Below are 128987 nucleotides of genomic sequence, written 5' to 3' on the forward strand. Positions count from 1 at the left end.
CAGTTCACAGGTTTCTCAACTCTTTCAGGTGACTCATTTCTGTATCCCTATCTAAGGAATGTGGAAAACATGAACGAAATTCCGACGTTTGTAACCATACCATGACTAAAGTTTTTAGCATAATGCAGACATGCTGTATCATCCAATTAATAGGCTACATTTTTAAAATGTATTTTACCTTCCATAGCGACATTTCCAAACTGATTTTCTCCGTTTTCTCACTAACCACGGTCACCAACTTGTCCTTGCTATCCCTACCCCATTGAAGTTGATATGTAAAATAGTTAAGGTAAGTATTAAGGTTAGGTAAATAGGGATTAGGGTTTATGGTAGGGACGTCCCAATGATTCCGGATAGCAGTGACCGTCACTAACCCGTCAAGGATTTAATTATTAAGAGGAACTTGATAAGCAATTGAGAGGATGTAACATTCCCTTAGATAGTTGCTCTTCAGGCTACTGCTGCACTCTATATTTTTTATTTAGGATAATTTAATATAGAACATAGCATAAGGTCTTACAAATACATACAATTGTTAAATAAAGGTTTTTACCAAAGCACAGAACCAACAAATCCCTTAAATTTAGGGATGATGCCTATGGTGGATATTTCCGTGCTCGTGTGATAATAAGCGTCCATCTCAGAATAAGGCCTTGGCCTAGCTAACTATTTCATCAATGTTGAAACTCTTAGGATTCCCTGCTGGTATCTTCTGGATGTCTGACAAATTTCACTAACTGGAGATGCCATGACATAGAGGCTTTGTCAGGTATTGGTCATTACGTTGGAGAGGACTTTTGTCTTTGCAACTTCAACTCAATTTTACTTCAGTGCACAAATCTGTTGCTGTCAAAGTTGGCATGAGATGCCCTTATTGCCCTGCAACAACGCATTGTGATTGGCCTATCTGCCAAAATGTTTCTCCTTTAAAATGTTTGAATTGAACAGCATCCTTTATTCCTAACTACAAAGACAAAGCCACTGAAGCTATGTGCTAAAGTTGAAATGATAGCTCTTCCTGTAAAATGTACAATCTGTCAAATTAAATCTGGCTCCTATGTTCAGTCCAAGCAGCCAATGAATAAATGATCCATAGCACTCCCAGTCCCAGAGCAATGATCTGTTCTATCTGCACCTTTCTGCAACAATGCCCTGAGATCCTCTAGCTGCAACAAGTTGATCAATCTGAATCAATTATGTAATTAATGTGTCTTTCAATTATAGTATGTTTTTGGGGGGGCTTCTCATGGTGTAAGCACTGTACCAATACATTTCCTATATGCAATAATACAAATTTGACAAGAGCACAGAAGAGAGGCTGCTTATAATGGTGGTGTAGAAAGGGAGATGGGCTTTTTCCATATGACCAGAGCTGAGAGCAGAATATTGACCGAGTGTCTGGGAGAAACAATATGTGGGGAGGGTGGTTACCTGTAACTTGTGGCTGAATATTTGTGTAGAATTATTTTCCATTTGAACCATTCAGTTTCTTATTTTCCCAACTGGACTGAACAGTTGACTGTAAGAACAGGAAGTACATGTTAGTGCTAAGAGACCTACTATTAAGGGTTACCATGGAGCTAACCGCAATTTTGAACTTGATGTCCTGAGAAATCATAGCCAGAGTAGACACAGGAAGCACAAGGGGCTTTGCTGCAGGCCAATTATGTTAATTAACTACACTGAATGGGACAGGGGGAAAAAAAACAAATGAGAATAAAATAATTTGGTCCATAGGGAAATCTGAAATACGTTAGCATGGACAATGAAGATAAACGTGTCAGAGTTTGTTTATATTTTATTCACATATGTTACATTTTTCAATAAATGTCTAAGTCACACTTTCTGATCCAACTCAGAAAGTCTGAATCAGCACCTACAGTAATGTACTGTGTTTTCTTATTTTCATTCATACAGGTGAACACACAAAAAGCTTTCAATTAGCATGTACACTCAGATTTTCTGTTGCAGTCATGTACAAAGTGGGGACTGCAAAAAAAAAAAAAAAACATTTTAAAAAAGAGGGAAGGGAAACTGACAGTACACATAAGCAGCATGCGTGTTTTTTTCCCTTAAAATATTCCTCCTTTGAGCATGGTGGACCAGCAATTCACCAAATCTTTTCACCAGAATAAATTACCCAGGGATTTGAATGTGTTTCTCACTAAACAAGGTAATATTACTCTTTCAGGCACAACTTGAGAATGATCTACTCTTCCGGTTGGAGACGTAGTAATTGAAACTAAGCATTTAAGACACCAAACTCAAAAACAATCTCATGACCATTGTATATTATGGGTATTGAAGTCTGATGTCGAATGTTGGAATGCATCTAAGACTCAAGGACATATCTTAATTTAATCTTGGAGAAATTTAGGCATAGGGGAATGTCTTCCTTATACAGTGCCTTCGGAAAGTATTCAGACCCCTTGACTTGTTCCACAATTTGTTAGGTTACAGGCTTATTCTAAAATGGATTTAAAAAGAAATACATCCTCAGCAATCTAACCACAATAACCCATAATGACAAAGCAAAAACCGGTTTCAAAATGTTCGCAAATTTATAAAAAAAAAAAAGAAAAACAGAAATGTTTCTACTACTTGATTGGAGTCCACCTGTGGTAAATTCAATTGATTAGACATGATTTGGAAAGGCACACACGTCTATACAAGGTCCCACAGTTGACAGTACATGTCAGAGCAAAAACCAAGCCATGAGGTCAAAGGAATTGTCTGTAGAGCTCCGAGACAGGATTGTGTCGGGGCACAGGTTTGGGGAAGGGTACAAAAATGTTTCTGCAGGTCCCCAAGAACACAGTGGCATCCATCATTCTTAAATGGAAGTTTGGAACCACCAAGACTTCCTAGAGCTGGCCCCCTGGCCAAACTGAAGGCTCGACAGCCTGCTTGGAGTTTGTTAAAAGGCACCTAAAGACTCTCTGGTCTGATGAAACCAAGATTGAACGCTTTGGCCTGAATGCCAAGCATCACGTCTGGAGAAAACCTGGCACCATCACGGTGAAGCATAGTGGTGGCAGCATCATCCTGTGGGGAGGTTTATCAGGGACTGGGAGACTAGTCAGGATTGAGGCAAAGATGAACAGAGCAAAGAACAGAGATCCTTGAAAACAAGCTCCAGAGAGCTCAGGACCTGGGGCGAAGGTTCACGTTCCAACAGGACAACGGCTAAGCACACGTCCTTGAGTGGCCCAGCCAGAGCCCGGACTTGAAACCGATCGAACATCTCTGGAGACCTGAAAATAGCTGTGCAGCAACACTCCCCATCCAACCTGACAGAGCTTGAGAGGATCTGCAGAGAAGAATGGGAGAAACTCCACAAATACAGGTGTGCCAAGCTTGTAACGTCATACCCAAGAAGACTCAATGCTGTAATTGCTGCCAAAGGTGCTTCAACAAAGTGTTGAGTAACGGGTCTGAATACTTATGTAAATGTGATATTTCATTTTTTGTTTATTTAAAAAAAAAAAAAAAACTATTTTTGCTTTATCATTATGGGGTATTGTGTGTAAATTGATGACAAAAAAACATTTCAGAATAAGCCTGTAATGTAACAAAATGTGGAAAAGTCAAGGGGTCTGAATACTTTCCGAAGGCACTGTAAATATAGCTACTTTAATTCTAACTTTTGGCAACCAAAAGCAAATAAACAGATTGGTTATTTGACAGTATAAAAAATAATATATTGTACCACAAGTGTGGATTAGGTGAATGACATCCATTTGTTATGTTAAGGTTAACACTATTACACTTCTCAAAACCAACTAAATGGCATCTTATGGAGTTTCAAAGATAACAATTTGAAGAGACCAAAAGCTATCTTGAACTATTTCCTTTACTTATTCAAAGATAGGGTTTTGCATTATGCGCCCATATACATTTACTATAACTTCACAGAGCAACTCAAAGGAAATGTGAAAGGCCAAAACAGTATTGCCCAAGTACTAACAAAAAATTATTCAACTGTACTATCTAAAACTGCAAAAGTCTTCATAAGCATAAAAGGATGAAACTATAACCATTCCCTTACAGAATGCCATATCAGTAGAATAACTTATGCATTGAGTCCCCAAATTCAAATATTTCAACTCTAGCAAAATCCCAATGCACTTGAAATGATTCTGCGCAATGGAAGTTTTGGAAAAAGAGCATGCCAATTACAGTAGACAGATACTCCACACCAGTCTTATGTGTACTCTACTGTGGCCAGACTGGTGAGTGGTCATTGAGTTTCCTCAGGGACCTGGCCGGAACCTAAGTAAAGGCAGGACTGCAAAGACCAATAGCGATGACGACCATGGTTGCCAGTCATCTACCATAAACGTAAAGCATTTATTTCTTTAGAAAATAAAAATCTTTACAAAAAGTAAAATTACTTATTTGAACAATGAGCACCAGCATTTATTTAAATATTAAAAATGTTGTATTCTAAACTACAGCAAAAAAAAAAAATACCTGAGGATGAATTGCAACTACACTGTAAAAAAGAAGAGCCTGTGCTCGACCGCAATAAACTCTGTTGAGTGGACTTGTCGCCTACCATAATGTCCCAACAAACACAACGAGAACACAATTTGCAATAACATCGCTATACTTATCAAGAGCTTTAAACCCATGCCAGCAGTACAAAGTCTGAAAAATGAGGGATATGCACCAACCCATACATTGTGACAATATGCTTATCATTAACATTACCAGGGGCAAATTTGTCTATTTGTATATCTAAGAAATAGCCAGTAGCTCGAGCTCACACTGTTAGCCAATCAGTGTACAAATACTCACCAGACTGAGCCCCCCCAAAAAAATATTTCTGGCTTCTAAACCACTTCAGAACCAAAGTTGTGCTTTCTCCCAGTTAAAATCCACACAGTAAATCACTTAAAACACACAGTTAGTCTTTAGGCATGATTGTTCACAAAACTACACATAAACCAAGGCTGTGGCAGTAACACTCGCACTGCATGTTTGTTTATATCACATGATAAGATTCCCCATATGTTTTACAGAGGCAGACACATAAACCAAAGAGATTCTTTCCCATCAGGGAGTGGGGTTCAGGTGACCTTACAGTCCGTTGTAGTGAGGCCCCCAGCGCTTGTTGATGTGATCGAAGGTGTGCGAGACCCACTGTTGCGCCAGCACTCTATACCTCTCCACACATAGAAACAGGGGCTTTCCACGGCTGTAAGAACCGGAATAGAAAATGTGATTTCAAACAATGTTTTCTTACAGGTTTCAACATAGTTCCCCCCCCCACATCAACAATTCTCGTGAGAACCTGACAAGATGATCGTGTGAGATGAAACTGAAGTGTAATGCAAAGGGTCTATGGTGTGTATTTGTACCGTAGATCGCGGTCCTCCTCTCCATGGGCATCCAGGTAAACGGAGCCCCACAGGCAGAAGCGGTGTCCTCGGATGATGATGATGACCGAGGCGTTGATCAATAGGAAGATGCCTGTGGCGGCGCCACAGTGTTGAGAGTGCTAAAGACAGACACGTACAGCCTATTCACCAAATCACATTGTCATGTGCACCCAGCAGCACCACCCAAGCATGCAAGTTCTTATTTTGTACAATAGAGTAATAATATCCATCAATGACCTAAAAATTAAACCACTTGCTGAATAAGAAATATTTTTGAAGACAATATAAAAATCATGCTGTTTTTTCAGATATAGTCTAATATGGCCTTTGAAAAGCAGGGCCACTCACCCAAACGCATTCACAGATCCCTTGCTGCTTGCAGCACAGCCCTTTGAGGCAGACGAAGGTGCCACAGATGAGGCAAAGCGCCGGGTCCTTTGGCACTTTTTTGCAGGCAGTGCAGGCCTTCTTGTGGTAGTACTGGAAGATGGTGTTGTAGTTGTCAGGTAAGTGGAGTAGGTGGGGGGATGCCCACTGCAGATCCTGGACAAGCAAAGTCTGGATGGAGGGAAATTAACCACGTCAGTCACAACATTATTCCAATTATGAACCCCAACTGTGTGCCCTAGGCAATCCTTTGTAACAGCTTGGGCCGCATTGTGCGGGCTTTTTAGACAATGGGAGCTGGGGGCTTTATCTGGCTCACTATTGTGCTGTGTCCATGGCAGGCCTAAACTTCAACCGCCCATAACTTAAGAAAGCCAATCCAATCACTCGAGAGCTGAATCCAAAGTCCCTTTCATTTAACCATGTGCTCGTCCACTCGCTCTCTAACCTCCTGTCAATAGACTCTTAATAAGCGGACTCATCGGCCCGGCAGCCATTAGACATCGAAGAAAATACCACAGCACTTTGTTTCCTGCTCCTCTAAGCATCAGCCCAAGAAACACTGAGGTTACTGTACATTCATTTCAGTTTGGGCATCGAGTCTCTCCACTTGCTACTAAAAAGGATTTAGAAATATAGGAAATAAAAGTTGGCCTGTTTTAAGCCTTCTACTGAATAAATCCTTCAAAGTTCCTATATGCCACATTTTCTGTATGCCCTTCAGCTCCAGGGTGCGATAATAAACAATGTCCACAGTTGAAAGGTCTGCGGGAATCATCGAGAATGCCGTGTGAAGCGATGGGAGGTTTCTTTGTGTGATGTATGGCAGAAAAGGCCAGTGCCGAATGACAAAGGCAGTGTGTGAAAAACCATCACTCCCAGGAGGTGAAGAGGGGTTATATTCAGCGCCACAGCTAACACATGGTGTCACTAGTACCAAAAGAACAAGGAGAAAGAATGACGCCACCATTGGTGTTTTGGAGACGATATACTGGAGAACGATTGGTGGAGGGAAGTGCTCAGCCTCAAACCTACCATTGATTTCTCAGCCTGAGTGTTGGTGAGCCCTGTGACCTCAGAGCACCATTGAGACATCAGGTCGAAAGCACTGACCGTCCAGTCCAGACATGAGGCACTGTACATGGGGTTAGATGGTTGAGGGACTGGGTCAAGGAGCCCTAAACAGCCAGCCAGGCCTGAGAACTCTTCTTCCTCCTGAAACAGAACAAATGGTCAGTATGAGTTAAAGCCGTGAGGTTGGAGCAGCTATGGAACAGAGACACAGGCAGGCAGAGAGGTGGTGAGGTGTGGAACAGTAGCAGTAACCGTACCGGGCAGCCTGACAGGTTGTCCCCATAAAGATGGTGCTGCAGGAGACAGGAGAGGCGGAGGTAGGGCAGGCAGAACTGCTGGAGGCTGTACTCTATGGACTGTGGGGACCACACACTGGTGCTCAGCTGGGGAAGGAAGCACAGGAGTAATGCCTCATCAATAACCTCTCAACAGATAATGGGGTGATATAGATCTCCTTCAGAGAGAGCACAGATGGTGTTAAATGGGCAATTTATCATGTAAAAAAATTAAGAAAATTGAGTGTGGGGGGGGGGGGGGGGGGGCTAGCCAAGTACTGGGAGCTTGGCAGCTTTGAAATGGTTTAATATATTTTTACGAAACCTGATAGGACTTACCATGGATGGCTCTTCGGTGTTCACGTCATACACAGTCTTCACCTTGGACAGCTCAGTGATGACATGGCTGAGAAGAGCTTCATAGGACTTCTCGGCATTGAAAGCATTCTGTGGGAGATAGTCCAAAAGCAGTGGAGAGGTGACACATTGAGAGTACATAATACTATAGTACAACAGTAGTATTAGGCTCTCAGGAGTCTCATGCCACTGTACCAGCTTCATATGATATTCAAGCAAGTCCCTTGTCAAGTGTGCTGCAGTGTCTCCAACCCCCGTACCTCCCTTTAAAATTTGCACTGTATAAAATAATAACTTATGCAGAATAATAAATAATTATTTTTATGCAATAAAAAAAATAGGCAACGTTGATAAGCACCAATAAATTACTGAATGCGTGTTCTGATCAAATTCAACTGATTGAAATAATAATCTGATAGCGTTTATCAAGCTCACAGTGGGGGGAATAGAAAACAGCAGCCAGTCTTATCTAGCCTGGCGTTCTCTGTCATAGATTTATAGCGGGAGGAATTTAATGTCTTTGGATTTCCTTCCTCTGGGCTCGGGATCTCGGTTGAGACAGTCTTTTTATCTACAGCAATTGAAATACAATGACATCCCTCCAAATGTGGCCTGTGTTAACAATGAGGATTTCCAAGCCGTCTTAATGACAGCTTGTGAGCGAGTGCTGCACTGTTCGTGACAAAGTGGGGTAAGATATTCAGCTGCGCCACAATAGATAGAAAACACCCTAAAGGGGAGGCATTTTGCTGTTGGCCCATTTACATTCCAACCAGCCACTCGCTAATACAGATTTAATAGACTGAAGATGAATAGCCAATTAATGCCACCCAGCTCCGGTAATCACTCTCTCCTTGATAACGATGATCGATATATCTACAGCCCAAACTGCTTAACGGAACTCGGGCCAGGTCTAAATCTTAATTTGCATTTTGCGTCACACCTTCATTTGCCACGGATGTAAACAGGTCCCGGGGATAACAAGTAGAAAGTATAGATAGGATGCACTGGCTTCACAACATAAGGCCCTTGGTAGAGTACAAAGCAGCAGTACGGCGAGGAGAGTGATATCTCCATTACCTTCTTGAGAGCTCCAGACGTGCTCCAGGCCTGCCTCTCCTCGGGGCTGAACTTGGCTGAGAGAGCAGCCAGGGCCTGGGTGTACTGCAGGTTGTACAGCATCCTCACCAAACAGATGAAGTGTTCTACAGGGACAGGGACAGAGAGAGGCGATGCACAGACCCAGGTTAGGCGCACTAACATTGGAGGAACAAATATATCGTGTCGCACATACATATTCTTGGTCAGACACTCGGCCGACTGTCTCATTGTTTTGAGAATCATAACAGATTTATAACTAAGTTGTTGCCATTTTCTCTCTTCCCAATTACTATTTAGAACAGCTTGTTAAATAGAAAGCAGTTTCATTTATGAGCAACCGGAATAAAAGGAATGACTTAAGAGGCCTAGAATGCTCTGTAAGATGGGCAATCAGGGTGCCTACAAAAGAGATTGACACCATTTTTATTGGGCTAGAAGACAAGTCAATAGGTTGGGTTTGGTCTCAAGAGGAGTGGCTCTCTCGTCTCCCGTGTTGATAAAGGCTCATCAAATAGACTGGTAATTAGCAAGAGGCAGCCAGCACCCAGGCCGCCAGGTGGAAATAGGCGTTGGATTTGAAGTGACAGAAATACAATGAGCGCCATTATTTGCCCTCCTCAGGAGAGTGGTGCTGGTGACAGGTCCATTGTGTTGCGTCAGCACATTAAAAAGACAACACCTTTACTGCCATGAAGGACACACAGGCTGTTAGGAACTCCCAACCCCTCCCACCTATCCACTCTAAACATGACAAAAACCCAGGCACGTCCTGATCTCCATGCCCCGACTTTAATGAAATACTTAATTCACACCCATCTCTCATCGTGATGTGTTACAATCAATTCTCCATCTCACAATGAGGACCGTCATGCTTATTTTGGCTTAATCAATGTGGAATTGAAAAAAATATACAAGAGACCATCTAAAAGCTAATAAGACATTGAATGCCCTTTTCCCCGGCAGACTCTTTAGGGCAATGTAAGGAAGTGTTATTCAGTCGATATGGAGGAGAGCTCTTATAGCTGTGAAATGGCTTTCATTTGAGGGAAAAAACCTGTCACAGACATATCCCCTCACAGAACCAATGCTCTTTATAACTTGTATATTGGTTTAACAGAGTTGATTATCTCTCCCCTGTTCTGATGCTAGGAGAGATCTTCAGGCCTCAAACCACCTCAGTGTCCATGGGTTCAGTCAGTTCAGTAATCACTGAAATGATCAGCTTTGTGTGGCATGGCACCCATTAAGTAGGCCTATGATTGCTGCAACTTGGCCTCCAATGTGGTGGCCCTCCCCTCGCGCACGGTGCTGAGCCTGGAGGAGCTCAAACAGGAAGCGCTCAGCTGGAGATGAAGGGCATGCGAAGCGGGCAGCCTCCATAAAGCGATCCATGTCATTCTGCTCCTCACAGCCAAATACAAAAAAAGGGAACAGATAAGAACCCTCCCTACATTCAGTCATGATTAGGACTGATAACGGTTTGCTGTTCTGACCCAGCCACTGAAAAACCTCCCTCTGTAGCCTCATTAACCCACCTTCCCCTCCCCGTCCCCTTGGACTGATGGGGAAAACACAGTCAGGATAGTAAGAACAGTGACAGCACCTTTGCGTAGCGGCTGTGGCATGGTCAACACAAAGATGATCAGCAGGGATGGGCAGTCTCTAAACAGCATGGGGACTTCTGGCCTCTCGTCATCCAGGCAGCTGTAGGGAACAACACATGGAATCTTTTACCAATACAAGCTCAGGGTAAGGATTTTTAAAGACATGTTGAAAAACATACAGCACGCTCATTAAGAGTAAAGTATGCAGTTAAACAAGAAACTGTGGGTACCCGTAAAGGTTTTATTATTCACAGGGGTGGAAATGGGCCGGAACACACCGGAAGCCCGTTCCAGGAACGCACGTTCAATTTGAATACGATCGTGGCCTGGGTGAATCCTGTGTCCGGTCTGGAGTGTGAAGTCACAAGCTCTGCTGGTCGGCTACTGTGTAGCAACCTACCGGTGCCAAAAGCCCTGGTCTGCCCTAGAAAGACTACGTGAACAAACCCCCCATAAATGGACTGCCGTTGTGGGCTCTAAAATGTGTTTGTTATGATCAAGTTCGATCCCCAAGGTGAATTATTTTTATTTGTGGAACAAAAAATATATATATTGCTTTTCCTTAGAGAGATAATTCCTCAATACTTGTATTGCACTGCAGACCTTATGTGGAAAAGTCCTCATTTATAACATTGAATGGTAGAATGCAAATCAAATGATTCTGTATAAAGGTTGAACCAGATTTCCCAAAATCAACCCTGGCCATTTCAACCCCTGACTATTCTCAATAACTTAGCATTGGTAGGGGAATGTTAGAGAAACCATAATTGGAGTGAGGTTATGTACACACTATACATATCCTAATGCTTTTTATCTTGTCAGGGCCAAGAGCAAAGTCCTCCCTTGAATATATACGCTGCACTTAAACGTTGCTTAAAAAAAAACAATGACGACACACTTTCTAATTGCCCTCCACTTTAATGCAGTGGGGGAAAGCAAAGCATATTTCCTTTATATCCCGTGACTCACTGCTATAATGCAGCTGGAGCCTCATACTGAAGATTGTTGTTGCCGTCTCCATTTAAAAAATGGCTCGTTTTCTCCTGGCTGCCCATAGAGAGAGCCTCTAATCTCCACTCTACCTTAAGGAGACGTCCGGGGATTTCGACTGAAAGGGGCCACACTTACACAATAATGCATTCCATTTTAGAAAGGCACTCGAGACTATTCATTCTAGCGTACAACAGAAAAACTGACGCAGCAATCTGCTTTTAATTCCCTCTCATGCAAAAGACTAAACTACAGCATATAGCACTCGCAGCTAAATTGCAGACAAATCCAGATGACCAATACATACAATGAGCAACCCAGTCTTTTGAAAACATCCACAAAACGCATCCACAAAAATTGACATATGAGAAAGGATATGAAAAAAGTGAATGTCTAGGTCACTGTCTGGAAGGCATGAGCGTCGTCATTCCCTTGTCCCATTTAAATAGAGCTACACGGTTGCCTGAGGGTGTCAGTGACATAGCTGCCTTCCGAATCCCTAACAAGGTATTTTTAACACAAAATTGCTCCACTGAGACGCCTGCATGGCTCGAAGCATTTAAATAGTAACAGGTGTAAAAGCCGTCTTGGGAGGGAGAGAGGTCGTTAGCTTATCTAATAGTGCGAAGTGTTATACGAGTGGGATGCTGATCGCTCTCAAGGCTGTAAACCTCGGAAGGCAAACTGACGCCCGAGAACACACCTGACGCATCACAAACAAGCAGTGTGGAGAGAGAGAGCGTATGAAGAAGACTGCCTTGTTAAATGTCTCGGTTTCTACGATGCTGTGAAAGATGATGCTGGGCGGGGGAGGGCTGAGATGTGTGGGGCAGTTGTTTCTCGGCGCAGCGACTGAAGGGGTCGTTTCGCTCTCTGTGGAGCACCCGGTAATTTGCCAGATGCAGCAATTATTGGCATCTATGGCAACCACACATGGTTCCTTCTCTGTTTTTAACTCCTTTTTGTCTGGAGGAAAAGCTGTCAGGGCACGCAGGATGTGGTGGTGTTGAGGGTGAGGGGAAAGTGGCACTGATTACAGGCTGTGCTAGGATGCTGTTAGGATAAACTGGGATCAGGAGAGGGCTAGAGAGACGTCAGGTGAGGTGGAGCTGCATGATTCGGGGGGAGAGAGGTTCAGTGTGTTTGGCTGATGCAGTGAGTGTGGCGGAGTTTGTGATAAGACAGCCGTATGTGTAGTGGGATTGCAGGACGAGGAGAGGCCAAAGTAGATGAAAAGGTCTGTGTGGTGTAGCGTCAGGGTAGCCGTTACTCACTCGTCTCTGCTCGGAGCCACCTGGGTCAACCTGGTCCAGGGGTTGTAAGCAGAATCAATGCTGTACAGACGCATGTGCATGGCAAGCACGTGGAACAGCTGATCTGAAAGACAGACATTTTTAAAATGGTCAGCGAGATAGAGCAGAACACTGGCACAGAAATGAGACAGCTACTGTAAAACTGTCCACCTGCATGTCAGTAGGCCAGTGCCCACTATCACACCATCAGTGAATCAAATGACAAATACAGTTGACTTGAATGCACTGAGCGTAATGGTTTGGCTGGGAGAAAGCAGGCCAGATGGATAGATGGCACTACTCTGCTCCCAGCTATCCTCTGGTCAGGAGTCACACCTGTTCACTGTGGAACATGAAGAGTGTCACACCTTTCTCACACTTGTTTTATTTAACTCGGCAAGTCAGTTAAGAACAAATTCTTATTTACAATGACGGCCTAGGAACAGTGGGTTAACTGCCTTGTTTAGGGGCAGAACGACAGATTTTTACATCGTCAGCTCGGGGATTCGATCTTGCAACCTTTCGGTTACTAGTCCAACGCTCTAACCACTAGGCTACCTGCCACCCCAAGGTGCACGCACACACCAATTTTTTTTATCACCTCCTGGAACAGTGTGCTCTTATTTTATTAGCCCAAAAACAAATTAACCTACTTCTTATAGTGGCCTCACACAATGGCCCTGAAAGTTAGTGTTCATTAGGGCCATAGTTAAAAGTGTATTGGAAATCAGAAAATTGTACCTGAAAGGAATATAGCAATTGTAATGGCGTCTTTTTGTATGCACCAACTGCGCCATGGTTCGTTGGACAAAGTCTATGGGAAAATTTTGATTTTGTCTTAATGCCGAAAATAAGGTATGCGGTAAACACAGGCTTAGGAGATCTTAAATGTTTTGTTCTAGAAGATATTAGTGAATTTTGAAGCATGTAAAGGTTGTGTTAACTGACTGATACTGTATCTCATAGAACAAAATCTATAAGATCTCCTAAGTCCATTTTAAGCACATTTTTTACATTTTTACATTTATACCAAAACCCTATTCTTTCCACATAGGAATGGCGGAATGGCTAAATGAACCAGAGGTAACTAATTTCTGTTTTTTCAGTTTACAAGCAGGCGAACGCTATATACCACCTGCGCTCGTGTAGACTACTTTCTCTCTCACCCAGTGGTAACAAAATTATATATATATATTTTTACATGCAACCTTGTCAACAGACCTGTAGCTCAATATTTGACTTAATTTCCCCCCCCCCCCCCCCCCCAGAGAGTTATGACAGCTGTAATGCAGCAAAACATTGAATTCCTCTGCTGCAATATGGACTTTCAGGAGTTTGTCAACATGGCTGTCAAACTAGAGCAACACCGCCCTCTACAGTTGAAACACGACAGCAGCAGGATACAAACCAGAGGCTGAGGGAGGTGAGTGACTCCGATTCAGTCCCTCCGTCTGTCAGATGGGGTTCGAGTCCCTCCACTAGAGTACAACATGCGAGGAGTGACACTGTGGAGGAAGGAACGCCAGCCAATGCCCTTCAAGCTGGCAGGGAACCGGGCTTCAAATTGCGGCTCACATGGCTACCACCTCTTCCATCTGCATGCTTCCCCCTCAGCCTGCTGCTCTTCTCTGCTCCCCCCACAGCCACACGGTCTGACAACATCAATAGAGATGCCTTCAGATATTGATCTGGCCTTGCCTTCTATCAAAGCTCATGCTATTTGCCATGATCTTTACCCCCGCCATGCCTCTAATCTAGATTAGTCATGCCTGTGTGACCTATGGTTGGCCTAGATTACTTTTACCCCCCCAGTGTACAAACACTTTGAAATGTGCCCATGGGAATTGATCATCTCATTGTGATAGGCCGACACCCACCATAACAGTATTGTATTGGACGTTCAAGGCAGTCTTCTCTGTGCAGGCTACATCAGTAGACTGGCCTAATTCAAAACCTTCTCTCTGGCTGATAAACCAGATGCGAGCTATTTGAAAGGTGGTCTCTCCAGTTGATTTAATGCAAGGGATTTCCTGCTCCCCTCTCTAGCCCATGACATCCTCATGAGCTAAACAATATACAGTGGCAAGTGTGTGAACCCTTTGGAAATACCTGGATTTCTGCATAAATTGGTCATAACATTTGATCTAATCTTCATCAAAGTCACAACAATAGACAGTCTGCTTAAACTTACAAACAATTATACGTGTTCCTGTCTTTATTGAACACACCGTGTAAACATTCACAGTGCAGGGTGGGAAAAGTATGTGAACCCTTGGATTTAATAACTGGTTGACCGCCAGCAATAACCTTAACCAAACGTTTTCTATAGTTGCGGATCAGACCTGCACAACGGTCAGGAGGAATTTTGGACCATTCCTCTTTACCAAACTGTTTCAGTTCAGCAATATTCTTGGGATGTCTGCTGTGAACTGCTCGAGGTCATGCCACAGCATCTAAATTGGGTTGAGGTCAGGACTCTGACTGGGCCACTCCAGAAGGCGTATTTTCTTCTGTTGAAGCCATTCGGTTGTTGATTTACTTCTGTGTTTTGGGTCGTTGTCATGTTGCATCACCAAACTTCTTTTGAGCTTCAATTGGGGGACAGATAGCCTAACACTCCCCTGCAAAATGTCTTGATAAACTTGGGAATTCATTTTTCCGTCGATGATAGCAAGCTGTCCAGGCCCCGAGGCAGCAAAGCAGCCCCAAACCATGATGCTCCCTCCACCATACTTTACAGTTGGGATGAAGTTTTGATGTTGGTGTGCTGTGCCTTTTTTTCTCCACGCAGTGTGTGTTCCTTCCAAACAACTAAACTTTAGTTTAATCTGTCCACAAAATATTTTGCCAGAAGCGCTGTGGAACATCCAGGTGCTCTTTTGCAAACTTCAGACGTGCAGCAATGTTTTTTTGGGACAGCAGTGGCTTCTTCCGTGGTGTCCTCCCATGAACAACATTCTTGTTTTGTGTTTTACGTATCGTAGACTCGTCAACAGAGACGTTAGCATGTTCCAGAGATTTCTTTAAGTCTTCAGCTGACACTGTATGATTCTGCTTAACCTCATTGAGCATTCTGCGCTGTGCTCTTGCAGTCATCTTTGCAGGATGGCCACTCCTAGGGAGAGTAGCAACAGTGCTGAACTTTCTCCATTTATAGACAATTTGTCTTACCATGGACTAATGAACATCAAGGCTTTTAGAGACTTTTGTAACTCTTTCCAGCTTTATGCAAGTCAACAATTCTTAATCTTAGGTCTTCTGAGATTTCTTTTGTTCGAGGCATAGTTCACATTGGGTAATGCTTCTTGTGAATAGCAAACTCACATTTTTTTACTGTTTTTTATAGGGCAGCTCTAACCAACATCTTCAATCTCGTCTCATTGATTGGACTCCAGGTTAGCTGACTCCTGACTCACATAATTTAAACATTCACAGTGTAGGTTGGAAAAAGTATGTATTTAATATATACAAGAAAAATACAATAATTTGTGTGTTATTAATTTAAGCACACTGTGTTTATTGTTGTGACCTAGATTAAGATCAGATTAAATTTGATGACCAATTTATGCAGAAATCCAAGTAATTCCAAAGGCTTCACATACTTTTTTCTTGGCACTGTAAGTGCCTTGTGGGAAATGGCTTAGGAACTCACTTGGGTTATAGTTGTTATCGCATGTCCCACGTTCCCCTCCATATCCCATTCCCTACGAAGACAAATCACTAATGTATTGCTACTTGCCCGCCAGCGCAGCTACACAAGTTAATGTAGCTCAGAAAATCGCAGTCCTCTAGCGTGAAATGTATTTTGCCCCAATCAAGGATGACAGGCCTCTCACTAGTGCAGCAAGCGGCTAAAATGCATCACCACTAAACAGACTAATTAAAACAGAGCAGGGAAATGGGATGCCCTCATCCACAGGCTCAGTTCTGACTAGGAGAAAGTCATGTTTAACATATTAAAAGGTCAAATTCAAATAACAAAGTACAATAAAGGAGAAACACCTTGGGGATCTAAAAACGAGTCGCCCATCCAAAATCAAACTTTACACGGTCTGCATCTCTTTGAGCACAACTGTGCTTTGTCTTCCCATTGGATACCATTCTCTGAGGCTTTGTCTTTGACATTGTCACAGTGGGCCCAGTCACAGCTCAGGACAACATCACTCAGTCTTCATTCCCAGTCCCCCCAGAGCAGGACGCCCTTGCCACACAATCAACTACAACAGCACTTGATCCATGTCCAGAAAACACAACGGCAACAGCTCACCTGGGATACCAGCTCTCCTTCCCTGCTAATCGACAATCTTTACAAATGGTCCAACGGTTACATCAATCCAATCTCAAGTCTGACACTTCATTACACAAAGGTCGATGAGACAAGGCGTCCCGCCACCCACAAATCACCATATTCGTCAGCCTAAATACCAATGAACCTCATCATAAAATAACAAAGTAAACATACAAATACTTAATGCTCTTTTACAAAATTATTATTATTTTATAAATGCGATGATATGAAACATGGGTCGACGGTATTCTTCAGATGTACACAATAGCTACGTGGTCAAGCAGGGGGCAACACACTTCGTATAGCACAGAGTAGATGGATGGACGAGGGTTCACTCATGTTAATCTAGTGGGAAGCAAGGCCAGAAGAATGGTGTGGTGTACTCACTGAGACAGGAGCGCTTGGCTGCACCACTGGCTCCTCCAGAACACAGGTTACCTCCACGGTGCACCAGCTCCAGCTCCAGGTTTGTCCTGAGGAAACACAACCATTACTAAGCATACTGTCAACTGGCAGGGCTTAGAGGGACAAGAGGAAAATTAAGGCATTTTCACAGCCATTGTTAGCTCAGGCAGTCTGACTGAGTTTCCCCCCCATTCAGAAACAGGACAACCAAAAAAAGTGGATTATTAACATTTCTTCTTGTTGTCTACCGGCTATGGCAGTAGCCACTCGAGACGACCGATTAATCAGTTGACCGATTAATCAGTTGAACGATTTTAGCCTTTCACATAAATATTTGTATTGGGTTTTTATCCCACACATAAAGCGCCGACATTATACACATATAATAAACAAGTCTGCTAATTTTATGTCATAATTTTTTTTTTAAAAGGTAATGATGCCTGAAGAGGGAACATCATTCAGCCCTAGGCTAGGTCACAACGTGATAGATAGTAGGCATGGTGGTTTGACGGAGAGTAACCAGCCACATCCACCGTATTTATTATTTCTACTTTACATATTCTTCCACTGCAAATTTACCATTCCAGTGTTTTACTTGCTATATTGCATTTACCTCGCCACCATGGCCTTTTTTTGCCTTTACCTCCCTTATCTTACCTCATTTGCTCACATTGTATATAGACTTATTTTTCTACTGTATGATTGCCTGTATGTTTGTTTTACTCCATGTGTAACTCTGTGCTGTTGTATGTGTCGAACTGCTTTGCTTTATCTTGGCCAGGTCGCAATTGTAAATGAGAACTTGTTCTCAACTTGCCTACCTGGTTAAATAAAAAATAAAAATATATTTTTTTAAATAAGTAAATAAACAAGAATACACTTCACCAAGCAAGCAGCCTTGCCCTCACCACATTCTCACTTAGTTAACATTAGCTGGCTAGGTAGCCAGCAAGGTAGGCTTAGCCAGCTAGCAATCTGTGCTACTTTAGTGCGAACACTGGACTGGCGCCCAAGTGAATACTCGTCCATGACACAAAAATAACACCGTTATAGTGGACCTATTATGTTATCTAATAAGCTTAGTTCGTTTTGCGAAATATGCAATCTGCAAAAAGCAAGACCGTTGTCACAGATTTATCATTCAGTTCATGTGGTTGCATTCATAATGAGATAAGTAGCTAAGTAGCTAAGGCTAGTTAGCGAACTAAATTAAAACGTGTGACCAAAACCAGTGCGGCAAGAATTTGCCTGCATAAAACAGTCATCAGCGCAAGCCATTTGCAGTTGAAATGTATAGCCAGTACATGTTCTATTTAATAACAGTGTAAGGTACATATGGTTTCTATAACAAAACATTGTTGTAATGTAAACTTGTGTTTGTCAAAAGTTGCCATTTACGTGTTTGTTTACATGACCTGTGACTGTTGTAAACACTGTAGTAAATCAACTCAAGACAAATGCTGAAGCTGACACCTAGTGGTAACATTACAAACGGCATGTTACTGCATTTCAACGCTTATTTGTGAACAGTGCAGTTTCAGATTTACTTGACAGTTTAATTCAACCAGCCACCCTTTGTGGTGGTTTAGCACAAACACTTTTGCATACTTCTTATCCACTGCCATAGACATCTTTAAGTTCTACCTAAGAAAGTAAACTAAAGGTATAATTTACTGCCATATTTATACAGGATATAGTTGCTTTTTGGTGGATATCCTGTAATCCACAAATAAAATGTTCTTAAATAACATTAATTTTAATATTGTGTTAAGAAATCATAATTTACAGAATACGTTGATCCTTTGGAGCACAATGTGTTAAAAAAAAAGATATTGGCAGATATATCTGACTTTTGCCTCCATAAAAATCAGTATCAAACCGAAAAATCCCATATCGGTTGGGCTCTATTAGCAACCTAAGACAGTAGGGCTAGTGGGCAAACCTAAACGCATCACCTAGCAGAATTATCCTCAATATATGCGTGACTGGCTTTTCCCCCTTTTTATAAAAACCCATCAGATTTATAAGATGTAGCAGACATTTGTTGTGTTTGTTTTGGACCAGCTATTCCGTATCAACAAATTACAGAACTTCAATGGTTCCGGGTTTGCACAAGCTAGGCTGTTAGCATAAAAGCTGTTTCATCCACAGTTTCCGTGTATAATCCCAGTTTGTGAATTCCCAATGCATATCCAAACATTTAATATAAACATTTTGCCACCAAATAATGAAATAAAAGCCGTAACAGAATAAATTGATATTAAAAGCAGATACAGTAGGTGTTGCTAAAATTAGACTGAACTGGAGTTGTTTTGATCCTGCCACTGGCCGTTTCCTCCCAAAGGCTGGGAAGGTGGGGGCAAATCCTTGGGCTCCCAGTATGAAAAAGCAATTTCACATAGATAATGCAGCTGCATCAAGCTCCATCTGTCTGCTACTGATAAGAGCGGCCCTGTGACAGAGGAATTGTCCATTCCTCAGGCAATTTGCGCTGTTCACTGAACTTGTAAAAGCCAACAGGAACCCAGACACAGGAAGCAGGGATTTCTTTCTGCCGGGCACAGGGTGAGGAACCGGTTGAGTGGACCGTGTCATGGGGAGGGGGAGAGGTCGGGGAGGGACCAAGGCCTTCCCACAACACTCTGGTGAAAGAATAGAATGACGGTTGCATTCTCTACTCCCTGTAACGCATGATCAATTTCAGGTTATGATAAAAGCACTGCAGAGCGCCTGCTACCTCCAGATTTTACAGAGGAGTGTGTTGTTCAAGGAAGGACAATTTGGGCTCTAACACACGGCGCAACAAAACTGTGAATAAGCACTCAGGAGAAAGAGCTCTTCAAATCAGTCAAAGGGAGGCAGAGTGATAAATCCATACAGTCAGAGGTAATAAAAGACTAGGCAAAGGATGGTGGAACCAACCAGAGTCAATACCATTTTACTGCAGCCGTAACTGACAAAGCTGCTTAGAAGCAGCACTTCCAGCCCCACACTGCAGTACAATCAGAGGTATGAATAAAGGCAATCAAGAAAACCTTCACAGGTTCCGAGCAACTTCATTTTTGTCTTCTTCAAAATACTCTATATATCCGGTGCAGGTACAAAGACAAAAATTCGATACGCTTCGACTGTACACCAAAGTTATTGTACAAAAGCCTTTTCAAGCAGCCCTTCTCAAATCGAAGAAACGCACTCAATGGAAAAAAACAACAAAACAAAAATACAACTAGGCTAAAGTCAGGAAAGGTTGCAGTTCTCTTTCTGTGCCCAGTTATTGTAGGCTAATGTCAGGTAGGGAGCTGGCTTTAAGAGCACAAAGGAGCAGACAGGACAGGCAGCCGGCGGCCACCAGACAATAGTCAGTGGTGTGCATAATAAGAGCAGTGGAGGAGGACCTCCCTGTCTGACTGGAGCAAGGGTAGGGGGTCACTAGCCACAGGAACACAGTCTCACTGAAAGATAGCCTGCAGTGACCAGTCTATCCCACATCTCCAAGGCCTGTCAGCGGGGTGCACTTTCACTTAGTCTAGCTTGAAATTGAGAATTCTCTGTATGACTGTGACAAATGGAGTCTCTAAAATTGTATTATTTTGAAGAGTCTCAGAGCAGACTGCGGTGTCCCTCACCTGGCCACAGAGTACATGAAGAGGAAGTCGTTGTCAGGGGAACCAGGGTTCTTGCCATAGTCCATGTACTTCCTCTGGGTGGTGTTCTTGATGTCCTTGATCACCAACTCCATCTCCTTACTGAGGTTGGACTCCATCTGAAGGGGAAAACTTACACAGTAACTTCATAGCATCTCCATTTTGACAACAATGGTAATTTCGACATAAGGGTCACCCACTGGTATGCATTTGCAAATCATTGGTATGGTACGGGAAACAAACCACTGCAAAGGTTTGCCAGGAGATGACCGGTTCAATATGAACGGAGACCAAACTGGGGTAACACTAAAAAAGCTGCAATATCGTTAGTCTCATTTGTCAGCTAGTGATGCATTAAGATGGAGTGATCAGGGGAACAGACTGGGGTGAAGCTGTATAGACCTCACTGCCTTACAGTGGTGCTTACTGGGAAAAGTCCCAGCTGCTCTTGCAGGTCCTCCACCTCCTTCACCAGCACGGAGGTCTTGTTGTTGCTGGGCATGTGCCAGCTGACCACCTCGGTGCTCCGGCCCGGGCGGCAGGGCAGCACGCTGTTAGCAAACTGTCTGCACAGCGGGCAGGTGAACTCTCCCTTATCCACAGAGAAGCCCTGCATCACCTGGTCATTCTGTGTAAAAATGCACTTGGGATTATTACAGAGGCAGAGGCAGGGTAGGACTGCCTCATGTTACGTCCCTTATGTCAATCCATACTTTCATATAGATACTCTCTTACCCGCAGAGACTCCATGTAGGACTTGTGGCAGTCTATGTGCAGGGTGTGTCCACAGGTCTGCACATACACACCTCCATCCCAGCCTATTGAGACTGACTGCAGACAGGAACTCTGCGAAACAGACAAGAGAACAGCACAAGACAGGTAAGAGTCTATTCCCTTTGAGGTTCCATAACGGTAGAAATGAAATATATAGACTCAAAGAAAATAACGTCGCTTTTTCCAGGACCCTGTCTTTCAAAGATAATTCGTAAAAATCAAAATAACTTCAGATCTTCATTGTAAAGGGTTTAAACACGGTTTCCCATGCTTGTTCAATGAACCATAAACAATTAATGAACATGCACCTGTGGAACGGTCATTAAGACACTAACAGCTTACAGACGGTAGGCAATTAAGGTCACAGTTATTAAAACTTAGGACACTAAAGAATCCTTTCTACTGACTCTGAAAAACACCAAAAGAAAGATGCCCAGGGTCTCTGCTCATCTGCGTGAACGTGCATTAGGCATGCTGCAAGGAGGCATGAGGACTGCAGATGTGACCAGGGCAATAAATTGCAATGTCCAATGTACTGTGAGACGCCTAAGACAGCGCTACAGGGAGACAGGACGGACAACTGATCGTCCTCGCAGTGGCAGACCACGTGTAACAACACCTGCACAGGATTGGTACATCCGAACATCACACCTGCGGGACAGGACGGCAACAACAACTGCCTGAGTTACACCAGGAACGCACAATCCCTCCATCAGTGCTCAGGCTGTCCGCAATAGGCTGAGAGAGGCCGGACTGAGGGCTTGTAGGCCTGTTGTAAGGCAATTCCTCAACAGACATCACCGGCAACAACGTCGCCTATGGGCACAAACTCAATGTCGCTGGACCAGACAGGACTGGCAAAAAGTGCTCTTCACTGACGAGTCGCGGTTTTGTCTCACCAGGGGTGATGGTCGGATTCGCGTTTATCGTCGAAGGAATGAGCGTTACACTGAGGCCTGTACTCTGGAGCGGGATCGATTTGGAGGTGGAGGGTCCGTCATGGTCTGGGGCGGTGTGTCACAGCATCATCGGACTGAGCTTGTTGTCATTGCAGGCAATCTCAACGCTGTGCGTTACAGGGAAGACATCCTCCTCCCTCATGTGGTACCCTTCCTGCAGGCTCATCCTGACATGACCCTCCAGCATGACAATGCCACCAGCTATACTGCTCGTTCTGTGGGTGATTTCCTGCAAGACAGGAATGTCAGTGTTCTGCCATGGCCAGCGAAGAGCCCGGATCTCAATCCCATTGAGCATGTCTGGGACCTGTTGGATCGGAGGGTGAGGGCTAGGGCCATTCCCCCCCAGAAATGTCCGGGAACTTGCAGGTGCCTTGGTGGAAGAGGGGGGGTAACATCTCACAGCAAGAACTGGCAAATCTGGTGCAGTCCATGAGGAGGAGATGCACTGCAGTACTTAATGCAGCTGGGGGCCACACCAGATACTGACTGTTACTTTTGACAGGGACATATTATTCCATGTGTTAGTCACATGTCTGTGGAACTTGTTCAGTTTATGTCTCAGTTGTATAAATATTTGTATGAACATAAGATTCAACAAGTTAAATTTGCTGAAAATAAACGCAGTTGAGAGTGAGAGGACGTTTCTTTTTTTGCTGAGTTTACAATAGATTCTTTTAACTACATTTCTAATGAATTACAAGGCTCTAGAGTCTAGACTAACTTTTTCCCACTTTTTCAGTTGATGGCACCTGCACATGATTTGGTCACACCAATTGTTTCTGACCTGTGTCCCATATTGTAACTGCATTTTATACAGAACCAGGTTAAAAACAACTAGCCATATTTTAAATTAGCATGCATTTGCAGGGCTTGACATTCAGGTAATTTTGCCAGTGGCACACCGGGCCAGTAGCTTTAGCAAAGAACACTGGGCCCGGGAAAGCGGATGATGCGTGCATCATTTAACTGTTTAATTTGCGGGCTGAGCAAGTAGCCTATAATGACCCACCCTCCATACACAAATAATTACATTGATTGTTTGCAGGGGGAAAACAAGTCCATAATGCTGAAACCACATCCGTAGACTACTTTTGAGGTTAAAAAAAACGAAACAAAAAAAAAAGTCAATTGAGCGACTAGCAAGAGACCGTTTGACGGGCTGTGTTTTTGTACTGTCAATATAGGCTACATGTGATGGTAGAGTTAGCAAAACAAATGCCCCGCGATTGATACAAATTGCGACAGTCTGCCAGGTAGGCTTACATTGCAACCAACTTTTTATTGGGAAGATTTGTTAGGAAAGCCTTTCGAAATGTTAATTAAAAAACAGAGCATGATGACAATTACGCATCGCAAAGACTTCAGACCAAACTTTTTGAATGGTCTGCATAGCCATTGTTGTTTGAATAAATCTTGATCGTTTTTTGTAAAGCCAATTGTGAACCAAAAACTAATGTGACCAGCAAAAATTTAAAATAATAAAAAATTAAAAAAAATTACTGGCACCCAACCAACCAATTCAAATTAGGTGTCGCACTGCCAAGTCAAAAGGGTTGCAAATGCAAGTGGCAGTTTTAAAACCTGAATTTACATTTCTATGTGCCAGTAAGGCAGTAACATTCTCTGGAGAAAGAACAAAAGAATAGCAGCGCAGCTAAAACTGAAAGACAGTGGCAGTGTTTCTTAGTCCCAGACTAACTGCCTCAGTGCTCCCAGTCAGAGAGAGGGGGAAAATAAAAAGGTGGAGGAGAAGGTCTGTCGGGAGGTCTAAATCCTCCATGCCTCATTATCTCCGCTCTCAGGCTGCTGGAGTTACTGACAGACTAGCCGATTAAGCGCAACTCCGTGATTTACGAATGATTTGAGTGGCGACTGGAGCTCGGTCATGACATAAAATGAAGTTTCAGTAAAAAAAAAAACGAATGATTCCAGCACACAAATATCCCGCAGTAGTAGCCGCTCGACTCAGTCTAGTTGAGTTGGCTACTGACTGACAGACAGGCACACTTCGCCGGGGGCTGGGACTAGGCTGTTGAATCACCGGAAACCCACTCAGGCAGAAATGGTTCAACATCTATGATGGGAATCCTCATGTGCATGAGAGACTTAAAAAAAAAAAAAAAGGAATGCTGGCCTCCCGAGTGGCGCAGCAGTCTAAGGCACTGCATTGCAGTGCTAGAGGCGTCACTAGAGATCCAGGTTCGATCCCGGGCTGTGTCGCAGCCGGCCGCGCTCTAGCGACTCCTTGTTGCAACCGGGTGCAATGCATGCCGACTTCAGTCACCAGCTGTACGGTGTTTCCTCCGACACATTGGTGCGGCTGGCTTCCGGGTTAAGCGAGCAGTGTCAAGAAGCAGTGCGGCTTGGATGGGTCGTGTTTCGCAGGACGCATGGCTCTCGACCTTTGCCTCCCCCGAGTCCCTACAGGAGTTGCAGCGATGGGACAAGACTAACTACCAATTGGATACCACAACAATTGGGAAGGAAAAGGGGGAAAAGTACACAAAATGTAAAAAAACAAACAGGAATGTTTACCTGTGTGTTACAGTGAGCCTTTTACTTGATAGACCAAAACCAAAGACACATGAGATATAGAGTATATAAAATGTGTGCAAAGTAACCAAGTGAGTGAGTCAGACACCTACATCTTTGAAGAAGCTCTGCATGAGAGCGAGCCTGACGTCGTGAGCAGCCCCGCACGTGTCCGCTGGGTAGATGCGCTCGTCGTCAGTGGTTGGCAGTTTCTTCGCCTCGTCGCTCTTGCATCGGTGTCCCAGCACTGAAATAGTCAGAGCACGGGGACTCGTAGTGAGTGATAATGTATTACTATGCATAAGGAGCTCTCAGATTCCCATTTATAAGTCTGCATAACATTTACATAGAACAATCAAGGGCAGCGGTTGCGTGGAAAACATGTCACGTTTAAGGAATGCCTGCAGTCAAAAGCAGACGTTTTTTCCCTTTCCACATCAGGAACAGAGAATAGTGAGTGATAAATCAGTCGATAATGACAGCTAGTCTCCCACACATCCTCTCAGTAATCAGCGGCAGTCTGGAAAAATATCCCGCTTCCAATGATTATGGCTTCCGATCTAAGGACAATACGACCGTGTGCAATAATGATCAGAGAGATAATTAACTTAGCGTTTACATTGTCTTTTGATAGGCATAATATGAAATAGCAGTTGGCAGATCATATAAGGTGTTCTTTTGACCTTGAGGCTGCAAGTGTTCCCAAACCGCAACTAATTACTAATAAAACATGCCGTTTATTTTCATGACAGTGAATGATCCTCCTCTGTCTGGGCAGGATGGCTTCGAAATGAACCCTTAGCGGAGAGAGGCTGTATGAAAACGCAGCCAGGGATCACCGTGAATGATAAATGAGCCAATTAAAACAGCTAAACTACCTATTAAAGTTAGATTTCCAATATGGTGGAGCCAAGCTGCCATGAATAACTGTTTTGGTTTAAAATCGGCAAGGGCCGTGCTAAGGGAAGTAGATGTTCTTATCTATGAAATACACTACCTGTTCAAATGACTCCGTATTGCCATTTCATTAGTAGGTGGTTGAAATTGAACTACAAAATCAGGACGGTGGTGAGACAAAAGCAGATTGTGTAGGCCATTAATTTAGTGATGTGAAACAGTGAGGGGGCTACTGGGGGATGTAGTGCAGTAGTACCTGAGGATGCCTGGAGGAGAACGACCAGGCCAGTGGGCCGGTCCTCAGTGGAAGGTCCACTCTGGCCACAGATCACACAGTCATAGAGGACCTCAGACTCCTTTACTTCAGAGGCACCCAGGTCCATGGCTGCTTCAGTGTCCGGGGATTCTAACAGACACACGACAACACAAAAGGGTTACTTTTAGTTCCTAACTTCAACACTTTATTAATACCACATTAAAAAGGCTTCATCAGAAATGCTGGAGAAATCATCAAGAATAGGTCCCATTTGGAGCTGGATAGCAATTTTGCATTCTAAAAACAGATTTTCTGAGCAAATGACATTAAACGAGGAGACAAACATATTGGAATAAGTGCTTGGAGCTCGGGGAAGATCTTGGCAAGCCATGTGTAAAAAAACTAAAACATTTGGCGGTAACGTGGTGTGTAACTGCTGTCTTTGGGGCGGGGTAAAACAGGCAGTTAATAAAACGCCATTTGAGGAGGTGCCAGATAAGCTTGCGTTCCTTCCTAGAAATAATACCATGCTCAATTACTTTGTTCTTTCATAATTCAGAGCAAATCAATGACTAGTTCTATTAGGTTGGACACGGGTCTCAACAGTTCCACTTCAGTGAAATAGCATGTATTTTCTTATACAATTGCATTTTCTCAATTACAAGATGAGAAGGGGTGGTTAAAAGAGGATAAGCATGGACAAAAGCACAGGTAGCGTTCAGACATACTGGTCCACCACTCACTGTACTGTAGTGGAAAGGACCGTGCCTCACGTCAACACTTCAGCTCTCTGCTTGCTCTGTCCAAGTGATTGGCGTGGCGCTAGAGATTAATTACGGAAGTGAATTTCATTTAAAAAAAGTTACGATTTCAATTTGAACAGCAAATATGGCATAGAAATGTCAACCCGTGTTGGAATTGATTTATTGCGTCAGGTGGACTGATCTCGGGAGAGGTCAGTGTGTTCCAAGGGAAATGAAAACAGTTTGCATTAGACGTAACAGCTCAGGCCTCAGGCCATCAGTGCACGCTGAGCTGGAGACAAGGACACTGGTGTTGCAATGGAGGACGACTGCCTGGCTATGCTATTTTTCGCTCCTGAACAACATACGTGTAAAATCTTTGCAGTCAACACTGTAGCATGATTGAGTGAGGATAGTTGTGACAAATTGAATGCTTTCAGATGGCATCCTATGAAGGATGCGGTGGTATTTTTAGCCCTCCAACGGCATAGCCTACAACTGCTCAATCGTAAACAAATCACTGTCCAGGCATTTACATACGAAAATCTAGATCATAAACCTTCCAATTTAGAGCCCATAATAAGTCATGCTACAAAATCCATTTAAAAAGCAGATGCTCGCAACATCTGTTGCCCGAGTCAAACGCATGAAAGCTCAGGAACAATAGGATCATATCTTGAAACGCATGAGCCTCGCCGTATTCAAAATGGTCATCTTTCATGTGGCACACAGCTAGGAGCGAGAACAAAAATGCAACACCGTAAACGGGAATTCAAAAAGGGGATTTTGTCTTTGTGCATAAAAACACAAGACATCATAGTACCCGGATGTCGGTCTTATCTTGGCTTTAGTTTTCCACAAAGCCCATAAACCACTGCGGCCAAGCGCACTGGGAGATTTGTGTTTGAACAGATGCTTTCACCATTGGACCTATTTGCCTTGTCAAAATCCCAGCACAAATATTCATATCCTTTGTGACCTTTGATTCAATCTGTGAAACAAACATAGCTCATGAGAAGCCAATGACCAATCTTTATACTGATGAGATGGACACGCAAGCTAATCCATTCAATAAATGTGGGGTTATTGTCAGCAGGGACACCTGCAAAAAGATGGCGAAATTACTACTCAAACAATTGTACGTTTCTTCAAAATCTGTGCAAATAGGCAAACTCCATTTACATTGTTAAACCCTGCCTAAGCGTTCCCTCTGATCACAGAGACCATTATTCATCCACTAACCACGCTGTGGCAGGGTCGACCCTGGGAGTCCATACCACTATTAGTGCTTTGATCCGCTGTGTACTCGACCAGCACGGCTCCAACCCCAGGGGAGTGCTTTCCTCTCATTGCGCCTAACAAGTGTAGGTAGTCCATGGGAGGGCCGAGTGCTGTGGCCAGTGTCACCTTGCCACAGTGGGGGGGGGGGGGGGGGGGGCTAAGCTTTCTTTCCTTCAAAGACTATAATGGAACGAGTCCATAAAATGTCCTCAGCATGAGTGGCGTGGAGTCCACTTCAATGTTATAGCGAACCGGGCCCCATATCCAAGAAGTCCTAGCATATATATTGCACCATCGAATAAATCTGTCAATACATAAGTACAGCTAGAAGCTCGGAAAGGTTTCTGAGAAGACTGACCCAACATTCACAATAACTCATAGATGGGGAAACAATAGGAATGCGCTTTGAGAATGAGAAATGCTGCGGGACCAAATGAGTCACTGCCTTACCAACATCCATGGCTGTTTCCATGAAACTCTTCTGTCTGGAGGCAAACTCAGCCAGGAGTTTCTGCTGTCTCTCTCGAGCCCTCTGACGCCTGAACGGAAAACAAAGCTTCAAAATCACAGAAGACTACTTCCATATAAAAACTGCCATCAATACAAAAAGTCACAGTCATACCATTTCACATAAGTGTCAAAGTGTTGCATAGCTTGGAAATAGTCGGAGACTTGTGGTGACACCACCACACATAAAACAAACAAAAAATCCTACAGAGTTATTCTAATCAAAATGTATACTTAAAATAGAGTGCTGAGGCATGTGGCCCAGGCTTCCATTTTTTTGATGCAGGAGTAATGCCCATTCTCTTCACTGATTGGGTTAACCCATCGCCATAGCAACAGCTTCCATGTGTAAGTGGAAATGCTTAGTTTTAATAATGCACTGAAAGCCCTTCTTTCAATGGCTAGCCATTAAAATCACCACCACTCACCAACCAGTGCATTACCATTTCCAGACAGTGACTGGTCTGCCCGTTACACAAATGCTTGTTTTTCCTCAGACGCCGTCACAAAGGCATACTAGATCATGTGAGATTGGCTTTGTAGCATTGGACACTGATACATACAAACTAGAATGTAAGAACCTATTTTGAGCAAGGCTACAGTATGTGACTGGGTGCTGGGCTGTGAAGGTGATTATTTCCCTAATGTGGCTGGCTGTAGATCCTGTGCAGACTTCCAGGGAACAGGGTTGACTGTAAATAGAGACCCCTAATAAGAGGACATAAACAAATGGTGACAGGAGCGTCACAGCTCAGTAATTCCCACTGACAGCTTCAGGGGCACAGACAGCCCGTCTGAGAAATGTGAAGCACCCCCATTCAGCTTCCTCTGCCATTGGCTGGCCCACAGTCGCCCTGGCAACAGCCCGAGAACAAGGCTCTACGCTGATTGATTTTTTTTTTTTTACAAATTCATACTCTGCAGATGCCCTTTGACCAACTTCAAAAAAAGTTTCTCATTTCAAAAGCTAATAAAGTCCTCACATTGAAACAGTTTAACGTTGATTATTGTATTCATTTTAAGAGACGGAAAATAAAAAGTGACACCACATAAGTTGATGATGGTTTTGCAAACGGAGTGGGAGTCTGTAACAAACCTCTCCTCCTTATCCATGGTCTTCTTGGCAGCGGGGCTGTTCTTCTTGGGAGCGACAGGAGGAAAGACCTTCCCACAGATCTCCTGGATGCTGCGCTTGCTCTGGTGGCTACGCGTGGCCGCCTTGGTGAGGATGCGCTCGATGGCGGTGATGCCGTCCCCGTGGATGTGGCGGTTTGGGTTGGCGTCCATGTCCTCCAGCCAGGTGGCCGACAGAGAGTTCTGCTTGGCCGACAGCTTCTGGTGCAGCTTGATGAGCAGGGAGAGCATGCTCTCGTGGATCTCCAGGATCTCGGTGACCAGCTGGGGAGGCGTGCCGGGCGGTACCCAGCGAGTGGAGCTGCTCTTGGGCCGCACCGCCTGGCTAGCCTCTGTGCTGCTGCGGTTGATGATCTCCTGGAACTTCCTCCGGCGCTCCGCCACCAAGCTGAACACCTGCGCCTCCCGCACATTCTACCAATAGCAGAGGCACACGTCAGATCTCTCCTACACACATACATCTGCTTTCCAAACATGCAGCACAAACCATGGCCCTCTCAATAAACACATGCAGATGAGGGAGAGCAAGAGAGACACCCATGTGACCACCTTTCCTTCCAATTCAGCCGGTCCTTGTCGAAACGCTGTCTTTCAATGGAGTGTTTATGTGCACGACACAAATGCCTGCTCAAATTACAACATCACAGAAATCCATTTTGGCATGATGGATCCCTACATTAGAAGGAGGCCACCTTGCAATCAGCAGATGGGCACAGCACACATATCAAAGTCACATTAAATACCCCTAATTCTGTTGACTTTAAGAGAAACCTCAGAGTTCTAGTTCATATTATGAGAGAAATTCAACCCCCCCCCCCCCTTGAATGTGAAAAACATTGGAACAATTGCAATGACTTGCCCTGACAATGGATGGGAGCACTGTTAAATATACATACATCACACAGCCCTGTCGGAGCGCCATCAATCAAGGTGACATGCAGTTAAAAAGCGTTTACCCAGACTCACATTATACACTTAGTTTCAACCCCATCAGAGCACAATACCACACACTCAAAACGACCTAAATATGGCTACAAATCGTAAGACATGAACAAGAGAATAACGTTGTCATGGAGGTTTTACACAACAGTCAGAAGAGAACACACTGCAAGGCCCTGAGAACATCATCCAGGTCTTCCTAGTAAGACCAAACAAACACTCAAAATGCAAACAGCTACCTCTCTCCAATTCCCTGTCAGACGCCTGGAATTCTGTGGAACAGAAGTACGGCAAAAACAACATTACGTAAGTGCTTTTAACACATATGACCCTGGCAAAGAGCAACCTCTCCACATCAAAAGATATAACAGGCTAAATAATACAAAAATACCCAGTATACCGAGCATACTGAAGGAACATTATATCTCATCTGCCCAGAGGTAAACAATTCTGAGCACAGTAGCATGAATACATGAGTCAAGGCAGTACCACCCAGTGTGCAGGCAGGGTGTTAACTGACCTGGCCAAAGTTGGATGCCTCGGTGCTGGTGCTGGCAGGGGGCTCCCTCTTCACCTCGGGGGCAGTCTCAGGCACCCTCACCCTCACGTAGTTGATGACATGGTGCAGGTTGGACAAGAGGTTGGTGCCTGGGAACCAGCTGTCATGGCAGTGCTCCTCAATGCAAGGCTCCTAGTCACAGAACATGAGAAAGGGGGTTAATGTGAAGAGCACATAGGAACAAACTAACGAACGTTGTCTTTGAGTGGCTGAAGGTCTAACCTCATCCCCCTTGTCCTCTTCAACCTGGTTGTCCAAGCCCAGCTCAATCAGGTAGAGCACCATGCAGAGAACGTGCTCAGACATGTTGGAGTGATCCAGCCAGATCTAAAACAAAACATTTCATTATAGTTCTGCCAAATTCAACCATAGTGCAATCCCTCCATCAGCTTTTATCAAAGACAATGAAATTCCTATGCACAGGTGTTTCTTTCAGGGACAAATGAAGCGATGAATAATATGAGTGAAGACGGGTTTGGAAGGGTCACCTTGTAAAGCAGTGTGAAGATGACAATGTGCAGTGTCTTGCAGTGTAACAGCCTGTCCAGGCCTTTGTAACATGGGTGCAGAGGAGTCCGCTCTTTGTACGGAGGCCATGGATTCCCTGTCGTGTGCATCCCGGACTGTTTCAAGCTGGATACAACAACAAATCAGGTCAATTCCAAGCAATAATCAATAGAGCACAATCCAACATCACAAACACATCGGTAATAATGTAACATTAAATAATCTCCTGAGGAATTTACCACACGGAACCTTCCAGTCTACGCAAAAGAACAGCCGATCGGCTGAAAAGACTCAAGCTATAAGCGATGACAGGATCGTGGTTATATAACAACGTGGCCTGGTTGACAGGCAATCCATCATATTCCAACAATGTGAACAAGTAACATAAGCCTTCTGTCACAGACTTGAGGTGGGGAAATAGCAGCTTCAACATGCTTCAAGGGGGAAATATGATCATCTGGTGTCATGACAGGGTTACTACAGGCCGTACTAGAACGTCTTTTTCAACATGTGATGACGTGATGATCTACAAATAGCAAAAATAAATGGAAATCATTCTTATTTCTTGTTCAACGTGGATTGAATAGCTTGGATTTCTAAAATTGCCTTTGTTCAATATAGCCTACATTTGGTATTGAAGAAATCATAGAGCAAGAAAAACGTTTTATCCATTACCCATGTAATCTTTCCTTGCCCTTAAACTGCTAATTCAAATTAAGAAGGGCTGCCAGGAGAGGACACTTCAGTATATTTAGTCACTTCACATCTTAAAGAGATCTTCAGGAAATGAACCTAACACCATCTCTCTTCCACCCCAACCATCACATGTCTTCAGAGACATCCAACCTAAATCTCACAAGGAAGGATTCTCAAGACTATTACAGTTAGCAATTAAAATATTGGAACCAACCCCGCCCTCTTCACCACTTTGGCTTAACCCCTCTTCAAGGACAGGTGGGAACAGCGAGCCAGTAAGTCAAATTTTTCCATCTACAGAATATTGCCAGATTACAACCTACGCCATCACATCCTGCAGCTGAGCGACTCATCCGTGACTTTATTTCAACCCGTCTGGACTACTGTAACACCCTTTTTGTTGGCGCATCCGTCAAGTGCCTAAACAGGCTACAATGTCCAGAAATGTGCTGCACATGTCCTCAACCACATTACTCCAGTGCTGTTCAACCTCCACTAGCTCCCCACATGCTCACGCGTCAACTACAAAATCCTGGTTCACATCTACCAAGCTATCCCCAACTCTGGACCCAAGTACCTGTCCGACCTCATTCTACTCTCCTGCCCTACACGCACCCTTCACTCCTCCTGGTCCGTCTCCCTTCAGCAGCCCTCTAACAGACTAAAAACTATGGGTGACAGGGCTTTCAGTTACGCGACTCCGCGGCTCTGGAACATTCTTCCAGACACTATTAGGGCTGCAGTGTCGGTCCTGCTTTTAAAAAAGGCATAGCTCAAGACCGTGCTGTTCAGAAAAGCTTTCAAGAACCTCTGCTAATTCTGTTCTCATGTCCTCCGGACCTGATGACAGCTTTGATTGTTATTAGTATTTTTATTTTAATATTGCATCTTGGGTCTGAGAAAAGCACTTTACAAATTAAATTATTATTATTATTATCATCATTATGCAGGGCATGGCACCCACCCTCTCGGTTTCAAACATGACCATCCCAACTGTAGAACTGAACGAACCAGAACTACATAACAAGACATACTGAATGTACTGTTAAAATAACTATGTACTCATTCATAGTCATTCAAAACCTGAAAATTATTTCACACATTTTTTTGTAAAATAAACCATTCATTTCTTGCTGGAGAAGATGAGCTTAGTGACTTAACTTACAATGCTGAGTATCGGTCCATTGCTGACTGGACATCACGACGATAGACTGTTCTGAGAATAACCATGATGGGGTCAAACTCCTTCTCCCACACCTCCGCTGGAAAACAGAAAGATCAATCCTTGAGGAACGGCTGCTAAAAAGTCACGTTGCCATACAATTATTTTTTTCTCTTATCATGGGGCCTCAGGAAGTGGAGTTAGCCTGCCCCCAAGTGGAATGTGCAACGACAGGGAATGTGGAATTGCAATGACAATCTGACACCTCCAATGACACAAACCTAATGCGGTTCTGCCTGTTACCATCTCTACCCACAAACCTTTCCAATGTCTCTATGCACCCCCCATCCCACACAACATCAGTCTTTTGTATGGGACGTTAAACGAGTGTCCTGACACGGTGGTCACTAAAGATCCCATGGCACTTATCGTAATAGTAGGGGTGTTAACCCCGGTGTCCTGGCTAAATTCCCAATCTGGCCCTCATAACATCATGTCCACCTAATCATCCCCAGCTCCAATTGGCTCATTCATCCCCCTGTAACTATTCCCCAGGTCGTTGCTGTAAATGAGAATAAGTTGACTGAGAACACACCTGGTAAAATAAGGGTTAATAAAACCACCAACAGAACAATCATATCAGCACAGAATGGCCTCAAAACATTATACAGACTATATCAGGTCTCAATCACAAAAAAACATTTAGACTGGAAATTGGGCCAATTTCAAGTTAAAACAAAATCACAAGGCTGACATTAGGATAGGACACCTAATGAGCCAAATCCTGATCTGATATAAAAAAAAAAGGCACAATACTTTATAACAGCCATGGACTAAAAATGCACTTCTCTCAGCAGCTGAGGCATTGCCCTATATTAGGTAATAGGGGAGACAAACAGGTAGTGATGTAACTGCCTGAAGGGCATTACAATTTCAAACGTATACAGGACAATAACTAAGTCTTCAAGAGGGACCTCGTCTTGATTGAGACTTGTGAATTGTGCAAGTCCCTAGGCTTCTGCATGGGTAGAACTAGAGTCAATTGTGGTGCATGAGTGCCCTCTCAAGGTAGACTGGGGAAAAAGCACCTGTGATTATGTTGAATGAAAACAATATGCTTGGTGTTGATCCAACAAAGCTTTCGGACAGCATCTATTCATTAGTCACACACCGTAGCAAAAACTTTTGCACCGTTGTAAAATGTTTTGAAGTGAAAACTAGTTTCTATTGCACAAATCCAGGTCCCTCCCAGTTTAGTTCCGTTCTTTACCTAGTGAACACATCCCAAGCCAGGAACTACAATAGACAACTTACCTTTAGGTGTGTACATGCCCTGCTGCATGGAACCCCCTAGTTCAAACACGGGGGCTTTGAAGTCAGCCACGGCAGACAGCATCTCCTCAAAGCTGCAACTTCCCGGCACAATCCCACTCTTGGGGTTGGGATTCTCAGGAATCTGAATATTCACTTCAGGAAAGTATGTACCCGGGCAAATGTGCAGCATAATAAAAGATAATCCCAAGTGAAAATGGCAAGACTGATGCGTGTTACATGATGCAATTTTATATTGATTAAACTAGTCACAATCAAAGTCACATGTACCAACAGGGGGAGGTCTGATGAAAACAATGTGTTTTGGTGGGTTTTCCATTTTGTAGAACAGGGACAACTCAATTACACATGTTAACAAGAAAATAAAAAACTAGCTCTTCAGAAAAAGTTACTGACAACAGAAAATCTGGAGACCAAATATCCAGCTACCAACAACTCATTATGAGAATCAAAGTGAGAACATACTGACCACGGGTAAGGACGTTCAATTAATTATACTGTGAATTGTGAGGCTGATAAAACAGTGAGGATACGAGGTCCAACAGTGAACTGTGGGTACGGTCATTCATGCACAGTTGGGAGACCATCTCGGCTCTGAGAATCTCATCATCTGCCATGCCTATCAATGAAAGGGAGAAATATTCAGTACAAATGTATAAAAAAATTTTTTTTTTTAAATTTAAAAAAAAAAAAAATCGATGGATAACGCTAATATAGTCAAGATGATATGCAAACATTCCAATTGTTGTTCAGGTAGAATTTCCTTCTCCCTTGTTGCATCTGCACTTACCCAAGTGGATGCGAAGACTGGACAAGATGACGAGAAATGTCAAGGCTCCCTCCAGCATTGGCCTCTCCTGCTCACCGTCAAGTACAGTATTCTGGTGTACAGAGGCCATGGTCAACAGGTCCACCACTTTGAATCTGGATATGAAATACATGTTACTGCCAGTAAAACCTCCGGGCTACTCGTCATCTAGTTACTCAAAATGGGATTATTCAACAGGTGATGATAAACAAGGTCAATGAAGTTCGGCGAAAAATGACAAGTCGAAAGGACTTTTCCCAAAAGGGTCGACCGTACCTCTCGAACACTGAAGAGATGAAGTAGTCTGGATCTAGCCTTGAGGCACACACCTGTCGAAAGATTGGGAAGAACAATTATTGAATGTTGTTTAGGACCTAACAATCCTAATGTTGTAATCACCTTGAAGTAGTATATACCTGGAGCAGAAAGATGTCTGGATCGATCATAGAGTTGCAGAAGTGAGACTGCACGTAGGTCATAGCCTGTCCTTTGATCTGCAGACCATTTCTGACCCACATGTTACTGTGGATCTCCGACAGGCTGGCCTACAAGAAAACACAAGGGACATTAACATAAACTGCTTTGCACCTACTGTATACATTCCACTGAACAAATATTAAGGAACCTCCAGAGTACACAGTCACACAGGAACCCCTTAAACAGTCAGTCGACGACTCCTACTCATGTACAGCGCATTCGGAAAGTATTCAGACCCCTAGACTTTTTCCACATTGTTACGTTACAGCCTTATTCTAAAATTGATTAAATAGTTTGTCCTCATCTACACACAATACCCCATAATGACAGTAAAAACATGTAAAGAATTAAAAATAAAAATCACATTTCCTTAAGTATTCAGACCCTTTACTCTTCGTTGAAGCACCTTCGGCAGCGATTACAGCCTCGGGTCTTGGGTATGACGCTAAAAGCTTGGCACACCTGTATTTGAGGAGTTTCTCCCATTCTTCTCTGCAGATCCTCTCAAGCTCTGTCAGGTTGGATGCGGAGCGTCGCTGCACAGCATTTTCAGGTCTCTCCAGATATGTTTGATCAGGTTCTAGGCTTGGTTTTTGCTCTGACATGCACTGTCAACTGTGGGACCTTGTATAGACAGGTGTGTGCCTTTCTAAATCATGTCCAATCAATTGAATTTACCATAGGTGGACTCCAATCAAGTAGTAGCAACATCAAGGGTGATCAATGGAAACAGGATTCACCTGAGCTTAATTTCAAGCGGCATAGCAAAGGGTCTGAATACTTATGCAAATAAGGTATGTTCATTTTTAACACATTTGCAAAAAAAATAATCTAAAAACCTGTTCTCAGGTCTGAATACTTTCCGAATGCACTCTGTGTGTAAGAGACTAACAACTGTTTGGGTATACGGGGGAAGTCAGCCTTTCCTTTTTAGACATTGCGGGACCTTATTCACCCACAACTTCTTCTGATATGTGAGGCATTATCAAGGCATTGAAATGGCATGTGTAATGGTCCTTTATTGGTGCAATACCTGAATCTGGAGTGGATGGACCATGATCCTCATGAGCATCTCTTGGTCTGGGAGGAGACTCTCCAGGTCAAGCCCCTGGCACTTCACTGCCTGTGAGACAATAGACACAGTCAACTCACTACAAAGAGGGCTTAAGCACCAGGAACAGAACTTAAAGTGTTGTAGATCTGCCACACCTTGCTTAGGAACATGGCGTAGTAACGGTGCAGTGGCAGGTGAAACGTCACCTGATTTGGAGCAAGCTACAGAGAAACAGAGACCAGATAAACACTAAAGGAAACGTCGGTCTACAAAATGCTTCCTGACTGTTGAGCATATTTGCAGAGTTACCTCGTCCACAAAGCCAATGGCATCAAACCAGATCTGAAGAGTCTCCAAGCAGTAGCGCACCACCGTCTTGGTGTATTCCTGTGTCTCCTGCGAATAAACAATGATTTGTGGTATAATCATTTTCGGTTTCTGTGCTTAACACCTGAATGTCAAATAGCCGTAACGTGATCTGCATTACATTTAAGAGGGATATTGGACTCACTTTGACTTTGCAGTGTGTAAGGAGACCCCACATTGGTTGTGCGCAGGCCTCCAACTCGGCCGCAAATGCTGCATAGTACGTCTGGGACTCGAACTCCACGTGCTCACTCAACTCCCGCTTATTCAAGTTCATACCTACAGGACCAGGCAAGAGCTTTCAGGGTGAGTCATCACGTAACAGATAGCATTACAGTGGTCTCATTCACAAAGACAACGCAGTGTTAACCCGGGAAAACATATTTGTTGACATCTAGATAAGTCTAAGAATGGGGGGAATCCCATGTATGAAAGGGCAGCCTACACTCATACCATAACATAGTGGCACTATGCTCTCTGCATCTTGCCTAAGTAAGTGGATACTCCAGCCAACAGTATCTGCGGCTAGGGGTTATTTTTAGGGTTATGGTGGCCACATAGCAGGAGTGCTGCACAGACAATTCTAATACAAGGGCCATGTTTGATAGCATCAAATCCATGAGGTATTGTGGGTAAATGGTGACTGACTGATCTACAAATAATAATGAGTAGTTATTTATGACGCAGTCAGTCGGCAGTTGCCTGCACCGCCTGCTACAATGTTGAACGAGCACAAGGAATAACATGCGCCGTAATTGTCTTTGTCAGGTTAAATTCCTATTAGAGTAAAATAAAAGTTGCCTTCAATGTACCATAACATCTGTTTTGCTGGACATCTTGCTCAGCTACAGAAAATAGTGACCAGCTAAATAAGCAGTGACTACCACCAATGGAAGGGAATTACAGAGGACTAATATTGCGTCATATGATTAAGCAGATACTAACGGGCAAATGCAGACGTTTTTCTCTCAATATCAAAAAAATGTCTGGTTACCTTACAAAAAAAGAGCATCTTAGCAAAGAGCAATTTCCCCAAGCAAGAATTTTCCTAGGAGTGGTCTGAGTGGGGAGGGGAAAAATGGAAAACTAGCCATTATGGGCAGAGGTTTGTAACTCTTATTGGTCTATTAACCAATTTACCGCCTGGTGATGTAACTAGGCAGGCCAAAACTCCATCCCACCAAAACAGGCTGACATTTCTGGCGGTCTTTTCAAACAGCTCTTACACTAAAAGGGCATTATCGTTTTCATAATGTCATGGTATTATTCCAACCTCAGTGAATAAATATATAAAAACACAGAAAAATCACATTTTTGACTGCACTGGGCCTTTAACAGACAGATGATAGGACATGACTCCAATAGATAAAGATCAGACTAAGATCACACCAGCTACGCTACCAGGGAATAACGATTAGTCATCCTTGAGGCAAATACTGACACATATCACAGTCCCAGCTACCACTACCATTCAGATTCTTAAATCCACAGGCAATTACCTTGAAAGAAGGACACAAAGCTCATCCACAGCATGAGCAGTGAGTGGTCCTCCAGGAATTTCTTAGCTACACTTTGGTGTGAGAGAATATTAATAAAGTCGCTAACTAAAGGCCAGTAAGTGTTGTTCTTCAGCAGAGCCTCGCTGCAGTTGACCACAACGTGGCGGCTGTTCTCTTCATCTGAAAATAACGAAAAGAAGAGTGACCGAACACAATGAGGGTTGGTAGTGTGGGAAGCAGTTTAGATTCACAAAGTCAGTCAAACAATCATCAGTATGGTCATTCAAACACAGCTCACCTTGAAGTTCACTTTTGATAAGGCAACTCTCCATCATGTAGAGGAGGACAGTGACCATGATGTCTAGTAGTTGACACTCCTCTGTCACGTGACGTGCTAAGTCCTCATTGCTGAACAGCTGTACACTGATATGTACGATGCGGTTGGACATAGTATCCGACTCCTGGCTTTTCATCAGAGTTTTCATGATGAATGCATAATGTTGAACAAAAGTTTTCGTGAAGGTGATCTACAAAACAACAACAAAAAAGCACAACAATCAAACAGGTAATATTTGACTACATTCTGCAGTCATAACAGCTTCTCTAAAAATAAAAAATAAATGCAGCAGAGCCACTACACTTAGCTACAACATGAAATACATACCTTGTAGTCTTGATCTGGCAGCATGTTCAGTAGAAAAGTAACCATCTTCTGAGGAAACTCGTACTTTATGGTCCAAAACAGCAACTCCTCCAGAAAACATTTGTGTTTCAGGGAGTCCATAATGGATGGATCTAAGGACAGAATATACATTATTATTATTTTTTAAATCAGTGTATCATTCATCATTACATAGAATGTAATGCATGTTATGTAAATTACCTTTGGTTGTGCTACTAAGTTTCACCCTCTTTCTCTGTCCAATAGATTGCCCCCCATCTTGATCCTCCTTTAAGAAAAACATGGGAAGTATTATAACTACTGTATCTATATTTCAATACTGAGAAGAAAGACTAACTATTCTGATACAGTATTCACATACCTCTTTATTGGACCCAGAGCTGGATGGTGCTGCGGCTCCTAAAGAAAACAGAGCAGAGACAGACGGCAGCCATTACTTCATTTTTTCCTTGATTAATGAGTCATTGAGAAACACTACTTCCATTATGTTTCCATACTACAACAAATGGCATGCTATCAGGGACTCTTATTTTGAGTTCCAACTCCTAAAGAGTGGATGATGTCTTACCCAGTAAGCCCAGAGCCCCTGTCTCAGATCCTCGTGTGGGCTCTGCAGCCCCAGTCTGGGCCTTCTCCTCCACAGACACCAGGCCTGAGTTCTTCAGTGCTGACAGGTAGTTCTCGTAGTTCTTTTTTGCAAATACATTCTCTTCTTGACCTATAGGGCATATTTACATATGAGATATGTATTAAACTATCAGACATTCATTAGCCTGTGTGGAGCATTGAATTATTATAGTTTGGCAATATTGATTCGTATCATGTCACCTTTTGATAGTTTCTCTCCCCCCCGGTCAGAATAACAAATCACTCAATGGCACTATGAGTAAGTGGAAACAGACATATTTACCCATGCTCAGGTCCTTGAATGTTTGCTGATTCGTTAGGATCTTTGTCAGCACAGTTCTCATTGCTCCGCCCATCTTCGTCAGTTCTTCTAGGAAGGAGATCTGGGGCTCCAGCTCCTGTAAGACCTTCTGTAGGTCCCTCTCAGTTGACGTGTCTGTGAGAGCAAGGTATGATAAAAGTTGTGAAATTAAAATGTGTCAGAAGGGCTCATGAAAACAAGCAGAATGACCTACATAAGATAGTTGTAAAATAACTTTCTCCGCAATGTTTTGTTCTCAGAGGGCTGTTTAATTGCAATCAGGTGCTTTTAGGGTATTCTGTAGACATAGTGCGATGCTGTTTCTCCTACCTGGTTCAGTGTATCCATCCCTTAGGTACTGTATGATACAGATGATGAAGCGAGAGAGGACCATCTCTGACATCAGTAGTAAGTCTCGGGGCACTGAAGGAACATTCTCCCCGGTTCTTAACCGATGCCGTCTGCAAAACCTGACAGAACAACATCCATATAAGTTTATTTCATAACCAAGAGAAGTACCTAAAATAAATTGTGGAAGTATTTGGGAACAATTACAGGACAACCTATCTAATGGACACAAGCAGTGTATTTTCTCTTCCTTTGATAGTGCAAGATGTGCATTTTAAGTTAGGCTAGTAGTATATCTGACTGCCTTTAATAAAATGTCATGCAATGTCATCCATCAGAAAAAAATAACTGCAGAAGAGTAAACTAATAACTTAAAGGAATGGTGGGGAGTAAGCTGCAAAGAAGATATGTTAAAGAGCAACTGCCCCTGAAAAACGAATTCTCATTTAGAAAAGAACCTATGTGGCATCGATACGAGTCAGAAGCATTTATTCTGTCAAAATTTACTAAAGTGTAAATAGTGTCATAAAGTCATTGTCATCCAAAACTGAGTTGTGTGGGACTTGTGGTCGTGACTTGCGTCAGAACACAATTGAAGGTTTGGTTCGTTTCAATTCTGCCCACAAGTAATCATCAATTTCGGAGTGCAGCTGCAAGACCCAATCGTAATGCCCGTGGTAAATGTGGGTTGACTTTGGTAATCCCTATGGGGCTAGTTACAGACCATCTAAATTACACCATGTACATAGGACAATTATAAAATTCCAATAATCCAAATTTCAATGACTTAATGTATAGTTGGTTTGAGTTAAATTATTTCATATACAAATATTGAAATATTTAATAAGAAAACTAAAAGGTGCACAAAATGAAAATATTGTCTTGTTTATTGGTGGTCCCTAACTAGCCCCAGAGATAGGCTATCCAAAGTCAAACCAACTTTGCAAAGGGCGCACACCAGACTGAAGCTAATTGGCAGAATAATTTGGTTAACTTCCCACCTGCAAACACACACCCACATCAAACCACACCCCAAAACCAACTCACGTTTTAATTGAATCATGGCCTCTAACATTTCTTAATTAACCAAATATTTTTTTAAAAGAGGCCAAATCAGGAAGTGCAGTCGCCCTTTAAATCTAAACATGAGCTGATATGTTACAAGAAGTGATCGAGTTATTCTGCAGGGATTTTTTTTGATGTTGTATTATCCTAGAAACCTTGTAGGATTAGTTCATTTCAATAGCACAGTATTTGCATTAAGAATATAAAATGCAAACATATAAAATGCAAGTATTAAGTTGTTCAATTTGATTCTTAAAGGTAAACTGTTTCTGTTGCGAGACGTAATAAATACACCTCTGCTGTGTTTATAGCCATTGTTCAAAGCTGTGTGTACTTGACTAGATTGCTGGGGTTGGGTCCTATGACAGGGACGTGAACTAGCCTCTGGTGTTTTGTTAGCTAGCTAACGCCCAATTCATTTATTTTTTCCAAATAATTTGTATTTTCAATAATCAGAGCTTTTTCAGAACTCCAATTCGTGAAAAAAAATATCCGAATTGGGATGTCTGTCTAAACGCAGGCTAACTAGTGCCCCCATAAAAATAAAATGTTTGGGTTTTGTATAGCTAAATCAAAAGATTAATGTTTTTTCAATCAATAGCATGTTCAGTGACAGATGTGAGTAAAATTAAGAGGACCTGTCAAAACGGCACAGTTGCTATATAAACTAGACTCAGTAAGGCAGCATACTCCCAACTAGGTAGAACTTTGCGAACTAGCTGTTAGCCAGCAAACTATGCATTATCATGACGAGCTAGCTGTTTGCCAGCAAACTAGGCATTATGACCCATACTAGGCCCCATACATTTTTTTAAATTGTTTGATTGTCAGTTGCTGTCAAAAAATGTCAAGTATTAAGTATTATCAATTCATTAGAAAATGTCACTACAATCTAGCTAGCCAGTTGGCGTTAGCTAGCTAGCGCTCTTATGCTAAGGACTTACCCAGTTTCTCGCATGACATTACTATCTCCACAGTCACAGGCCCCACCAGCCTGGCTCCTGAACATATTGAAATCATGGCCTGTGTGATCGCCGTTGTTAAAACACTCTGCGCAGAGTGACATGCAAGGAGAAATGCCACAAGTCCGACAGCGGTATGCCACAAAATTGGCTGTCCAAACCAAGCCGCATAGAGTAGCATTGTCATAGGACCGGACCGTTTTGCAGAATTCCTCGAAACCTTCTCCTCCTGCTATTAGACATTTACACCAGTCAAGAGCCTCGGTGTCTGCCGCTGGCTTTTCTGGATTAAGAACAGAATCAAGCAGCTCTTGAAGTTGTCGGACACCAGAGCTGTTGTCAGTCCGATTAAGGTCTGACTTTAAATGAGCAGCAGTAGATTTCTTGTCCCGGCGTAGCAGCAACGCCGCCATCATAAACTCTGGCTTGTACACAAATGTATTTTTGTTGTCCTGTTGCTATGTTCTCGTGATTTCTCGCGATACATCCGGTTATTGTGTTCACTGTTTGTGTTCCGCGTCTATTGTGTTAAACCAATGACGTATATAAATCATTGGTTCAAACACACTGACCTGGCTTCATTGCAAATCCACATCCAGTTTGGCAGGTGATCAATCTGTGTAGTAGTTTCGGCTACTGCTGTCCAGTAGGCAGCTGATCAACCGTGACCATGCAATTTTGTACACCAAAAGTTATATAGACAAACCATCACAACCCACGATTACAGTAACCTAGCTAATCCCTAACTATGGAATGACAATGCCAGTGGTGACAGTAACTAGTGGAATCAGAAAATGTTATGCATGTTTTGTATTGCAAAAACACCATGATCATAGAGCTGTACTACTTTTCTTAGCGTCTGTTCCACTTCGGATTGTTTTCATTGAGACCCCACTAATGCGGAAGTGTCACTCTGTACACCCTCCCCGGGGCTCTGAAGAGGTGTGTGCTGCGAAATTTAGCTTTCTATGCCATATTCTAGCTCAAATGTGGCCAGCAGAAGGTAAACAATAAAACCAAGTCTTGGATTGCATTTACAGGGAGCAGCTATCGAGTACAATCTAGCTTCCTTGATATCCGTGGTCTTCCCGATAGGGCTCTCGGCGTTGAGTGTATGTACCGTTAGCTGTAGCAGGTCAAGGTTTGCTATACAGCCAATATGAAGCTGAAAGAGTTGGAAAGTTGTCTTCAACAAGTGGACGCCTTTGAAGAACCCAAGATTCTTCTTGAACAATATCCAACCAGCCCTCACATTGCAGGTAAGACTACTCCACAATAATCAATATAGGTGGCCCACTAAAGCTATAACATTACAAACGTGTGTTTGTTGTTAACGGTAGACTCATCCATATGACATCACGTAGATGTCAACTACAACAATCTGCCAAAACCTCCTACTGGCTCTTCACGATTTGTTTGCATGCCAATTTGAATTTTGTTGTAATTGAAATTGCTGAGTCTAATTTTAGTAATTTAAACGTGTCTTTTCAGCATGTATGCTTTATACAATCCACAACACATTTGATGACATCGAGGGCAAATTGGTTGCAGATTTGGGATGCGGATGTGGCGTTCTTAGCATTGGAGCAGCAATGCTTGATGCAGGGTAAGAAAATAACACCAACTGTCTGAATAAAAGTTATTGTACTGGAGTATTTAACCACTCACCTTCTTCTCTTACAGTTTGTGTGTTGGGTTTGACATTGATGACGACGCACTGGAGATATTCAAAAGGAACTCTGAGGAATTTGAGCTGACCAACGTAGACCTGATCCAGTGTGACATGTGCTCCCTGAGATCCCATGCATATGCCAAGAAATTTGACACTGTGATAATGAATCCTCCATTTGGTACCAAACACAACCAAGGTGAGATCACATTTTAAGGTAATAAAACAACCAATTGATGTGTTATAAACCTTGATTGCTTTCTCAAAAATAAAGGTATGGACATGCAGTTTCTGAGGACCGCTTTAACTATGGCAACAACAGCAGTATATTCCCTTCACAAAACATCAACACGAGGCGTAAGTTGTCAGAACACTCCATGGTGTACTACTCTTTCATCAACTTCTGTCATAAGTGTTGTCTAATTCCTCTTTTTGCCTAATTGCAGCACATACAGAAGAAAGCAAGTGACTGGGGAGTAAAAATGGAAGTAATAGCAGGTAACAGAAATGTCACAATGGAGTTGTAGTACTCGAGTCTCGATTTATTACTTCTGACTCACCTTACCGTGACTTGTACTTGATAGGCAAACTATTAGCAGCACTGGGTGAGCAGAGCAACGAGGGTTGTTCTCTAGCAGTGGGAAGGCTCCGCCTCCAATCATAGGCTACACACCGCTCAAGCAACTCTTGCTTCCTCGTAAACACCAGTCTACTATTTAGCTTTGCCTGGTTAACAAACCGGTTTACAAAATTGATATTAAGTTTAAAACAGTCTAGCAATTTCGTTCTTTCCCCTTGAGTATAGAAAGGTTGGCTGTTTGAATTTGTCATCTCGCTCACTTTCTTTCCCCACAGCATCCCATAGCCAGGTTCTGACAAGTCTCCTTTTACTTTTCACTCTGCAAAAAAACATTTGTCACATTACATATCAGTGGGTGAATACCAAACATTTGAGCTGAGAGCATGTTTATTATTGACAATAATCTTATCAATCTGACAGCAATAGCCAATACTGTCTAGAGAATTTATCCCTTCAAAACATTGATTTGACAAATGTTGAACATTAAATTGTGAGAGCCTGCGTATGAAGGACATGTTTCATAGGCTATTGCAGGCAATTATCACCATTGGGTAACAGGAGAAAAATCTTTGCGTTACTTCAATGCTCACAAATCTTCCCATCAGCCCACCACATTTCTGCTGGGCAGATATCTACCATATAAAGAGGCAAACAACCAGCACTAACCAAAATGTCTAAAGAACCCCAAATCATTAATTTTGCTTTCACTTTGTGCACAAACCAATGTTCATGTATTTTTTGTTTTTGTTTAACTCCGACCCAGTGACTCAGACTTGAGCACTTGGACTCGATAGTCAGCCATAGGAACTCTACCACCGGTGACTGACTTAGCCAGAGGGACTCAACTACAACACTGCAGTGGAGGTGATGAACAAGTACACCTAAATCAAACCTGACAGTGTGTTTCTCTCCTTGACAGAGCTAAGATATGACTTGCCAGCGTCCTACAAGTTCCACAAGAAGAAATCGGTAAGAAAAATGTTAAGTCTGTAAATTGTGAACATATTTGAACTTTGAACATATACTTCTGAGAATCTGACTTAATCAAAACTTTAATGGCTATTCACAAGTAAAAGGAACAAGATCTATGATTTAGGACTCAACCGTATACACTTGATTAAAACAATTGAGAAAAAAAAAGAATGGCACTGATTAACAAGTTTCTTGTAACATGCACATCTTGTATGGAGGTGACTAAAACAGGCGTAATATGCTCCTGCTGAAATTAAATTATTTGTTTAGATGCAGTCAACACAACTAATGAAATCCATATTAAATAAGAAGTCCCATAATGTTCAGGGTAGAAATTGATAGGTATTGACAATGTAAGATGCACACCACATTACTGATAAGGCTGAACACTTTCCATTCTAAATTGTTTTCTAGGTTGACATCAAGGTGGACTTTCTACGGTTTTCCACAACATGAAGCCTCCACTGGAATGGAATAAAGTTGTTTTCAATGGGTTTCTTTTCAAATAAAATGCTTCAACGAGACGTGCTAGTACATTTCTAAGACCCATTTTCAGTTTTGACAACTTTTGCAGCTGGAGCATCAGCATCTTTGCACACTCCTTCCAGGGCTCGCTTCTTCGGGCTAGGAGGTGCTATTGGAGAAATGGAAGTTAGAAGGAAAAGATTAGATACTCAATTGTTCCAAAGTTTATAATTGACAGACATGTCTCAGCAGAATCCTATTATTATATTGCGTGATTAACATAACTACTCTTACCATCATTATCACTATCATCAAATTTGGTCTTTCTGCCTTGGTAGTGTGATTTGCCATCACGTCCACCCCTGTCCCTTCGTCCTCCTCTCCCCCCTCTACCACCTGATTTTCGGCTACCTGTAAAGAGAGGAAATGCACCATCAGATCAGAAATGACATTATGAAGAGAAAAATAAACGCCTTGAAATCAGTTACCTCTACCACCTCGACGTCTGTTGAGAGATTCCTGTTGGTCTTCAATTATCTTTTTCAGAGCTTCCCTCTCAGCATCTCCCTCCATCACCTCCCACGTAACGTCTTCGCCTTTAATTTTCAAGTTTCCTCCACTTGCTTCCTTGGCCTTATCAAGAGCTTCCTTGGCACTCACTCTGAAGAGGATGGTACCCTTTAAGATAGAAAATAATTATTTCCTATGACATTCATTTGTAATTGAGGGGTGGTTCAAAATGTTTATTACACTGCAATTACTACCTCTTTGGCACCCCTGGTGAAATCAATCCATTTGATTTGACCATGACCTGAGAACACCTCGTGAAAATCCTCTCTTGAAACACTGTCAAGATTGCCTGAGAACTTCAACAGGCATCCGGTCTGCTCGTCCAGAGATTTCTACAGTGTAAAATAAAGCAGCGGACCATTAGAACAACTTTAAACCTCCCTGTTTTGGAAAGAAATATACAAATAGGGTCCTGTTCAATAGAAGCAAACAGGAGAAACATGGCTTAAATTGGTGGTGGTGCTACACAAACTTGTCCAATAACAGATGCTACTTTCAAAATGTAAACAACCCTTTCAAAACAATCTCATTTAAGTATGTGTGATAGCACTTCCAGAGATCTTACCATTTCCTCTTCCTCTGCTTGTTTTTGTTTTTCGTCCTTGTCACTGTAAAACAAATTTGGAACAATTTACTTTACCATAAAAATACCCTCCAGAAAAAAAAAAACATGATTAAAAGGTCAGTAATGTGCTCACTGTTTAGCCTTAGCCTTTGACTCTGCTTTTAACAGTTTTCTATCCTCTGTTTTCTTTGCATGGTAGTCCTCTCTGAAAACAGAAGAGCAGAGTTAATTCTATTCATAGCCTTTTCACCAGTATCAATAGGTCATATTAGACTTGGTAGCGGTAACTTAGCCTCCACCTACCTTGAAAGTACAATCATTTCATTTTCTTTGAATGATTTGGTGTCTGTGCGTGCTAGGAACTGCTTTGATGCTTCTTCAGTGTCAAAAACCAGGAATACTGAGCCCTGAAAATGGATGGAGATGCTGAGTGTTTTGTATTACACACATTGTGTTTTCATGTACCGTCTTTTAAGCACATGACCAAATAAATTTCCCCCTGGTGGGATAATAAAGTTGATCTGAATCACCTTGAAATTCTTTTGGATATTGCGTCTCATCTGAATGTTTTCTATGACGCCTTTCCCTTTCAGCCACCCCTCGATTTCATCAAGGGTTGTCTCCAATGGGAAACCTTTCTGGAAGATCATAGAAAATGTTTAACATACAAACACAGGGCTCCAAACAGCTGTAATTAGGTGCATCTCGAATCTTGGAAAATTCAACGTACAATGTACACAGATTTGTGTTTGAGGGTATCTTTGTACTTGTCGTTCAGTTCTGGTAAGGGCTTGCTTGAAATTCTCCTGATTTTTGTCTTATCCTCACTCAATTCCAAAAGGCCAGTCTGGGATTTCTTCAGAGACTCAACAATTACACTGTGATCCGTTGTCAAGCATTTCAGCCTGAAAATAATGAGGGGAAAGTTAGGAATTATGTTAGAGCGAACAATAAACATGTATGTAGGCCTTACCAAGTCAAAAGCTTCAACTAATAAAATTAAATTGCACAAACCTGTTAAACTTGAGCATGGTTTCCAGAGTCACCCAGCCATCATCGAGCTGCAACTGTTCTTTGAGGAACTTGTCTCTTGGAAGGTTGTGATCACCGAAGTAGTACTTTGAAGATGAATAAAAACGTGTCAATCAGGGAAAATCAGCATTATCCAGGTTAGTTGACAGTATATACCACCATACTTGAATATACAGTTACAGTATAATACCTCAAGCTGTTGAGACACCTTCTTCTCAAGTTCAGACATTTCTTGAATTTCTGCCATGATGAGTCTGAAAAGAATAAGTCAATGGAGTATTTATTAGATCAAAATGTGACAAATCAATATTATTGATTTATAAGCAACACATACCAAATGGAAAATGCTTTAGCGACATGCACTAGCCGTGCCAGCTAATTACACAACCGACAAGCGCATGAAGTTTGCGTGTGGAAAAGCATTTGCTTACCCACGTTTTCACTACTGACTGAAGACAGTCATGTTACCCAGCCTAGCAAGCTACCTAGTACTATAGAAAGCCCATGTGAATTAATTGCTTTCACTAGTGGTTACAGTAACACAGCCTCTAAATTCAAACGAAGACATGGCCTAACGGGCAGTTTACAGCGTGTCCAGCACGTACATGAAATGCCTCGCTCTGTCTGCTAACTCTTTACGTTAGCTTGCTAGTTAGCTAGTGTGCAACTGTTTCTTTCTCCACGGGCCTCTAAAATACAAGATAGGACAATTCTATACCAAATAAGATGACTTGCATAGGAAGATTAAACGCTGGTTAATTGTAATATATTTACTTACTGTGATATATTGACTTGCTACCTGCAGAAATTCAGGTTGATCAGAAGGCTTTCTTCCACACACGCTAAATCACGTTGGCAAGCAAGTGGGTTGTCCTGCGTGCTACGGAGATCGTTGAGGGCCAAAACTGCCTTGGTGTGCTGTTTTACCAAAGATGTATAACTAAACCAAGTAAGACCACTGCCTGTCATTTCCAATGGAACAAATTAGTCACAGTGGGCAGAACAAGCAAGGACGTGGGCAGAGCCAAGCACACGCTAGCGAGATCTTATTTTAGCGAGATCTTATTGGCGCGTTCTAGAATAATTCTGCATATGTCAGTTAGGGAACGCCTACTCTGTGATGCGCTTGTGTTCAACAACTCAATTCGCCTTTGCACTCCTTCTACACAGCGCGATTTTTAAAAACTTTTGCGACGGGTAAAGTCTACTAAACTTAGTCCACTCTGTTCATAGTAGATTTTCGTTTTTGGAACAGAAATCTGTATTGAGAGCAACTGTTTCATTGATGAGAAAATTTGCAGAATGTTAGCCAAAATCCATCTGGTTCCATCTTCTCTCAGTGCCCGCCAGTGGGCTTCCTCTCACTACCATATTTGGCAGTGAGTGGAAATGCCAAAGCGGATGCTTCACATTTATACATCCAGTGAAATATCTGTCTCATTGTACTGTGGTTTTACGTTCTGCACTGCAGCCTAGACTACTGTACAGCGCCGTCTAAATTCTCATTCGATGAGGTTTAACGGTGGTTGGCATCCAATAAATGTTGCATTACCGCCACCTATTAGACTGGAGTATAACTCAATTATACTAAAATGCATAAATACAACAAATACCCTACCATCTAACGCTAAACTCACTTTTTTTATTTTATAAATAAAAATACCATACTCCCCTATTTAAATATATTTAGTCCTACTTCAGGCCAACAGTCTGAAATGATGGGACACCACCACTTAACACACCCTGTAACTCTTCTGATGTCAAGTCTCACACACTCAAATACCTCTCTGCAGCTGCCACCACAACCTCTATTTTCAGTGACATATGTTCCATCCCTGCAGTACAGTTCATAACCATTACTATAAATGCCAAAAATCCAATCTTACTGAAACATATATCACTTGTTGGTTCATCCCTATGTACTGGTACATATCTACTACTCACAACACTCCTCTCAGGATCCCTCCCCCTTGACCCATCTTCTTCTACTTTCGTCACTGCCTCACCATATGACAACTTCTGTACTACTCTAATCCTGGAAAACTCAACCTGCCAGCTTTCACAATTACCGCTATCCCAGTAATCACTCCTTTCAATTGCTCCCTTTTCTTGAGAGCAAAACAATTTACATCTCTTGCCCACATTCGTTTAACACGGAGCGCCTGCTCGCTCTGACCACCAGAAACACAAACAACTTTCACAAGACCACTTCTGGTTACCCTCACTAATTCCACAGCACCCAACTCTGTTTTTACCCACCCTCATATTTTACCTTCAAACAGCTGAAAATACAATATTTTTGTTTATTGAAAAGGTTCACAGTGGTTTAGATGGTACAATGATTCTCTACACTATACTTCCTTGTTTTGTCACAAACTGAAATTAGGCGAACTATTACAATTTCAGCAACCAGGAAATGGCAGAGCAATTTCTGCATATTGCATCTTTAAAGTTACATTTATCAAGTAAAATCAGGTGCATACTGAATCAAACAACCCCAGACTGTTGCAATGTTTAGGCAGTGGTCTGCTTCTGCCTATACATCTTTGCATTCATAATCATCAGTTTGGTTTTTACCGACAGCTGTTGTAGTTCATTCTTTTTACATTCAGAATCAGAGGTCTAAACAAAGGAAACCGGAATAATTGTGCATCCCCCAAACCCTAAGATTCAGATGTATGGTTGATGACATTTGTGCTTCAAATGTAGAGATTTGTCTAAAAACTGCGTGCATATGTAGAGCTCTACCAAGTTAACCTGTCTAAGCCAAAATTACACAACTGGTAATGTTAAGTGCATGAGAACCAGTGTGTTAGATGTAAGTGGATTGAAAATGATGTGCTCTTTTTGTAATATTAAACCAGCAGCAATCATTTGTCACTGAACATTAATTTTTGGGCAACTGGGTGTAAAAGATACTATAAATAATGTAACTTTTTGTAAAAAGATTCTTAGCACCTATCACACATACACAGCCCCGACCACTCATGGGCCGTATGGCACGAAGGAACTGCATCCATGGGATTCAGTGGATGTTTGTTGTAAAAGTACATTAAAAGACACTACACACTGTAAATGCAAATGCATCCGTGTGTTCTTGCTGGGCTGGGGAGGCTTCCCACAACCTCCCAGGTGTCAAGCTCTGGGTCATACTTCTCAATGCTCTGCAGATACGTCCCCTTTGAATAGGAATATCCCCCGGTCACATAGATGCAGCCATTGATCACTACAGCACCACACTCCATCCTCCTCTCCTTCATCACTGACAACTGCCTCCACTCATCTCTCTCTGGATCGTAGCAGTCTGTGATTGTAGTCTGTCCTCCCACCAAGTACAGCTTGTTGTTCAGAGAAACAGAGCACAGGCCATACTCTGAAAGCATGAATACAATGATTTCCTTACTAAATATTACTGAATACAAATTAAAATAAAATGCCCACTTCCTTCAAAATCTGTCATACCTGGATGAGGACTGATTGTGACAATGTTCCACTCATTTATGTCTGGCCTGTAGGCCTGAACTTTTTCATAGGTGCTGCTTCCTCTGGATCCATAGTGGCCACCGGTCACATAGATTGTGTCATTCATGACACACGCAGTGGCATTTCCTACACCTTTGAAAGAGGAAGCATTTGATCAAAAACAGTGAACAGCCAAAACAATACTGATTTCAGTAGTGCTACTCAGTAAAATAATTTGCATGTTATTTTAATATGCAGAATAACTTGAAAGTAATTATTTTCAGGTCAATGGCTAAGAATCAAATAGTGAATGAGTGGCCAAGATAGCCTTTGGCCCAACCATGTGAAACGGACAAATTCAAGGGCAATACTAGAGCAACACAGACCTGCATGTTTGCTTAGGTGTCTTCTCATTGTAACTAACTCCTCTGTATAGTGGTTCTGTTTATGTTTTCATACCTTGTATCATGTTGGCTGTAGGGAACCATTTCTTTTTTAAGGGGTCATAGAATTCAGTGTCAAGTTGTATAGCTCCCCCTCTGTACCCTCCTATGGCATAGATACAGCCGTGTAAAGCCACAGAACAGTGGTAGTATCTGGCAGTGATCATGGGGCATCCCTCAGTCCACTCATCACAATCACCATTATAAATCCAAACTGTGTCCAGGGCTTCAATAGTCTCAGTCATATAACCCCCAGTCACATAAATATTTGCCCCCAGTAAAGATACACTATAGCTCTCTCTTGTCTGGTCAGGCATATCTTTTCCTTGCACCCATGTGTTGCTTATTGGATCCCATATGTGGACTTCACAGAGCGGATGCCAGTAGTACCCTCCAATAACATACATGCTTGAGGACAGTTTCTTCCTGCTCGCTGAAGTCTCTTTGCAGTTGGACTTCAAAGCGTTGATAATCAATGACCTTACTTTTCCCTCATTGCCCAGTAAGCATTGCCTCTGTCCATCCAGGGCAGTCTTGAAGTGCACCTCATCCAGCTCAAGATGGACACAACAGAGTAGGCCCTGAACGTGATCAATACGGTTAACAATGTCATAGGTGACCCATTTGACCACCGCATCCAAGAGAACTTCATCCTTCCATACGTTGATGTTCTTAAGAGACATGACGGAACTCAGCTTGTCGTAGTCCACCTCCAAGAATTCCTCCTGCTGTAGAAGTTCCTCAAACCTGCTGAGCATTACCCTTCGTGCCTCCCGCTCCAGCTCAGGGCAGATGTGCAGCTCAGCAAAAGAGTGCATACCCAGGCAGTTGTCCACATCCAGGAAGCGTATAAGGAAGTCTTCGCAAGCCTTCTTCACTGAGCTGAACTGTAAGAGGTCTGCTGCCTCCAGCAGGCTCTGTACATTTGTCTCAGTGATGTTCACCCTGGAAGTGTATACGTAGTTCACCAAAGCACTCAGAACGTCATAATCAATCCCTGTCAGTTTGATGAGGTTGTTTGACCGCTCTTTCATGTCGGCTGTGAACATGACTTTGAAATAAGAGCTGCGGGCTGACAATGCTGCCTTGTGACAGTAAAATACCTGTCCCGTGGCACATTGTAGGGTGATGTCGGTGAATATGCCACCTAGGTAGAACTCTCTCAGAGCATCCAATAGTTCATTTGGATGGGCGACGTCACAAAAGTCATAAATGTAGCTTCCTTTTCCTTTGTCTGACATAGTGGCTAGAAAATGAAGAGAAGATAGAACATATCATTCATAATTTGTGGCATTCATTTCTTGTGCCATTTTATTTACTATAGGCCTAAAAACAACTAAAATCGGATAGCTTTTAATGGCTTTCTTTACATATTGGCTTCCATCTTTACCACAACATAGGCTACTACAATATTAGGGCTATTTATATCTATACACACATCAGTAGGCTACGATCTGAGAGTGCAATAAAGGCTCTCAAGTAATCAGCACAGGACATGAGTTTCTACTCTCACACCACTGGATTCTATACTACTAAACATTATTCACAACATTGTACCAACCATTAATGTTCAAATCCATATTCCCTCATTCACGCTTACCTTTCCACCGTCTAATGGCATGAATTGCGCTTTCGGGACTGAAACAGGCGCTCGCAGACACTAACCTCAAATTAGCTCTCAGGACCTTTGCAGCACACCGCTGTCCTATTTTGGTATCTGTGTATAGTTGGAGAGGCGCCGGCTGTCACCCTGCTCCATATACTCCAGCCTGCTTCCCAGATAATAGGCTACATACAACCTGCCAAATAGACCGCTTTAGCGAATCACCGTTCCCGTTATTCCCTGGACACACATTCTCCAACCACGGCAATGGTTGAGTCGAGACAGCATCGCTACGCACAAGGACAATCCTACCCCAAAGTGAACAAAAAAACGGTATGGTTGGTAGCCTATTTTAATTTGATTGAGGAATTCCTCCACTGCAAAGCCACTTCCCATTCAGTCTCTTTCGTTGCCATGGCAGTTTTAGCCAAATCCTAATAAGGATTACGATTGCATAATCTAAAGAGAGATTGTAGTGTGGTGCCATGAACAAGCGCCACATCAAACCTTATGACCAACACTGATTTTGTGGTTCACAACCTCACTGCTAACTGCTAAGTAAAATAATCTAAGTGATGGACATTGTACTTTAGGCTTCGCTGTTGAAATAACAGGACATTACCGGTACATTTATTAAATATACAGTATACTAAAGGCTGGTAAACTAACATTGCATATTTCATCTCTATTGCACCCAAGGGAATATTTTATACTAGAAATAGGCTAGTCACCATAGAAACCTAGGGTGCACAGCAAATGCATGAGTTTATTGGTCAGATGAGATGGATTGTTTTTTTGTTTCCCATTTCAGCTACCTTCCTCCTGGTGTGTTGACATTGAGAAAATTTAGCAAAATCGGCAAGTAGAGAATACAAGAAAATATAAAACAATTGTAATAATGTAACAGTTATTTATTAAATTCTACAATCCGCATCTCTACAATAGAAATTACATTTTTAGTATTTATTCTAGATGTGTAATGTTAAATATAACAAACACTTTCTACATGTTGTAAACTAAGTATTGAAACGCTAAAAGGCCAAAATAAACCGTTTAGATTAGTCAAATCTTCAGTGGTTAGATTTTTAGACATTGGAATGCTCTACTGGTCCTTCAGCATTGTAACAATACGCTCTCACTGCCATTTACACAGAGACCTGTGCTGCTGCTTTCACTAAAGGTTTTAAGGCACCAAGGTCCCCCAAGAGAGAGGATAACCCCACACAATACCACTGATCTCCACTACGAGCTGCAGGGGCACTGAATGACTCCATTTCCACTCCCGCCGTGGCCAGCAAACCTGAGGAAAGAGTGGGAGACAGTCAAGGTAAAATACGTGTCAACAGTTATTCTGGTCATCTTACATTTACAGCCGTGAGAAGCTTGCTGTCAAGTGCTAGCTTGGTGTAAACACATCCTGATGGGAAAAGGCAGAAAAAGTAAGAGTTAAGAATGCAGACTGAAAAGAGAAATCATTCAAGTTTGATTATGTCAAATAAGTAGCAAAAAAAGGCGGTATACCTTGCTAATCTTGTGCTGAAAAGACAGAATGGCTCAATTAGTCAATAGTGAGGTTGCAATGTGAAAAATAGCTCTCTCACCAGTCACAGAGGGCAGGAGCGGAGGAGACGCCACGGCCTTGAAGAACAGCAGGTTGCCAGTGAGAGAGACCGGCTGTCGGAACACGCTGCGGTTCAGCTCCAACAAGACTGGTACTCCTCCCTGTACTGAACCAGTAGCTCTGTAGCTGGAGCCGTTGACAGAGATCTCCACCTCACATGCACCTTGAGTCAGACCCTCACTGTGGTTTCTGATTACCTGAGATTTAAAAAGAACGTCATCCATCTCAAATAAGATTACTTATTTATATTACACAAGATGGGTCATTAATAAAATATGACCTTTAGCCAAGTGTCAATGGGGGCCATTTTACCGTGATTCCAGATTCCTTGGCCAGGGTCAGTGAATTGACCAAGTTGGGGCAACTCTGGGACCCATCACTAAGTAATCCAACCATTACTGCTGAGGTCATGTAAGCGGAGGAATCTTTCAAGCAGTCTCCTAGATTGTGATAAAAACAACAGACCATCTTCAGTTTGCATGGCCAGAGCCCACACTTTCGTGATTTACACCATTATACCACTAGGGGTAGACAAACCAAAGCACAACAAAATCTTCCACTAATACATGTGTGCTTGAATGGCATCCAAAAATGGCATCAATCGTCTCCTCTACCGTTTGATCACTGATCTGAGAACAGTGGTCATGTAATGTTAACACATCTTTTCACCTATCAAGCCTGATCAGCAGTTTCAGAGAAAAGTAAGCAACTGAAGGATATTAGGACACAGTCTAATGCCTTGCAGTGCTTACCTTGAGTTATGATTTGGACTTGGCTGAAGGGTTGTTTAGAGGTGGTGCATGATTTCAGCGCAGCTCCTATGGCCTCTCCAAGTTTGATCCACTGGTGAGACTCGGGGGTGAATGTGCTTGCCAAAACCTGGGCATTCACCTGCACACACCAAATTGCACAACATGTAAACTATCAAAAAAAGTAATACATCTGCACCATTGAGAGCATCTTGACGGGTTGCATCACCGCTTGGTATGACAACTGCTTGGCATCCGACCGCAAGGTGCTACAGAAGCTTCTGTACCAGGTGCCATCCAGGTCTTCTATACCAGGCAGAGTCCGAGGAAGGCCCTAAAATTGGTCAGACTCCAGCCACCCAAGTCATAGACTGTTCTCTCTGCTACCACACAGAAAGCGGTACCGATTCACCAAGTCTGGAACCAACAGGACCCTGAACAGCTTCTACCCGCATGCCATAAGACTGCTAAAAGGTTATTGAAATATCTAACCATATAGCTTCCCAGACTATCTACATTGACCCTTTTTGCACAATTTTTTTTTTTACTCATCACATACGCTGCTGCTACTGTTTATTCCTAATTACATGTACCCATCTACCTCGGACCCCTGCACATCGACTCGGTACTGGTACCCCTTGTATATAGCTAAGTTATTGTTACTCATTGTGTATTTATTATTACGTGTTTTACTTTTCTATTTTCTTTCTCTCTGCATTGTTGGGAAGGGCCGTAAGTAAGCTTTTCCCTGTTCGTAAACAAGTGGAGCCTGCAACATTGTTTCAATAGTCAAATTCGATCTCCAGCTGTCGCATAGTAATGAACGTGTTGGGAGTCAGGATGAGACAGGCAGGCAGCTTTTCTCAGTGAGTCGAAATCATGAATCAGCGTTTATATATTAGAGGTCGACCGATTAATCGGAATGGCCGATTAATTAGGGCCGATTTCAAGTTTTCATAACAATCGGTAATCTGTATTTTTGGAGACCGATTTGCCAAATTATTATTATACTTTTTTTTTTTTTTTACACCTTTATTTAACTAGGCAAGTCAGTTAAGAACACATTCTTATTTTCAATGACGGCCTAGGAACGGTGGGTTAACTGCCTTGTTCAGGGGCAGAACGACAGATTTTTACCTTGTCAGCTCGGGGATTCGTTTTTGCAACCTTCCGGTTACTAGTCCAACGCTCTAACCACCTGCCTGTTAGTCAACCTGCGTACCTGTTACGCGAGGGCAGCAAGAAGCCAAGGTAAGTTGCTAGCTAGCATTAAACTTATCTTATAAAAAACAATCAATCTTAACATAATCACTAGTTAACTACACATGGTTGATGATATTACTAGTTTATCTAGCGTGTCCTGCGTTGCATATAATCGATGCGGTGCCTGTTAATTTCTCATCGAATCACAGCCTACTTCGACAAACGGGTGATGATTTAACAAGCGCATTTGCGAAAAAAGCACTGTCGTTGCACCAATGTACCTAACCATAAACATCAATGCCTTTCTTTAAAATCAATACACAAGTATATATTTTTTAAACCTGTATATTTAGTTAATATTGCCTGCTAACATGAATTTCTTATAATTAGGGAAATTGTGTCACTTCTCTTGCGTTACGTGCAAGCAGTCAGGGTATATGCAGCAGTTTGGGCCGCCTGGCTCATTGCGAACTGTGTGAAGTCCATTTATTCCTAACAAAGGCCGTAATTAATTTGCCAGAATTGTACATAATTATGACACAACATTGAAGGTTGTACAATGTAACAACAATATTTAGACTTAGGGATGCCATCCATTAGATAAAATACGGAACGGTTCCGTATTTCACTGAAAGAATAAGCGTTTTGTTTTCGAAATGATAGTTTCTGGATTCGACCATTTTAATGACCAAAGGCTCGTATTTCTGTTTGTTATTATGTTATAATTAAGTCTATGATATGATAGAGCAGTCTGACTGAGCGATGGTAGGCAACAGCAGGCTTGTAAGCATTCATTCAAACAGCACTTGTGTGTTTGCCAGCAGCTCTTCGCAATGCTTCAAGCATTGCGCTGTTTATGACTTCAAGCATATCAACTCCCGAGATTAGGCTGGTGTAACCGATGTGAAATGGCTAGCTAGTTAGCGGGGTGCGCGCTAATAGCGTTTCAAACGTCACTCGCTCTGAGATTTGGAGTAGTTGTTCCCCTTGCTCTGCATGGGTAACGCTGCTTCGAGGGTGGCTGTTGTCGATGTGTTCCTGGTTCGAGCCCAGGTAGGATTGAGGAGAGGGACGGAAGCTATACTGTTACACACTGGCAATACTAAAGTGCCTATAAAAACATCCAATAGTCAAAGGTATATGAAATACAAATGGTATAGAGAGAAATAGTCCTATAATTCCTATAATAACTACAACATAAAACTTATTACCTGGGAATATTGAAGACTCATGTTAAAAGGAACCACCAGCTTTCATATGTTCTCATGTTCTGAGCAAGGAACTTAAACGTTAGCTTTTTTACATGGCACATATTGCACTTTTACTTTCTTCTCCAACACTTTGTTTTTGTATTATTTAAACCAAATTGAACATGTTTCATTATTTATTTGAGGCTAAATTGATTTTATTGATGTATTATATTAAGTTAAAATAAGTGTTCCTTCAGTATTGTTGTAATTGTCATTATTACAACAAAAAATAATAATAAATCGTCCGATTAATCGGTATCGGCTCTTTTTGGTCCTCCAATAATCGGTATTGGCGTTGAAAAATCATAATCGGTCGACCTCTAGAGAGATATATATATATTTATATATACACATATATACATATACACACACAACCGGTGAGAACACCTACTCATTCAAGGGTTTTTCTTTATTTTTACCGTTTTCTACATTGTAGAATAATAGTGAAGACATCAAAACTATGAAATAACATATTAAGTCATGTAGTAACCAAAAAAAGTGTTAAAACAAATCAAAATATATTTTATATTTGAGATTCTTCAAAGTAGCTACCCTTTGCCTTGATGACAGCTTTGTACACTTTTAGCATTCTCTCAACCAGCTTCACCTGGAATGCTTTTCCAACAGTCTTGAAGGAGTTCCCACATATGCTGAGCACTTGTTGGCTGTTTTTCCTTCACTCTGTGGTCCAACACATCCCACATTTTTTGGGGGGTTACTACATGATTCAATGTGTGTTATTTCAAAGTTTTGAAAATAGTAAAAATAAAGAAAAACCTTGTAATGAGTAGGTGTGTCCAAACTTTTGACTGTATATACACACACAAAACAGGTAAAACGAAGTGCAGCTAGTTTGCTGTCTTTCCTGCTTCAGTTTGGAGAGATTGTGTTAGATGTGTTATTGGCTAGCTCTTCTGAACAGTGTCCTAAACAAAGAGCACTTCTATGCCAGGCGAAATCTCACCTCATTAGCCTTGTCCATACGGGAGTTGCAGCAATGGGACTCGGGAGAGGTTAAGGTCGAGAGCCGTGCGTCCTCCGAAACACGACCCATCCAAGCCGCACTGCTTCTTGACACAATGCTCGCTTCACCCGGAAGCCAGCTGCACCAATGTGTCGGAGGAAACACCGTACACCTGGCGACCGTGTCAGCGTGCATGCGCCCGGCCCGCCACAAGTGTCGCTAGAGCTCGATGGGACAAGGAAATCTCGGTCTGCCAAACCCTCTCCTAACCCGGACGGGGCCAATTGTGCGTCGCCTCATGGGTACCCTAGTCATGGCCAGCTGTGACACAGCCTGGGATCGAACACGGGTCTGTAGTGATGCCTCAAGCACTGCCTTAGACCACTGTGCCACTCGGGAGGCCCCAGCAAATCAATTGTTTGTAGAAATCTGTCCCCCAAAAAATGCGTCCCTCTGTTGAATTTCAAAATCCCGATGTGGCCCTCGAGCCAAAAAGTTTGTCCACCTCTACTCTAACCACTAGGCTACCTGCTATATTTGGCTAGCTAGCAAGCAAGGGATAAGAACGTTGCCAGTCAGTATGGCGATATAACATTTAGAACGAACGACTAGGTCGCTTCCATAGATACAGAACAAAAAGACTGAACGACTGGGTCGCGTCTCTGGCAAAAGAACCGATAGAAATAAAGATGAGCCGGCTTGGGTTGCTAGATTTGTGTCGGGACTATACCTTGTGGAAGGATGAAATTGTATGAATAAATTCATCCAAATAACATTTTTAATGAATATATGTAAATCCTTATTTGAATATATTGGTAACCCATGGTATAAAAAAGTGATAATGCCTTCAAAACCGCTGTTGAGGATATATTGACATGGTCTTCGTCTTGGGCCTAACAACACCTGTCCCAATGTCCTCCAAACACCGGCTTCTCAGGCATTTTCACTTAAATATACCACGGCTTTCAGCCAATCAGCATTCAGTGCTCGAACCACCCGGTTTATAATTTGGAATGAGGAACTGAAAAGTGTTTCAAGAAGCTCTATTGCATTGAGATGCATTGTTTTTGCCCAACCGGTTTTACTACACTTCATGTGTAAAACGAACTAACCAAACAACCAACCGGACCCTGAACAGCTTCTACCCCCAAGCCATAAGACTGCTAAATAGTTAACCAAAAACCTTCCCGGACAATCTGCATTGACCCCTTTTGCACTAACTCTTCTGACTCATCACATACGCTGCTGCTACTGTTTATTATCTATCCTGTTGCCTAGTCACTTTATCCCTACCTATATGTACATATCTACCTCAATTACCTTGTACCCTTGCACATCGACTTGGTACTGGTAGTCTGTGTATATAGACACGTTTTCGTTACTTATTGTGTATTTATTCCGTGTTATTATTTTTATATTATTTCCCACTTTTTCTCTCTGCGTTGTTGGGAAGGATTGGTAAGAAAGCATTTCACTGGTAGTCACCTGTTTACGAAGCATGTGACAAATAACATGCGATTTGAACTGTCTTAATTGTATTGCAAAGTATGACTCAATATTGAAGATACATTCTTGCAACGAAACTATCATTAGAATCCTTTGTGAACAACCTTGAGGGTTACATTTTGTGTTACATTGTTACTAACACGTTCAATTCGTGAAAGTTTCAGGGTCTGAAGGGAACAGTTTTTCTAACCATAGCAACACTGAAACAATCAAAGAAAAAACCTATTAGAATCGGGCACCTATAGGCTTTTGCTTGACTGTAATAGGAGAGAAGAACTCACTGCTCCAACCAAGCTCTTGCCCATCACCATGTCCACAATCTGCAGAGCGATGTCCTGCCCACAGCGCGCCTGGGCCTCCTTTGTACTGGCACCCAGGTGAGGACAGCTGATCACATTGGGATGGTTCACCAGGGCACGGTTCTTTGGGGGTTCCTGAGAAAGAATGGAACGCCATGATGTAAGTGAGACTGGCAATATTGAAGGGAAGACAAGTAAAATAAAATAAATTAATAAAATATTTGTGGTTTAAGTGATTATTTTTTTAGTGGGTAAATTAGATTTAATATTGCAGATATATTGTGGCTTCTATCAATGTAATTGTCTGTATAATTTCCAATCCCCCATATATTTTTGTAAATAAATAAATACATACACTACCGTTTGGGGTCACTTAGAAATTCTTGTTTTTGAAAGAAAAGCACATTTTTTGTCCGTCAACAGTGAAGAGGCAACTCCGGAATGTTGGCCTTCTAGGCAGAGTTGCAAAGAAAATGCCACATCTCAGACTGGCCAATAAAAATAAAAGATTAAGATGGGCAAAAGAACATAGACACTGGACAGAGGAACTCTGCCTAAAAGGCCAGCATCCCAGAGTTGCCTCTTCACTGTTGACGTTGAGACTGGTGTTTTGCGGGTACTATTTAATGAAGCTGCCAGTTGAGGACTTGTGAGGCGTCTGTTTCTCAAATTAGACACTCTAATGTACTTGTCCTCTTGTTCAGTTGTGCACCGGGTCCTTCCACTCTGCTTTCTATTCTGGTTAGAGCCAGTTTGCGCTGTTCTGTGAAGGGAGTAGTACACAGCGCTGTACGAAATCTTTAGTTTCTTGGCAATTTCTCGCATGGAATAGCCTTCATTTCTCAGAACACGAATAGACTGACGAGTTTCAGAAGAAAGTTTTTTGTTTCTGGCCATTTTGAACCTGTAATAGAACCCACAAATGCTGATGCTCCAGATACTCAACTAGTCTAAAGGCCAGTTTTATGGCTTCTTTAATCAGAACAGTTTTCAGCTGTGCTAACATAACTGCAAAAGGGTTTTCTAATGATCAATTAGCCTTTTAAAATGATAAACTTGGATTAGCTAACAGGAGTGATGCCTGCTGATAATGGGCCTCTGTACACCTATGTAGATATTTCATTAAAATTCAGCCGTTTCCAGCTACAATAGTCATTTACAACATTAACAATGCCTACACTGTATTTCTGATCAATTTGATGTTATTTTAATGGACAAAAAAAGGTGCTTTTCTTTCAAAAACAAGGACATTTCTAAGTGACCCCAAACTTTTGAACGGTAGTGTATATATATTTTTTCTTTTCCTCCTAACCCTCCCCCCTAATTGGAGTAAACTAATGGTCAACAACACTTTGGCTTCTACATACATCTTAGACAGAATATTTTTCATTAGTTATCTTGTTTGTTTTTAGTCCCATCCTTCAGCTACCCTCAACCCCTCCCATCCATCTCTGAAGACCATCCGGTTTTGATTTCTATTTGCCATATATTGTTCAACTCTCCTGTTTCACAAAAGTTCTGAACCTTGTTCTCATAGTTTCTACAGATTGTAAATTAAAGAATTTTTGCTGAGTGTTATTAAATCGATTGACTATGACTTTTCAAATCACCGAGCATTAATATTTGCAGAGTTAGCTTCAGGTAAATGTTGCATTTCTTCAGCCATTCTTGAACCTGCAATCAAAAACAATCTACAGATGGACAGTCCCAAAACAAAGTATCTACTGAAATCTGCGGAGCTGGGATGGTTGTATCCCCATATACAGTACCAGTCGAAAGTTTGGACACCGCTACTCATTCAAGGGTTTTTCTTTATTTTTACTATATTGTAGAATAATAGTTAAGACATCAAACCTATGAAATAACACATATGGAATCATGCAGTAACCAAAAGTATTAAACAAATCAAAATATATTTTATATTCTTCAAAGTAACCAGCCTTTGCCTTGATGACAGGTTTGCACTCTTGGCATTCTCTCAACCAGCTTCATGAGGTAGTTACCTGGAATGCATTTCAATTAACAGGTGTGCCTTGTTAACTGAATTTGTGGAATGTCTTTCCTTCTTAATGCGTTTGAGCCAATCAGTTGTGTTGTAACAAGGTAGGGGGGAAATACAGAAGATAGCCTTATTTGGTAAAATATCAAGTCCATATTATGGCAAGAACAGCTCAAATAAGCAAAGAAAAACAGTCCATCATTACTTTAAGACATTAAGGTCAGTCAATATGGACAATTAAGAACTTTGAAAGTTTCTTCAAAAACCATCAAGCGCTATGATGAAACTGGCTCTTATGAGGACTGCCACAGGAAAGGAAGACCCAGTTACCTCTGCTGCAGAGAGATAGAGATAAGTTCATTAGAGTTACCAGCCTCAGAAATTGTATCCCAAATAAATGCTTCACAGAGTTCAAGTAACAGACACATCTCAACATCAACTGTTCAGAAGAGACTGTGTGAATCAGGCCTTCATGGTCGAATTGCTGCAAAGAAACCACTACTAAAGGACACCAATAAGAAAAAGAGACTTGCTTGGGCCAAGAAACACGAGCAATAGACATTAGACCGGTGGAAATCTGTCCTTTGGTCTGATGGGTTCAAATGTGAGATTCTTGGTTACAACCGCCGTGTCTTTGTGAGACGCAGAGTAGGTGAACAGATGATCTCCGCATGTGTGGTTCCCACCATGAAGCATGGAGGAGGTGTGATAGTGCTTTGCTGGTGACACTGTCTGTGATATACTTAGAATTCAAGGCACAATTAACCAGCATGGCTACCACAGCATTCTGCAGCGATACGCCATCCCATCTGGCTTGCGCTTATTGGGACTATCATTTGTTTTTCAACAGGACAATGACCCAAAACACACCTCCGGGCTGTGTAAGGGCTATTTGACCAAGGAGAGTGATGGTGCTGCATCAGATGACCTGGCCTCAACCCAAGTGAGATGGCTTGGGATGAGTTGGACCGCAGAGTGAAGGACCGCATCATTCCAGGTGAAGCTGGTTGAGAAAAAGCCAAGAGTGTGCAAAGCTGTCATCAAGGCAACGGGTGGCTACTTTGATGAATCTAAAATACACTTTTTTGGTTACTACACGATTCCATGTGTTATTTCAATGTAGAAAACAGTAAAAATAAAGAAAAACCCTTGAATGAGTAGATGTGTCCAAACTTTTGACATGTACTGTACATACGGAAAGTATTCAGACCACTTAACTTTTCCCACATTTTGTTATGTTACAGCTAAAATCGATTAAATTAAATAAATTCCCTCTTCAATCTACACACAATACCCTATGACAAAGCGAAAACAAGTTTAGACATTTTTGTAAATTAAAAAAAAACTAAAACATCTTATTTACATAAGTATTCAGACCCTTTGAAATGTTTCAACAACCTGTTTGGAGTCCACCTGTGGTAAATTCAATTGATGGGACATGTGGAAAGGCACACACCTGTCTATATAAGGTCCCACAGTTGACAGTGCATTTCAGAGCAAAAACCAAGCCATGAGGTCGAAGGAATTGTCCATAGAGCTCCGAGATAGGATTGTGTCAAGGCACAGATCAAGGGAAGGGTATCCAAAAAATTCTGCAGCATTGAAGGTCCCCTAAAACACAGTGGCCACCATCATTTTAAAATGGAAGAAGTTTGGAACCATCAAGATTCTTCCTACAGCAAATTGAGCAATTGGAGGAGAAGGGCCTTGGTCATGGAGGTGACCAAGAACCCGATGGTCATGGAGGTGACCAAGAACCCGATGGTCACTCGGACAGAGTTCCAGAGTGCCTCTGTGGAGATGGGAGAACCTTCCAGAAGGACAACCATCTCTGCAGCACTCCACCAATCAGGTAGAGTGGTCAGATGGAAGCCACTCCTCAGTAACAGCCCACTTGGAGTTTGTCATAAGGCAGCTAAAGGACACTCAGACCATGAGAAACAAGATTCTCTGGTCTGATGAAACCAAGTTTGAACTCTTTGGCCTGAATGCCAAGCGTTATGTCTGGAAGAAACCTGGCACCATCCCCAGGTTGAAGCATGGTGGTTGCAGCATCATGCTCTGGGGATGTTTCTCAGCAGCAGGGAATGGGAGACTAGTCAGGATCGAGGGAAAGATGAACGGACTCCCGAGTGGCGCAGCGGTCTAAGGCACTGCATCCCAGTGCTAGAGGCGTCACTACAGACACCCTGGTTCGAATCCAGGCTGTATCACAACCGGCCGTGATACGGAGTCCCATAGGGCGGTGCACAATTGGTCCAGCGTTGTCCGGGTTTGGCCGGTGTTGGCCAAATCAAATTTCATTGGTCACATGCAGATGTTATTTCGAGTATAGTGAAATGCTTGTAAAAAAAACTAAATACTGCAAAGTTTCCTAAGGACTAGAAACGAGGCAGCCCTCTCTGTCAGCGCCATCCTCACAAATTCGTATTTACAATGACGGCCTTTGTTCTTTACTGACTTGCCTGGTCAAATAAATAAAAATAAACAGAGATTCTTGATGAAAACCTGCTCAAGACCTCTGACTGGGGCGAAGGTTCATCTTCCAACAGGACAACGACCCTAAGCACACAGCCAAGACAACGCAGGAGTGGCTTCGGGACAAGTCTCTGAATGTCCTTGAGTGGCCCAGCTGGAGCCCGGACTTGAACCCGGTCAAACATCTCTGGAGAGACCTGAAAATAGCTGTGCGGCGACGCTCCTCATCCAACCTGACAGAGCTTGAGAGGATCTGCAGAGAAGAATGGGAGAAACTCCTCAAATACAGGTGTGCCAAGCTTCATACCCAAGAAGACTTGAGACTGTAATCGCGTCAAAGGTGCTTCGACCCATCTGGACAAGTGGAATACCTATGTAAGAATGCTGTTCATTGACTATAGCTCAGCATTCAACACCATAGTACCTTCCAAGCTCATCATTAAGCTTGAGGCCCTGGGTCTGAACCCCGCCCTGTGCAACTGGGCCTTGACGGGCCACCCCCAGGTGGTTCAGGTAGGAAACCACACATTCGCTGATCCTCAACACTGGGGCCCCACAAGGGTGCGTGCTCAGCCCCCTCCTGTGCTCTCTGTTCTCCTATGACTGTGTGGCCAAGCACGCCTTCAGCTCAATCATCAAGTTTGCAGGCGACAACAATAGTAGGCTTGATTACCAACATGACGAAACAGCCTACAAAAGGAAGTGAGGGCTCTGGGAGTGTGGTGCCAGGAAAATAATCTCTCACTCAACGTCAATAAAACAAAGGAAATGATCATGGACTACCGGAAACAGCAGAGGGAGCACCCCCCTATCCACATCGACGGTACCGCAGTGGATAAGGTGGAAAGCCTCAAGTTCCTCGACGTAAACATCACTGACAAACTGAAATGGTCCACCCACACACTCTTCAACCTCAGGAGGCTGAAAAAAATTTGGCTTGGCACCTAAAACCCTCAATCTCTTACAGATGCACAATTGAGAGCATCCTGTCGGGCTGTATCACCACCTGGTACGGCAAGTGCACAGCCTGCAACCTCAGGGCTCTCCAGAGGGTGGTGCTGTCTGCCCAATGAATCACCGGGGGCAAACTACCTGCCCTCCAGGACACCTACAATACCCGATGTCGCAGGAAGGCCAAAAAGCTGATCAAGGACAACCACCCAAGCCACTGCCGGTTCACCCCGCTATCATCCAGAAGTCGAGGTCAGTATAGGTGCATCGGACAGAGACTGAAAAACAGCTTCTATCTCAAGGCCATCAGACTGTTAAATAGCCATCACTAGCACATTAGAGGCTGCTGACTATATACATAGACTTGAAATCCCTGGCCACTTTAATAAATGGAACACTAGTCACTTTATAATGTTTACATATTTTGCATTACTCGTCTCTTATAATAGAATACAGTATATACATATCTTAGTCTATGCCGCTCTGACATTGCTCGTCCATATATTAATATATTCTTAATTCCATTCCTTTACTTAGATTTGTGTGTATTGGGTATATGTTGTGAAATTTTTTGATATTACTTGTTAGATGTTACTGCACTGTCTGAGGTAGAAACACAAGTATTTCGCTACACCCGCAATAACATCTGCTAAACATGTGTATGTGACCAATCAATTTGATATGGATTTGATCAAAGTACTGAGTAAAGGGTCTGAATACTTACATAAAATGTGATATTTCAGTTTTGTTATTTTTTTAATCAATTTTCAAAAATGTCTAAACACCTGTTTTTGCTTTGTTATTATTGTTATTATTTTTTTAATGCACAGACAAGTTCTTACTTTCTCCCCCTACCACTTTTGCGGTAATGCTCCAATTAGTTGGTTGTAATTTTGGATAGAGCAGACATTTCCATATATTTTTGTTAGCTGCATGTGTGACATAACTCCATGATATAATTTACAAAGATTATACCTTTTTTTGATTCCCAAAATAAAGTTATTTTTTCTATGAATTAGTATATTTGAGTTTAACCATAGTATTTGTTGTAATATTTGTCTTTTCTGGTGGATAAACTGAAATTGCAACCAACTTTCTATGGCTTGTTTTACAAATTATGGGATGTGGTATTCTTGCCTCGAGAAAAACATCGAGGCCAGCTCCTCCACACTGTCCAGACTCCAAAGCTCTGAGGAGAGCATCCTCATCGATGATGCCCCCGCGTGCACAGTTCACGACCTTTACACCTTTCTTGCACTTAGCAAATGATGTGTCGTTCAGTAGTCCTAGGAGAAACAACAATTTAACCTCAAGTGGAAAATAATGGTTTTTGTTTGATAATCGATGTAATCACTTTCTACCCTCCAGTACTACAACTATACCACCTCTATAAAACTCACCAGCTGTAGAAGGCATGAGGGGAGTGTGGACGGTGATGTAATCACACTTGGGCCACAGCTGCTCCAGGGACATCTGCTCGACCCCCCAGGTAGCAGTCACCTCAGGAGGGGTGATTGGATCATAGCCGATGGTCTGTCGAAAGCAAATTCAGTTACCACTATCGTGCTACAGTAGGCAGCTTTTAAAGATTGTTTGACTTTTCAGAGGATTATGAACCAACCTTCATGCCAAAGGACTGCATTCTGGTGGCGACTTCCTTTCCAATTCTTCCAAGTCCAACTATTCCAAGTATTTTGCCGTACATCTCTGCGCCCATGAACTGAAAAATCATTAACACAACTTTGACCCAGGTCCCTGAAGAGTTTGAGACACCATAGATTTACAAATCAGATTGAATTATTGATGATTGAATGTACACTGGGGCAGACCACGTGACAGTAATTGCTTTTTGTGTCAAAATAAAAGGGAACCCAAAATACTCTGTACCTTTTTACGATCCCAGTTCCCTGCCTTCATGGACATGGCTGCTTGGGGCACATGTCTAGGAAGAGAATGGTTTTGAATTAAGTTATATCAAACTTTCCTGTAAAAGTAGGATGAAAAGGACAGATGGGGGTGTATAGTGCAAAGCAATGTCTAACCAATGCCATGAGCTATGCTGAGAGGTATTCTGTATCATCTGTTGTAGTGTCTTACCTTGAGAGGCTCATCAACAGGGTGCATGTCAGCTCTGCAGCACTGATGGTGTTGCCACTTGGTGTGCTAGAAGAGGGTAATGACACATACAATAGTCTAATATTCAGGGAAAAGACTGATCTGTGAGGATTTGATTTAGACCTACAGTTGAAGTCGGAAGTTTACATACACTTAGGTTGGAGTCATTAAAATTCGTTTTTCAACCACTCCACAAATTTCTTGTTAACAAACTATAGTTTTGGCAAGTCGGTTAGGACATCTCCTTTGTGCATGACACAAGTAATTTTTCCAACAATTGTTTACAGGCAGATTATTTCACTGTATCACAGTTCCAGTGGGTCAGAAGTTTACATGCACTAAGTTGACTGTGCCTTTAAACAGCTTGGAAAATTCCAGAAAATTATGGCATGGCTTTAGAAGTGTCTGATAGGCTAATCGACATAATATGAGTCAATTGGAGGTGTGGATGTACTGGCATACCTTCAAACTCAGTGCATCTTTGCTTGACATCTTGGGAAATTTAAATGAAATCAGCCAAGACCTCAGAAAAAATAAATTGTAGACCTCCACAAGTCTGGTTCATCCTTGGAAGCAATTTCCAAACGTCTGAAGGTACCACGTTCATCTGTACAAACAATACTACGCAAGTTTAAACACCATGGGACCACGCAGCTGTCATACCGCGCAGGAAGGAGACGCGTTCTGTCTCCTACAGATGAACGTAATTTGGTGCGAAAAGTACATATCAATCCCAGAACAAAAGCAAAGGACCTTGTGAAGATGCTGGAGGAAACAGGTACACAAGTATCTATATCCACAGTAAAACGAGTCCTATATCGACATAACCTGAAAGGCCGCTCAGCAAGGAAGAAGCCACTGCTACAAAACCGCCATAAAAAAAGCCAGACTACAGTTTGCAACTGCACATGGGGACAAAGATCGTACTTTTTGGAGAAATGTCATCTGGTCTGATGAAACAAAAATAGAACTGTTTGGCCATAATGACCATCGTTATGTTTGGAGAAAAAGGGGGAGGCTTGCAAGCCGAAGAACACCATCCCAACCGTGAAGCACAGGGGTGGCAGCATCATGTTGTGGGGGTGCTTTGCTGCAGGAGGGACTGGTGCACTTCACAAAATAGATGGCATCATGAGGGAGGAAAATTATGTGGATATATTAAAGCAACATCTCAAGACATCAGTCAGGAAGTTAAAGCTTGGTCGCAAATGGATCTTCCAAATGGACAATGACCCCAAGCATACTTCCAAAGTTGTGGCAAAATGGCTTAAGGACAACAAAGTCAAGGTATTGGAGTGGCCATCACAAAGCCCTGACCTCAATCCTATAGAAACTTTGTGGGAAGAACTGAAAAAGCGTGTGCGAGCAAGGAGGCCTACAAACCTGACTCAGATACACCAGCTCTGTCAGGAGGAATGGGCCAAAATTCACCCAACTTATTGTGGGAAGCTTGTGGAAGGTTACCCGAAACGTTTGACCCAAGTTAAACAATTTAAAGGCAATGCTACCAAACACTCAATTAGTATACGTAAACTTCAGACACACTGGGAATGTAATGAAAGAAATAAAAGCTGAAATAAATAATTCTCTCTACTTTTATTCTGACATTTCACATTCTTAAAATGAAGTGGGGATCCTAACTGACCTAAAACAGGGAATTGTTACTAGGATTAAATGTCAGGAATTGTGAAAAATTGAGTTTAAATATATTTGGCTAAGGTGTATGTAAACTTCTGACTTCAGCTGTAGGAGTTTCCTTAAAATGATACACATATCAACGACTTAGAACTTATTTCGAAGGACACTATTTTGCAAACTTACTTCATAACAATTATGCCCTTTATAGTGGCAGCATCCACATCCACATTGTCAACGCCTGTCCCAGCTCTTCCAATGATTTTGAGGTTACCAGCAGCATTGATGACATCAGCTGTCACCTTTGTTGCAGATCGAACCACCAGGCCATCATAGTCCTGGAGGTGGATAGAAAAGGAAAAAAGATGATATGCATAGTGATGCCAGTGCATGACAAAATTATCTATTGTTCATTGGAGTAATTTGATGAGATAAGGAATGAGCTTATATAGTTGGAATTCTTGCATTAATCAAACACATTCGTTATTGATTTGGCATCACATGGTGTCATGAGGAAGACAAGTTAAATATTAGATGAGTTGCCTCTGGTGTAATTGATCAAACTATGTATAGTCTACATTTTGAAAGTACTAGAAAGGGAAGAAAGCCCCAGTCTAAATGTAATTCTATAGTGTTTATAGACTATAGTCGGCCAAACGAGGGAAATCAGTAAAGACTTGTTGCAGTTGCATCATATTTCCAAGAAGGCTGTACAACTATAGCGCGACACCAAAGAGAGGAGGACAAGATCCCACATGCAAGAATCCACTAAACTGCAACTGCTGTAAATCACCCGCCAAATAAAATCCAGTTGTCTGAAACGCAGAAATCATCGTTTTTTTCGTCAGAGGGACTTTTGATGAGGTTATTCAAACAATGACCAAACGCGACATACTTTTTCCATATTAGACATTTGATACCAACTGTGAATTGTTTTCAAATTTTAGAAAGACATCGTGGAACAAAAATGCATGTCATGCCTTAAATGTTTAATACGAGGAATTCATGCAAATGAGAAAAAATGTCAACCCTTACCTTGATCTCCGCAATCAAGTCATCCTTACTCATATTTTGCTTCTCTGTAACTTGGATTCCATTTTCTTGCAGGATCTTCTTACAACAAGGATCAACACTTTCACTGATTAAAATGCGTTTGATGGATATTGGGGCCATTTTGCTGTTCTCTCAACAGTTGGGTAAAATTTCACACTTGAATGGGTGAACCCTTTTACGTAAACTGATGGACACGCTGAAAAGCTCTCAGTTCAGTTGGTTTTGAATAAAATACTCGGCTAAGGACTGCCCCTTTCAAAGTAAACCCGCCTCTTCTCATCTCCAGTTTTCTGACGTGATGCTGAAACAGGGAGAGGCAATATATACTGTAGCTGGAACCACATAAATTATATTTGCTATAACTTGTTGGACCAGAAATACTATGCAATAATCACCTGGCAATGTTGTACAATAGTAATACAATTCTGCTGATTATTTGTTTCAAAGACTGATGATTTTTTTTAAATTACAATTTTCAAAACTGAAGAAAAGGTGTATTTGAGTGCAAGCCACTCCCTCCCTTAAACATTATACATTTGTAACTGATTTCTCAAGAACATCAGTTCAAACTTAGTGAGACAGCTTTCAAAGTCTGTGATAGGCTTCCTAAGTCAAGCACAGACTTAAGCACCTCAATTAGACTCACTATCACACGACAGGCCTGTCTCTGTTCGTTGAAGTTGTAGTGTCAAACACCACCCCTAACTTTACCCAGTCTTTCTATGGTCATGCAGTTAGCTGATCTATCATGTCTCCCTTTTAAAAATGCAACATTATGTATCTAGTGGTCTGTGTATTATCTTGAACAGATATCTAGTTTACCTAATTGTATTGTCTATACATGTAGCTGGGCAAGCACTAGGCTAATTATGGACACTCCTTAAAGTCTAAGGATTTTACATGTTCTGTTTGATGGCGAATTGGCTCTGGAAGCCAAAACAGCCAAATACTCCAGCTAAACGTGAATCGAAGCTCAATTGCAGTATGGCTCTAGAAACATAAACGTACAAATATTAAAGCAATAACTATGCATAGCATACCACAGCATAACATCATTGTTATACCATGACCATAACACTGTTGTTGTTTTTTTGTTTCTTCCAGTGCATGCAGTTGATGGGGAAAATGTAGAGATGCAACCACCAGATCTCGACAAGTCACTGTTTTTCCCAAAGCCGAATGGCTCCGAATTCAAGTAGTTTGAACCAGGGGAATAAATACAAGGAGAGTGTAAAGGAAGCGTCCAGATAATGAGAGGCTATGCACCTGAGGTCACCTGTAGACATTCCATCACCGTGAAGAAAAACAATGCACAACACAGTAATTGAGTACACCTAGACGTCAAGTAGTTTGTGAGGATGTGGCTCAGTTGGTAGAGCATAGCATTTGAAATATCTCTAGTAAGTCTCATTGAAGCCTAACAACCTGGCAGCAGTTATTACATAGACTACCAAATACTCTACCATGAAAGCTCACATGTTAAGGTATTAGGATGTAATCAATGTTCAAATGTTCAAATGTCATACTCGCTAGAGCAATATTACACAAGATTCATGGAGGTGTATTAATGAATCCTGCATTTCTATTTAAAGAAGCATCTCTCGAACAGAGATATCATTAGAGCAATATAGGCACAAAAGCAAGAGATGGAGGGGGAGCGCAGGAGGCTTTTTGCAAATGCATAACAGAAAATTGTGACGTTAAGGAAAGACAAAGAGGAAGTGATGTTCAGGTGAGTAGAAAATGATTGAAAAAGGAAATCCAATGAGAAAACATTTGAAGTACCACAATAAGAAATATACATCTGTGGCATCACTAGTCAACAGTTGTCTTACAATTCTGAAAGTCTCATGGGCATAGATTTGCTAAGCCTCTTCTCCCTGCTAAGAGAGGTCCATATGCACAGGGAGAGGATCATGAAGAAATTGGCTCCACAACAGCAGGGGCAGACGGACAATGGCTCATTGCCAAGGCTATTATTGCTCAATGGCACAGCAGCAGAAGGAGATGGCTATGCTGGACTCCGTTGCCTCACACAGTGAAGCCATGGTATGGCATGTGCACCCTACCACAAGCAAGGGGTCAATCGGAAGCTCAAAATATTATTCTCACCAAAAAATTCATATTTTTCAAGGAATAAGTCTGTAAATTACTAACAACGTGTTCCATTATCATAATGACACTGTATTTGTTATTTCAGAGACAAGAACAGGAGCAGAAGGAAAGAACCAGAAAGCCCTTGACAGATAAGTCAGTTAAGAACAAAGTCTTATTTACAATGACAGCCTACCCTGGCCAAACCCGGATGATGCTGGGCCAATTGTGCGCCGCCCGATCACGGCCGGATGTGATACAGCCTGGAATCGAACCAGGGACTGTAGTGACACCTCTTGCACTGAGATGCAGTGCCTTAGACCACTGCGCCACTCAGGAGCCCTATGCTTTCTGCCACGAAAGAGGCAGACAGAATATTTATTGAAAAACAACACACAAAAACACTGAAGGCACAGAAAATTATAAGATGTGTCAGCAACTGTTGCACTTATAATTGAGCAACATAAGATTTAATTTAACAATTGAAATATTTATTTTTAGGTTGAAAATGCCACATAAGAAAACAGGATTTTGAGACCAAAAATGCAGAGCACATTGCTGTGGAGAAGCAGATCCAGCAGTATGCAAAGAATGTGATCAAGACAATACTTACACCACAAAGCTGCCAGGGAGGGAATTGGAGGTGGTCTTGGCCCCATCTTTGGAGGAGTGAGACCAAGTTACTTGGTTCAAGATGACATTGGTGTCCAGATGCCCAATTACGTCAGCAGATCTCAGGACATCAAGGCGCTGAACGAGACGTGGTATATTCAGCAATCCAAGAAAAAACTTGGATTCACATGGTAAAGATCTGTTGAAAATAGCAACATGGGCTGCATTTACACATATCTTTTTTTTCACTAATTGGTCTTTTGACCAATCAGATCAGCTCTGAAAGATCTGATGTAATTGGTCAAAAGAACAATTAGTAGAAAAAATATCAGAATTGGGCTGCCTGTGTGAACGCAGCCATGGTCAGGTAAAGCATGATTAGAAAAATAAACCAATGGAGTTTAAAAAAAAAATGTCATAAGCATTTATGATATACCACCATTTAGTAATTTATTGCACATACAAAAAATAAACTTGATAGGCAGGTTGTTGACTGACATAGTGTGATGATTGCTGTCTTTTTCAGTGCTCAAAGATGATTCATCTCAGAATTATGGGAATGTAGAGATAGTGATAGTAACCAATGTCTCTGAAATTATAATTTTTTGTTTAGTTTTGAGAATATACACAGTGGTGGAAAAAGTAACAAATTGTCAAACTTCAGTAAAAGGACTCAAGTAAAAACCCATTAAAATACTACTTGAGTAAAAGTCTAAATTTATTTGGTTTTAAATATACTTAAGTATCAAAAGTAAATGTAATTGCTAAAATATACTTAAGTATCAAAAGTAACAATTATTTTAAATTCATTATATTAAGCAAACCAGACGGCACAATTTCTTGTTTATTTTTGTTTACGGATAGCCAGGGGCACACTAAAACTCAAACATAATTTACAAACAAAGCATTTGTGTTTAGTGAGTCCACCAGATCAGATGCAGTAGGGATGAGAAGGAATTTTCTCTTTAAATGCATAAATTGAACAATTCTCCTGTCCTGTTAAGCATTCAAAATGTAACGAATACGTTTGCGTGTCAGGGAAAATGTTTGGAGTAGAAAGTACATTATTTTCTTTAGGAATGTAGCAGAGTAATAGCAAAAGTTGTCAAAAATATAAATAGTAAAGTACAGATACCCCCAAAAACTACCTAAGTACTTTACACTACAGAATATACACAGTTCAATTAAAACTAGTGCACAAATTGGGAAACAATACTGATAGCCTGGTCCTAGATCTGTACCTGCATAACAAGTCAGAGTTGGATAAAGCACAGATCTGTGACCAGAGTAGTTTCATTTTAATACAGCTTCCAATTTGCTCATTCATCCCCCCTTCCCCCTCTCTCCCATGAACTACTCCAACAGATTAAAATGTGATGCATCAATGTTCTCTATAGCTATTGTATCAATTACCACTTCTATTAAACATGATAAACAATCTATAGGCAATAAAACAAACATTTTAACCATATCCTTTTATTTCAAAACAGATGTTTCATTAGGGAATATTGAATTCTGACTGTTTACACAAAGCCAGTGGTTTTCATTTATAGTTCAAAGGAAAGTCATGGCGAGGAATGTAACACCAGTATGAACTAACATGGTGGAACATCACAGCAATGCATTTACATCTACATTTTAAAAGATGTACGGGGGAAATCTGAACATAAGCCCATCTAAAAAAAAAATGCATACAATAATACAAAAAGCAATGTGTCAGTTTCTAATTCATTTGAGACTGAAGTCAGGAAAAAGTTAGAATTCCCTGAAACAGCCAGGTAACAAACAATTTAAAAGTTTTTGTATCTGTAACACCATAATCATTTTACAAAATCAGCCCTTCAAATCAAATTGAGCCTTCTCTACTGACATATACACTTAAGTCAGACAGTTTTGTATGTAGCACTTACAGTATGTTCAGTGACAAATAATGCGACAGTTGGTAATACAAACACTTAAAATTTTTAAAAAATAGCCATATTAGTCATACTAGTGATGTATCCATGTAATATTAGTTAAGTCAGGCATTAAGCACAGAAAGAACACAGGACATCAAACTCATCCCTTCCATTACAATTATCACACTGGAATAACATGTCCCCTCAGTACCAGACACATTTTTTTTTATAATTAAACACAAATGATCCTTCCAACAGTCACATGTTCAGTCATTTCACCACTAACCCTCAATGCACATCACATTTCCAACATTTGTAAAATTAGTCTGACTGAACACCCCCCCAAAAAACAAAATGTCTCCTAGCTGTCAAAACTTATGAAATCTTAAAGTGTACAAATATTCCAGAATTGGATCGGTTGCAGTATTTGTCTAAAATCGTTCTACAGCAGAACCAACCACACACATTATTAGGTATAAACGTTTCAATTCGATGATGGACAAGAGTGAACATTTTCTGGACTAATCACGGTCATCAGAACTTGAGCTGTACTTCTTTTTCTTGCTGTGGTTTTTATCCTTCTCTTGGCTCTTTGACTTTTGATTCCACTCAGGGCTTTTCCCTGTGTCTTTGGACTTGTGAGAGGACTCCTTCTCTGGGCTTCCCTCCCTTTTCTTCTTGGAGATGGGGCTCTTTCTACCCCTGTCCTTCCCTTTGCCCTCCCCTTCACTCTCAGAGTTGCTGCTCTTGGACCTCCTTCGTCTGTGAGTGTCTTCACCGTCTCTGTTCTTCCTCTGATGAGATGAACCGTCTTTGCTATGGTCTCGATTGTAGCTCTTACTCCTGGAGCGCCTGCCTCTACGGGAGTCTCTGCTCTTAATCTTGTCTGGACTCCTTGTCCGGTCTCGGCTCTTGGATCTACCTCTCCTTTTGTCCTCCCTCTCTCTGTGGCGCCGTCTTTCATTGCTCTTACTGCGCTCCCTACCTCGCTCTCTGTCCCGTCCTTGCTCTTTGTCTCGAGATGAGGCATGTCTCCCACTGTCCTTGCTTCTGCTGAGAGATCGGTTTCTGTCCTTTCCAGAGTTCCTCTCCTTGCTTCTAGACTTTGCCTTAAGCTTCTCACCATTTCTTCCTTTGGTCTCCTCTCGGTTCTTGTCAGCCTCAGTGGGTTTAGAGCGTTCTTTACTTCTAACACGGTCTTGAGTTCCAGACTCTGTGATTTTTTCTTTGAGGTTTCTGTCCTTGCTTCTTTGGCGGCCCCTCTTATCATCCCCTTTGCTATGTTTCTGATCCCTCTCTCTGCTTTTGGACCTACCACTTTTCTCTTTGCTCTTACTGTGGCTTCGAGATTTGGCCTTTTTTTCCTTGTGTTTGTTGTGCTTGTCTTCAGTTTTAGAAGTGTCCTTTTCTTTGCTCTTGGATCTATGGGAGCGACCTTTCTTCTCCTCTCGGTTTTTACTAGGGTTTTCAGCAGCGTGTTCATGCTTGTTTTCAGAGGTCTTCCTCTCTCTTCCTCTTGGAGCTATGCCACTCTCATTCTTGTCCTCTGTCATGTCACCCCTACAAATACAGAGTAAAATCACCCTCACAGCAAACACAGAATCCAAGTTGAGACATTGAAGAAACCTTAAAATAACTGGCCCTTGGCTGATGATAACTTTTGGCAATAGAATAAATTAGCCAATACTTGAGAAGCTCCTTAACTAGATAATAATAAGCTGCTTTATACTTCAACAGCCTGATCAATCCAGCACCGGCAGTTAAAATACTAAAAAAAGTAAGACTTACTTGTCACCCTTTATCCAACGGTCTCCGCTGGATGCTCTTGGTGCCCTTTGTGCACGCTGCATCTCATGGCGCCAGTGTGGAGGAGTCTCACTACGCTGGAAACGGTCCCTTGACCTTGACCTGGAGTGTGACGGAGTTCGGTACCGCTGCAAGAAAGAGAATAAATTACCATTAACTTTCTAGACCCTTGTTTTGCAGAAACTGTATGCTGATAGTACTGTACTTGCTTGACAGTGCACTTACTCTTGGACCTCTGCCTTTAATCGTCCTGCCTGATCTTGTCATCAGAAGGCTCCTCTGATATGCTGATTGACAATGAAACATTCTGCAACAAAACAAAAACGCATTTACATGAATATACTGTTGTTCCCAGTTGTAACGGTTCAGAATGAACTGGAATGTTGTTACGTCTTGTCCATAACCTCACCTCTCCCTAGGCTTTTCCCTCTCCCTCTTTTTTTCCCTCTCCTTTCCAGATTCTTCTTTTTGCTGCGGACTTCTCCTCATAAGGAAACTATTTTCTGGGATAACAGGGATTTCCTCTGGTCGTACCGTAGACGTAACCTCTTCCTCTTTCTCATCACCACTGCTGGGCTCAGACCTACAGACATTACAGACCAGACTTAAAACCTATGCTCTAATGAAGGCGGTTGTTAGAGTTCACATGCTACGGAACACCTTCACCACAAACCTTTTTTTATCTTTCTTCTTCTTCTGTTTCTTGTCCTTCTTTTTCTTGGACTCTTTCTTGTGCCTCTTCTTCCGTTTCTTGGATTCTTTATCAGAGTCACCCTCAGATTCAGAAGAGTCGTCGTCAGAACTTTCAGAGTCACTTGAGCTGTCGCTGCCACTGGAGACGGCCTTCAGTCTTTTCTTCTCTTCTTTTTTTGCTGTAAAATAGTAGAGGACAGTTAACATACAGTACCAGTCAAAAGTTTGGACACACCTACTCATTCAAGGGTTTTTCTTTATTTTGACTATTTTCTACATTGTAGAATAATAGTGAAGACATCAACACGATGAAATAACACATGGAATCATGTAGTAACCACAAAAAGTGTTAAACAAATCAAAATATATTTTCTATTTTAGATTATTCAAAGTAGCCACCCTTTGCCTTGACAGCTTGCATGCTCAACCAGCTTCATGAGGTAGTCACCTGGAAGGCATTTTAAATAACAGGTGTGCCTTGATAAAAATACATTTGCGGAATTTCATTCCTTCTTAATGTGTTTGAGCCAATCAGTTGTGACATGGTAGGGGGTATACAGAAGACAGCCCTATTTAGTTAAAGACCAAGTCCATTTTATGGCAAGAACAGCTCAAATAAGCAAAGTGACAGTCCATCGTTACTTTAAGACATGAAGGTCAGTCAATGAGGAAAATGAATTACTAAGAAAGCTTTTTCAAGTGCAGTCGCAAAAACAATCCAGCGCTATGATGAAACTGGCTTTCATGAAGACCACCACAGGAAAGGAAGACCCAGAGTTACCTCTGCTGCAGAGAATAAGTTCATTAGTTACCAGCCTCAGAAATTGCAGCCCAAATAAATGCTTCACAGAGTTCAAGTAACAGACACATCTCAACATCAACTGTTCAGAGGAGACATGAATCAGGCCTTCATGGTTGAATTGCTGCAAAGAATCCACTACTAAAGGACACCAAAGAGAAGAGACTTGCTTGGGCCAAGAAACACCAGTATCTCTACTTGCACATGATCATCTGATGATTTATCACTCCAGTGTTAATCTGCTAAATTGTAATTATTCGATTTATTGCCTACCTCCTCATGCCTTTTGCCCACATTGTATATAGATTATCTTTTTTTTCTACCATGTTATTGACTTGTTTATTGTTTACTCCATGTGTAACTCTGTGTTGTTGTCTGTTCACACTGCTATGCTTTATCTTGGCCAGGTCGCAGTTGCAAATGAGAACTTGTTCTCAACTAGCCTACCTGGTTAAATAAAAAAATTAATAAAAATGGACATTAGACCGGTGGAAATCTGTCCTTTGGTCTGATGAGTCTAAATTTGAGATTTTTGGTTCCAAACGCTGAGTCTTTGTGAGACACAGAGTAGGTGAACGGATAATCTCTGCATGTGAGGTTCCCACAGTGAAGCATGGAAGAGGAGGTATGATGGTGTGGGGGTGCTTTGCTGGTGACACTGTCTGTGATTTATTTAGAATTCAAGGCACACTTAACCAGCATGGCTACCACAGCATTCTGCAGCAATACGCCATCCTATCTGGTTTGCGCTTAGTGGGACTATCATTTGTTTTTCAACAGGACAATGACCACAAACACACCTCCAGGCTTTGTAAGGGCTATTTGACCAATAAGGAGTGATGAGTGTTGCATCAGATGACCTGGCCTCCACAATCACCCGACCTCAACCTAATAGAGATGGTTTGGGATGAATTGGACTACAGAGTGAAGGAAAAGCAGCCAACAAGTGCTCAGCATATGTGGGAACTCCTTCAAGACTGTTGGAAAAGCATTCCAGGTGAATGAAGCTGGTTGAGAAAAAGCCAAGAGAGTGCAAAGCTGTCATCAAGGCAAAAGGTGGCTACTTGTAAGAATTTGAAATATACACTGCTCAAAAAAATAAAGGGAACACTTAAACAACACAATGTAACTCCAAGTCAATCACACTTCTGTGAAATCAAACTGTACACTTAGGAAGCAACACTGATTGACAATAAATTTCACATGCTGTTGTGCAAATGGAATAGACAAAAGGTGGAAATTATAGGCAATTAGCAAGACACCCCCAAAAAAGGAGTGATTCTGCAGGTGGTGACCACAGACCACTTCTCAGTTCCTATGCTTCCTGGCTGATGTTTTGGTCACTTTTGAATGCTGGCGGTGCTCTCACTCTAGTGATAGCATGAGACGGAGTCTACAACCCACACAAGTGGCTCAGGTAGTGCAGTTCATCCAGGATGGCACATCAATGCGAGCTGTGGCAAAAAGGTTTGCTGTGTCTGTCAGCGTAGTGTCCAGAGCATGGAGGCGCTACCAGGAGACAGGCCAGTACATCAGGAGACGTGGAGGAGGCCGTAGGAGGGCAACAACCCAGCAGCAGGACCGCTACCTCCGCCTTTGTGCAAGGAGGTGCACTGCCAGAGCCCTGCAAAATGACCTCCAGCAGGCCACAAATGTGGCATGTGTCAGCATATGGTCTCACAAGGGGTCTGAGGATCTCATCTCGGTACCTAATGGCAGTCAGGCTACCTCTGGCGAGCACATGGAGGGCTGTGCGGCCCCACAAAGAAATGCCACCCCACACCATGACTGACCCATCGCCAAACCGGTCATGCTGGAGGATGTTGCAGGCAGCAGAACGTTCTCCACGGCGTCTCCAGACTCTGTCACGTCTGTCACATGTGCTCATGTGCTCAGTGTGAACCTGCTTTCATCTGTGAAGAGCACAGGGCGCCAGTGGCGAATTTGCCAATCTTGGTGTTCTCTGGCAAATGCCAAACGTCCTGCACGGTGTTGGGCTGTAAGCACAACCCCCACCTGTGGACGTCGGGCCCTCATACCACCCTCATGGAGTCTGTTTCTGACCGTTTGAGCAGACACATGCACATTTGTGGCCTGCTGGAGGTCATTTTGCAGGGCGCTGGCAGTGCACCTCCTTGCACAAAGGCGGAGGTAGCGGTCCTGCTGCTGGGTTGTTGCCCTCCTACGGCCTCCTCCACGTCTCCTGATGTACTGGCCTGTCTCCTGGTAGCGCCTCCATGCTCTGGACACTACGCTGACAGACACAGCAAACCTTTTTGCCACAGCTCGCATTGATGTGCCATCCTGGATGAACTGCACTACCTGAGCCACTTGTGTGGGTTGTAGACTCCGTCTCATGCTACTACTAGAGTGAGAGCACCGCCAGCATTCAAAAGTGACCAAAACATCAGCCAGGAAGCATAGGAACTGAGAAGTGGTCTGTGGTCACCACCTGCAGAATCACTCCTTTTTTGGGGGTGTCTTGCTAATTGCCTATAATTTTCACCTTTTGTCTATTCCATTTGCACAACAGCATGTGAAATTTATTGTCAATCAGTGTTGCTTCCTAAGTGTACAGTTTGATTTCACAGAAGTGTGATTGACTTGGAGTTACATTGTGTTGTTTAAGTGTTCCCTTTATTTTTTTGAGCAGTGTATTTAGATTTAACACCTGTTTTGGTTACTACATGATTCCATGTGTTATTTCATCGTTTTGATGTCTTCACTATTATTCTACAATGTAGAAAATAGTAAAAATAAAGAAAACCCTTGAATGAGTAGGCGTGTCCAAACTTTTGACTGGTACTGTAAGTGCTAAGGATATCTCCCAAAGCTATGATCCTGACGATAACACCGTCCAAGATCTCCAATCTAAAGCAATAACAAGTTTAAAACACCTTGCCAATTTTTTGGAATCCTACAAACCTTTTGATTTTGGAATGAGCTCTCCACAGTTCATAACTTTCACTTCAGAGTATGGTCTACTGCCAGTATCTGTCTTTTGACTCTCCATTGTCTGAACGACCTCTTGGCCAGAGATCACTTGGCCAAAAACCACATGGACACTAGAATAAAAATCAGCAAGTTATAACAAGTGATAATTAAGAACAGATCGCTATTTATCTAACATGCTCTTATTATCAAAAGACTATTCAATCAGATAGATTATCGAACTAAGTTGCAATGCTTGTCAGAATATTATATTTACCCATCTAAGTGCGGTGTGGGTTTTGTTGTTCTGTAGACCAGAAAAAAAAAAAAAAACGGAGCAGAATATTAGAATGAGTCAAACATACTTAAGGTTTTGATTCACTCAAGATGCTAGATTTATGAATGACAAACTAATAAATGTTGCATTACTCATCTCATATGTATATAATGTATTCTATTCAATTTTACTGTATTTTAGTCTATATCACTCTGACATTACTCATACCAAATACGTATATATTCTTAATTCCATTCCTTTAGATGTGTGTATTGTTGTGAAATAGTCACATATTACTTGTTAGATATTACTGCACTGTTGGAGCTAGAAACACAAGTTTTTCACTACACCCGCAATAACATCTGCTAAACATGTGTATGTGACCAATCAATTTGATAATAGCAAGGCCCTTAAAACATTGATAGACTTACATGAAAAACTGTGATCCATTGGTATCTTTACCCCTGTTTGCCATTGACAGGAGGTACTCCTTGTTATGTTTGACAGAGAAGCTTTCATCTGAGATACAGACAGCCAATTAGTTAGTCCGTGAGGCTGGTTTTGATTAGAATATTAAACAAAACATGTGGAGTCCTACCTTCAAAGAATCCTCCATATATAGATTCCCCTCCTTTTCCATTGCCTAATTTACAGAAGGAATATAGAAATGAGAATATCTGAAAATAAAACATTTCTATGTTTTGGTTGTTTGAGGCAAACACGTATTTCATATACCTTCACTGAAGTCTCCTCCTTGAATCATGAAGTCCTTCACAATTCTGTGGAATAGGCATCCTTTGTAATGAAGAGGTTTTTGTGTACCTTTTCCAATTCCTTTCTCACCTACAAGGAAAGTAAAGGTTTAGTCAAAACAGAGAAGACAATATGTGCATCATCTAAAGATGGTCTGAAATTAGTGTACCAAGACAAGAGAAAGTCAATTACCTGTGCAGAGGCATCGAAAGTTCTCACAGGTTTTGGGGCAGACATCAGAAAACAATTCTACCACAACTCTGCCAACTGCAAGAGAAACCAAGTTTGTGTACATTTTAGTAAAGCATCTCTAAATTTCAGATATTTGATTAACTGGATGGTAAGATCAAAATGGAAAAACATTGCATTCTTACCCAGCACGTTACTGATGCCAATGTCAAAAAAGCAGCGTGGACGCTGAACTTTTATTCCCATTATCAAACTTCTGTAGCTGAAACCAACGTGTTTTGCTGTTAGTTAGCGAGCGTAATTTAGCTCGATAGCTAGCTAACGTTAGTTGTTTACAAATACAAACATAACACCCATCTCGAACTACAAGCGGAGGCTAATATAGCGTATTCATTCATTGGCATTAGGACCATGGTGTATCAAAAACATGACTAGATAGTTAAGGTTAAATGATTTAAAAACACGCTTTATCAACATTAATTAAATAACGTTAATATCTAGACGAAACAATGTAAACTAAAACGACGTTTTCATTCTAGTTAGTCGTTTTGCGGATTATGGCCTGCAAGTAGTTACGCTGCTAAAACTACTAGCTGCTGTTAACGTTAGCAGGTACTTAATGCAATGATACATCTCCGTTTTTCTTTCGGATTCAATGCTATTTCAAATTGACATAACTTACAATAGCGGAAATATTATAGAGTTGACCTACAAATTAGCTCAGTTGGTTAACTGAGGCCAATATCTCACGGTAGTTCTCCTCAACAAGGTGAAATCGAGTTTCATTCAGCGCTTCCTCCACAATGTTTTCTAAAGATGGCGCGACAGGAAAAGTCAGTGCATTTTGGGTAAAAATATGCGCCAGTCAGCGCGCAGAAGACGGCCTTTCACACGTGAGTCTGGCTGGTTTTGACTGTTATTATGATGATCGCTCATAATTCAAACACAAACGTTTTTTAATAAAATATATATTTTAAATGTCTTCCGTTATTGTTTACCTGCTGCTTGTGTAGAGTACATAAACTAAGGGACACCGGTTTTACATGTTATTTACATTAGGGACTTGCTCATGGATTATGGTAAAAGGTACAGTATATTGAAAAAAGTACGGTAGTGGTCACGCTCCAGGAAATCGAGAAAACAGGGAGAAAGAGAGCGCACTTGTTTGAAATGGAAAAGCGTCGTGGTAGCTACTATATTGATAAAGAAGAACATCAAGACGAAGCAGCTGCTTTACAAGTCGGATGCACTTTTGAGCGCTACATCCCGAGGGGTTCGTTCTGCTTGTGACAGCCGGTTAAATGGCGTCCCTTGACAAGGCAAGAACAATATGTATGTCAGAAGAAGTGCAGTATTATCATAAGGATAGTTATACTTGGAATACGGAGGAGGAACGGAGAGAAAAAGAGGCAGAGGAGGTCTAAGAGAGAGAGGAAGCGGGTGAGCTTGAGTCGGTTAAAATGGCGGGAAAAATTGAGATTGTTAAAGAAGAATGGTAGAAAGTGTAACAGAGTGAGTTGAAGACGGGAGGAGAAATGGAAGTAATTGAGGGCGAAGTATCGGAGGTGGTAGGTGTGGTGAAGTTCTCGGAGCCCGAGGCTTGCACTGAGGGTCAGAATAAAGATGAATCTGTCACTGTAGGAGTGAAGTTTTTTTTTAAAGTGGACGCCTTTGATCCATTTGAGGTTTCAGGGTGGGTGAAAACAGAGTTGAGTGTTGTGGAATCGCTGAGGGTAACCAGAAGTGGTCTTGTGATAATTGTATGTGTTTCTGCTGGTCATAGCGAGCGCCGTGTTAAACATTTTGGTAGGCCATCATTGTAAATAAGAATGTGTTCTTAACTGACTTGCCTAGTTAAATAAAGGTTAAATAAATAAATGGGGGCAAGATATGTGAATTATTTTGCTCTCAAGAATAGGGCGCCATTGAAAGGAGTGATTACTGGAGTTGTTTGGTGCAAAGCAGACAGGTTGGCTTGAGTGGAGAAACAGAAGATTCATTGTCTGTTCTTTTGAATTTTTATGTTAGGATATATAAGTTATCCAGTATGAGCTTTTGTGCCGACTACATTACGTTGTGACAGGTGTCAAGCTTATGGGCATGTGGCAGCAGTGTGTAGGAGTGAGGTTCCTAGATGTAAGAAGTGTGTAGCATTGGGGAAAGTAGTTATATGTGTTAATTGTAGGGGTGCCCAAGGGGCTGGGTATCAGAAATGTCCTGTGCGAGGTTGTGACAGGTGTCAAGCTTATGGGCATGTGGCAGCAGTGTGTAGGAGTGAGGTTCCTAGATGTAAGAAGTGTGCAGAAGAGCATGAGACAAAGAAGTGTGTAGCATTGGGGAAAGTAGTTATTTGTGTTAATTGTAGGGGTGCCCAAGGGGCTGGGTATCAGAAATGTCCTGTGCGAGAGAGGCAGGTTGAGGTTTCCAGGGTTAGAGTAGTGCAGAAGTTGTCATATGGTGAGGTAGTGAAGAAAGTAGAGGAAGATGGGTCAAGGGGGAGGGATCCTGAGAGGAGTGGTGTAGTAGTAGATCTGTACCAGTACAGAGGGATAGGCCAACAAGTGATACATGTTTCAGTAAGATTGGATTTTTGGCAGTTATAGTAATGGTTATCAACTGTACTGCAGGGATGGAACGTAAGTCGCAGAAAATAGAGGTTGTTGTGACAGCTGCAAAGAGGTATTTGGGTGTGCGAGACTTGACATCAGAAGAGTTACACGGTGTGTTAAGTGGTGGTGTCCCATCCTTTCAGGCTGTTGGCCTAAAGTAGGAATAAATATATTCAAATAGTGGAGTATGGTATTTATTATTTGAGTCTAGTGTTAGATGGTAAGGTATTTGTTGTGTTTTTTTTTATTTGAAAAATATATATTTTTTGAGGATTGTTTTTTTTAAATCAATGTATACGGGAGTTATACTCCAGTCTAGTAGGTGGCGGTAATGCAACATTTATTGGATGCCAACCGCCTTTAAACCTCATCGAAGAAGAATATAAAGTACGGTAGCCTAACACAGCCAACACTCAAGTCACAAACTGATGTAGCCATTTAGCTAGTTGGAGAAGTAAAATAGATAAATTATACTAGTTTGTTTGGTAGGCCGATTTCACTCTAATTCATTATTTGATATTACAAACAAAAATAGACTTACACCGGTAAACGCTTAAACGGCAAGATGTGTTGGGAACGGGATTGACTTGGGCACTGTCCTGTCCCCACGTGAGTAGCACACGCTTTTATAATAGTTGTAATTGTCACAGCTAAGGCTTGAAAGTCAAGTCCCAGATTTTCCAATGATTAGGTATAGTAATTTACTACTTTACCCGTTATGATAATAATTTGCCAAGTATATTATTTCGTGTTCTAATAATACTGTATAGGCATGCTTATTAGATATCATTAGGAATATAAAAGGACGTCATCCGTGTCAGTCAGCTGTGTTGTTGCTGACGTTGTTACTGGATGCATGAATTAATTGATTCAGCATGTACCTTCATTTCACATTATTCATTTTGTGGAGATATCTTCGCTCTAAATTCATATCGTCGACAGATGTTTCACTTAAGGAATATGCAGGCAGCTCTCTGTGGACCTGATCTTGGCACTGGTTAGTTTACCTTCTAAATATGTGGACTTCCATTGTCACTTGAACTAGGCCGGGTCCTCCATGTCCATGTTTCGGCTCCGAGCTGTGACTGGGAGCCGCTACCTGCGCAGTTTTTTGCATGGGGGAGCAGCGAACCGGGACTATGTTCTGGAGCAGCTTGGCATCTGCTCTGGTGAAGACCAAGTGTTGGAGGTGGTGGGCAAGAACAAGGCCAAGCTGACTGTGAACCATGTTGGCTGTGCCATAGGCATGCTCTGGCATTTCCAGAAGGAGAAGCCACAGATGCTGAGAACGGTTGAGTTCATCAAAAGCCACCCAGAGTTCCTGACTCTCCGGGTGCTGGCTGAGAACAAAATTGAGCTCATGGATGATGTCATGTTGGTGGACATGCTCTACAATGTTCTCAGGTACAGATGTTGGCTAAGTGGTGGATAAGCATATATACTTAGTCTTTAAATGTTTGTTTACATTTTCACATCAATGTTGTATTTTCTCATTTGAAGGCTCAATGTGGAACCATATGATTCTCTTGCTCAGCAATTGGTCTCAGAGGCCTGGCTCAGATTATACAGGTAAATCAAAAACATGGTATTTTGCTATTGAATACTACATACCTAAAGCAGAACCATTATCTTTTAACATGGTGGTGTGAGCTGGTGTACAGATGTGGGTTGATTCACTGTTTTTCAGATTTCCAATGCCATCACTGTCCAAGTTTGCTGTCTGCCTAAGTGATCAACATCTGCAGCACAGTCCTCCAATGGGTCAAATCACTGACATTTTGGATCAGAAACTCTCCTCAATTGATGATGCCAGGTACAAAAAAAAAACATAATCAGTACTGGTAAGTTCTTGATACTACTTAATTTTTCAAATTTCTGAACGTCTCTGCAGGATCCTGACAACCCTCATGGTCAGCGTGTCATCTTTGGTGTCCCCTCATCTGCGGGATAAACTCATCAATAAGGCAGATCATCTCCTTGACACCATGGATCCCTCACACTACAACAACCCCAGGAGGATGGTGCAGTTCCTGCGCAACATCAAGTATAATTACCGTCCCCTGCTGGAGAAGTGCAACCACATTCTCCTGCGCAATGTTCCCCACCTAAATGCAGAGAACATAAGCATCATCCTGGGGCTCTACCAGTCAATGCAGTTCAACAACTGTGACTTCCGTCTGGCTGCAAAACAGAGGCTAATGGAACTCGTGGATTCGAGCGCAGACCCTTTCTCCTTCACCAAGCTGTTTGTTGCTCTTGGGCCTATGGCAGGGGAGGACACCAAAGAGAGGTAGATTGAACATTTTAGTATGCCATGACCATAATCTGTTTCAATAACTGTATAGTTTTACAACTATTAATCAACTTTGAATCCTGATGCAAGTTCAATTCAGACCATTTTTCAACTCTTTTACATTGCCTTCAGAAAGTATTCAAACCCCCTTGACTTTTTCCACAATTTGTTGTTACAAAGTGGAAATATTTAATTAATTAAAATGAATTTATTGTTATTTTGTCAACGATCTACACAAAATACTCTGTCAAAGTGGAAGAAATGTCATTTATTTTTTTATTAATGGCAAATAAAACACTCATTTTGATTTAGATATGTATTCAACCCTCTGAGTCAATACATGTTAGAATCTCCTTTGGCAGCGACTACATCTGTGAGTCTTTCTGGGTTAATCTCTTAAGAGCTTTGCAAACCTGGATTATACAATATTTGCCTGTTTTTCTTTTTAAAATGATTCAAGCTCTGTCAAATTGGTTGTTGATCATCGCTAGACAGCCATTTTCAAGTATGAAGTCAAGATTGTAACTAGGCCACTCAGGAACATTCAATGTCGTCTTGGTAAGTAACTCCAGTGTATATTTGGCCTTGCGTTTTAGGTTATTGTCCTGCTGAAAGGTGGATTTGTCTCCCAGTGTCTGTTGGAAAGCAGAGTGAACCAGGTTTTCCTCTAGGAATTTGCCTCCGCTTAGCTCTATTTCTTTTCTTTATATCCTAAAAACACCATCCAAAGTGTAATAACTTCACCATGCTCAAAGGGATAGTCAATGACCTTCTTTGCATGACATTGGAAAACCTCACGAGTCTTTGGCGTTGTATCTGTGCTTGAAATTCACTGCTTGACTGAGGGATTATACCGATAATTGTAAATGTGTGGTACAGAGGTGGGGTAGTCATTCAACACCATGTATGGCACACAGTTAGTCCATGCAACTTATTATCTGACTTGTTAAGCTCATTTTTATTCCTGAAGTTATTTAGTCTTGAAATAATAAAGGGGTTGAATCTAGACATTTCAGGTTTCCATTTTTTATTCATTTGTAAACATAATTCCACTTTGAGTTTATGGGGTATTGTGCGTAGATCAGTGACACATCTACATTTTATCCATTTAAAGTACAGGCTGAAACAGAACAAAATGTGGAAAAAGTTGAGGGGTGTGAATACTTTCTGAAGGCACTAACCACTTCTCTTTCAGGTTGGAGAGTACAGCACTGCTACTGGCAGAAGATTTTAATGCCCAGCAGGCCCTAGCTGTGGCAGAGACACTAGAGGAGATTCAGTGTAGAAACCTGAATCTGATCCAAAAGTAAGTTAATTCTCTGTTGCAGCCATGTCTGAAAGTTGCATGTAGAACTAAGGCAAGTTCCTTTTCAGTCAGTGAACTTCAGTACAACATACTATGTTGTGTATCCATACTACTAACTGTCCCATAGTGGTAGAGCGTGGTCACCCCCTGGATGTTGTGTGCTGAAGTTTGTACATGTTATACGTTTTCTGATCACAGACAATTTGTTATTCAAATTGCTGGTGCAATGAGTAAGATGGCTAAGAAAACGACCGAGACGACAATGGCTAAGCCGGGGTCGATCATGCCCCGTCATGCGGTTATAGTATTTCTCTGAAAGATACTCATGATCCATGTGTAGTTTGTCTCGGCTTAGAGCCCGCTCAGGCGGCCCTCACTCGAACCAGTCCGTGTGCGCATTTTTACGTACTGTGTACAAGCTCCCTGGAAAGACGTGTAGCATTCTTGAGGAAGCTTGGAATTACAGATGGCTACTTTCCTTTCCTGGATGCCAGGAAGCGGAGCTGGGTTGGATGGTTGGTACAAATGTCTGCGTGGGGTATGCGGTGGTTGCCCGTGCCCAACCCGTCTCCTGTATGCTCTGTCGCCGGCAAAGGGAGGCTACTCGAAGAGGGAGGGCGGCCAGGTTCGGTGGTTGCCCCCCTGCCGCCTGGGTATGTCTCGGCCTCTCTTCCCAGACTTGTTGATGAAGTGTCCGGTCCCAATGGTGAAGTTGTAGGGGTAGCTCACTTGTTTAGTATACGTAGCGTTACGTCACTTGGTTATTCTAAACGGAACGTGTTGCGGTCAATGATTCTAGCTAGCCAAGCATAGGCTAAAAAGCCTCCTGGCTAACGTTGTCTAGCATGCTTAACTTCCCTTGACTGGAAGTTATTAGCTTTCCCCCGGCGTTATTGCAACCCCATTGCTATTTTCAATTCCCGGAGTTCACAGGTGTTAAGTCTTGTCTTCCGTATGCAAATTCGATGAAAAGTGTTCCTTCTCCATGTTCAGAGACACAGTTATCAAGAGTGGTGGAAATGGAATAACCAATCTCTCCCTGTCCACAAGGTGGCGTCCCGCACCTTCAGATGGCATATCATGGTAGTCTCGTTGTCTTCTCCGACCAATGGCGCGCATATGCAGTGTTGCCCATGACCATGCGAATGGTGACGTCAGGGTACAGGCTACAATATTTTTTATTTTACCTTTATTTAACTAGGCAAGTCAGTTAAGAACAAATTCTTATTTTCAATGACGGCCTAGGAACAGTGGGTTAACTGCCTTGTTCAGGGGCAGAACGACAGATTTTTACCTTGTCAGCTCGGGGATTCGTTCTTGCAACCTTCCGGTTACTAGTCCAACGCTCTAACCACTAGGCTACCTGTGTGTATGTCTCCCCCACGCTTCTGCAGCATCATCTCGTCGACTGTTCCCGAGGCCTCCATGTCCGTTTTGAGGAACAAAATATCCTCCCCTTCCAGGCGCAGGCAATCTGAGTGGTTCCTATGTCGAAGATCCGGTATTCCTGGTTACGAAAAGGGATGGACGGGACATTACGTCCCAATCTAGACCTACGTGCCCTCAGCAAGCACCTCAGTCTACTCAGAATGCTCATGAGCTGCTGGCTATTACAGCGATTGGCTGGTGGCGGAGTCTAGAGGGCAAGCAATGTTACACACATCCATGCTACTGGCCGGTATTCAGTCTCTAGGCTTCATAAGAAACCAGAAAAAGAGCTGTCTGACTCCATCTCAGCGCATTCTGTTTCTGGTTCTCGAGCTAGACTCACTTGTGTATCACGCTTTTCTATCCCCACAGAGGGTGTCTGAGTTCGAACTCTGCATAGCCACATTTTGGCTGGGTCACACAGTGCGTTTGCGCCAGTCCCTATGCCTACAGGGGATAATGGCTTCTGTGAGAGAAGTCGTTCCCGTAGGGCTATTGTTGATAAGGCCCTTCCAGCGTTGAGTGCTAGCCACTCACCTGGACATGTCTCGCAGCCTAAGCCAGTCGCTTTGGGTGTCCCTGTCAGGCCTCCAGGCCATGGCCAAGTGGTGGGACCCTCTGCTATTGTCAGGGGGCTCCCATGGGCTGAGTTATATCCTGCAAGGTGATTACGACAGATGCATTGCTCCGAGGGTGGTGTGCTCTGTACGAAGGCAGCTCGATTCGGGGGGTATGGACACTGGTGCAGAACACACTGCATGTCAATTACCCTGAGTATCTGGGGCACTGGCACTTCTTCCTGTTTTCATCTGGCTGGCTTGTGCTGGTCAGAACCGACTATGTCAGTGGTGGCGTGCATCAACAGATGGGGAGAGTCTCTCTCCCTCCTAACCTTGGATTCCTCCCTATTGCTGGGGAGAAGTGCGCACATGCTTTGGGCAACGCATGTCCCCGGTTGCTTCAACTCAGGTGCAGATCTTTTATCCAGATGGGACCCTGTCCCTCAGGAGTGGAGGCTCTGCCAGGTATGAGACAATTTTGTCAGGGCCGACGCATTGTTATGCATCACGAGGAAACGCACAGTGTCATCTATTTTTCTCGATAGGGGACCCGAGTTCCCCGTTGGGAACTGGCGCACCAGTGGCCTCGTACCCTCCTTCACGCATTTCCACCACTGGTTCTGATTCAGCCCACGTTGGAGTGGGTGCACCGGGAGGGCTTACCATTGATTCTTGTGGCTCCCCGTTTGCCCAGGAAGGCGTGGCGATCATTCTCCTTTTTAGATGAGGACTCGTCGAAACTTGTTGTTCCAGATGAACAGGCAGGTTTGGCAAGCGAGGCCCGAGATTTGGTTCCTATGGGCCTGGCCCCTAAGATGGACAATTATTGCTCCCATTCAGTCTGCAAGGGTGGTGCAGTTCCTGAAAGGTATACGTCGTTTCAGACCGGTTTCTAAACCTATTGCGCCCGCATGGGACTTGGCGCTGGTTTTGGAGGCAATGTGTGCGACCCCCCCCCTTTGAGCCTCTATAGTTGGTGGATCTGAAGATCCTCTCCTACAAAACCTCCATGCTCATGGCTTTGGCCTCAGATAAACGTGTTGGTGACCTCCAAGTTATCTGTACACCCTTCCTGTACTCAGTTTGACCGGGGCGGCTCTTAATAAGGTGACGTTTCATCCAAATGCTGCCTTCGGTCCGAAGGTCATGGCTGTGTCCTAGAGGTCCTTAGCTATTGAGCTATTTCTCTTTTCGTCTCCTTTTGCTTCTAAAGCACAACAGAGGTTACTATTCATGTGTCTGGTGTGAGCTTTACGCACGTACATTGAACAGACCGTGGATATCCAGTTATGTGACTAACTTTTTGTCTGTTTTGCTAATCCAGCTAGCGGCAGGGTGCTCTCTAAGCAGCATCTCTCCCACTGTTTGTGGAGGCTATCTCCCTGGCATATAGCAGCAAGGGTTACCTAGTGGTGTACGCGCCCACTCCACCAGGGGTCTGGCAGAATCTTGTGCGTTGTTTAAAAGGTTGACTATAGGAGATATTTGTGCTGCGGGGAGTTGGCCATCACCACACACTTTTTGTTAGGTTTTATCCATTGGATGTCACAGCTCTAAGTATTGCACACAGTGTGCTTACAGCTGGGAGAGGGGAAAGTCGCTAGGCAGCGTGACATGTGCGCAAAATCCAGACTGCCGCATCTGGCGGGGTCAGGTCTGGGTGGTCTGCCATGGACCGTTTCATTTATACTGAACAAGAATATAAACCTGACATGCAACAATTTCAATGATTTTTCTGAGGTAGTCCATTGAAATCAATTCATTAGGCCCTAATCTATGGATTTCACATGACTGGGAATACAGATATGCATCTGTTGGTCAGAGATACCTTAAAAAAAGGTAGGGACGTGGATCAGAAAACTAGTCAGTATCTGGTGTGTCCACCATTTGTCTCATGCAGCATGACACATCTCCTTCGCATAGAGTTGATCAGACTGTTGATTGTGGAATGTTGACCCACTCCTCTTCAATGGCTGTGGAAGTTGTTGGATATTGGTGGGAACTGGAACACGCTGTCGTACACGTCAGTCTGGCGCATCCCAAACATGCTCAATGGTGACCTGTCTGAGTATGCAGGCCATGAAGAACTGGGACATTTTCAGCTTACAGGAATTTTGTATAGCTCCCTGCGACATGGGGCCGTGTATTATCATGGTGAAACATGAGGTGAAGGCGGCGGATGAATGGCACAAATGGGCCACAGGATCTCGTCACGGTATCTCTGTTCATTCAAATTGGCATCGATATAATGCAATTGTGTTCATTGTCGCCTGTAGCTTATGCCTGCCCATACCATAACCCCACTGCTACCATGGGGCACTCGGTTCACAACGATGACATCAGCAAACCGCTCACCAACACGATGCCATACACTTGGTCTGCAGTTGTGAGGCCGATTGGACGTATTGCCAAATTCTCTAAAATGATGTTGGAGGGGACTTATGGTAGAGAAATGAATATGAAATTCTCTGGCGACAGCTCTGGTGGTTATTCCTGCAGTCAGCATGCCACTTGCACACTCAAAACTTGAGACATCTGCGGCATTGTGTTGTGTGACAAAACGGCACATTTTAGTGGCCTTTTATTGTCCCCAGCACAAAGTGCACCTGTGTAATGATCATGCTGTTGAATCAGCTTCTTGATATGCAAAGGAGAAATGCTCACTAACAGGGATGTAAACAAATTTGTGCCAAAAATGAGACATTTATGGGATCTTTTATGTCAGCTAATGAAACATGGGACCAACACTTTACATGTTGCGTTTTATATTTTTGTTCAGTGTAGTATCCGTAGGGGTCGGCTTGTGGCATGATATATTTCCCTATAGTATGTTGTACCGAAGTTGACTGACTGAAAGGGAACATATAACTTTAACTAGTGTTCGTTCCCTGAAGGAGGGAAACGTGGTGCAAAACCTGTTTGGTCCCGCACCGCCCGTTGCTGGGCTCGGTGACGAGTGGTATTAAATTGAAGGAATGAATCCGAGCCTCACGCTTATCACCTGTGGAAGGCGGGGCTTCCAGCGAGTTGCAGATTACATTGGCCTTGTCAGGTGTGATTGTAGATCCTTCAACCGAAGTTGCGAGAGTGCGACTCCCCATACATAGTATGTTGTACCTCGTTCCCCCTCCTTCAGGGAACAGTAGTTATAGTCATAATGTAACGTCTTTTTACAGGATTGCATCAGTAGTCCACAAGAACCTGCATGTCTACAAGCCCATGGAGATAGCCAGGATCACACAAGCCCTGATCCTGCTGCATTACCAGAGTCCAGAGCTCTTCAATAAATTAAGGAACATTCTGGTTCAGTGAGTAATTATTCTAAATAATTATTTGCCCACTAAGCTCCTTTGTTTGTAGACAGGTCACTCTTATTGCATACTATACCGTATGAGTGAGCTAATACAACTTCTTCTCACAGGTTCTTGCTGGACAGTGTCTACCCATATGAAGTGACCATGCTGACTCGTGTTCTCTCCATGCTGCCTTCACCTCGACTCGACGAAAGCGTCATTTCACGGGTGGAGGCAGTGCTGCCCCAGTGTAATCTGAATGACCTGAACACCTTTGCAATGGCCGTCGCTAAGTGGGTGCGAAATGACCCGTCCTACCGACACAGTACGCCCAGCAAGTATGTGCGTCTGCTACAGACACTGAACCGCTGCGGGCATGAACGCCTGCGCAAGGCTGATCGCCTGGACTTGGTGTTGGAGGAGCTCAAGTACATGTCAGGGGAATGGTTTGAGGAGATGCTGCTGGAGGAGACCATGGTTACACTCCAGAGGTTGGAGGACCAGATATCCTGGACCAATGTGCCTGAGATGGCCCTTTTCCTGACCAGGACTAATCACCTCTGTACTCCATTAATGGACCGCATCGCTAGCGTGGCCATGGAGAATATCAACAAGGTACTTTGAGACATGCACATGACCTTTTATTTCACATTAGGGAATACTGTTATATTGCCTGTATACATGTAGAGACATGTCCGTACTATAACAAAAAAAATCCCCTCTTTCCTGAAGATCCACTACTCAGCGACTTATGCCACCTTGCTGCCCTTTGCTGTACTGAATTATGATCCACCAAGGGTGGATGAGCTGTTTGACATCTGCATTCAGCGCGTCATACCTCATATCAGTAAGTGATTGTGGATTATGCTACAGTTTTGTGTTTGGAACTCATCAAAAGGACCAGCCAAATATATTGTTCTTCTTCTTCCAGGTTCCTTTGACCCCCATCTGCTTGTACTTCTTGCATATGCCCTGGCTGTGGCTGACTGCTTCCCGGAGGACCTGGTTCGAGAAATCTTCAATGTGAATTTTCTTGCCAAGTTGGATTCCCAGTTAGAAAGTATGTTATCGAATTATATTAGAAATGTGTGAATGAATACAAACTTGTATCCTGTTTCCCTTACTATCAAAAAAAGCCAATCAAGGTTGAATTGTATACAAATGCAAAACAATATACATTCATTGGCCAGTTTATTAGGTATACCAACCTAGTAATGGGTTCGGACCCCCCCTTTGCCATTACCATTACACCACTGCCACCAGCCTGTATCGTTGACACCAGGCAGGATGGAGTCATGGACTCGTGCTACTTACGCCAAATCCTGACTCTGCCATTGGTATGACGCAACAGGAACCAGGATTCGCCGGACCAGGCAACGTTTTTCCACTCCTTAGTTGTCCAGTGTTGGTGATCGCGTGCTCACTGGAGCCGCTTATTCTTGTTTTTATCTCATAGGAGTGGAACCCAGTGTGGCTGCAATAGCCCATTCATGACAAGGACTGACGAGTTGTGCGTTTTGAGATGCCGTTCTGCACACCGTTGTACTGCGCCGTTATTTTCCTGTTTGTAGCCTGCCTGTTAGCTTGCACCATTCTTGCCATTCTCCTTCGACCTCTTATCGAGCTGTTTCTCCAACAGGACTGCTGCTGACTGGATGTTTTTTGTTTGTCGCATCATTCTCGGCAAACCCTAGACCCTGTTAACTCAAAATTACACCACAACAAGGTTCCAGTTTTTAACAACGTTTACTCAGCCGTATTAGCACAATACATGGTTGCCATTGCACTCAGGCCAGGTTCATCAGCAACGAGACTCCTGCGCAGGCGCACTAATAACAGAGTGATAGCACCGTAATAACAGAAATATAGGGATACTTAAAACATGAACTTAACACTGTCGTGTGTGAAAAGCCCTGGAGGTCGGCCGTTTCTGAGATACTGGAACCTGCGCGCCTGGCTCTGGCGATCATGCCACGCTCACAGTTTTGCCCATTCTAACATTCAATCGAACAGTAACTGAATGCCTCGATGCCTGTCTGCCTGCTTTATATAGCAAGCCATGGCCACATGACTCACTGTTTGTAGGAGCGAACCATTTTCGTGAACGGGGTGGTGTACCGAATAAACTAGTGTGTAGTATAAAAAGGTTGATTATTATGAGATAAGGCTGGTGGGATAAGCTAAACTCTCTTTTGTGATAGCCCTGCCTGACGCCCTCAACAAGCGTGTCCGCCTGCGTCTCATGGAGCTAAATCGGGCTGTGTGTCTAGAGTGTCCAGAGTCCCAGGTTCCCTGGTTCCACGAGCGTTACTGCCTACAGTTACAGAAGAAAGGTGAGCCAATACTGATGTATTCATATTTGTGGATTGCCCCAGTTCCTACTTCACAAATGTTGAGGGTCTAATTTCATGCTTACTTTTGTCAGGGAATGGTTCCATCAGTCCTGTCCAACAACAAATCCACAAAATGTTTGGGGAAGTTCTTGGAGGGATTAATTGTGCCAGAGTGGCATTGCTCACTACTTATTTCTACACAGTAGGTGGGTAATACACAGGATTGGATTGCAGCATGTTTGACAGCAGTTGGCTCCTCCCTTACAAAAAAGATTGCAGCCAGAGTGCAGTATAACTACAGTATGCTGCAAATACTGCGTCCAAAATAAATAAAAAATTTGCTGCAGTAATTTTGCTGTGTACACTACAGTGTAACTGTAGTTATAGTGCAGTTCAACTACAGTACGCTGCATTTATTCTGCAGTCATTGTGTCCAGAATACCACAGTCGACTGCGGTTTCTGCACTTTTACTGCAGTTTCAAACTGGCAATCTTTTTTTGTAAGGGCTGAGTCCTGACCATGTGTTGTGTTAGTAGATTGGTATTACACTAAAAAGTTAATCAAATGTCTCTGTCACCTGTTCTAGTTGTGATCTATATTTCATCTTATCTCCCTAGACTTTGAATGTGTTCTGGACAGACACCACCAGGCGGTGGCCTACAGTGAGCAAAGTCAGCTGCAGATATCTGGAGATGGAAAGGTCCGCTGGGGTTCTGACTCTGTAGGGAAGGATCGGAGTGAGGTCCCTCCAGGGGCACAACGGTAGGAAGCTTTATTGGTAGATTTCAGAACTTTTGGTTGAAAACGTTTTGCTGATGTACCGTTATCATGGGTAAACACATTGAAATGGAGTTCATGGGTACTGACGTTTTTCATTTTTCCACATACTCAGTGTTGCTGTGGACTTCTTGGATTCCAAATCCTTCTGCAAAAACTCTCGTCACATGAAAGGGGAAGCAATGATGAGAAAGAGACATCTGGAGATTCTGGGATATCATGTTGTCCAGGTATGTGTGTGAAATATCATCTGTCTGTCCTTTAAGTGGTATTACTGTGTATGTAAAATTGTACATCACTGATTAATGGTAATGTCATTTAAACAGATCCCTCATTTTGAATGGAACTCTATGGAGCTCTCCACACAGGATGCATGGAAGGAATACCTTAGGAAGAAGATATTTACTGGGCTTCCCTCAAGCACCTAGATGTTGAATGAAGGACACGTGTTATATTGCTTTTGCTACTGAACCGTGAGAGAAAAAGTTTTTAGAAATGTATATTTGCAGGCAGGTCATTGACAATTGTTTTTAAGCATCAGATGTTTATCAAGTGCTCCTTATTGCCTACTCCAAAGCCTAAAGTGGACATGGAGCTACCTCATCTCCTGCCAAGAAAAATTGTATCAGGCTTTTTATATGAACTGTAGCATTTGTCAAATAATAATTTTTGTAATAAAATTTTTAAAAATGCTTTGTTTTTGTGGTTTTGATTCCTCCAATGAATCTGTTCCACATAAATATACATTGAGCAGAAAGACATGTATGTAGACAAACTTTTAAGGTACAAACTTTACTTTCTTGCCCTTGTTTGTACCCTATGTTGTGTTGCTACCATGCTATGTTGTCTTAGGTCTCTCTTTATGTAGTGTTTTGTTGTCTCTCTTGTCGTGATGTGCTATTGTCCTATTTTTTATTTTTGCTGCAGCCCCCGTCCCTGCAGGAGGTCTTTAGCCTTTTGGTAGGTTGTAGATAATAATTTGTTCTCAACTGACTTGCCTAGTTAGGTTCAATAAAATACACTTTATAAAGATGGGCAACAGAATACAATATTATGGTGGGTTACAATCCTGAAGGATCTGGATGAAAGTCACTTTAAATAGTTTTCGCAGTCCTCCATGTTACACCTAGACAGTACATATTGTGTTCTTGTTCACAATTTGGGCATTTTGGCTGCATTGAGGTGCATAGACACACAGGAGGCCCCTGCTGCATAACGCATCTCTTTGAGCATTCCGGTCCACTCATTGTTATCCTCCTCATATCTGCCACAGGAGAAAAGAGAAGTTAGATGTTATACCCAGTGTTGCTATATTTGTGTTTTTTCTGCTAAATTGGGCTACTTTGGAAATGATGTTGTGGGTGAAAATGTATGGGTGGTGAGTTTTGGGCTACTACTGTCATGGCATTTCTCTTAAATATACAGTTCCAGTCAAAAGTTTGGACACACCTACTCATTCAAGGGTTTATTTTTACTATTTTCTACATTATAGAATAATAGTGAAGACATCAAAACTATGAAATAACACACGGAATCATGTAGTAACCAAAAACGTGTAAAACAAATCAAAATATATTTTCTTTTTGAGATTCTTCAAAGTAGCCAACCTTTGCCTTGACAGCTTGGCACACGCATTTTTGTCTTCTAATGCCTCTTAAGGGGAAAGTAATCTAAAAGTAACTGAATGTAATCAGATTACGTTACTGAGTTCAGGTAACCCAAAAGTTATATGACTGATTACAATTTTGGACAGGTAACTAATAACTGTAATGGATTACATTTACAAAGTAACCTATGCAACCCTGTGTAGAAAAATAAAGAAAAACCCTGGAATGAGTAGGTGTGTCCAAACTTTGGACTGGTACTGTGTGTATATATATATATTTATGTTTCACTGTGACCTGCTGCTGCTGATTATCAGACAGTGAGCAGGCTGTTACTGAGTGAGTGAATGGGGGTGTGCGTTGAGGGCACTAGTTGAGAGAGTGCTGCAGTAGAGACAGCTGAGTCACGGAGACAGAGCAGCAAACACGCACTTTTACCAGTTGTATGTAGGCTATTTAGATATGTCCTTTTGGAGACACCCTTTTTCCATAAAACATTAACGCACACTAGTGCTCTTTAGAAAAATGAGCTCAGAGGTGGTTTAAAGTAAACTGCATTCTAATGTCGACTTTCCTTATGGATAACAGTATCAAGCTAAGAGTTTTATCATGCTCAGTTCTAGGGTCTGGAGAGCTGCACGAGTGGAAAATTGAAATGGAAGTTATGGAACTCCCTTGTGTGCTTGTGTTATGGGAAAAAGTCCACAATGAAAATTACATTAAATATGGAGAATGATGGGTTGCATTTGTTAACCATCAAGTAGGCTATTAATTTATATGCCATTGCAGTCTACTCTAGCCTACCATTTCATACAATAAATATATATTGAAATTACGAAATCACTGGAGTCATTGCTAATCAATTTGTGCCACTTGTGTATCCTACCTGGAGCTGGAAAACAGATTGAATAAATAGCATATAACTCAGGTTGTGGTTGTAGTCTTGTTATTATGCAAATATTAATGGCCATGTTTAGTTACTTAAATTGGAAGTTATCAATTGTGATCATGTTCACAGCTCTATAGCGAATGTATCATTCTCCACATTTAATGTCAGTTTCATTGTGGACTTTTCCCTGAAATTAGATGTTGGCCTGTCAGGGGCTATAGGCTACCTGCATCTAGCTGAGCAAACCATGGCAAAATTGAATTGCAATTATAAAGCAAGATTTTTGTCAGTAGCCTATGCGTATTGAAATACCAAGTCAATCTCGCAAATAGGCCATTTATAAGGGTTTGTAATCTTAACTGGCACATAACGGCACCATTGCCAGAAAATAGCCTAACATTAGTTTTTTTTAAAGTTTGTCCAAGTATTTCTTGCACAGAGATTTCGAGATCCTCTGTTCAACTTTCCTCACTCAAACTCTCCTATCGGATTTATCTATAGTTATGCATTAGCGCAAACAGGATTTATTGACAATTATAAACTGGGTGGTTTGAGCCCTGAATGCTGATTGGTTGAAAGCCATGGTATATCAGACATGTACCACAGCAATTACAAAAACATACTTTTTACAGTTGTAATTACGTTGGTAACCAGTTTATACAGTGCCTTGCAAAATTATTCATCCCCTTGGTGTTTTTCCTATTTTGTTGCATTACAACCTGTAATTTAAATGGATTTTTATTTGGATTTCATGTAATGGACATACAGTCGTGGCCAAAAGTTTTGAGAATGACACAAATATGAATTTTCACAAAGTCTGCTGCCTCAGTGTCTTTAGATATTTTTGTCAGATGTTACTATGGAATACTGAAGTATAATCATAAGTGTCAAATGATTTTATTGACAATTACATGAAGTTGATGCAAAGAGTCAGTGTTGACCCTTCTTTTTCAAGACCTCAATCCGCCTTGGCATGCTGTCAATTAACTTCTTGGCCACATCCTGACTGATGGCAGCCCATTCTTGCATAATCAATGCTTGGAGTTTTTCAGAATTTGTGGGGTTTTGTTTGTCCACCTGCCTCTTGAGGTTTGACCACAAGTTCTCAATGGGATTAAGGTCTGGGGAGTTTCCTGGCCATGGTCACAAAAATCTATGTTTTGTTCCCCGAGCCACTTAGTTTTCACTTTTGCCTTATGGCAAGGTGCTCCATTATGCTGGAAAAGGCATTGTTTGTCACCAAACTGTTCCTGGATGGTTGGGAGAAGTTGCTCTCAGAGGATGTGTTGGTACCATTCTTTATTCATGGCTGTGTTCTTAGGCAAATTTGTGAGTGAGCCCACTCCCTTGGCTGAGAAGCAACCCCACACATGAATGGTCTCAGGATGCTTTACTGTTGGCATGACACAGGACTGATGGTAGCGCTCACCTTGTCTTCTCCGGACAAGCTTTTTTCAGGATGCCCCAAACAATCAGAAAGGGGATTCATCAGAGAAAATGACTTTACCCCAGTCCTCAGCAGTCCAATCCCTGTACCTTTTGCAGAATATCAGTCTGTCCATTATGTTTTTCCTGGAGAGAAGTGGCTTCTTTGCTGCCCTTCTTGACACCAGGCCATCCTTAAAAAGTCTTCGCCTCACTGTGCGTGCAGATGCACTCACACCTGCCTGCTGCCATTCCTGAGCAAGCTCTGTACTGGTGGTGCCCGATCCCGCAGCTGAATCAACTTTAGGAGACGGTCCTGGCGCTTGCTGGACTTTCTTGGGCGCCCTGAAGCCTTCTTCACAATAATTGAACCGCTCTCCTTGAAGTTCTTGATGATCCGATAAATGGTTGATTTGGGTGCAATCTTACTGGCAGCAATATCCTTGCCTGTGAAGCCCTTTTTGTGCCAAGCAATGATGACAGCACGTGTTTCCTTGCAGGTAACCATGGTTGACAGAGGAAGAACAATGATTCCAAGCACCACCCTCTTTTTGAAGCTTCCAGTCTGTTATTCGAACTCAGTCAGCATGCCAGAGTGATCTCCACCTTTGTCCTCGTCAACACTCATTGACATGATGTCATCTGAATGACATGATGTCATCTGGTCCTTTTGTGGCAGGGCTGAAATGCAGTGGAAATGTATCTTGGGGATTCAGTTCATTTGCATGGCAAAGAAAGACTTTACAATTAATTGCAATTCATCTGATCACTCTTCATAACATTCTGGAGTATATGCAAATTGCCATCCTACAAACTGAGGCAGCAGACTTTGTGAAAATTAATATTTGTGTAATTCTCAAAACTGTTGGCCAAGACTGTACACAAAATAGTCCTAATTTGTGAAGTGAAATTTAAACAATTACTTGTTTTAATAAGTTCTAAAATTGAGCTCTTTGACCATCAAGGAAAATGCTATGTCTGGTGCAAACCCAACACCGCTCATCACACCAAGAACATCATTCCCACAGTAAAGCATGGTGGTGGCAGCATCATGCTGTGGGGATGTTTTTCATCGGCAGGGACTGGAAAACTGGTCAGAATTTAAGGAATGATGGATGGCGCTAAATACAGGGAAATTCTTGAGGGAAACCTGTTTCAGTCTTCCAGAGATTTGAGACCGGGATGGAGGTTCACCTTCCAGCAGGACAATGACCCTAAGCATACTGCTAAAGCATCACTCGAGTGGTTTAACGGGAAACATTTAAATGTCTTGGAATGGCCTAGTCAAAGCCCAGACTTCAATCCAATTGAGAATCTGTGGTATGTCTTAAAGATTGCTGTACACCAGCGGAACCCATCCAACTTGAAGGAGCTGGAGCAGTTTTGCCTTGAAGAATGGGCAAAAATCCCAGTGGCTAGATGTGCCAAGCTTATAGAGACATACTCCCAGAGACTTGCATCTGTAGTTGCTGCAAAAGTTGGCTCTACAAAGTATTGACTTTGGGGCGGTGAATAGTTATGCACGCTCAAGTTTTCAGTTTTTTGGTCTTATTTCTTGTTTGTTTCACAAGAAAATATATTTTGCATCTTCAAAGTGGTAGGCATGTTGTGTAAATCAAATGATACAAACCCCTCCAAAATCCATTTTATTTCCAGGTTGTAAGGCAACAAAATAGGAAAAATGCCAAGGGGGTTGAATACTTTCGCAAGCCACTGTAATAGCAATAAGGCACCTCAGGGGTTTGTGGTATATAGCCAATATACCACACCTCCTCGGGCCTTGTTGCTTAATCATAGCAGTCAAAACTAGTTAAATCGACATCCATTGATGGAAAATGATCTGGAGAGTTTAATAAGAACAATTTATCTTTTTTCTTGCCATATATTCTTAAACTCGCAATAATTATAATTTGAGGTTAAACCAAATTTTGCTTCTTAGCCTATGTTAACGACATCGATATTCCTTCTTAATTTGCTTAATAATGTTATGGCAAAAGGGTTAATTGGTTTATATGTGGCAACTCCTCTCTCGCTGCAATTTTTTTTGGGGGAGCGGGTTTTCAGAGGTCATTGGTCTAGAAATTGTAAGTAGACCTGGCAACCCTGGTTATACCTTTGGTACTGAGCATACAGTAAGTGGCAGTGAAACCATTTGTACATCAGAAATGATCAACTTATCATGGACATTTTAATATAGAGCATCTCTAAAGATGGCAGAGTACAGTGCATTCGGAAAGTATTCAGACCCCTTTCCTTTTCCACATTTTGTTACGTTACAGCCTTATTCTAAAATGTATTAAATAAATAAAAAATCTCAAGCTACACACAATGACAAAGCGAAAACAGGTATTACAATTAAAAAACAAATACCTTATTTACATAAGTATTCAGACCCTTTGCTATGAGACTCGAAATTGAGCTCAGGTGCATCCTGTTTCCATTGATCATCCTTGAGATGTTTCTACAACTTGGAGTCCACCTGTGGTAAATTCAATTTATTGAACATAATTTGGAAAGGCACACAGTTGAAAGTGCATGTCAGAGGAAAAGTTGTCCGGAGAGCTCTGAGACAGGATTGTGTTGATGCACAGATCTGGGGAAGGTTTCGCAATTTGTTTTGAAGCATTGAAGGTTCCCAAGAACACAATCGCCTCCATCATTCTTAATCTCGGACAAAACAGAGATGCTTGTTCTAGGTCCCAAGAAACAAAGAGATCTTCTGTTGAATCTGACAATTAATCTTGATGGTTGTAAAGTCATCTCAAATAAAACTGTGAAGGACCTCGGCGTTACTCTGGACCCTGATCTCTCTTTTGACGAACATATCAAGACTGTTTCAAGGACAGCTTTTTTCCATCTACGTAACATTGCAAAAATCTGAAACTTTCTGTTCAAAAATGATGCAGAAAAATGAATCCATGCTTTTGTTACTTCTAGGTTAGACTACTGCAATGCTCTACTTTCCGGCTACCCGGATAAAGCACTAAATAAACTTCAGTTAGTGCTAAATACGGCTGCTAGAATCCTGACTAGAACCCCAAAAAATGATCATATTACTTCAGTGCTAGCCTCCCTACACTGGCTTCCTGTTAAGGCAAGGGCTGATTTCAAGGTTTTACTGCTAACCTACAAAGCATTTCATGGGCTTGCTCTACCTATCTTTCCGATTCTGTCCTGCCGTACATACCTACACGTACGCTACGGTCACAAGACGCAGGCCTCCTAATTGTCCCTAGAATTTCTAAGCAAACAGCTGGAGGCAGGGCTTTCTCCTATAGAGCTCCATTTTTATGGAATGGTCTGCCTACCCATGTGAGAGACGCAGACTCGGTCTCAACCTTTAAGTCTTTACTGAAGACTCATCTCTTCAGTGGGTCATATGATTGAGTGTAGTCTGGCCCAGGAGTGTGAAGGTGAACGGAAAGGCTCTGGAGCAACGAACCGCCCTTGCTGTCTCTGCCTGGCCAGTTCCCCTCTCTCCACTGGGATTCTCTGCCTCTAACTCTATTACAGGAGCTGAGTCACTGGCTTACTGGTGCTCTTTCATGCCGTCCCTAGGAGGGGTGCGTCACTTGAGTGGGTTGAGTCACTAACGTGATCTTCCTGATCTTCCGGTTGGCGCCCCCCCCTTGGGTTGTGCCGTGGCGGAGATCTTTGTGGGCTATACTCGGCCTTGTCTCAGGATGGTACGTTGGTGGTTGAAGATATCCCTCTAGTGGTGTGGGGGCTGTGCTTTGGCAAAGTGGGTGGGATTATATCCTTCCTGTTTGGCCCTGTCCGGGGGTATCATCGGATGGGGCCACAGTGTCTCCTGACCCCTCCTGTCTCAGCCTCCAGTATTTATGCTGCAGTAGTTTATGTGTCGGGGGGGCTAGGGTCAGTTTGTTACATCTGGAGTACTTCTCCTGTCTTATCCGGTGTCCTGTGTGAATTTAAGTATGCTCTCTCTAATTCTCTCTTTCTCTCTCTCGGAGGACCTGAGCCCTAGGACCATGCCTCAGGACTACCTGGCATGATGACTCCTTGCTGTCCCCAGTCCACCTGGCCATGCTGCTGCTCCAGTTTCAACTGTTCTGCCTGCGGCTATGGAACCCTGACCTGTTCATCGGACGTGCTACCTGTCCCAGACCTGCTGTTTTCAACTCTCTAGAGACAGCAGGAGCGGTAGAGATACTCTTAATGATCGGCTATGAAAAGCCAACTGACATTTACTCCTGAGGTGCTGACTTGCTGCACCCTCGACAACTACTGTGATTATTATTATTATATATATATTTTTTTAATTTTAATTTTGCCCATTTTCTCCCCAATTTTCGTGGTATCCAATCGTTAGTAATTACTATCTTGTCTCATCGCTACAACTCCCGTACGGGCTCGGGAGAGACGAAGGTCGAAAGCCATGCGTCCGAAGCACAACCCAACCAAGCCGCACTGCTTCTTAACACAGCGCGCCTCCAACCCGGAAGACAGCCGCACCAATGTGTCGGAGGAAACACCGTGTACCTGGCCCCCTTGGTTAGCGCGCACTGCGCCCGGCCCGCCACAGGAGTCGCTGGAGCGCGATGAGTCAAGGATATCCCTACCGGCCAAACCCTCCCTAACCCGGACGACGCTATGCCAATTGTGCGTCGCCCCACGGACCTCCCGGTCGCGGCCGGCTGCGACAGAGCCTGGGCGCGAACCCAGAGACTCTGGTGGCGCAGCTAGCACTGCGATGCAGTGCCCTAGACCACTGCGCCACCCGGGAGGGAGTTTTTCCTAGCTACCGTGCTTCTACACCTGCATTGATTGCTGTTTGGGGTTTAGGCTGGGTTTCTGTACAGCACTTTGAGATATCAGCTGATGTAAGAAGGGCTATATAAATATATTTTATTTGATTTGATTTAAATGGAAGAAGTTTGGAACCACCAAGACTCTTCCTAGAGCTGGCCACTCGGCCAAACTGATACAATCGGGGGAGAAGGGCCTTAGTCAGGGAGATGACCAAGAACCATATGGTCACTCTGACAGAGCTTCAGAGTTCCTCTGTGGAGATGGGAGAACCTTCCAGAAGGACAGCCATCTCTGCAGCACTCTACCAATCAGGCCTTTATGGTAGAGTGGCCAGACAGAAGCCACTCCTCAGTAAAAGGCACATGACAGCCTGCCACGTCTGGAGGAAACCTGGCACCATTCTTACGGTGAATCATGGTGGTGGAAGCATCATGCTGTGGCAATGTTTTTCAGCAGCAGGAACTGGGAGACGAGTCGGGATCGAGGGAAAGATGAACGGGCAAAGTACAGAGAGATCTTTGATGAAAACCTGCTCCAGAGTGCTCAGGACCTCAGACTGGGTCGAAGGTTTACCTTCCAACAGGACAATGACCCTAAGCCCACGGCCAAGACAACGCAGGAATGACTTCGGGACAAGTCTCTAAATGTGCTTGTGGCCCAGCCAGAGCCCGGACTTGAACCCGATACAGGTTCGAGCCCAGTATGGGACAGTGGAGGAAGCTAAATTGTTAGCAGCACACTGAGTAAAAGTATCAAATATTTAAGAAGTATTTTTTGCAAGCTTATATCTCTGGAGACCTGAAAATAGCTGTGCAGCGACACTCCCCATCCAACCTGACAGAGCCTGAGAGGATCTGCAGAGAATGGGAGAAACTCCCCAAATACAGGTGTGACAAGCTTGTGTAACAGTATAGTTTCCGTCCCTCTCCTCGCCTCGAACCAGGGATCCTCTGCACACATCAACAACTGACACCCACGAAGCATCGTTACCCATCACTCCACAAAAGCCGCGGCCCTTGCAGAGCAAGGGGAACAACTACTTCAAGGTCTCAGAGCAAGTGACGTCACCGATTGAAACGCTATTAGCGCGCACCACCGCTAACTAGCTAGCCATTTCACATCCGTTACACTTGTAGCGCCATACCCAAGAAGAGTTGAGCCTGTAATCACTGCCAAAGGTGCTTCAACAAAGTACTGAGTAAAGGATCTGAATACTTACAGTATGTAAATGTGATATTTCAGATTTTTATTTTTAATACATGTGCAAAAATGTCTAAAAACCTGTTTTTGCTTTGTCATCAGGGGATTTTTTTTGTTTTAATCTATTTTAGAATAAGGCTGTAATGTAACTAAATTGTTAAACATTCAAGGGGTCTGAATACTTTCTGAATGTACTGTATATGGGATTGGATGAAATTTGCGTACTAGTTAATCACTTACTGCCAGACGTCAATGATTTCCGTAGGGGCAACTTTGTCGTCCTCCGTCGCCACAATGGTAAAGCCTCCAACGGCATACAGCAATCCTCCACTACTGACCAGGTTCACTGAGCTCCTCTCCTGGGGGAAATCTGTGAAGGGCACCCACCTGGAAAGGGGATCATTGTTAACTGAATGGCTCTGTTGTTAGATTGTTGCTAATCATAGCCTACAGACTACAACGTCAAGGCACATACTTGTTGGTTCCAAAGTCATATGCTTCAGATGCAGCGGTGAGACCATCTTCATTGACCCCTCCAGTCACCACAATCTTCCCATTGTGAACGACTGCCCCAAACATGGATCTTGCCATTTTCATAGCAGGCAGCTCCTTCCATTCTGACTTCTTGTGGTTGTACGCAAACATCTTATTGGTTGCTTTGCTTTCATTAAAAAAAAGGATGGGAAATCACATTTAGGAACACAGGGATAAACCATCGTCTCATTGAGGATTATAAAACGACACAAACTCATTTGTTTTACATCAAGCATCTACTATTTTAAACCTTTTGTAACGAAGTTAAGAACGTGCCATAAGCTCACTACACCAGTCAGCTTGAAATGTCGCGGATGGAGCTATACAATCGGTCATTTTTGGGTGGCACAACCAGTTGGAATGTTGTTAAGGAGTGCGGTCACTTGTGTTGCGAAGCATAGGATCACTTGCTTCTAGCCCAGTATGGGGCAGTCGGACAGGGGAGGAAGCTAAATTGTTAGCAGCACACTGTATTAGTAAAAGTATCAAATATTTAAGAAGTGTTTTTTTTCCAAGCTTACTTGTCATCTGTCTTCCCTCCGATACAGTACACCAACCCATTCTGGGAGACAACACTATGACCATGGATTTTCAGAGGCAGCTTTTTGGTCTCAGCCCACTTCATTGTCCTGGGCAGCAGATAGTAAGGACAAAACATGTGTTTAAGGCTCCTTACTCATTTAGTGACAGGTATTAAGTGTGGGAATATATGAACTCAGCCAAGTGGTTAATACTTACTCAACATCATAGCACATTACAGAGTCAAGAGACACGTTGGACTGTAGATCTTTACCAGCTACAGCAAAAATTTTATTGCCAAATTCTCCCATACTGAACAGACATCTGGGAGAGGGCATAGGGGGCAGAGCTATCCAATCAGCAGCAAGGATGTCCAGCTGAAAAAAGACCCTGATATTAGAATATTCCAGTCATGAAGCCATCTATGAATGTTTTTCATTTTCTGATGGTCAGAGAACGTTCCTTGCTCATAGCATTACACATGGTGCTAGTTTAAACATATATCATTGGTATAAAAATATTTAGCTTCTATATAGCAAATGGCACGTATGTACAGTATATAGATTGTGTGTAGGCCTGTCTCCCACTTGAATCTTCTCTTTGTGCTTGACTGGGTTCAGATGCCTTCCGTTTAATTTTTCTGTATTTATTTATCTGTATATTTGATTATTTTATTGCTCTAGGGTTATAGTTATTGCTTTGATAACATTATTTACTATTATGTATTGATTTATTTTTCACTCCTTATGTGGTGTGTACTGCACAGAACTGAAGAAATATCACTGAATTACCACAGTGAATTATTGTAATGTTTGTTTGTGTCAATTAATTAACCCCATAAGGGATGGGTTGCCAATTGGCGATTTGACACAAACATAAAATGTCATTCAAATTAATTCATTCATTTGGTAGTGAATGTCCTTAGGAAGTGAAAAAACATGGCTTATTACCTGATAAAAGTAGCACTGTAATGGAGCTTCTTTATCCTCTTCATCGACAAACAAGCCTCCCAGGATAAAGAGATCATTCTTCTCTGATGTCAGGCTGACATGGTTGTTTGGTATCTGCTCAGTCAATGCAGCAAGGAAGCATTCGTTCTCAACGCCATCATAGGCCACTGCAGCAGTGTCGTTGATCATCAACACAAGATCCTTGGAATACATACCAACTCTCTTGATATCATTCAGGTAACCAGGTAATCTGTTATCCTCTTCTACTTCACCATTAGATGCATCCTTCCCTGACTCTCCTGTCTTCTTTTCAGGGAGTTTCCCAGAAAAGGAATCTTTGATTACTTTGATTTTTTTGAGGAGCTCAGGGTCAGACTTGATGATGTCATCCTTTTCCACTTTCTCATTGAAGTACTTCTCTGGGAGTAAACGGAAACGGACGCAGTCAAAGGCCTCATCCAGAGTCTTGACACGGTTCTCCTTATCTTTTCGAATCCATTTCATCAGGGATTCAAACACCACCTCCTCCTTTTCTACATTGAGAGAGTCCGCTCCGATGACAGCAAAAAGTTCATGAGAGGCAAGCTCTAAGAAGTCCTCCTCCTTGGCCAGGGTTTCAAAACGATCTGCAATATAGTCTCGACTTGCAAATGCCAGTATAGGACAGTTGAGCACCAGTGCCATTCTGAATATGGCCATACAGTTACCCGGGGACAGTTTCTTCTGTAGGAAATTTGCACACACAGTGAACACTGAGGGGATCTGGAAACGGTTTGCCACAGCAAAGATATCCTGCACATTGTCGTCTGTGATGTCAATCTCTGCCGAATACATGTAATTCACAATCATCTCCATGATTGTGGGATCCAAATTCTCCAGAACGACCTCCTTATCCATTTCCTTATTGTCGCCTGAGAAGTAAAGCTCTCGGAAATAAGGACTACAGGCTGCCAAAATGAGTCTATGACAGGGCAAGCTTCTGTCTCCCACTTTCAGAATGCAGTCAATAAGCTTGTTCTCGTTCAGAAGCTCTTTCAGGCCATCCTGGAGCAGGGTGCTCTGAAACAGGCGCAGATCTTCCCTTATGGCTTTTGGATCCATGCTGTAAGAAACGTGACTTGACAAAGGATGTGGATGCAACTCTCAACACACTGTACCAGCTGGACTAAGCAGTATTGAGCCCCAGATCGGAAGACCCTTCAATATAACTTTGGCCCTCTAAATATAGCCAACCTCCCCTTTCAGGAAGCATTCAGGTTGGCCAAATCGGAAAGCAGTCTGCTTCACACAGCTGTCACAGAGTGAAAGGAACAACTGTGCACTTTTGTCACTGTGATAGTTAGCTGTTAGTAATGTCATAGGACAACATTTGTAACAGTGACTGGTGCAGTTTTGTGTAGTGATGAGAAAACATCCTCATATTCAGAGTCACGTTTTAGGAAAGAACATCCTAGATCATAAGGGTTCGCCCGTTTATCACTTATGACAAATCCTTGATGTATAACCAGTTATTGCGTCATTAAAAGTATGTAAGACTGAAAATAAAGATGAAGTGGACTTTAAAGTCCTCTGACGCTGTAATCACATCTTTGATAGACATGAATATCATCCCTTTTAGTCCTGAAAATCTTTGGTGATTCATTGTGCGCGACTCATTGAGCATGTTTTGTATTTAAATGTGAGTACATTTCCAAGGGACTGACCTTCCTCGTAGGAAGGGTCAATGAGCAGCTGCAGCTACAACAGGGACAGTCTGTCCTCATGAACAATTTGTAAAATACTAAAGCTCCTCTGTCACACTTGTAAATAGCCTGCAGATCATTGTACACAAAACAAAATTACTCATTTCAAAAACACATTTAAGGAGACATTGTCACAACTAAGAAAGGTCAGACCAAATGTATTATATACTGAAATACTTTATTTCTTCAATCTAAAAAATACAATTCAATGATTAACATTTGCAATATCTATTTAAATTGTACATATAAACATTAACACCAAAACTACACTGTTATATATAATTGTTTTTATTTAAAAATCATTCTTAAAATTCACATCACTCATACACGGACCAGGTCTACATCTATACTATATACATCAAGACCTATAAATAGACAAAATACGTTGTGCATTTACAGATGGTTCTAAACAACCGTAGTGTGTCAATTGTGCCATTTGAAAGGGAAGATTTCAGGAACTAGGTTAATCTAACTCGCCTATCAGTGTTCACGCTTCAGCCCATGACTTCCCAGAGTCCTTGAAGTGTGAACCCCTCCTTCAACTTTTCAACTGCAATTCCCAGCTCCTCAGAAAACATAGGTTCCCGGTCTTGTTGCTTATTGCCATCAGCAAAGTAAGCCTTAAAAGCAAACAAATAGAAATCAGTTATCAAAATGGCATTAAGTAGGAGGTTAAGTGTTTAAACCATCTTACAAAGTACACCTCAGTCTGTATAAACACGATAGCACTAAGCAACACCAAAGCCATGTTTGCAGTATGTTGTGTAACATGATTTTAGCAACCTGCTATTTTCAGATTGTGAAAACAAATCAGACTCCCAAAGGAAGTTGACAGTTTGGCTAAGCACACTCACAGTGAAAGCATCAGTCTGCTCATCGGGCTCAATTTCCACATCATCAGGGGGCTGGTCCACTGTCAGCTCCTCCAGTGGCTGAGGCTGGAATCATTGTTGGGAGAGAATACTTCTTGTTGAAACATGGCAAAGCCATTACACATCGAACTGCATTAATTGTGATATTTTCATCACTTGTGGTCACTTGTATAATGTAGTACCTTTTCCTCCATCTCATAGTCCACTCCAAAGATGGGGTTGGCAGAGTAGACTTTGTGCAGCGAGTTGATCTCTTTAACTGCATCTTGAAGCTTATCCATTGGGTCGATCTTAAATCCAAGCACATATCCTCCAGTCTATAAACAAAGAAGACGTATGTACTCAGGAGTATGTCAATGGCATGCAAGAGACAAGTTCTTCGCTCTGTATTTTATGCCATGTTATAAAGCTGATACTACAACACAGATATTCTACATATCCTATTAAATTACTAGTTCTATATGTTATTCTATGGTACACAATAAGTCAAATACTACATTGGATACATCTCAAATGATCACAATTACCTGATGAAAGCTTTCTATCACCAAAGCCAGACCAAACTTTGAGTCTCTTATTCTGATGGAACACTTTGGGAAAGAAAGTGACAATAATGATCACAATTACCTGCTGAGAGCTTTCTATCACCAAAGCTAGGCCAAACTTTGAGTCTCTTATTCTGATGGAACGCTACGGGGAAGAGAGGTGACAATAAGGACAATAGATGATCACTTTCAATACCCTAAAAGGTGTTGTCAATTTGTTAAGCTGGACATGACAGCAGATTTTTTATTATTTTGTTTACGGCACTTACAATTTGAAGATAGGGAATGCTGACGTTGAAGCTCTCGTTCATATTGGCATGCCACACGATCCGAACATTAGTGATGAAAAAGGTCCCTAGATTACCCTACAATATACAATTCAGAACAGTAAGTTTTATTGAAAGAGCATGAAACACGTTTTTATTTGAAATACTTCCTGAAGGATTAGCTAGTTGATGTGTACCTGGTCACTGGATAAATTCCACACCCCATTGATTTTGTCATACACTTCCTCTCGAGGCAAAAGCCTCAGTTGTTTATTTTGAATAAGAGCTCCTCTCAGCTTCAGGTCACGGTACATTTTAGAGGTCTCATAAGCCCTATAGCAGAGGGATATGGACAATTAGTTGACGAGACATTCAACTCAGCAGTGACTTGACTGAATCATATCTCATAACATCATCTGGAAAAGTGTAACAACTTCCACAAGGGTAATTTCTTGTTTTCTAGGCACAAATACCTGTGAACAGCAATGACAGATGTAAATAGTCTTGGACTCCCTGGAACCACATTGGTGAAAATGAACTCAAATCTTGTATTGTTAGACTTTGTCAAGATATACAGTGCTTCAGTCTGGCCTCTCAATTTCTGAAAAAGAACATTCTTAGTATAAATGGTGGTGACATCTTGGCAAGTCTACCCATAAAGTAAATTGATAGACAGTCCTATACAGTATACTTACAGAGTTAGCTGTCCTTGTTGTGATGTTAATAATGGAATTGTATCCAACAGCTGTGAAACAAAGAATATGAATGTCACCCCATTTTCTTTGAGAAACCATACTAGCTGGATTGTTCCACAAAATGAGTGTCTTTTACGTTTTGATATTTTAAGTTGAAATTGTGCACCAATATAGAATTTTAAAAGCCTGTTATATTGAATGAAGTGCCCTTTAATATATATGGAGATTTCAAAAAATCTGAGACTTGCTAAAGTGCCAAAAGTCAGCATTTTGACATGTCCCTCCGCACACGATGCACCCTCTGCGACTTCTATGAAGATTTTAGCCCACTTAACCTCAACATTTCTCAAAGTTTTCATCATCACAGTAATGCCCTAGTTATTTTTGTTGCCTTGACAAAGTCATTTCTGAAGATTATTACTGATTTAATGTGATTAATTTACATCGGTCTCTCATTTTAATTAAGGTCAACCCTGCTACGTGACCTGAACTCTCGTTTTAATATGGTGAAACTATTCCTTAAAAAATGTTTTTTCCTAAAGAAACATTGGACATCTACAGTTGAAGTCGGAAGTTTACATACACCTTAGCCAAATACATTTAAACTCAGTTTTTCACAATTCCTAACATATAATCCTAGTAAAAATTCCCTGTTTTTGGTCAGTTACCATCACCACTCTATTTTAAGAATGTGAAATGTCAGAATAATAGAGAGAATGATTAATTTCAGCTTTTATTTCTTTCATCACATTCCCAGTGGGTCAGAAGTTTACATACACTCAATTAGTATTTGGTAGCATTGCCTTTAAATTATTTAACTTGGGTCAAACGTTTTGGGTATCCTTCCACAAGCTTCCCACAATAAGTTGGGTGAATTTTGGCCCATTCCTCTTGACAGAGCTGGTGTAACTGAGTCAAGTTTGTAGGCCTCCTTGCTCGCACACTCTTTTTCAGTTCTGCCCACAATATTTCTAAAGGATTGAGGTCAGGGCTTTGTGATGGCCACTCCAATACCTTGACTTTGTTGTCCTTAAGCCATTTTGCCACAACTTTGGAAGTATGCTTGGGGTCATTGTCCATTTGGAAGATCCATTTGCGACCAAGCTTTAACTTCCTGACTGATGTCTTGAGATGTTGCTTCAATATATCCACATAATTTTCCTGCCTCATGTTGCCATCTATTTTGTGAAGTGCACCAGTCCCTCCTGCTGCAAAGCACCCCCACAACATGATGCTGCCACCCCTGTGCTTCACGGTTGGGATGGTGTTCTTTGGCTTGCAAGCATCCCTCTTTTTCCTCTAAACATAACAATGGTCATTATGGCAGTTCTATTTTTGTTTCATCAGACCAGAGGACATTTCTCCGAAAAGTACAATCTTTATCCCCATGTGCAGTTGCAAACCGTAGTCTGGATTTTTTATGGCGGTTTTGGAGCAGTGGCTTCTTCCTTGCTGAGCGGCCTTTCAAGTTATGTCGATATAGGGCTCGTTTTACTGTGGATATAGATACTTTTGTACCTGTTTCCTCCAGTATCTTCACAAGGTCCTTTGCTGTTGTTCTGGGATTGATTTGCACTTTTCGCACCAAAGTACGTTCATCTCTAGGAGACAGAAAGCATCTCCTTCCTGAGCGGTATGACGGCTGCATGGTCCCATGGTGTTTATACTTGCGTACTATTGTTTGTACAGATGAACGTGGTACCTTCAGGCGTTTGGAAATTGCTCCCAAGGATGAACCAGACTTGTGGAAGTCTACAATTGTTTTTCTGAAGTCTTAGCTGATTTCTTTAGATTTTCCCATGATGTCAAGCAAAGAGGCACTGAGTTTGAAGGTAGGCTTTAAAATACATTCACAAATACACCTCCAATTGACTCATATTATGTCAATTAGCCTATCAGAAGCGTCTAAAGCCATGACATAATTTTCTTGAATTTTCCGAACTGTTTGAAGGCACAGTCAATTTAGTGTATGTAAACTTCTGACCCACTGGAATTGTGATACAGTGAATTATAAGTGGAATAATCTGTCTGTAAACAATTGTTGGAAAAATGACTTGTGTCATGCACAAAGGAGATGTCCTAACCGACTTGCCAAAACAATAGTTTGTTAACAAGAAATTTGTGGAGTGGTTGAAAAACTAGTTTTAATGACTCCAACCTAAGTGTATGTAAACTTCCGACTTCAACTGTAATAGTCAAATCATATTGTAAAACCAGGTAAGCTGGTTCTACTCTTTTTGGCAATTTTCTGGTGGAATATGAGTGGGTCGGGCATAACAACCCTGCTCCCCATAGATAGACAGGCTAGAAATGTTTAAACAATAAAACATGTTTTGTTAAGCTTGCATTAAATTGCCACTCCGTTGCACCCTAAAAGCTTCCATTCCCCCTGTCAGAAGGGGATTTATGTCTCATTTAAGAAGAAATCCTCAACCCTGTTACGGTCAACCCTGTTACTTTATTTGGCACTTACTAAAGTAATTGTATTTAAAACCTCTTGAGATGACCAAGTTATACTTCTCAAACGGCACGGAATCTTTGTGGCCCACTGTAGTACCATCATAATTCAAAAGCAGGCTAAATGAATTGAGATGAGAATTATAATGTTTTCCCTTTGCAGAGTGGTTGCTCCTCTAGCAATGTCAAGGAAAGATAAATAAATGTACATAGCTAGCTAGGTCTAGGTGTACTCACACAAATTGACTCTTGGCAGAGCCAAAGAATGCCAGATGATCCTCAGATTTGTTACCAGGAGCCTCCCTGCAAGTAAGGAGCAAGTATTGTATAATTAGTGCAAACGCCCATAACCAGATGGTTGCTGGGTCAAGTCCCACATAGTCAGTAGTGGGATAGACCTGCTACATTTATGTTACCTCGATCCCCATTGTTTCCTTTGGTGTCTTCAATGGAATCAAGGCAGTCTATCAAGACCTCGCCAGGTCGCATTTTCATTTGCCTGTAAATAAAAACAGTTGTAGCTAGTCAGTGTTTTCCTATGTAACTATCTAGCCAGCTAGATTAATTCTAGCCAGTAGCTGCTTATAGTAACGTGAGTGTATTGACATATACTAGCGTTGCTCCCCATTGTATTTGGCTGCACAAAAACAGTCAGCGGGAAGCCAGAAGTTAAATAACATTCAATTTCAACTTATTGTGCCAGTGGGCAGGACAGTTGGTCATTATGACGAGGGTAATTCGAGACAAAATATCTAAAGGAATGTATTATTAAACACACTTCCCAAACGTGGGTCCACTTCCTCTCTGCTTCCCTCGTCAAAATAAGTTATTTCTGCATTATCTTTTTAAACTAGGCAAGTCAGTTAAGAACAAATTCTTATTTACAATGACATCCTAAGAACAGTGGGTTAACTGCCTTGTTCAGGGGCAGAACGACAGCTTGGGGATTCGATCTAGCAACCTTTAGGTCACTGGCCCAACGCTCAACTACTAGGCTACCTGCCGCCCCACTAGGCTACCTGCACACATGTGCCCTATGTGGACAAACAAATGAATAACTTGTGGGGGACTTTTATTTTGACATGAGGTAAGCAGAGAGGATGTGGGTCTACAGCATGTTTGTTTAATAATACTAAAGATTCTCTATTATATTAAGATATTAGCATGGAGTGGTTGTGGAGTGGTTGAAAAACTAGTTTTAATGACTCCAACCTAAGTGTATGTAAACTTCCGACTTCAACTGTAATAGTCAAATCATATTGTAAAACCAGGTAAGCTGGTTCTACTCTTTTTGGCAATTTTCTGGTGGAATATGAGTGGGTCGGGCATAACAACCCTGCTCTAACAATGGAAATACATGTCCTCAATGATGGAAGCCAGGCAGGAGGAGGCGAGATCAGATGGGGCCATTGAAGTCAATGAGAGCAGATACACGTGTGAACAACATGCCATAAATATAGATAAGAGGACTCATCTTTGTATCTCCATTTTAAAGTAGTACATTTTCTTCTTCCTCATTGGCTGATTGCTTCCCCACCCAGTTGATTATTTTAAAATGGTGGATGCCCTCAATAGCGATGCCCATGCTAAACGGGTTATATCCATGAGGAGTCTTTTATCTACTAACATATGACAACAGGCACAACTCCGATATAAAGTCATTTAGGAGTAATTTACCGAAATGGCACGTGCACCCACTTATATCAGTCCATTCCTAACAACGTAACCATTATGACACGTATAATTGATCAAATAAGCCTCATGTAGAAAATTAGCAATTCAATTACATTTTTTGTTGACCAAATTCGACAGTCTCTCAATGACCTCCCATATAAAAATTCCTCACTTCGTGGACTTATTTTCGTGGACAGATTTTGGGCAGAGTAAAAACTCTTGCTTCGCCTCTTCCTATATGATAATCATTTCCTTTAGATATTTTGTCTCAAATCCCCCCGTCATCATAACTAACTGTCCTGCCTACCGGCACAGTAAATATACATTTCGTTTAACTTCTGGCTTCCCGCTGAATATTTTAGTGCAGCCCAATACAATAGGAATAAACGCTAGTGTATGTAAATACACCCGCGTTGAAAAGCAGCAATCTAGCCAGCTAGCAAACGGCTGCGGCTAGGTCCCCCTTTTCTTTGCACTCTGCTGCTGCACATCTTTATGCTAATTTAGCATTGCTGGTGAGCAATTAAATAACTTACTGTGCGGTTATATCGAATCTAACATCTCTATCCTCCCAGAGAACATCCAACATAGACGCCATGATATTAGAACAACAGGTAGCTAAATTATCTAAATCATTATTACTAATCTTCTCCTGACAAGATGGCCAGCCAAAGATTACGCTTCTTCCTCCTTCCTGTTTCCCTGGCAACATTACTACGGTAAGCACAAGGGACTTAATAGAAAAGCAAACCGCGTTTCTTCTTGGTAGATAGCAAGCACAGTTCACCTTGCTTATAATAATTATTTTCAAGGTCAACGTGTGTCATCAGCACTACAAACACAGAATGTTAATTTGGCAACATTACATGTTCATCTGACAGTGAATTAATAAAGAAATAAAGAAACAAACACCACATTCAACGTTAGAATAAAAACAAATACAAAACATTATCATCAAAACCAGTCAACTAAAAATGTGGTGATTCTTTTCAAAGTTAGCTTTTTCATCAACAGTGATGTGCAATTTCCAACCAACACGTTTTCCAGAATACTTTGGCAGAAAAATGCATAGTTGTATACCAGTGGCGGTCAGTGCCGTTTATGATGAGGGAGGACACTTTTTTTTTTCATGAGCATGGCCTTATTTCTAGTACAGCATGTTGGATGACTGTCATTCATATTCCATTCACCCAGTTCAACGTAACATCGATAGGTTTAGGCTACTACATGATACTCAAATCCTATATAGGTTGTAATAATTAATCCAACAGTTGCAAACAAGAGTTTCTATTGGACAAATGTAGCTATTTTTATCCCTGTTTCGTTTGCTTCTGTTTAAGAAACGTTTTTCAACAGAATCGGCGGAATTAATACACCCCTGATCACACATAAACACAGTTCACTTTCATAGCAGCCACGTTGAATTCATTCTAGCCTCTTTGCACTCTTCTCCTTTCACCTCTTCCCTTCGTATGTGGACTTCAATGAACAACACATCAGCTGTATGTGACCAGGAAAAAAAACAGTTCCAAGCCAAACCATGTCATAACCGCTACACACAGCGTACATCGTTGTCCCCTAAAGTAATATCCTAGTCAACATAGCCAGTAGAACTAATGTGTTAGTAAACCTGCTACAATCATGCAGTAACATTACAGTGTATGGTCAGTAAGCAGTTAAACCAGCGGGCCCCAGTGGCAATAAATTAATAAAACCAAAAGCTTACCTTGATTTGGAAGAGTTCCAGTGTTGTGTTGGATAGTCATAGCCAGCTAGCTAACATAGTATCCCTCTGTTTGAGTAACTAAACTAACCAGCTGCATTTGCTAGCTAAGTAAGTGAAACTGAAAGTGAAAAAATGACTCTCTCTCGCTCTTGCCTCTCCTTCATTTTTGAAGAAATTAATTTGTTGAAAACTGTTCAACTAGTCTTTCTCTTTGAGTCAACTATTCGCCACATTTGATGCACTGCAGTGCTAGCTTGCTGTAGCTTATGATTTCAGTACTAGTTTCATTCTCTGATCTTTTGATTGGGTGGACAACATGTCAGTTCATGCTGCAAGAGCTCTGGTAGGTTGGAGGACATCCTCCGGAAGTTATCATAATTACTCTGTAAGTCTATGGAAGGGGGAGAGAACCAAGAGCATTCTAGGTTTTGTATTGAAGTCAATGCACCAAAAGGAATCCGGAAGCTAGCTGTCCTCCGGCTACACCATGGTGCTGCCCTTCAGAGTGCTGTTGAGGCTTCTGTAGACCTTCATTGCAAAACAGTGTGTTTTAATAAATGATTTGGAGACGTGAATATATTTAGTATAGTTTTATCTAAAAAGGATAACTTTTTCAATGTTTTACAATTTAAATTTTTCATGAAATTCACTGAGGAGGATGGTGCTCCCCGTCCTCCTCTGAGGAGCCTCCACTGATATCATTCCATGCTGCATTCTCAGAGGCCCTATCATGTTGTGGAAGGTTTTGTTAGCCAAGTCTGCCTTGCAGCAGTGGGCCTAACTACCTAACTACCAGTAACCTGTTTGGTTTGTGTAGTACCGTAACTACCTGCTTGGTTTTGAATACTTTTGTTGGACTTGATTTGATTTACATTTGTTTATTCACTGTATTGTAAACATTTACAGTATTACAAAATACAGCATGGAACCTTTCTGCAATTTCAAACTGTAGCAAATTAAATGTTTACACCTTTTAGTAAAATTCTTTAGTATATGTCACTATTCAGAAAACAAGAATACAGTTCACTTCTATAAAATGTTGATTACCACCTTGTACTATTTAATATTTTTTACTGTGTTGAAAAAGATGGTCTATTGATCGTTATTGTTAGTATTTGTTGTGTCATTAATGGTGAGATTACCTCATTCGATGACAAATGATACTGTTTTAGTAAAGTTATATATATATTTTTTTGACAGGTATTTGAGGTTTTGAGGGTGTTCATGCATTTTGGTAGAGACATTTCCATAAACAATCAAAATGTCTGATAAATGCAATTCAAAACAGCAATAATGACGTCAAAATATATAGAGTAGGTAGACTCCCCAGCGGCTCAAACCCAGGCCATCAGCACCAATGACATACAGCCTAACCACTGCCCAAATAAGGGATATCTATAGGGTTTGTGTTTATTGGGCCAGAATACAGTAGTTAATCCCTGTCCAGAAGAAACCATAAACCATCCTCCCTAGGCACTTGTGTAGGTCTGAAACAACTTGATAGGTGTAAGCAATATGGTGGCTGCCCTTTGAAGAACATTTTTGCTCTTTTCAAAGTACACTCAAGAAAATATTTTATTGCTCATAGTGATTCAGGATTATCATTAACACAGATTAATATGCCCCAGCAACATTCAACAACTCTACAGAAAACACTTTAATTGCTGAAATAAGTAAATAAAATCAATGATGAGAATAGTCAGATTAACAGATATCTGACACGGACATGGTGGCGTTGCAGGAAGATCAGAGTACCGTGAACCAAGAGAGTTCAAATCCCAGGTGAGGACATGTTGAATAAGGATTACTGTATAAATGAACATGCACAATGTAATCATATGTTATCATATGTAAAAATGTTTACTGAAAACACTATGTTAAAAGCACTGTGTGTGTGTGTGTGATTATCCCTAACCTTGCCAACAGACAAAGAGCTATAAATGGATCAGTGGTTCACCAATCAGTGGCTCGGCAACAAGACTTGATGCAATACGTTTTTCTAAATGTTCTTGCAACATCCCCATGAAACATGTCTAGAACATTAATATCTCATGTTCTGCAAACATGGCAACCATTGTCTGAAAAAGCTGGCTACTAAAGAGATGCAATGATTTCACTGGTACCCTGATAATGGTGTGAGGACTGATTTGTTATTTAAAAATACAAATCTCATACCAATGGATACGCTAGAGGATGCTGACAGTCAGAACACCGTGGCTATTTTTGGTGTAAGCCTTTGGCTATGAGGGTGCTGTAGATATCCCAGACTATCCTAATGCACATGAAAGGTACTAAGATGGAAAAATGACCACATTTTTAGCAACATATCTGAATAAAAAATGTAATTGTTGTAAATCTGATCTACAGGGGTCTGACCACATAACCAAATGTTACTACACTGAACAAAAATATAAACTCAACATGCAACAATTTCAAAGATTCTACTGAGTTTACAGTTCATATAAGGAAATAAGTCAATTGAAATAAATAAATTAGGTCCTAATCTATGGATTTCACATGACTGGGAATACAGATATGCATTGGTTGGTCACACAACTTTAAAGGTAGGGCCGTGGATCAGAAAACCAGTCAGTATCTGGTGTGACCACCATTTGCCTCATGCAGCGCAACACATCTCCTTCGCATAGAGTTGATCAGGTTGTTGATTGTAGCCTGTGGAATGTTGTCCCCCTACTCTTCAATGGCTGTGCAAAGTTGCTGGATATTGGCGGGAACTGGAAAACGCTGTCGTACGGATCGATCCAGACCATCCCAAACATGCTCAATGGGTGACATGTCTGGTGAGTATGCAGGCCATGGAAGACCTGGGGCATTTTCATCTTCCAGGAATTGTGTACAGATCCTTGCAACATGGGGCCGTGCATTATCATGCTGAAACATGAGGTGATGGTGGCGGATGAATGGCCTCAGGATCTCGTCACGGCATCTCTGTGCATTCAAATTGCCATCGATAAAATGCAATTGTATTTGTCTATAGCTTAAGCCTGCCCATAACATAACCATAAACCGCCACCATGGGGAACTCTGTTCACAACGTTGAGATCAGCAAACTGCTCACCCATACAACGCCTACACGCTGTCTGCTTTCTGCCTGGTACAGTTGAAACCGGGATTCTCCTTGAAGAGCACACTTCTCCAGCGTGCCAGTGGCCATCGAAGTGGCCATTTGTCCACTGAAGTTGGTTACGACGCCGAACTGCAGTCAGGTCAAGACCCTGGTGAGGACAACGAGCAGTTGTCAGTTGAGCTTCCCTGAGGTGGTTTCTGACAGTTTGTGCTGTTCGGTTGTCTGGTCTCAGACGATCCCGTAGTTAAGCCGGATGTGGAGGCCTGGGCTGACGTGGTTACACTTGGTCTGCGGTTGTGAGGCCAGTTGGATGTACTGCCAAATTCTCTAAAATGACTTTGGAGGCAGATTATGGTAGAGAAATAAATATTAAATTCTCTGGCAACAGCTCTGGATGACATTCCTGCAGTCAGCGTGCCAATTAGACGCTCCCTCAAACTTGAGACATCTGTGACATTGGGTTGTGTGACATTTTAGTGGCCTTTTATTGTCCCCAGAACAAGGTGCACCTGTGTAATGATCATGCCATTTAAACAGCTTCTTGATATCCCACACCTGTCAGCTGGATGGATTATCTTGGCAAAGGATAAATGCTCACTAAAAGGGATGTAAACAAATGTGTGCACAAAACCTAAGAGAAATTAGCTTTTTGTGCATGTGGAACATTTCTGGGATCCTTTATATCAGCTCATAAAACATGGGACCAACACTTGTTGCATTTATATTTTTGTTCAGTGTATATTAATCTGAAAAGCTTTCATTTCAGGTTTGAATGAAGGAGTGGTAGTGAAAATAGCTTCCAAATCAACTCTCCCAGAGGAGGGTTTATCCTGTCCTGTGTGCTATAACTTTAGGGATTCTGTCACGTAGCCACAGCTTCTGTAAAGCCTGTGCATAGGAATGGTGTAAAAACAAGGAATCTCGGAAATGTCCAGTTTGCCGGAAAGGATGCCCTGAGATATTACCTCTCCATAACCTGGCTTTGAAGAACCTGTGCGAGACCTTATTGGAGGGTCAGAGAGCTTTAGCAGGGTCTTTGGTTTGCACAGTGAGAAACTCAGGCTCTTTTGTCCGGAGGATAAACAGCCCATCTGTGTGGTGTGGCGAGATTCAAGAAAACAGACATCTCATAACTGCTTCGCATTAGATGAGGTTGCACAAGATCATAAGGTAACATGTGAAACATGGTTATTTTATTGGAAAGTTGTCACCTCTTTGTGATGGAGCAATAAGCTTTCAAATACTTTCAAATACTTAGTATTTACCCCTAAGCTTCTCTTTGTCCACATAAATTCCTCCGGGGTGGAGACAGTTTGTAAATAGAGTAGCTACAGTAATACGTGTATATTTCTGAGAATTGAGTGTTGTCATTGTTATCCACATGGGGTTCTGTTGGCTTGTTGAATTATCCCATGCTGAATCACTGACCCAATTCTTACTTCGTCTGAAACTAGGGCACTCAATAATGGTCCCAATACTTCAAGTGTCCAATGCATGGTTGATATAAATGTACAGTATGATCCTAAAATATATTTCAATATTGTTACAACTCTCTAAATATTGATTTGAAAACAGGAACACATAATGGAAAATTAAGTACTTAAGATTCATGTAACAGCATAGCTTTTATAATTTACTTTAATGAATCATCAAGTACAGATTGATGATAGGTACAGGACAGCAGACAGGCTCGAGGTCAGGGCAAGCAGAATGGTATGTCAGGCGGGCTCAGGGTAAGGGCAGGCAGCAATGGTCAGAACCGGGAGGACTAGAAAACAGGGACTAGACAAACGGGAGTACGGAAAACCCCGCTGGTAGGCTTGACCAGACAAACTGGCAACAGACAAACAGAAAACACCGGTATAAATACACAGGGGCTAATTGGGACAAATTGAAGACACCTGGTGGAGAGTGGAGACAAGCACAAGACAGGTGAAACAGATCAGGGTGTGACAGTTAAGGAGGAATTTGAGAAGCTTCACCAGTTTCTACGAGATGAAGAGAAGGCCAGGATAGCTGCACCGAGGGAGGAAGAAGACCAGGAGAGTCAGATGAGGAAGAAGAAGATTGAGGACATGAGTAGAGAGATATCATCACTTTCAGACACAATCAAAGCCGTAAAGGAGGATCTGAGCGCTGAAGACATCTCATTCCTGCATGTAAGAACTGCTCTCTCTGGCAGATTGTATATTAATTCAAAAAGTGATTGACAATATAATAACATTAATAAGTGTTTATATAATTGATAACAATGATAAATGTTCCGCTGCAGAACTTCAAGGCCACGATGGAAAGGTAAGTGTGCCTCCTGTCTCTCTCTCTGTCTTTGGTTCTGAACCCAACCCCACTGTACTCCTGACTCCTGAATGTTCTTCCAGAGCCCAGTGCACACTCCCAGATCCACAGCTGGTCTCGGGAGCGCTGATAGACGTGGCCAAACACCTGGGAAACCCCCAGTTCAGAGTCTGGGAGAAGATGCAGGGGGTTGTCAAACACAGCGAGTAATAGACAAGAGAGAACATGTGTGATTAAATGGTAAATTTTTTGATAACATTTCCTATAAATAGCCTCTTCATAATGCATTATGAAACTTTTATGCAGTGGTAACAAATAGGTGGGTAAATGCTGAGCCATGATCAAGATGACAGGAGGCAAGAAATGCAAATGGAAAAAACTGTTCACCTGTGTTTACCCTCCAATACATAACTGATTTATAAGCACATATACATATGATGTACAAAGAACGTTACTAATGGACCAAGAAAGTGTTCATTCATCCATTGAGTTCACCGAGAGATTGTCCAACAAAGTGTACATCGGAGATATTACAATTTTTTCAGCTCCTGTGATTCTGGACCCCAACACTGCAAACCACTGGCTCTCTGTCTGATCATTGGACCAGTGTCAGTGTAAAAAAAAACAGGCACATGAATGAAGGTCCCTGAAAACCCAGAGAGGAATCCAAAATATTACCAGGTTCTGGGCTCTGAGGGGATCAGCTCAGGAAAACAAACAGAGGTGGATGTGGGAGACCATCCTCTCTGGTCTATAGGTGTGGTTACTGAGTCCATAGAAAGAAAGAATGAGCTGAGTTTATTACCAAACAATGGAGTCTGGACTATACTGCTATGAAGTGGTGAGTATTCAGATGGAAGTGGTAACATTCTCACTCTGCAGAGGAGACCCCAGAGAATCAGACTGCAGCTTGACAAGGGGGAGGTGTCCTTCTGGGACTCTGAAGACATGACACAAATCAACACTTTTGAGCATGTTTACTGAGAGACTGTACCCATACATCCACTTTGGTAACACCACTCCTATGCAGATCTCACTGGTCTCACTGACAGTGAGCCTGTGTGTGTGTGTGTGTGTGTGTGCGTGTGTGTGTGATAGATGTTTAGACTCACCCACGGTAGATTTGTATTTTTGTGTTTGAATAAATAACCATTTTGAATGTGCATATAGTTTATTTCAGAAGCAGGCACAACATAATAGCAGTGATTAGTCAACAGTGTCAATGTTTGTGATTTTACCCTGTCATACACACTGTCAATGATTGTGATTTTACCCTGTCATACACACTGTCAATGTTTGTGATTTTACCCTGTCATACACACTGTCAATGATTGTGATTTTACCGCATCAAATACAGTCAATGTTTGTGATTTTATCCTGTCATACACACTGTCAATCGTTGTGTTTTTACCTTCTAAAATATACTGTCAATGGTTGTGATTTTACCCTCTAAAATATACTGTCAATGGTTGTGATTTTACCCTCTAAAATATACTGTCAATGGTTGTGATTTTACCCTCTAAAATATACTGTCAATGTTTGTGATTTCACCCTCTAAAATATACTGTCAATGTTTGTGATTTCACCCTCTAAAATATACTGTCAACGGTTGTGATTTTACCCTCTAAAATATACTGTCAACGGTTGTGATTTTACCCTCTAAAATATACTGTCAACGGTTGTGATTTCCCCCTCTAAAATATACTGTCAACGGTTGTGATTTCACATTCTAAAATATACTGTCAATGGTTGTGATTTCACCCTCTAAAATATACTGTCAACGGTTGTGATTTCACATTCTAAAATATACTGTCAACGGTTGTGATTTTACCCTCTAAAATATACTGTCAATGGTTGTGATTTCACCCTCTAAAATATACAGTCAATGGTTGTGATTTCACCCTCTAAAATATACAGTCAACGGTTGTGATTTCACCCTCTAAAATATACTGTCAACGGTTGTGATTTCACCCTCTAAAATATACTGTCAACGGTTGTGATTTCACCCTCTAAAATATACTGTCAACGGTTGTGATTTCACCCTCTAAAATATACTGTCAACGGTTGTGATTTCACATTCTAAAATATACTGTCAACGGTTGTGATTTCACATTCTAAAATATACTGTCAACGGTTGTGATTTCACCCTCTAAAATATACTGTCAATGGTTGTGATTTCACCCTCTAAAATATACAGTCAATGGTTGTGATTTCACCCTCTAAAATATACAGTCAATGGTTGTGATTTCACCCTCTAAAATATACAGTCAATGGTACATAATTTCTGCTCTCCGAAATGCACTGTAGAAGGTTTGAATGATTTCCTTCCTTTACAAACTAGAAATACACATTTGTTTTGACAATGGTAAAACTGATGACTGTACAACTTGTGGAGCAATGTCAATTACATATAAAATATAGAAGGAATATGAAATGCTGATCTCTTCAGTACAGAACTGGTCCTTCAATATACAGTACGAACTGCAGAATCTGGTTTGGAACTACAGCAAGGTCTGCTAGTCCTCCTCGTTTCGGTCGGTTTTCTTCGTAACTATGACTGACTGAGAGCACCAGAAGTTGTCAGAGGGAGACGGCTGACCTCCCAACCACTATTTCAGTGCATATT

General features: G+C 42.1%; 9 protein-coding genes across 11 annotated transcripts; 2 read left to right on the forward strand and 7 right to left on the reverse strand.

The window, feature by feature from the left end:
* Positions 1-3528: 3528 nt before the first annotated feature.
* Positions 3529-43684, reverse strand: LOC120064395 (E3 ubiquitin-protein ligase ubr3-like). Its single transcript, XM_039014950.1, has 39 exons — positions 43254-43684; positions 41227-41366; positions 40879-41031; positions 40537-40686; positions 40330-40367; positions 40170-40236; positions 39951-40081; positions 39585-39813; positions 39287-39466; positions 37933-38066; positions 37731-37817; positions 37577-37642; positions 37401-37490; positions 36307-36435; positions 36167-36219; positions 35873-36006; positions 35616-35701; positions 35065-35206; positions 33754-33850; positions 31874-32018; positions 31608-31712; positions 31347-31517; positions 29850-30301; positions 28697-28785; positions 26223-26372; positions 25183-25316; positions 21537-21647; positions 21229-21429; positions 20784-20920; positions 17140-17225; positions 12447-12549; positions 10182-10282; positions 8558-8682; positions 7460-7567; positions 7103-7228; positions 6807-6986; positions 5733-5942; positions 5364-5503; positions 3529-5200 (listed from the first exon to the last, which is right to left on the reverse strand). The coding sequence occupies exons 1-39, from the start codon at positions 43682-43684 to the stop codon at positions 5083-5085; spliced, it is 5529 nt and encodes a 1842-aa protein (XP_038870878.1). The 3' UTR covers positions 3529-5082.
* Positions 43685-44166: 482 nt separating this feature from the next.
* On the forward strand, positions 44167-48610 carry mettl5 (methyltransferase like 5). Its single transcript, XM_039014952.1, has 7 exons — positions 44167-44530; positions 44763-44877; positions 44955-45139; positions 45215-45297; positions 45387-45438; positions 46440-46489; positions 46907-48610. Exons 1-7 carry the CDS (start codon positions 44431-44433, stop codon positions 46946-46948), a joined length of 627 nt encoding a protein of 208 aa, XP_038870880.1. The 5' UTR covers positions 44167-44430; the 3' UTR covers positions 46949-48610.
* LOC120064396 (lupus La protein homolog B-like) lies at positions 45896-50092 on the reverse strand. Its single transcript, XM_039014951.1, has 12 exons — positions 49903-50092; positions 49315-49378; positions 49107-49210; positions 48823-48997; positions 48623-48730; positions 48396-48499; positions 48226-48297; positions 48093-48135; positions 47722-47859; positions 47446-47635; positions 47252-47368; positions 45896-47126 (listed from the first exon to the last, which is right to left on the reverse strand). The coding sequence occupies exons 2-12, from the start codon at positions 49369-49371 to the stop codon at positions 47032-47034; spliced, it is 1203 nt and encodes a 400-aa protein (XP_038870879.1). The 5' UTR covers positions 49372-49378; positions 49903-50092; the 3' UTR covers positions 45896-47031.
* A 2094-nt stretch (positions 50093-52186) lies between these two features.
* Positions 52187-54270, reverse strand: klhl23 (kelch-like family member 23). Its single transcript, XM_039014206.1, has 3 exons — positions 53046-54270; positions 52587-52739; positions 52187-52497 (listed from the first exon to the last, which is right to left on the reverse strand). The coding sequence occupies exons 1-3, from the start codon at positions 54268-54270 to the stop codon at positions 52187-52189; spliced, it is 1689 nt and encodes a 562-aa protein (XP_038870134.1).
* Positions 54271-55544: 1274 nt separating this feature from the next.
* Positions 55545-72604, reverse strand: LOC120063832 (D-3-phosphoglycerate dehydrogenase-like). Its single transcript, XM_039014145.1, has 12 exons — positions 72438-72604; positions 71589-71740; positions 69750-69815; positions 69540-69594; positions 69274-69372; positions 69053-69185; positions 68790-68938; positions 62207-62359; positions 57006-57144; positions 56566-56693; positions 56234-56450; positions 55545-55932 (listed from the first exon to the last, which is right to left on the reverse strand). The coding sequence occupies exons 1-12, from the start codon at positions 72573-72575 to the stop codon at positions 55778-55780; spliced, it is 1584 nt and encodes a 527-aa protein (XP_038870073.1). The 5' UTR covers positions 72576-72604; the 3' UTR covers positions 55545-55777.
* A 3942-nt stretch (positions 72605-76546) lies between these two features.
* On the reverse strand, positions 76547-85309 carry LOC120064399 (peptidyl-prolyl cis-trans isomerase G-like). 2 transcript variants are annotated; one of them, XM_039014953.1, is made up of 13 exons: positions 85220-85309; positions 84693-84769; positions 84511-84585; positions 84301-84408; positions 84164-84208; positions 83997-84084; positions 83566-83595; positions 83283-83422; positions 79539-79737; positions 79275-79448; positions 79091-79172; positions 78848-78993; positions 76547-78619 (listed from the first exon to the last, which is right to left on the reverse strand). In XM_039014953.1, the coding sequence occupies exons 2-13, from the start codon at positions 84751-84753 to the stop codon at positions 77581-77583; spliced, it is 2187 nt and encodes a 728-aa protein (XP_038870881.1). In that variant the 5' UTR covers positions 84754-84769; positions 85220-85309; the 3' UTR covers positions 76547-77580. The 2 variants fall into 2 exon arrangements, with proteins under 2 accessions (XP_038870881.1, XP_038870882.1); XM_039014954.1 differs by having other exon boundaries at positions 85190-85287.
* Positions 85310-87533: 2224 nt separating this feature from the next.
* On the forward strand, positions 87534-99776 carry fastkd1 (FAST kinase domains 1). The gene is made up of 15 exons (XM_039014146.1): positions 87534-87725; positions 88162-88520; positions 88617-88685; positions 88804-88929; positions 89008-89406; positions 90605-90715; positions 95880-96011; positions 96125-96611; positions 96729-96843; positions 96928-97056; positions 98198-98329; positions 98422-98535; positions 98948-99092; positions 99223-99337; positions 99434-99776. The coding sequence occupies exons 2-15, from the start codon at positions 88174-88176 to the stop codon at positions 99533-99535; spliced, it is 2523 nt and encodes an 840-aa protein (XP_038870074.1). The 5' UTR covers positions 87534-87725; positions 88162-88173; the 3' UTR covers positions 99536-99776.
* Positions 99777-100259: 483 nt separating this feature from the next.
* On the reverse strand, positions 100260-112102 carry klhl41a (kelch-like family member 41a). The gene is made up of 6 exons (XM_039014208.1): positions 111002-112102; positions 110271-110428; positions 110054-110161; positions 109474-109659; positions 109239-109385; positions 100260-100371 (listed from the first exon to the last, which is right to left on the reverse strand). Exons 1-6 carry the CDS (start codon positions 112100-112102, stop codon positions 100260-100262), a joined length of 1812 nt encoding a protein of 603 aa, XP_038870136.1.
* An 800-nt stretch (positions 112103-112902) lies between these two features.
* On the reverse strand, positions 112903-119946 carry LOC120063834 (Bardet-Biedl syndrome 5 protein homolog). 2 transcript variants are annotated; one of them, XM_039014148.1, is made up of 11 exons: positions 119789-119946; positions 117995-118077; positions 117816-117881; positions 115122-115171; positions 114900-115027; positions 114624-114759; positions 114430-114525; positions 114143-114205; positions 113798-113932; positions 113598-113681; positions 112903-113363 (listed from the first exon to the last, which is right to left on the reverse strand). In XM_039014148.1, the coding sequence occupies exons 1-11, from the start codon at positions 119848-119850 to the stop codon at positions 113238-113240; spliced, it is 1029 nt and encodes a 342-aa protein (XP_038870076.1). In that variant the 5' UTR covers positions 119851-119946; the 3' UTR covers positions 112903-113237. The 2 variants fall into 2 exon arrangements, with proteins under 2 accessions (XP_038870076.1, XP_038870075.1); XM_039014147.1 differs by lacking the exon at positions 114143-114205 and adding an exon at positions 114243-114305.
* Between the last annotated feature and the right edge of the window lie 9041 nt (positions 119947-128987).

This window comes from Salvelinus namaycush, chromosome 19, assembly GCF_016432855.1.
Source record: "Salvelinus namaycush isolate Seneca chromosome 19, SaNama_1.0, whole genome shotgun sequence".
NCBI classification, from domain to species: Eukaryota; Metazoa; Chordata; class Actinopteri; order Salmoniformes; family Salmonidae; genus Salvelinus; species Salvelinus namaycush.

Coding starts and splice junctions, on each gene's coding strand:
- klhl41a (XM_039014208.1), bottom strand. CDS start 112,102: ATGGATCCAAAAGCCATAAGGGAAGATCTGCGCCTGTTTCAGAGCACC. Junction 110,162..110,270: donor GTAATGTGCTATGATGTTGA/GTAAGTATTAAC, acceptor TCTGCTGCCCAG/GACAATGAAGTGGGCTGAGA. Junction 100,372..109,238: donor GAAATCATTGACGTCTGGCA/GTAAGTGATTAA, acceptor CTCCTGTGGCAG/ATATGAGGAGGATAACAATG.
- LOC120064396 (XM_039014951.1), bottom strand. CDS start 49,371: ATGGCAGAAATTCAAGAAATGTCTGAACTTGAGAAGAAGGTGTCTCAA. Junction 47,636..47,721: donor TCACCAGGGGTGCCAAAGAG/GTAGTAATTGCA, acceptor TCTATCTTAAAG/GGTACCATCCTCTTCAGAGT. Junction 47,127..47,251: donor TGATGATAGTGATAATGATG/GTAAGAGTAGTT, acceptor TTTCTCCAATAG/CACCTCCTAGCCCGAAGAAG.
- LOC120064395 (XM_039014950.1), bottom strand. CDS start 43,684: ATGGCGGCGTTGCTGCTACGCCGGGACAAGAAATCTACTGCTGCTCAT. Junction 40,687..40,878: donor ATTCAAGGACCTGAGCATGG/GTAAATATGTCT, acceptor TATGCCCTATAG/GTCAAGAAGAGAATGTATTT. Junction 5,201..5,363: donor GAGGAGGACCGCGATCTACG/GTACAAATACAC, acceptor CGGTTCTTACAG/CCGTGGAAAGCCCCTGTTTC.
- LOC120063834 (XM_039014148.1), bottom strand. CDS start 119,850: ATGGCGTCTATGTTGGATGTTCTCTGGGAGGATAGAGATGTTAGATTC. Junction 114,526..114,623: donor GGAATTTATCCAGTGACCAG/GTACACATCAAC, acceptor TGTATATTGTAG/GGTAATCTAGGGACCTTTTT. Junction 113,933..114,142: donor TGATAGAAAGCTTTCATCAG/GTAATTGTGATC, acceptor CTTTGTTTATAG/ACTGGAGGATATGTGCTTGG.
- LOC120063832 (XM_039014145.1), bottom strand. CDS start 72,575: ATGGCCCCAATATCCATCAAACGCATTTTAATCAGTGAAAGTGTTGAT. Junction 69,816..71,588: donor AAGGGCATAATTGTTATGAA/GTAAGTTTGCAA, acceptor ACCCTCTTCTAG/CACACCAAGTGGCAACACCA. Junction 62,360..68,789: donor GCCTCGATGTTTTTCTCGAG/GCAAGAATACCA, acceptor ATTCTTTCTCAG/GAACCCCCAAAGAACCGTGC.
- fastkd1 (XM_039014146.1), top strand. CDS start 88,174: ATGTCCATGTTTCGGCTCCGAGCTGTGACTGGGAGCCGCTACCTGCGC. Junction 89,407..90,604: donor GGGGAGGACACCAAAGAGAG/GTAGATTGAACA, acceptor CTTCTCTTTCAG/GTTGGAGAGTACAGCACTGC. Junction 98,536..98,947: donor TACTTATTTCTACACAGTAG/GTGGGTAATACA, acceptor TTATCTCCCTAG/ACTTTGAATGTGTTCTGGAC.
- klhl23 (XM_039014206.1), bottom strand. CDS start 54,270: ATGTCAGACAAAGGAAAAGGAAGCTACATTTATGACTTTTGTGACGTC. Junction 52,740..53,045: donor TACAGCCAACATGATACAAG/GTATGAAAACAT, acceptor CCTCTTTCAAAG/GTGTAGGAAATGCCACTGCG. Junction 52,498..52,586: donor CACAATCAGTCCTCATCCAG/GTATGACAGATT, acceptor TCATGCTTTCAG/AGTATGGCCTGTGCTCTGTT.
- LOC120064399 (XM_039014953.1), bottom strand. CDS start 84,753: ATGGGAATAAAAGTTCAGCGTCCACGCTGCTTTTTTGACATTGGCATC. Junction 83,596..83,996: donor AATGGATCACAGTTTTTCAT/GTAAGTCTATCA, acceptor TCTGGTCTACAG/AACAACAAAACCCACACCGC. Junction 78,620..78,847: donor CGTTGGATAAAGGGTGACAA/GTAAGTCTTACT, acceptor CTGTATTTGTAG/GGGTGACATGACAGAGGACA.
- mettl5 (XM_039014952.1), top strand. CDS start 44,431: ATGAAGCTGAAAGAGTTGGAAAGTTGTCTTCAACAAGTGGACGCCTTT. Junction 44,531..44,762: donor AACCAGCCCTCACATTGCAG/GTAAGACTACTC, acceptor GTGTCTTTTCAG/CATGTATGCTTTATACAATC. Junction 46,490..46,906: donor AGTTCCACAAGAAGAAATCG/GTAAGAAAAATG, acceptor ATTGTTTTCTAG/GTTGACATCAAGGTGGACTT.